We start from the raw sequence: 110,274 nt of genomic DNA on the forward strand, positions 1-110,274 counted from the left end.
AATGTTTTAGGTTATCAAACTGCTTTACTGTGTGCTCTCTTTTTCTCCCCAACACTGAGGGTTGGACAAATGTCCAAATGTTCCCATCTTACTGGTGATGGGAACCTGCAGATCAGAAAGAAGAGCAAATGCCTTGCTCCAAGTCATAGAGCAAGTCAACCTATCTGAGACCAAACCATTTCATAGCTGCAGACTGCAGAATGCAGAATGCATTTCTGCACCATAAACTATAATTTCAAGAGTGCTATTGAGTAGAAATTTTGTCAGACCTAATCTAAGAATAATGTAAAACCTACTTATTGTATGCCAAAACATGCTTCTGAAGTATTTTGTTTCCACTATTTATTTAGCCAGGGATTTTTTCATGCATACTTTGGAAGATCTCCCCAAATTCCCAAGATTTCTGCATTTTAGGATTTAGATTAATGAAGCTTTAGTTTTTCCCTGTAAATAAACTTTTTAATAAAGAATGTCCCTGTACTACTACTAAAACAAAGGGAAACCTCAATGATATTTGTCTTAAATATTATTTTTAAAAAGACTGAGATCAGCAACTCAGAATCAAAGTTTAATGTATTTGTTATATTGAAATGCAGGTTTCTAGAAGGGAATGTGCTGGGTGAACTGACTATTTTAGTTCCCAGGTATTCATGGTAAAAATGTAAAATTGCTGGCATCTCTAAGAGATAGTACTGTCTCCCACTTAATTTATATTTGTTTTGTTTTGTTTTTTGTTCCATTTTGTTTAAACATACCTTTGCCCAGAGAGTTAAGAAAAAGAATGAGATGTATTTGTAAAGTTTTGGTAAAAGCTCTTTATAAATATAAAGAGGCGGGATATTTTGGCAATTCCATCAGTACATTATGGGTTGCTAAAGAAAAACCTAAACTTCCCTAAATAGTCCAATAAATTCCACTTTTGGTGATTTGGTTCAGTAACTGCCTATCCTCACCAATGCCTGTTTGTGATTATAAAATGGCTGACAATATAGGACTTTACAAAAATAGCTCTTAGAAAACAAAACAAAACAAAGACTAAATATTTTTTATTAATAGGTATGGTCATTTTTTTTAAACTTCTATAACAGATAACATTGTGATAGGTGCTTTAAGAGAAATATTTTTCCAGAAATGGTTTTATAGTAAAAAAACGGGGGTGGGGGGAGCTTTTGCATTGTGACATATGGGTGGATAGTCATCTTTGAGTTACTAAAAATCATGAAGTGTTCCCTGAAGAAAAACTCATAAAACTACTTGACAGAAAGAAAAGCATTAATTTCTAGTTTCTTCATTTTCTCTTGTGTTATATGGTGACCTACCAAGTAGATTCACGTGCATATCAATACTTACGCTCAAAGGAGAAGATTGAGTGCTTTTCAATAGTGGGAGTAAAATATTCACAGATTCTTCATCATGGGGAAATAGAGTAGTACTGACTTTCCATAGAGAAATACCAATTTCACAAGTTAATATTCCTGTCTCTAGGTGACTTTGTCTCTCCTTAGGGTATATTTACTATTTATTTTGTACCTTTGATTTTTTGCCTTGGGGGATTATTTTTTACCGATTGCAGTCCTACTGTATTAAATATCCCAAATAATGAAATAAGTTAGTAAGGAAAAGATTTTAAAACTCCACAAAATCTGGTTTGGGTTCTTAATATATGGAAGAAACAGTTTAAAGAAAAAGCACTTCACCATGCAGAAGGGAAAGAGATAATCTTAATTATGACAATTTCAATTCAGGATCAACATGTAGTGCTCTGCATACAAGGGAACACTTATTAGCAGTACTTGAAGTCTTGTGAGTTGGAATTGCATGTTACTTGAAAGACCTAATTAAGCTAAATTTTGGTGCACAGCAGGTGTACATGATTTCATGTTTATGTAGCAAAATGCATTGAAATGTACTAGTATTGAAACATACATGTAAAGAGTTGTGGAAATTGTCTATTATATTTTCCTTGTGTGTCTCATTTATTTAGAGCACAAAGTTTCTTTTTTTAAGTGTTCTAACTGAATAAGGCTAAATGAATACTGTAATTGAAATTATATTTTAAATCTTTGTCATGAGTTTTTAAAAAAACTATTGCAAATTGTATCATTCCTGATTACACAGAACTTTGTGGGTGGTTTTAAATAAATTTTATACTTCTATTTTGCACCTGGTAGTCTAATTTTTCTTTCCTCTTCAAAATATTTTAAAACTTTAATATCCAATAAAAGTCACACATTTTTAACTATAAAGGACTATGAGATTTAATATTTGGAGATGTCCAATTGTGTGGATTATGTTCAACATAAAATCAAGATGGCTACATTTATGGAATCCTTACATTTTTTTGTTTTTTGCGGGGGGAGGGCTGTTGTGTTTTTTTAAGTAGGCTCCGTGCCCAATGTGGGGCTTGAACTTATGACCCTGAGATCTAGAGTCGCATGTTCTACTGACTGAGCCAGCCAGGTGCCCCTATGGAATCCTTCCAATGTACCAAACACTTGCATTTTATATAAATTATTTAACTTCCACAGTGATGCTATTCAGTAAGGACTCTTATCAACCCCTTTTTACAGATTAATTCTGAAGCTTAAAAGTGGCTAAGATCATACCCCTAGTAAGTGGCAGGGCTTTAAATCAACTTGGATCTCAACTGACTCATACCCTCCCTTGGGTTTTTCATTATTTTAATAAACTTAATCCTAAACTTATTATGCTCATAGTATTTTAAATACATCCTAATGTATTTACTAAAACCTGAAGTGAAAAATAATTAATAGGCTTTTAGTGAGATTACAGCAAATATCACAAAGTAATAAAGTTACTCTAAATTCATCTAATCTGAGGGCGACTGGCTGTTTCAGTTGGTAGAACATGTGACTCCTGATCTCAGGGTTGTGAGTTCAAGCCCCATGTTGGGTGTAGAACTTACTTTAGAAATTAAGTGATCAATTGATTAATCTAATCTGAAACCCAACTCCCCTGCGGTAGCATCTGGTATTACTCTTCCTTCTAGTATTGGGAACAACTCCATCTCCTGACCAGATCTTCTCCTCAGGTTTAGCTGGACAGCTAGAGACTACATTTTCCACCTTTTTCCTAGCTGATTAAAAGGGAGATATGTGAGTGAGGCTGACCATACAAACATGGGCAACACACTAGGTGATGCTGGACCAGCAAAATAGAAGCAACTTAGGTCATCCAGTGACCTAAGGCACCCCTGTGTAATCTTTTAAAAGCAGATCTCAGGGGTGCCTGGGTGGCTCAGTCAGTTGAGAGACCAACTCTTTTTTTTTTTATTAAGATTTTTTATTTTTATTCATTTGAGAGAGACAAAGAGCAAGTGAGAGCGTGAGCAGGGGGGGAGTATCAGAGGGAGAGGGAGAAGCAGACTCCCCATTGAGCTGGGCCCTGATACGGAGCTCCATCCCAGGACCCCGTGATCATGACCTGAACCAGACAGATGCTCAACCAACTGAGCCACCCAGGCGCCCCAAGAGACAACTCTTGATCTCGGCTCAGGTCTTGATCTCACCGTCGTGAGCTTGAGCCCCACATTGGGCACTGCCCGCAGTGCGGGCTGCTTGAGTTTCTCCTCTCTCTGCCCCTTCCCACCTTGAGCTCTCTCTCTCTCAAATAAATCAATAAACCTTTAAAAAATAATAAAATAAAAATTAAAAATAAATAAAAATCAAAACAGATCTCGGATCATGATATTTCCTTGCTTGAAAGACTTCTATGGCCTCCCATCACACTTAGTATGAAACCAAACTCCTTACTTAGTTTGCAAAACTCTGGGGAATCCAGCCCCTGCCAACCTATCTGCTCTCATTTGCCATGCTCCAGCCAACCTGAGCTACAGTTCCTTGAACAGGCCAAACTCTTTCGACTCAAACCATTTGTACCTGCTGCTTGGTCCTACCTTCAGTTTCTCATGTGGCTAGATCCTTCCCATAGATCTTATATCAGCTCCAATGTCTTATCTTTCTCTTTTTTATACCCTCAAAGATACCAATGTTTATTTATTTATTTATTTTCCAAATGTTTATTTAAATTCTAGTTGGTAGGCTGCCTGGGTGGCATAGTTAAGCAGCCAATTCTTGGTTTCAGCTCAGGTCGTGATTTCAGTGTTGCAAGATCAAGCCTCTCGTGGGCTCTGTGCTCACACTGCTTGTGTTTCTCTCTCCCTCTCCCTCTTCCCCTTCCCCCTGCTCTCTCTTTCTCTCTAAAAGTGATATAAACAAACAAACAAATAAATAAATAAATTCTAGTTAGTTACCGTATAGCACTCAGTTCCTTGATGTTATCGGAATACCTTCTCTTCTCTTCACCAGAGCCTCCCTTTTCCAGTCACAGAATGGAATATATCATCACTTCCAAAATCCTTAGCTCAGATACCTCCCATCATGACCTCTCAGCCTCCACTCTGTTGCGTTTGTCCGGCCAGCCATTTCCACAGCACTTTTTTCTACTTCACTGGGGCCTCCATTGATCCTTCTTCGTATGCAATCTTTCCTTCTCTGGCTTCTTTCCTGATTTCAACCATTCTCTGGCCAACACTTTACATTCTCTTTCTAGTCAGAACTTTCTGGCGGTTTAAAGAAAACTTTTTGGCTAAAGATCAAGGAAAATCCCTTCCTGCCAGGCACCGAATTTGTTACCACGCTATTTTATAAGGCTGTGAAGGGAAAGTTCAGAACTTTAAGAGGCAGACATTGTTCAAAAGCATTTCTCAAACAAGATTTTTATTTTCTTTAAAACATTTTTTAAAGATTTATTTATTTATTTATTTATTTATTTATTTATTTATTTATTTATTTTCGTAATCTCTGTCCCCAGTGTGGGACTAGAACTCATGGCCCCAAGATCACGAGTCGCATGCTCTACTGACTGACAGCCAGGCGCCCTTTAACAGTTACGTTTATTGAGGCATAATTTATATACAGCAGATTTCTCCCTTTACACGAGTTCTCTGAGTTTTGACAAACCTATATAGTCATGCAACCACCATGGCAATCAAGATATAGAACAGCCCTGTCCAATAGAAAACTGAGAGTTATATTTGTAATTAAAATTTGTGTAGGATAGCCACATTTGGAAAAGTAAATAAGAAAAGTAAATAAAAGGGGCGCCTGGGTGGCTCAGTCATTAAGCGTCGGCCTTTGGCTCAGGTCATGATCCCAGGGTCCTGGGAGGGAGTCCCACATCGGGCTCCCAGCTGACTGCCTCTCCCCTGCCTGTGTGTGCTCTCTCTTGCTCTTGCTCTCTCTCTCTTTCTGGCGAATAAATAAATAAAATCTTTTTTTTAAGCTTTTATTTATTTATTTGAGAGAGAATGAAAGAGAGAGAGCACATGAGTGGGGGGAGGGTCAGAGGGAGAAGCAGACTCCCCGCTGAGCAGGGAGCCCGATGCGGGACTCGATTCCGGGACTCCAGGAGCATGACCTGAGCCGAAGGCAGTCGCTTAACCAACTGAGCCATCCAGGCGCCCAAATAAATAAAATCTTCAAAAAAACCCAAAACCCATAAAGTTCATATGGAGGGGCGCCCGAGTAGCTCAGTTGGTTAAGCGTCTGCTTTCAGCTCAGGTCATAATCTCCCGTTCCTGGGAATAAGCCCTGCGTCTGGCTCCCTGCTCAGCAGGGAGCCTGCTTCTCCTTCTTCCTCTACCCCTCCCATCCTCACGCTCTCTCTCTCTCTCAAATAAATAAATAAGATATAAAAAAAATGAAGTTCATATGGAGTAGATAAAAATAGCCAAAAAAATCCAGGGGTCAGGGGGGAAAGGGAGAGTAGTTAAGGGATACTTGTTCTGGGTGGCTCAGTCGGTTAAGCATCTACCTTCAACTCAGGTTGTGACCCTGGGGTCCTGGGATCGAGTCCCTCAGGGAGGAGGAATAATATTATGAGACTTGTTTCTGTCTCTCATGAATAAATAAAATCTTAAAAAAAAAGGATACTGGTCCTACTCAATATTATAAATAGAAAATATTTTTTAAAAGATTTTATTTATTTATTTGACAGAGAGAAAGTGAGAGAGCACAAGCAGGGGGAGCGGCAGGCAGAGGGAGAGGGAGAAGCAGGCTCCCCACTGAGCAAGGAGCATGATGCAGGGCTTGATATGACCTGACCCAAAGGCAGATGCTTAACCGACTGAGCCACCCAGGTGCCCCAAGATATAAAATATTTTATAAAGCTACAGTAATTGAAAGAATATGGTACTAGTGTGATGAATAATAGATCAGTAGAACAGAACAGAATTCTAAAACAAACTGATCTGAAAATGTTGAGATTTGGATCAAACGGTCAAGGAAAAATTCTTTTTTTTTTTTTTGGTTTTATTTGTCAGAGAGAGAGAGCACAAGCGGGGCGAGCGGCAGGCAGAGGGAGAGGAAGAAGCCGGCTCGCCACTGAGCATATAGCCCGATGTGGGGCTTGAGCCCAGGACCCTGGGATCATGACCTGAGCTGAAAACAGATGCTTAACTGACTGAGCCACCCAGGCACCCCTCTTTTTCTTTTCTTTTTTTTAAGTTTTATTTATTTAAGCAGTCTCCACACCCAACATGGGCCTTGAAATCACCACCCTGAGATCAGGAATCTCACACTCCTTCAACTGAGCCAGCCAGGCACCCCAAGAAAGAATTCTTGAGGCATCTTCAGTGCAAAAAGGGTGGTTTTATTACAGCACGGGGACAGGACCCATGGGCAGAAAGAGCTGTACTGGGGTCACGAGGAGTGGCTGATTATACACTTTCAAGTTGGGAGGGGGTTAGGGATAGCCTAAGTCTCTTAAAGATTTTGAAGCAAGATTTCTAGGACCTTGAGGAGCTGACTGTTGTTAGAAAAAGGTCATTTTTTACTGTCTAGTAGAATCTTAGGCATGAAACCCTTCAGATGTATATGTAGGCCATATGCTTGGAGGATGATTGCTAACATATATCTTTGGGGAGTAAGGGGTAGAAATAAAAGAAGTTTCCAAAGGGATTTTACAGGATCTTGGAGGTCAGGCTAATGTGAAGCTAAGGTTGCCTTTTGCCTCTAGCGATGTGTTAGCATCAAGGCAGTTAAACTCCTTGAGGAAGGTCACTCTGCTTGTCTCAAGTACTTGTCAATAAGCTCTAAGTTCTAAAGAAGTTTCTTTTTCTTTTGCCTTTGTTCTCCACATCACAAACCTAAATACATATGGACTTTTGCTATAATTTAAGGGTGGCATTTCAAATCACTGGGGAAATGAAGGATTATTCAATGAATAGTTACAAAAACTGGGTAGCCATCTGTATAAACAAAGTTATATTCTTTCCTCACTCCTTTCCTTAGGATAAATTCTAAATGGATTGGAAGCTTAAAAAAATAAATAAATAAAAATTCTAGAAGAAACAACTGTAGAATTTGTATTTTTATAATCAGAGTGGGAAAGGCCTTTTTTTCCCCAGAAATTCAATGGCAATAAAATACAAATTTAATAAATTTTACTACATAAAAATAAAAACTTATGCACAGTAAAATGCTCCAAAATCTAAGTAAAAAAAAAAAATCAAAACAAAAACTAACATAAAATATTTTTAGGTGATATGACAAAGGACTAAGATAATGAGCTCCCAAAAATTAACAAGAAAAGGATCAGTGTCCAAATAGAAAAAGAAAGAAAGAAATGAATATTGGTTACTAGAAAAGGAAATACAAGTGTTTCTTACACCTATGAAAAGATAACCTCACTCATACTGAGAGAAATAGTAACCAAAACTACAACAGGCTACCAACGAGGGCCAACATCTCCTTTCCTTCCTCTTTGTGCATTGAGAGCTGGTATCTATATTCTTCCACCTCATTCAAATTGAGCTGACAGTATCCACTTCCCTACTTTGGAGGCAAGAGCTGTTATGAAAGAAGGCCAGGCTGCTCCTGGAGAGGCTGAGAGTAAAGGAGCACTCACTCAAATGTGAGTCAAGAGATCATCCTGGAGAGGCCAGGATCAGATGACTCCAGCCTCAGCTGCCATCTGACTGCAAGCAAATTAGAGACCTTAAGCCACCACCATTTAGCTGAGCTCCATCATCCCACAGAGCCAGCACATATTAAGAAGTTGTTATTTTAAGCCACTACATTTTGTGACAGTCTGTTACACAATAATAGATAACAGAAACAGTGCTATTCACCTATGAGCAGGCTTAAAAGTTTGAAAATATACTATTTGGCAAGTGTAAGGGAAAATAGATGCTCTCATACATTGCTGGTAGGATTGAAAATTGGTATAAACTTATGGAAGTCAAGTTGGCCACATGCATTAAAATTGTAAATTCACAAGATCCGTGACCAAGCAATCCTATCTCTAGAAACATATTCTACTGATACAATTTTACAAGAGAGAAATGACCCAAATATGAGGTTGTTTATTGCAGCACTGCTTGCGTGCAAAAGATAAAAAATCCCCTACACAGAGGCATTTGGGTGGCTCAGTTGGTTAAGCATCTGTCTTTGGCTCAGATCATGACCTCAGGGTCCTGGGATCAAGTCCCACATTGGGCTCCCTGCTCAGCAGGCAGCCGGCTTCTCCCTCTCCCTCTGCTGCTCCCCCTGCTTGTGCTTGCTCTCTCTCTCTGTCAAATAAATAGATAAAATCTTAAAAAAAAAAAAATCCCCACATAGAGGGTGCCTGCTTGGCTCAGTTGGGAGAACATGCGACTCTTAATCTCTGGGTAGTGAGTTCAAGCCCCACTTTGGGGGTAGAGCCAGGAGCCTACTTTAAATAAATAAATAAATACTTCTTTCCATAAAAAAAAAAAAGATGTGTTAAGATTTTAATGTTAAGGGGGCGCCTGGGTGGCTCAGTTGGTTGAGCAACTGCCTTCGGCTCAGGTCATGATCCTGGAGTCCCGGGATCGAGTCCCACATCGGGCTCCCTGCTCAGCAGGGAGTCTGCTTCTCCCTCTGACCCTCTTCCCTCTCGTGCTCTCTATCTCTCATTCTCTCTCTCTCAAATAAATAAATAAAATCTTTAAAAAAAAAGATTTTAATGTTAAGTAATCTCTGCACCCAAGGTGGGGCTCAAGCTAAAACCCCAAGATCAAGAGTTGTGCACCCTACTGACTAAGTCAATCAGGCACCCCATAAAAAAAAAAATTAAAAAAATTTTTTTTAATTTATTTTAGAGAGAGAGAGTGCACACACACAAGCCAGTGCAGGCAGGAGCAAAGGGAGAGAATCTTCAAGCAGGCTCCCCGCCGACTGCGGAGCCCAACGTGGGGTGCGATCCCAGGACCCATGAGATCATGACCTGAGCTGAAACCAAGAGTTGGACACTCAACCAACTAAGTCACCCAAGCATTGCCCAAAAAAAGATTTAAAAAAAAAAAAATGGCCTACATACTCATAAATTGGGGATTGAATAAATATATTATGGTAATTCATACAAAAAATATTACTTGGCTGGCAAAAAGAATGGGGAAGCACTTTACATTCTGATATGGAGAAATTTCCAAGATATATTATTTGAAATGCCAATCTGTGTAAAAATGGGGAGAAAAGAAGGGGTGCCTGACTGGCTCAGTCAGTAGAGCACATAGCTCCTGATCTCAGGGTTGTAAGTTCAAGCCCCATGTTGTGTGTAGAGATACTTAAAAATAAAGTCTTAAAAAATTTTTTTGAGTCAGTAATCAAAATACTATCCACTGAGGGGCGCCTAGGTGGTGCAGTCGGTTAAGCATCTGCCTTTGGCTCAGGTCATGATCCTGGGGTCCTGGGATCGAGTCCCACATCAGGCTCAGGGAGCCTGCTTCTCCCTCCCCCTCTGCTGCTCCCTGTTCTTGTGCTATCTCTCTCTCCCACTCTCTGTCAAATAAATAAATAAAATCTTTAAAAAAAATTACTATCCACTGGGGGGGAAAAAACAATACCAAGGGCGCCTGAGTGGCTCAGTCGGTTAAGCGACTGCCTTCGGCTCAGGTCATGATCCCGGAGTCCTGGGATCGAGTCCCACATCAGGCTCCCAGCTCAGTGGGGAGCCTGCTTTTCCCTCTGACTCTCTCCCCTCTCATGCTGTTTCTCGCTCGCTCGCTCTCAAATAAATAAAATCTTTAAAAAAAAAAAAATACCAAGACATGATGAAATATTTAAAAAGGAATTGCCCCAATTCTTCTCAAGTATTTTTAAAAAGTGGAAAAAGGAACACTTCCTAATTAATTCTATGAGCCAAATATTACTCTCATACCAAAGCCAGTCAAAGACATCACAAGAGGAGCACCTGGTTGGCTCAGTCACTAGAACATGTGACTTTTGATCTCAGGGCCATAAGTTCCAGCCCCATGTTGGGCGTAGAGATTACTTAAAAAAAAAAAAAAAGAAGAAGAACATTACAGGGTCGCCGGGTGACTCAACCAGTTAAGCATCCAACCCTAGGATTTGGCTCAGGTCCTGATCTCATGGCTTATGAAATCGAGCCCTGTGTTGGGCTCCAAATTTAGCAGAAGTCTGCTTGGATATTCTCTCCCTCCGCCCCTTCGTCCACTCTCTCTCAAATAAATAAATATATCTTGAAGAAGAAGGAGAGGAAGAAGAAGAAGACTACAGACCACAATATATGCAAAAATTCTAAACAAAATACTAGCAAATCAAACCCAGCAGTATATTAAAAAGATTACCATAACCAAGTGGAATTTATCCCAGGAATGTAAGGATAGATCAATATACAAAACCCAATCAATCTAATACACCATATTAATACAGTGCAGTAAAAATCCACATGATCGGGGTGCCTGGGTGGCTCAGTCTTTAAGTGTCTGCCTTTGGCTTAGGTCATGATCCCAGGGTCCTGGGATCGAGCCCCATGTCGGGCTTCCTGCTCCACGGGAAGCCTGCTTCTCCCTCTCCCACCCCCCGCCCCCGCTTGTGTTCCCTCTCTCGCTGTGTCTCTCTCTGTCAAATAAATAAATAAAATCTTAAAAAAAAAAATCCACATGATCATCTCAGTTGATGGAGGAAAACCATTTGACAACATGCAAATCCTTTCATGATAAAAACTGTCAGTAAACTAGGAATAGATGAGAACCTTCTTTTTCTTTGTTTTAAGTAGGGCTTCAACTCATGACCCTGAGATGAAGCCCTGAGCTGAGATCAAGTTTAAGTGACTGAGCCACCCAGATTCCTCTAGGAATAGAAGAGAACCTTCTTAACCTGATAACAGGCATCTGTGAAAAAAACCACAGCTAAAATAAAACTTAATAAAGACTGAAGCTTTCCCCCTAAATTCAGGAAGAAGACAAGGATATCTGATCTCACCACTTCTGTTCAACATTATACTGAAAGTTCTAGCCAGAGCAATTAAGCCAAGGGGGGATGGGGCAGAAAGGAATAAAAAGCGTTCATATTGGAAGGGAAAAAGTAAGACTATCTCAATTCACAAATGACATGATCTTATATATATATATATATATATATATATATATATATAATCCTAATGAATACATACACATACACACAACTATTACAGAAAATAAACTAATTCAACAAAGTTGTAAAACACAAAATCAACATACTAAAATCAATTGTATTACTGTATACTAGTAATAAACAATCCAGAAATGAAATTGAGAAAACTGTTCCATTTACAATGGTATCAAAAAGAATAAAAATTGTTGAGGAATAAATTTAACCAAGGAAGAGCAAAAATCGAACTCTGAAATCTATAAAACATGATGGGGGCGCCTGGGTGGCTCGGTCGTTAAGCGTCTGCCTTTGGCTCAGGTCATGGTCTCAGGGTCCTGGGATCGAGCCCCACATCAGGCTCCCTGCTCGCCGGGAAACCTGCTTCTCCCTCTCCCACTCCCCCTGCTGTGTTCCTTCTCTTGCTATCTCTGTCAAATAAATAAATCTTAAAAAAAAAAAACATGATGAAAAGGGGTGCCTCGCTGGGTCATTGGTATAGCATGCAACTCTTGATCTTAGGGTTATGAGTTCAAGTCCCATGTTTGGTGTAGAGATTACTTAAAAATAAAATCTGAAAACAAACAAACAAACAAAAAACAAAACACACATGATGAATGGGGCACCTGGGTGGCTTATTGGTTAAGCATCTGACTTCAGTCAGGTCATGATCCCAGGGTCCTGGGATGGGGCCCCAATTCAGGCTCTATGCTCTGCAGGGAGTCTGCTTCTCCCTCTCACTCTCTCTCTCTGCCCCTCCAACTACTTGTGCTCTTTCTCTGTCAAATAAATAAATAAAATATATTTTAAAAAATAAGAATAATTAAAAAATTTTTTAAATGATGAAAGAAATTAAAAAGAATTATATAAATGGAAAAACATCCCACATTCGTGAAATGGATAGTTAGTATTGTTAGGATGACAATACTCCCCAAATTGGCCTACAAATTCAATGAATTCCCTATCAAAATTCAACCACTGGGGCACCTGGCTGGCTCAGTTGGAACAGCATGCAACTTTTTTTTTTTTAAAGATTTTATTTATTTATTTGACAGATAGAGACACAGTGAGAGAGGGAACACAAGCAGGGGGAGTGGGAGAGGGAGAAGCAGGCTTCCCACTGAGTGGGGAGCCCCATGTGGGACTCGATCCCAGGACTCTGGGATCATGACCTGAGCTAAAGGCAGATGCTTAACGACTGAGTCACCCAGGTGCCCAGCATGCAACTTTTGATCTCAGGGTTGTGAATTCAAGCCCCATGTTGGGTGTAGAAATTGCTTTAAACAAACAAACAAACTTTATGTTTTTAAAATTTTGTTTTAGATTTTTTACAGATTTTATTTATTTATTTGACAGATAGAGACACAGTTAGAGAGGGAACACAAGTAAGGGGAGTGGGAGAGGGAGAAGCAGGCTTCCAGCTGAGCAGGGAGCCCTATGCGGGGCTCAATCCAAGGACCCTGGAAACATGACCCGAGCTGAAGGCAGACGTTTAACGACTGAGCCACCCAGGTGCCCCCAAACAAACAAACTTTAAAAAAAAAAAATCCCAACCACCGTTTTTGCAGAACTGGTCAAACTGATGCTAAAATTCATACAGAATTGCAAGAGACCCTGAAAAAGCCAAAACAATCTTGAAAAAAAAAAGAACAAAGTTAGAAGACTCACACTTCTCAAAACTTTCTACAAAGCTACAGTAATTAAAAGAGTATAGTACAGGGGTGCCTGGGTGGCTCAGTCGGTTAAGTGGCTGCCTTCGGCTCAGGTGATGATCCCAGGGTCCTGGGATCAAGCCCCACATCGGGTTCCTTGCTCCACGGGAAGCCTGCTTCTCCCTCTCCCACTCCCCCTGCTTGTGTTCTCTCTCTCTCGCTGTGTCTCTCTGTCAAATAAATAAATAAATTCTTTAAAAAAAGTATAGTATAAGGACAGACATATAGATCAATAAAATAGAATTTGGAGTCCAGAAATAAACCTATTTATATATAGTCAGCTGATTTTTTTTTTTGTCAACTGATTTTTGACATAGATGCTGAGACTATTCAGTGCGAGGTAATAGACTTTCAACAAATGATTTTAAGACAATTGGATATCCACATACAAAAGAATGAAGTTGGACTCAACTCACATCATATAAAAAGTTAATTTATTTTTTCCAGTAAAATGGGTTTCTTTGGGAATAGCAGAGAATTGCAATCCAGAATAAGCAAACAATGGCAAAAGCCATAGGCAAGTCCTTACAAAAATTAATTTAAAATGGTTCAATCATGGGGTGCCTGGGTGGTTCAGTCAGTTAAAACATCTGACTCTTTTTTTTTAAGATTTATTTATTTATTTATTTGACAGAGAGAAAGCACAAGCAGGCAGAACAGCAGGCAGAGGGAGAGGGAGAAGCAGGTTCCCCGCTGAGCAAGGAGCCTTATACAGGGATCGATCCCCAGGACCCTGGGATCATGACTTGAGCTGAAGGTAGTTGCTTAGCCAACTGAGCCACCCAGGCGCCCCAAAACATCTGACTCTTAATTTGGGCTTAGATCATGATCTCAGGGTTCTGAAATGGAGCCATGCATTAGGTTCTGTGCTGGGTGTGGAGCCTGCTTAAGATTCTCTCTCTTCCTCTCCCTTTGCCCCTCCCCCCACCCTCTAAAAAAAAAAATCAGGGCTATCGGGCTGGCTCAATGCGTAGAGCATGTGACTTTTTTTTTTAAAGATTTTATTTATTTATTTGACAGAAAGACATAGCGAGAGAGGGAACACAGGAGGGGGAGTGGGAGAGGGAGAAGCAGGCTTCTTGCCAAGCAGGGAGCCCAATGCAGGCCTCGATTCCAGGACCCTGGGATCATGACCTCAGCTGAAGGCAGACACTTGACTGAGCCACCCAGGTGCCCCGAGCATGTGACTTTTGATCTCAGGGTCATGAGTTCAAGTTCCAAGTTGGGTATAGAGATTACTTAAAAAAAAAAAATAATAATAATAATCAATCACCTCAATGTAAAACCAAAACTATAAAAGTTTAAAATGAAACATAGGGTAAATCATCATGACCTTGCATTTGGCAATTGATTCTTAGGTATGACACCAAAACCGTCAGTGTATGGGAGCAAAATTTGCCACCCCAAATGTGTCTCTTTGGCATATGGGTTATTCTAGGCTGATTATTATTTTTTTAAGTTTTATTTATTTATTTAGTAAGAGAGAGAGATAGGATGCTTGGGCAGCTCAGTCAGTTAAGAGTCTGCCGTGGGCTCAGGTCATGATCCCAGGGTCCTGAGATAGAGTCCCACATTGGGTTCCTTGCTCAGTGGGGAACCTGCTTCTCCCTCTGCCTGCCACTCCCCCTGCTTGTGCTCTTTCTCTCTGACAAATAAATAAAAATTTTTTAAAAATCTTAAAAAAATAATAATATATATAGAGAGAGACTCTCAATCTGACTCTCCACTGAGCAAGAGCCAGACAGAGGGCTTCATCCTATGACCCTGAGATCACAACCTGAGCTGAAACCGAGAGCTGGACACTTACTGACTACACCATCAAGGTGCCCCTAGGCTGATTATTTTTAAGAAACATAAGACTCAAGGAGTTTTTCTTTTTTTGCCTCCCTTCAACTGCCTAAAAGAATTTAGATAGAGGACCTGTTCCAGGAAGGGAGGTATCACCATAGATAGCGACATTATTATTTTTTTTAAAGATTTTATTTATTTTTTGACAGAAAGAGAGACAGCGAGAGAGGCAACACAAGCAGGGGGAGTGGGAAAGGGAGAAGCAGGCTTCCTGTGGAGCAGGGAGCCCGATACTGGGCTTGATCCCAGGACCCTGGGATTATGACCTGAGCCGAAGGCAGACACTTAACGACTGGGCTACCCAGGCACCCCACATTATTATTATTTTTTAAAGAATTTATTTTAACTAATCTCTATACCTCATGTGGGGCTACAACCTTGAGATCAAGGGTCTCATGATCTACCAACTCAGCCAACCAGGTGTCCCTTTTACTATTATTATTAATTTACTTTTTTTTTTTAAGATTATATTTGAGAGAGCGTGTGAGCACCAGCAGAGGATGTGCAGAGGGAGAAGCAGAGTCCCCTCTGAAGCAAGGAGCCCGATGTGGGGCTCAATCCCAGGACCCTGGGATCATGACCTGAGCAGAAGACAGATGCAACTGACTGAGCCACCCAGGCTCCCCTATTATTTTCTTTAGTTATCTCTATGCCAAATGTGGGGCTTGAATTCATGACCCCAAGATCAAGTGGTGCATGCTCCACCGATTAAGCCAGCCAGGCACCCCCATAGATAACTATAGTTTAATATGAACTAGGTATGTTGGACAGGGAGGAACCTAAAAAGTCCTTTTTGATCTCTATGTCCCATTGTTTCTGCATGGCCCAGCAAACATTTATTTACCAAATATTTACTCTTTCTATTCTTCCTATGAATTACCTTCCTTCCCTTTCAAGCCCTTGACCCTTACCTCCTTCTGCGTAGTCCAGAATGACATATATACCTCATTTTGGTTGATATTTTAGGAATCTCTCATGTTTATGTGGATGTCCCACATGTATGTAATTAAATTAAATTTGACTCTTCTTCCGTTAATCTGTCTGATTTTATTTTTTTTAAAGATTTTATTTATTTGATAGAGAGGGACAGAGCGAGAGAGGGAACACAAGCAGGGGGAGTGGGAGAGGGAAAAGCAGGCTTCCCGCCTAGCGGGGAGCCCGACGTGGGGCTCAATCCCAGGACCTCGAGATCATGACATGAGCCGAAGGCAGATGCTTAACGACTGAGCCACCCACACACCCCTGTCTCATCTTAGGTTAATTCTTAGATCAGCAAGAATAATCTTTTTTTTTAAGATTTATTTATGTATTTGAGAGAGCGAGAATGAGAGAGAGAGAGAGAGAGAGAGAGAGAGAGAGAGTACATGAGACGGGGGAGGGTTAGAGGGAGAAGCAGGCTCCCCGCTAAGCAAGGAGCCCGATGTAGGACTCGATCCTGGGACTCCAGGATCATGACCTGAGCCAAAGGCAGTCGCCTAACCAACTGAGCCACCCAGGCACCCCGGCAAGAATAATCTTAAAGCATAGCAGAAAAGTTTTCCTCCCAAACAAAAATAACAAAAGAAAAAAATAGGTAAGTTCAACTTCAAAAAACAGCAGTGTTTTGCACATGAAATGACAATACTAATAAAGTGGAAAGATCATCCACAGAATGGGAGAAAATATCTGCAAATAATATCTCTGATAAAGATTTAGTATGTAGTTGGGATGCCTGGGTGGCTCAGTTGGTTCAGCATCTGCCTTTGGCTCAGGTTTTGATCCCAGGATCCTGGGATCGAGTCCTGCATCGGGCTCCTTGCTCAACGGGGAACCTGCTTCTCCCTCTCCCTCTGCCTGCCACTGCCCCTGCTTGTGTGCATGTGCTCACTCTCTCAATTTCTCTGACAAATAAATGAAATCTTAAAAAAAAAAAAGATTTAGATCTAGATCTAGAGCTCTTTAGACTCAGTCAAAAAGACAACCAAATTTAAAATTTGGCAAAGGTAGGGGCACCTGGGTGGCTCAGTCGGTTAAGCATGTGCCTTTGGGTCAGGTCATGATCCAGGGGTCCTGGGATTTAGCCCAGAGTTGAGCTCCCTGCTCAGCGGGGGAGTCTGCTCCTCCCTCTGTCTCCCTCCTTGTGCTGGTTTACTCTCTCTCTCAAAGAAACACTTAAAAAAATAAAATTGGGCAAAGGTAATGGCTGCACAACACTGTACATGTACTTAATGCTGCTGTATTTTACACTTCTACAAATGGTTAAGATGATAAATTTTATGTTACATATTTTTTATTGCACACAGGAAAAAATCACTAAGGTCGGGGAGGTGGAACCAAAGGACATGAATAGACATTTCTGCTCGGAAGATATACAAATGGTCAGAAAAGGAAACTTTGTTAGTCATTAGGGATACTAATCAAATCCAGTTCACTAACAGGGATAGGTATAACAACAACTTTTTTTATTTTAAAAGATTTATTTATTTTAGAGAGAGGGAGAGAGAGCACATGTGCATGTGCAAGAGAGGGGAGAAGGCAGAGGGAGAGAATTTCAAGCAGACTCCGGGCTGAGCAGGAAGACTTTTGGGGCCTGATCTCTCCACCTATGAGACTGTGATCTAACGCAAAACCAAGAGTTGGACACTTAATGGACTGAGCCACCTAGGGGCTCCTATAACAACTTTTTATTTTTTTTAAGATTTTATTTATTTGTCGGGCGCCTGGGTGGCTCAGATGGTTAAGCGTCTGCCTTCAGCTCAGGTCATGATCCCAGGGTCCTGGGATCGAGTCCCACATCGGGCTCCCTGCTCCTTGGGAGCCTGCTTCTCCCTCTGCTTCTTTCTCTCTCTCTGTCTCTCATGAATAAATAAATAAAATTAAAAAAAAAGATTTTATTTATTTGTCGGAGAGAGACAACGAGGGAGAAGCTGGCTCCCTGCTGAGCAAGAATCCAATGCGGGACTTGATCCCGGGACCCCAGGATTATGACCGGAGCCATCCAGGCGTCCAACTGTTTGTAAAAAGAAAGTTAGAGTTGAGGAGGATGTGGTTTAATTGCGTGTGGTAATTAAATTAGTGTAGCCACTGTGAAAAAAGGTTGGCAATTTTTCAAAATTTAAGTAGGGAACTGTCATGTGACCCAGAATTCCACTCCTGTGCATATACCTAAGAGAACTAAAAACAAAAGTTCAAAAAAAAAACCCGTATGTGAATATTCACAGCAGCATTCATAACATCCCTATGTGAAGACAACCTAAGTGATCAACTTAGGAAAAATGGATAAATAAATTGGTTTTCTCCATTTAAAGGATTAGTTTTAGCCATAAAATGGAATGAAGTTCTGATACTTGCTTCATGAACCTTGGAAACAATAGTTAAGTTAAAGAAGTTGTACAGGACACTTTCAGGCAAACAGGCTTGAGCAATGGAATATAAAGGCCCACATGACCTCCTGACTGAATACAGAGGGGCCCATCCCCGGACCCACCTCAAAATAGCCATAGGTCCGAAATGGCCAACGGGCTACTTAACAACTAGTCACCGTGACCAAAAAAGGGAGAATTCCGCAGGTGGCCATATTCCTCTTCACCCTTTAAAAACAGCCTCCACCCACTGCCTCCTTGCAGATACCCTCTCCACTGTCCTGCCGGCGGCTCCCTTGCGGTGTATTCAGTCAACTTTTATCTCCTTTGTTCTGCCTCAGGTTGATTCTTTCACCACCTGCGCCACTGGCTTCCACCCAAAGGGGTCGCTCCAAAAATTTGGGGGCTGATCAGATCCAGACACCTCATTTAGACACCACAGAAGCCAGACACAAAAGACCATATATTATATAATTCTATTACTATGAAGTATCTAGGACATTCAAATCCATAGAGACAAAGCCGATTAGTGGCTGTAAAGGGATGGCGGGAGCAGGGATTAAGGAGTGACTGCTTAATGGGTAGGGGTTTCTTCTAAGGGTTGAGGTGGTGATGGTTGCCTAACCTTATGACTGAAGGCCATTGGAAAAAAAAATAAAGGTCACTGAATTGTACAAAATACTTAAAACAGTGAATTATGTGGTAAGTGAATTTTATCTCAATTAAAAAAAAAAACTTAGGATGATGGTACAGGACCAAGAATGGTACATTCTTCCAAGTACTTGAACTAGAAAAAACAGAAAAGGCTTGAAAAAGCACAAAATGGCGGCGGGCTGATCGGATCACGTGACCGCCAATTCTTCCCTGCCCACCCTTAGAAAAGTCTTTTTTTCAGAGCTGGCGCAGAGACACAGGCGGCTCATTGTTATAGGAAGCCCAGGTAACTCTTCTCAGGCGCGCTCTAGCTCTAGCTGCTTAGTGAGAGCGGTGAGCGTATTGAAGGCGAGCTGCGGAGCGCGCACGTAGAACGTAAACCCGTAAGCGCCGTTCCTCGCAGAGATGCGGAGGAGGGGAGAGGCGTGGAGGAAGAGGGGGAAGTTGGCGCATGCGCGTAACGCTGACGGGTTTTGAAATGGCCTCGGTGTTAGCCGGGACCCGATTCAGGTGAAGGTCTGGTTCTCGCGGTTGGAGCAGCGGGCGGCGGAGCCGGGGTCCTAACGTCCTGTCGAATCCGCGGAAGGGCCGGGAGCGACCGTTTTGGTAGCACGGCGTCCGTAGGCCGGCGACGGTGGGGCTCTCGTGGGACTGGGGCGGGAGGGACATGGTCCCTTTTGTGCGGGTCGGAGCAGGCCCCGCGCGGCAGCCCCTCCCCCACCGCCTCGTTTTTTCGACCCTCCTCCCCCCGCCTCGATTCTTCTGGTACCCCCAGCGCCCCTCAGCCTCGGCTTGGCGGGTCTGGAGGGACTCCCGAGCGCCATCCGTCACTCTGGAGCCCCTGAGCTTTAGCTTCCCGGCCTCCGGCCCAGGGCGTCGGGGGTGGCTGGTGGCGGCGCGGGTTTTGGGGGATGGAGGCTCTCTGCCCGGCCTAGGGGATAAGGGGACCAGGGCTTTCAATAGTCCTCTCTTGGCACTTCGCCCAGTCTCGTGAGACGGAGGATTCCGCCTTCTCTGGTCTGCGCCCCGCGAGGAGCTGGGGCTGGAGGAAGATGGATGGCAGAGCTCTGGCCGCTCCGAGTCGCGCGGAGAAGGAGGGGGTGCGCGGGCTGCGATCTTCGCCTTTTCTGGCTTGATTTTGGGGGGAGGGGTCTTAGCGATGGTTCTTTAGGGGGCATCCGTTATTTCAACCGTCTCTCCCCTCGAGGGAGGGGGGGACAGAGAAAAGGAGCCCGTTGGCCCTTCCCAACCCGAAAAAGTAAGGAGATGTTCGTTATTTAAATGATAGTCTTAAATACCTTTATTCAGTGTCTCGTCCCAGTTTCCGTTATTGGTTCCACCACTTTCAGTCCCCAACTGATTGCCGAAAGAAACACGCAGGCTCTATATTTTCTTTGAACCTGAAGCTGTGTACTTACTGTTAAGACTTGGGTAGATAACAGCACATGGTTTTCTGTTTAAATGTGACAGTTTGTAGTCACGGAAAGAAGTGCCTTTCTTGTGAGTCTGCCCCTAATGTCATATGTCGAAATTGGGTGCTTTTGGTGAGCTACTTGATGTAGAATGTTTTGCTGCATATCGGACGTTCATATATACCTTGTTATTTATACTAGGATCTACGAAGATGTCCTTGACAAACATTTCTGTAATACTTCTGTGACATTTATAGTTTGAACTTTAAAATGTGGATTCTTTTTCTTAATAGATCGCTGCTGTAGAAGACAAACAAGTGAAGGTTTTTTCCCTCTTTCATCATGGCTCAGTTTGGAGGACAGAAGAATCCGCCATGGGCTACTCAGTTTACAGCCACTGCGGTATCTCAGCCAGGTCAGGCCACTGAACACATGTACTGTAAACTTGGGGGTTGGGGGGAGGACATGTTATAACTACGTGAATTAGGCTATCTGTGATATTGTAAACTGTTTCTAAATGACGTATCTTTTATTTGTGAAGCTTTTAAAAATTCATGGATCAACTAGCAAAAAATCTGTTTTACACAGCAGTTTGGATAATTACATATAGATTTTCGAACATTAAATTGATTAACTTTTGATTTAATTAGGTTAGCAGCCACTCATTGATTAGAGGTTATCTCATTTGGCATGTTAAGGTGAAGTATGCACATGCTATATTTAAGAATAAATGTATTAAAATTTTATATATTATGAAAAATTATATATGACTGGTCTTCAGTTGTTGGAGTTTAAAGTGGAAAACCCAATTCTAAAGAATTTATCAAGCAAAGGAAAAAGATATAAAAGAGCAAAAGGATATTTACATTTGCAAAATAAGGTCAACAGATAATGTCATTGAAAATCAGTAAGCTTCTTCCCTTTGCTTCTTAGGAGGAATTTTTTTTTTAAAAGATTTTATTTATTTGAGAGAGAGAGAGAGAACACGAGAGGGGGGAGTGTCAGAGGGAGAAGCAGACTCCCCGCTGAGCAGGGGAGCCCTATGCGGGACTCGATCCTGGGACTCCAGGATCATGCCCCGGGCCGAAGGCAGTCGCTTAACCAACTGAGCCGCCCAGGCGCCCCCAATTTTTTTTTTCATTTGACTTAAGGTTTGAATCTCAAATGAGTTTCCCAAGGATCCTACGGAATGAATTTCACTTTCTTTGGGTACCCAGAAAAATTGCAGCTTTTTCTGTTAATTTGAGTATACTTTTTATTTATGACATCTCTAATACTGGTTCTGTACTGCCTTTTACCTAAAATATCTACTTTAGTAATTCAAGGTCAGTTACAGAGATCTGTTACTACGATCTGACTTGGGTCTTCTACAATTTGATGGATGTGATTATTTTGTTATGTTGGGGACCTTTCTCTTTAAAGAAATGGATACTTCGGAGTTTTTATTTTAGTTACTCTTCATTTGGGGGAGTTAAATGATCAGTTCTGCAGGCAACTGAAGAGATTATGAAATAATAGTTATAGATGTATTTAATTCAGATCCAGGTACTTTTTTTTCTTTAAGATTTTATTTATTAGAGAGAGAGAGAGCTAACGAGCATGATGGGGGGCGGGGCAGAGGGAGAGGGAGAAGCAGACTCCCCTGAGCAGGGAGCCCAATGTGGGACTTGATCCCAGGGTCTGGGGATCATGACCTGAGCCGAAGGCAGATGCTCAACCAGCTGAGCCACCCAGGTGCCCAGATCCAGGTACTTCTTTATGTTAAATAATGGGGACTCTGGTGTTGAGTTAGTTTTGATGAAATGGGAATTATCAGCAATTACCGTGTGTCCAGAAGCAAGTGCTATGGACTTGTATTTTGGTAAACTAAACATGTTTTACCTTGCTTTTTCTACTTATAATTTGTTTTATTTATTTATAAACAAGGTCAGGAACATAATATGAATGATGTTTTATTTTTATAAGGATTTTATTTATTTGATAGAGCAGGAGCAAGGAGGAAAGGGAGAAGCAAGCTCCCCACTGAGCAGGGAGCCTGATGTGGGGCTTGATCCCAGGACCGTGGGATCGTGACTTGAGCCGAAGGCAAATGCTTAACCGACTGAGCCACCCAGGTGCCCCTATAATTTGTTTTAAATTGATATCTGTATTGTTCCCAGTTAAGTAGCTCTTCAGGTGGAAGTCTATTTTCTGTAGCTCTTAACGTTTGTATTGTGGGGCACCTGGGTAGGTCAGTTGCTTGGGCGACTGTCTTCTGTCTTTGGCTCAGTGGTCCTGGAATCAAGGCCCGTGTAGGGCGCTCTGCTTAGCAGGGAGCCTGCTTCTCCCTCTCCTCCCCACTCATGCTCTCTCTCACTATCTCTGTCTTTCTCTCAGATAAATAGATAACATCTTTTTTAAAAAATTTATATTGTAATTACTTAAATTCATGTTATACTTTTTTGTTTTTATTTTAAGACTGAGCAAAGAAGACGTTCATATAAATTCTCAAAATCAGTAGTAAATATAGCCCTCCCTTTCCATATTTTGCAGTAGAGTCCAAATATAAATAATGGGATTTGTGTAAACAGCTTTTATTTTTGCTGTAGGAAATTATTTATGGGTCTTAGGACTTGTTGTTAATCAGAGTTTTTCAAAATCAAACTATTGATGCATCATGACTTCAGTAAGTAGGCCTAGTGTTTTGATAGCATCTCTCTACTCTTAGCTTTCCTGTAAAAATCCTGGAGTAGGTTCTAAATGGAACTCTCTAGTGATACTGTTTTTATTAAAATGTTTATTTTCCAGGTGATATATTTCAGGCTGCTTCCTGAAAGCTTGCTCTTTTCTTGCCTTCATCTTAAAGCCTTACTTGTGATTAATCATCTCATCTTAGTATAAGTGATTTTCAGAGCCACACAAATTTTTGTAAAAGTTAAATTTTCAATCCTGAGGCAATTAAAATACATTTTATTTACATCTCATCTAAATGGAGAACTGTTTTATTTTATTTATTTTTTTTAACTTTTAAGTAATCTCCACACCCAACATGGGACTTGAACTCACAACCCGGAGATCAGGAGTCACATGCTCCACTGGTTGAGCCAGCTAGGCGCCCCTAAATGGAGAACATTCTAGTAAATTATAGTGCCTCAAGTGTTCTGGCAGCTTCAAATATAATTTGAGAAAAAATTTTAGCAAAGGACGTATAAGGACTTAATCGGCAATAGGGAAGGTGCCAGTTTTTTACTCCATTAAAAAAAAAAAATGTACCCTTTGAAATAGTCCAGACATAACAGGTGCCTGGGTGGCTCAGTTGGTTGAGCGACTGCCTTCGGCTCAGGTCATGATCCTGGAGTCCCGGGATCGAGTCCCACATCGGGCTCCCTGCTCAGCGGGGAGTCTGCTTCTCCCTCTGACCCTCCCCCCTCTCATGTGCTCTCTCTCTCTCTCTCAAATAAATAAAATCTTTAAAAAAAAAAAAAATAGTCCAGACATATTAGTATCAGAAGCCACTGTCATAAGTCAAATGATCATGGAACAGAAAAAGGTTAACTTAGTAATTCAACTTGAATTAAATATTTTGATCTCTGTGCCTATATTTCAGACTCATTTTCTCTTGAGAGCAGTATGAAAATTACTACTCTCTTTGTATATAACATAACATTTTTTTTTTTAGTTTTTGCTATTCTGTTTTCTTTTTTTTTTTTTTTAAGATTTTATTTATTTGACAGAACGAGAGCAGGAACACAAGCAGGGGCAGTGGGAGAGGGAGAAGCAGGCTTCCTGCGAGCAGGGAGCCTGATGGCGGGGCTCGATCCCAGGACACTGGGATCATGACCTGAGCCGAAGGCAGACACTTAACAACTGAGCCACCCAGGCGCCCCGTTATTCCATTTTCTAGCAAGGATATTTTGCATTTGTACTAACCTTGAAAGTTCTCAGCTAACAGTGATAGAAAATTTCACTGCATTCACACCGATGACTGATTTAGAATAATATAAAGCGGCACCTGGCTGGCTCAGTTAGAAGAGCATGGGACTCTGGATCTCAGAGTCATGAGTTTGAGCCCCATGTTAGGTGTAGAGAGTACTTAAATAAGTAAACTTAAAAAAATAGGTAATATTAAAAACTTCAGTAAAAGCAAGCATGCTAGCAGTATATTGCTGAAATCTGATGTAAAATTGAAGATCAGTATTTGGATTGTTTCTGATTAATTTTGAATTCCTGAGTGTCATCTATCATCTTTAGTTTTCTTTTCCTTTAACCCCCAAATTCAATCATATATCAAATCTTGACTTTTTTCTCCTTTGAAAATGCCTCAGGTATACTCTCTTTTACATTTAGGTCCTAGGCACTTCACATTTGAATAACTGTCATAGCTGCTTTCTCTTGCTTACAGCTCATATGCCAAAGTCTCTCACCAACTTTCAGGTCCTTCCTTGTCTTTCCCAAACTTAATCCATAGTGCTTATCGTAGATCCTTAAGTCAGGAAGCTCTTTTTCCCACCTCTCACGTGGTAGTGTTACTCTTTATTATCCTTTATTTAGTTCTTTTTTTTTTTTTTTTTAAGATTAACGAGCAAGCGAGCACGTAGGAGCTGAGGGAACGGGAGAAGCAGACTCCCCGCTGAGCAGGGAGCCCATTGAGGGGCTCGATTCCAGGATCCCAGGATCATGACCTGAGCCGAAGGCAGATGCTTAACTGACTGAGCCAAACAGGCGCCCTTCTGTTATTTAGTTCTAATTGCTTTTATTTGCTTTCTTCTCATACATACTGGATATGCTACATCTTCTTTCTCTCTCAGCTCCAGTATATCTGTCAGATGTGATACTACTAAAGCATAATTTCTTTTTTTTTTTCCTCCAAGTAGGCTCCTCCCTACAAGGGACTCAAACTCATAACCCTGAGATCAAGAGTCACATGCTCTTCCGACTAAGCCAGCCAGGCACCCCTCCTAATTTCTATCTAAATCTGACCTAGATTCTGTCTCAACAACTTTCTCTATCAGATAAGGAATTTGAGGCCCAGAAAAGTGATGAAATTTGTTTAGGTTTTACAGATGGTCACAGGAGAGTTAATGTTAGAACATCAGAATTGTGGTTCATTGTATCTTCCATTATTTTTACTTGTCTACAAAAAATATCTTCAAGGATTTTAGAATTCATTTCAAACTCCTTGGGATGGTATTCATGATGTTCTGTCATTCCAGCCTTACATACCATTTCTCCTATACTGAAATAATTGTTCTTAATATTTCCCCTTTTTTCCCATCTTCTAGCTGAAGTGCTGTGATGTATATTCAGTGACAGTCATATTTGTTTCTAGAACTTTTAGATTTTATATATATATTTATGGGGTTCTTGGAGGGTTAAGTCAGTTAGTCATATGCCTTTGACTCAGGTCATGGTTCCTGGTCCTGGAATTGGGCCCCATGTTGGGCTCCCTTTCGGGAAGTCTGCTCCTCCCTTTTCCTTTGCTCCTCCCCCTGCTTATGTGTGCAAGCATGTGCTCTCCACGCCCCCCCCGCCCTCTGGCTCACTTTCTCAGATAAAATCTTTTAAAAAATAAATAAAAGTTTTTTTTTTAATATTGGATATTTTATTTCTTCCTTTTAAGTCTTATTTATTTGAGAGAGCAAGAATGAGAGAGAGAGCGAGCGAGCACATGACATGATGGGGGAAGGGTCAGAGGGAGAAGCAGACTCCCTGCTGAGCAGGGAGCCCGGATGTGGGACTCGATCCCGGGACTCCAGGATCATGACCTGAGCCGAAGGCAGTTGCTTAACCGACTGAGCTACCCAGGCGCCCCTAAATAAAAGTTTTTATTTATTTGAGAGAGTGCACATGTGAGCAGATGGAGAGAGACAAGCAGAGTCCTTGCTGTGCATTGAGCCCAACCTGGGGCTCGATCCCATGACCCTGAGATCATGATCTGAGCCGAAATCAAGAGTTGGACACTTAACTGACAGGCACTGAGGCACCCCATGAGCTGTTTTTTAAAATTTATTTTTATTTTTGGGACGCCTGGGTCGCTCCGTTGATTAAGCGACTGCCTTTGGCTCAGGTCATGATCCCGTGGTCCTGTGATCGAGTCCTACATCGGGCTTCCCCTGCTCTGTTGGGAGCCTGCTTCATCCTCTCCCTCTGCCTGCCACTCCCCCTGCTTGTCCTCTCTGTCAAATGAATAAATAAGGGCGCCTCGGTGGCTCATTTGGTTAAGCGACTGCCTTCGGCTCGGGTCATGATCCCAGAGTCCCGGGATCGAGTCCCGCATCGGGCTCCCTGCTCGGCGGGGAGTCTGCTTCTCCCTCTGACCCTCTTCCCTCTTGTGCTCTCTATCTCTCATTCTCTCTCTCTCAAATGAATAAAATCTTTAAAAAAAATGAATAAATAAAATCTTTTTTTTTATTTTAATTTTTTTTTTAAGATTTTATTTATTTGAGAGAGAGAGAATGAGAGAGCACATGAGAGGGGGTAGGGTCAGAGAGAGATGCAGACTCCCCGCCGAGCAGGGAGCCCGATGCGGGACTCCATCCCGGGACTCCGGGATCATGACCCGAGCCGAAGGCAGTCGCTTAACCAAATGAGCCACCCAGGCGCCCAAATCTTTTTTAAAAATAAAAAATAAATAAAATTTATTATTATTTTATGTACTCAAACTCACGAACCCAAGATGAAGAGTTGCATGCTCCACTCCTGAGCCAGCCAGGTGCCCCACTGATTGAAACATTAACTCTTAGATTAATTATAATAGTTTGTAGATTAGACTCAAATATTTGCATTTGTCTCTGTATGTAACCATAGTAATATTGAAATGTGGGGAATGATTTAGCATATTTTCACCTATTTTCTCATCTATTTCTTTTGACCATTTGTAAAATGACTGCATTCTGGCCATAGAGAAACATGAACTGCTTTAGGAGTTAAAACTGTAGTTACAATGTGCTTTCCAACAGGTGACTGAAGCTAATACCAATATAGTTGTTTTAAATATGACTCCCATTTTTCCTACCTCTTCATTCTGGCCAAGTTAATCATCTTCTAAAACCATAATCTCTTGAACTTGAAAACAAGCTCAGACTGCTAAATTCCAAAATTCGTGGTCTTTTTCAAACAAATAATAGCTGATACACTATGTATCCTTCACTTTATTAGTTATCCTTTAATGGACTTGAATGTTTACAACTCATTTGGTAGGAAAGGATTGCTACTGGTATTGGTTTAACCCTGTTTAAACACTGCGTGTGCTAGGTAATAGCAAATAGTCTCTAAAACAAACTATCTTTTCTTTTTTTTTCCTCTCTATCCTAACTTGAGCATGCAACTTTGAGGTTCTGAACTTTATTCAGGGTGACTCATCTTAGTAAAGGTAGAGCACCATGGTTTAAAGGTATAGGATTTTTAAATTTAACAGTAAGTTTGGTAAAATTAAGGGACAACAGAAAAGGGACAGGCTTCTCTCTTCTGTTTTAATGGTGTGTTCACTGGTATTCAGTAGAAACTACTAGTGTGTCATAACACAAGTGTACATTTTAAAAAATGATAAAATTTACATTTGTTTTTAAAGGTTTAAGAAAACTTAATCCTTAAGTTTACTTGTTTACCTGGTAGCCTGTGGTCATCTAGGGCTCATTTCGTAGGTTGGTCTGTGGAAGTTTTTTTTTTTTAAGATTTTATTTATTTGAGAGAGAGACAGAGAATGAGAGACAGAGAGCACGAGAGGGGGGAGGGTCAGAGGGAGAAGCAGACTCCCTGCCGAGCAGGGAGCCCGATGTGGGACTCGATCCCGGGACTCCAGGATCATGACCTGAGCCGAAGGCAGTCGCTTAACCAACTGAGCCACCCAGACACCCGGTCTGTGGAAGTATTGATACACAGTGATAAGCGTATCTTTTTCCAAAGGGTCACAAGACCTTCAGCAATCAAATTGAATTAGGTATAGATAAATGGACCGACTGTTCTATTGTGGATAATTGGAAAGGATCTCCAGCTGACAAGTATTTGGCCGCTTAGGTGGAGAGAAAGATTAAATCAGGGATTGATACCTCTGTAATATGCAGGTTATAGAATTGTCTTTCAGAATATTGATTATAATTCACAAGAGTGGAGATGCTACTTACAAATACTCAAGAGTAGTTTCTCAGATAACCACAAAAAAGGAGTATTAATGAAGTATACTTTATGGAGAGTAAAGTCTAAAATATGAATGATTTTAAAAAGAGCTATATTGCAGATATATAAAACATGCACAGTGATTTCACAAAATTTGAATTAACTAGCTAGTGGTGTGACACAACTAGTAGAATATAAATTTCCTTCCCATAAATTTCTAGCATTTGAACCCTTGAAGAACATGGGCTTGAATCGTGCGAGTCCATTTTGATGCAGATTTTTTCCGGGGGGGATAAGTACTGTCCTGTAAATGTATTTTCCTTATGATTTTCTTTTCTCTAGCTTATTTATTTATTTTTAAAGATTTTACTTATTTATTTGACAGAGACACAGCAAGAGAGGGAACACAAGCAGGGGGAGTGGGAGAGGGAGAAGCAGGCTTCCCGTGGAGCAGGGAGCCCGATGCGGGGCTCGATCCCAGGACCCTGGGATCATGACCTGAGCTGAAGGCAGACGCTTAACGACTGAGCCACCCAGGCGCCCGTCTAGCTTATTTTATTGAAAGAGTACAGTATATAGGAACTCCTAGGTGGCTCAGTTGGTTAAGTGTCACCTCTTGATCTCAGGGTCGTGATTTCAAGCACTTTGTTGGGCCCCATGCTGGGCATGGAGTCTACTTAAAAAATATGTTATGTAATACATATAACATACAAAATATGTTAACCGTTCGTGTTGCTGGTAAGGCTTCCACTCAACAGTTGGCTGTTAGTAGTATTTTGTTTATAGTTTGTGTTTAAAGATTATATTTATTGGAGGGGTGCAAGCTCATGTGTAGGGGCGGGGAGGGAGAGGGACAAGCAGACTCCGTGCTGAGGGCAGAGCCTTAAGTGGGGCTCTATCTTAAAACCCTGAGATCATGACCTGAGCCGAAACCAAGAGTCAGACGCTTAACTGACTGAGCCACCCAGAGGTGCCTAGAGAAACTTTATTTTCCCTTCTAAATCCAAAGGCTAGTTTTAAAAATTGAATACCACTTAGTCTGATTCACATAATACATTAATATTTAATTTCATTTTCAAAGTCCAAGAATGAAAACTTACAGTTCAACACTGAGTAAGCCACGTGTTTAGGTAATATTTCTTAAAAATCAGTTTTTTGTTTTTTTGTTTTGTTTTTTTTCTTAAAGAGTCTTAAAATATGGTATAGCACCTAAATTTTCAGTTGCATATATATAGGCTATTAACACATGTTCTGAAATCTGGTAGTTTACATCAGTTCTGAGGTCTTTTATTTCTGTCTTTTTTTTTTTTTTTAAGATTTTATTTGTTTGACAGAGACAGCGAGAGAGGGAACACAAACAGGGGGAGTGGGAGAGGGAGAAGCAGGCTCCCCGCTGAGCAGGAAGCCCGATGTGGGGCTCAATCCCAGGACGTTGGGATCATGACCTGAGCCGAAGGCAGACGTTTAACTGACTGAGCCACCCAGGCACCCGTTTTTGTTTTTTTTTTTAATTTTATTTATTTAAGTAACCTCGGCACACCCAATGTGGGGCTCGAACTCAGGATGCCAAGATCAAGAGTCACATGCTCCTTCAACAGAGCCAGTCAGGCACCCCCTGAATTAACTTTTAATAAAAAAAGAACACTGAGGGGGCACCTGGGTGGCTCAGTTGGTTAAGCATCTGCCTTCGGCTCCTGTGATCGAGCCCCACATTGGTCTCCGTGCTCAGCGGGGAGCCTGCTTCTCCCTCTCCCTCTGCCAGTTGCTTGTGTTCCCTCTCTCGCTGTGTCTCTGTCAAATAAATCTTTAAAAAAACAAAACAAAACACTGGGCTTTATACTTTTTCTATGCTACTGTAGTTTTCCTTCTACTCATTTTAGTGTTTCACTTTATACTGTTTTCAGTTTTCTTCCAAAATCTTTGAATGGCAATCCTACAATGCAAAATTTGGGAAGAAATGATAATTAGAAAACATAAATGACAAACTTTTATGACTGAGTGTTGATCCAGTCACTAACTGCTAATACATGTGAATGGAATGGCTTTGTTTTGTTTTGTTTTGTTTTGTTTTGGAAGCTCTACACTCAACGTGGGGCTTGAACTCATGTCCCTGAGGTCAGGAGTTGCATGCTCTACTGACTAAGCCAACCAGGCACCCTGTATTCTTTTTTTTTTTTTTTTTTTTTTTAAGATTTTATTTCAGAGAGAGCAGCAAAGGGAGGGCCAAGAGAAGGGAGAGGGAGAGAAAATCTTGAGCAGATTCTGCGCTGAGCAGTGGGGCTCAATCCCACAACCTGAGCCGAAGTCAAGAGGCGGACGCTCTACTGATTGAGCCACCTAGACATCCCTGGCCCTGTATTTTTAATCATCAAGACGTCAGTATGGTCTTAAAGCCTTGTGTCTGTGTATGCTTCCCTGTGTGTGAATGGCTTACATAGGTGTAACATCGTATGGTGGTCCTAGAAAAAGAATGCCGTCAACAAATCAACTCATTGGTACTTCCTTTCATTAGGAATATTTTATTCCAAGGCAGGAGGCTATTGGTAGTTAATTTTGGTGGATTCAAAAGTTATATATGGATTTTCACATGTGCGTGGAGGTCAAGCACCTTTGAGTCCCACATTGTTAGGGGTAACCTTAATTGTTTTGTAGTTTCTTTCTTTTTTTTTTTTTAAAGATTTTATTTATTTATTTGAGAGAGAGAGAGTGAGAGATAGAAAGCATGGGAGGGAAGAGGGTCAGAGGGAGAAGCAGACTTCCTGCTGAGCAGGAAGCCTGATGTGGGACTCGATCCCGGGATTCCAGGATCATGACCTGAGCTGAAGGCAGTTGTTTAACCAACTGAGCCACCCAGGCGCCCATGTTTTGTAGTTTCTAATTCATCACACTGTTAACAGTTAGAAGAGAGATGTGTCTGTCATCCTACCTACTTAATGCTAGGCTGCTGTATGATGCCAGGATTCAAAACACCTAAAAAAGTAATAGGAAAAAATAGACTTTTTGGGATATTGGCTCTGAGCTCTTCTGCTGTGGCAACTTCCAGCGTTCTGAAATTGGTACCAACAGAATGAAACAGCAGATCTGAGGTCAGAGCCCCGGCTTGGTGAAGGAGCTGCGTATGATACTTGAATCACGGATGCTACTTTGTCAAATGTGTATAACATGCCAATCTTAGAATTTAAAGCACTAATTTTTCCTATGGTCTTTATCTTGTGTTCAGTGAGTATTTTGCTTCTGTTGTCCTAGAACAGTGGTTCTTAACCTTTTTTGGGTCTGTAATTCTCTTGAAAACTGATGAAAGCTTTGGACTTTCTCCGTCTGCAATTTTGCATACAATAAGGTTAACAGGATCCACTGATTAGAACCTGTGTCCTAGATTTCGGTACCTTTTCCTTTATTCTCATTGTAGTTAACCTCATTTTGAACTTATGCTGGTATTGAGATATTCTCACTTCTATTTAAATTTATTTTTAAATTCATTTAGTTAGTCCTGGTTTCTTCTTTCTTCCCATCTGTGATATCTGACTTTCCTTAAAAACAAGAAAAGATTAATGTGGTAAGGACTTAGGCCATTTAGAATTTTTTTTTTAATGAAATTTTTTTTTTTTAAAGATTTTATTTATTTAAGTGACAGAGAGACAGAGAGAGAGGGAACACAAACAGGGGGAGTGGGAGAGGGAGAAGCAGGCTTCCCGCCGAGCAGGGAGCCCGATGCGGGGCTCAATCCCAGGATCCTGGGATCATGACCTGAGCCGAAGGCAGTTGCTTAACCAACTGAGCCACCCAGGCGTCCCCATTTAGAAATTTTTTGCCCACCTTAGACTCTTCCTTTTCTCCCTCCTCCTTTTTTTTTTTTTTTTTTTAAGATTTTGCTTATTTATTTATTTGAGAGGGAGAGAGTGAGAGAGAGCATGAGAGGGGAGGGGGTCAGAGGGAGAAGCAGACTCCCCACTGAGTGGGGAGCCCGATGCAGGACTCGATCCCGAGACTCTAGGATCATGACCTGAGCTGAAGGCAGTTGCTTAACCAACTGAGCCACCCAGGTGCCCCCATTTAGAAATTTTTTGCCCACCTTAGACTCTTCCTCTTCTCCCTCCTCCTTTTTTAATTTTTAAAAATCAGTATTTTTTGCAGGGAGTAATTTGTAATATATAAGAACTACAAACGTACTTTCTGGGATTTGTGTTTGTTTTTGCTTTACTTTGTTGTTGGTTTGTTTTATTTTTAAGTAAAATTAGTCTGAGCTTTTAAACAACTGATTGAAGCTCACACTTCTGAAGATTTTCTGGGATAGTCTAGACTAGGTGCTTTGGTTAGTTCATTAATGTTCTCTGTTCTGTTCCTGTAAAGCAAAATACTGTTCTTTCTATAAGGTTGTTAACTAATAATTAAAGAGCAGCATTTTTTTCAGGTTATTTTCAGATACAAGCAAGATGCTTTGGAAAAGGGAGTATTCCATGTGTAAATACTGCTTTTATGGCAGTCTTTTGAGACTCAGAATGCTGAGTTGGCATATTAAAAGTTCTGAGAAATCCTGCAGTAAAAATATATGCATAATTCACTGTTTCCACTTTTTTTTTAAAGTAAGCTCTGTGCCCATTGTAGGTCTTAAACTCATGACCCTGAGATCAAGAGTTGCATGCTCTACCAGCTGAGCCAGCCAGGGTCCCCTGTTTCCTTAGCTTTTTAAACCTTGGGCCGTTTTTTTTTTTTGTTTTCTGACTTTAATGTCCTGGGGAGGTAGTCATTGTTCCAGGAGATAGAATTTTGGGAATGGTAGTGCTGCATTGCAGTTTTTATTTTTATTTTTTAATTTTACTTATTTGTTAGAGGGGCAGAGAAAACATAAGTAGGGGGAGGGGCAGAGGGAGAGGGAGAAGCAGGTTCCTGCTGAGCTGGGAGCCTGACATGGGGCTCCATCCCAGGACCTGGAGATGTGACCTGAGCTGAAGGCAGACACTTAACCGACTGAGCCACCCAGGTGCCCCATACACTGCAGTTTTTAGTTGATTGCTTTTTTGCATTCATTGGAATTGCATGAAAACATCAAGTAAAATCTTTCTCATGTTCTCTTGAGCTCTTAGCCTTGTTTAAGCATACATTCAACATTACCTAATCTATCATATTTTGAGTCTTCTCCCAATTTGGTTTAATCAAATTATAATTTTAAGTCACTATGGCTAATTTTCTGTCATTGTGCCACATAGTAGTGCATTAAAATTAAAAACTTTTTGTGCTTTTAAACACAAAAGTTGGGGTGCCTGGGTTTGGTTAAGCGTCTGCCTTTGGCTTAGGTCATGATCTCCAGGTCCTGGGATCCCGCCCTGCATTAGGCTTCCTGTTCAGCGGGAAGTCTGTTTCTCCCTTTCCCTCTACCCATCTCCCTCCACTTGCTCGTGCTCTGTCTCTCACTTTCTCTCTCACAGAAGTAAATAAAATCTTAAAAAATAAACACAAAAGTTGCTTTGGTCTGTTTCCTAGTTTTTATTTTTATTTATTTAAGATTTTATTTATTTATTTGACAGAGAGACAGCCAGAGAGGGAACACAAGCAGGGGGAGTGGGAGAGGGAGAAGCAGGCTTCCCGCTGAGCAGGCAGCCCGATGTGGGGCTCCATCCCAAGACCCTGTGATTATGACCTGAGCCGAAGGCAGACACTTAATGACTGAGCCACCCAGACGCTCCTGTTTCCTAGTTTTTAAATTAATGCAAAGTAGGTATATGAAAAGTTTGTCCAATGGAAAGTTTTAGGGTGGATCACTTCCAGCAGCACTGTCTTCAATATATGATTCTCATCTACTTGGAGATAAAACAGTAAATTCTAGATAAATAAAGTAAGACAATTTATTTTCTGCTCTTTTTCCTAAAAATACTTCTTGAGAGTACTTTAGCCTCTTGGTCTAGGTAAGGTAGTTTAATTTTATAGAATAATGTTTTCTTATATCTATTACAACGAAGATTTAGTATAAAGCCACTGGGATCTGGAGAGGCACTTGAATTAATTAAATTTAACAAGCATTACTGGAATTTTGCTTTAGGTTTTTACTAAACAATGGCAGAACATAATTCATTAAGCACTTATGGAAAATTCCTAGAAAGGATCCAAATAATGCTTTTTTTTTTTCTTTTCCTTTTTAATCTCATTTTAGCTGCATTGGGTGTTCAACAGCCATCACTCCTTGGAGCATCTCCTACCATTTATACACAGCAAACTGCATTAGCAGCAGCAGGCCTTACCACACAAACCCCAGCCAACTATCAGTTAACTCAGACTGCAGCCTTGCAGCAACAAGCTGCAGCTGCAGCAGCTGCATTGCAACAGGTGAGTCTTTATTGGGTTTCAGTATGTGACATATTAAACTGTCATATCTGAGTAGCCAGATAATTCTTAAAGAATTAATAATTGTGGGTTTTGTTTGTTTGTTTGTTTTTTTGAGATTTATTTATTTGAGAGAGAGAGCCCATGTGTGTGCATGCACACACATGCACAGGGTGGAGGGGCAGAGAGAGAGGGCGAATCCCAAGCAGACCTTGTGCTGAGCATGGAGCCTGAGATGGGGCTGGATCCCAGGACCCCGAGATCATGACCTGAGCTGAAACCAAGAGTCAGACACTTAACTGACTGTGCCCCCCAGGCACCCCAGTGATTGTGTATTTTTATCATGCTTATTGTTTTTTGATGTAATAAAAATTATATATGCCTAAGACATACAGAACAGTACAGTTGCATGGTCAAAATTCTTAAAATGGGCAGTTCTTATACCTTAATTATTTGGATAAAATTCAGTTCTTAATGAATCCCAGAGTATAAAGAATCACCAGTTTGCTTATTTTTGGTGAAGTTCAGTTGTTCCATAAAATTTCTTTGTAGTGTGATTTTGTTTATGTATTTGTATGTATGTATATCGCTTTTTGAGAATGAATAAAACTGACTTTATATTTTTTTTTCAAAAATCTTTTTTTTCCCAGCAATATTCACAACCTCAGCAGGCCTTGTATAGTGTGCAACAACAGGTTAGTTTATATTTTACATGTTAAAAACTGATAGGAAAAAAAAATAACTTGTCCCAGATTCAGTTTATATAGATTTTATTTCCTGTCAGCTACATTAATATGTGATTTGAATTATTTGGTGGTGGGCTAAATGAGGTAGGCAAAAAAGGAATGTCTCCAAGGGAGAGGAAGATAGAGGTCCTGAAAATCCAAATCCTCAATTAGCAGCCAGTCTTTGTCACATGTTTTTTTTTTTTTTTTTAAAGATTTATTCATTTATTTATTTGAGAGAGAGCATGGGGGGAGGACAGAGTTGGAGGGAGAAGCAGACTCCCCAGTGAGCAGGGAGCCCGACTCTAGGCCGGATCTCAGGACCCCAGGATCAGGACCAGAGCCAAAGGCAGATGTTTAACTAACTGAGCCACCCAGGCACCCCTGTCACATTTCTAGGGAAGCATGCAGAGGATAATTTGGAAAGAATCACTGTACTCCTGAATCTTTGACCCAGTTCTTCTGTGTGGAACATCTAGCCCTACTGTGCTGTACTAGACCACATGTGAAAATGAAAAGATCCTTTTTCCCATTTGAAGCCTTAACCCTAGATAGACCATTGGCTTTGAGCTTTTATTTTTTATTTTAATTTTTTTCTTTTCAGAGAGCGAGAGCATGCATGGGGGTGGGAGAAGCAGAGGGAGAGTGAGAAAGAATCTTAAGCAGGCTCCATGTCCAGCATGGAACCCGATGTGGGACTCAGTCTCACAACCTTGAGATCATGACCTGAGCCAAAATCAAGAGTTAGATGCTTAACTGACCGAGCCACCCAGGCAGCCGCTACTTGAATTTTTTTAATCTTTTAAGTTTTTTTTAAATGTAAGCTCTATGCCCAGCATGGGGCGTGAACTCATGACTATTGACATCAAAAGTCGCATGCTCTACCAAATGACCCAGCCAGGCACCCCATGAGCCTTTATTTTTTATCTTTATTTTTTTAAGATTTTATTTATTAGAGTGGTGGGAGGGGCAGAGGGAGAAGGAGAAACAGACTCCCCGCTGAGCAGGGAGCCCAACATGGGGCTCCATCCCAGGACCCCGAGATCATGACCTGAGCCAAAGACAGATGCTCAACCGACTGAGCCACCCAGGTGCCCATTGTTTTATTTCTCTTAAGATTCTACTTATGAGTGGAATTACACAGTATTTGTCTTTCTCAGTCTGACATATTTCTCTTAGCATAATACCCTCTAGGTCCATCTGTGTTGTCTCAAATGGCACAAGCTCATCCTTTTTATGGTTGTGTAATACTCCGTTGCAGGTGTGTGCGTGTGTATACCCACCAGGTTTTCTTTATCCATTTATCTATTGATGGACAGTTATGTTGCTTCCGTATCTTGGCTGTTGTAAATAATGCTACGGTAAACATAAGGATACATACATCGTTTCAAATTAGCATTTTTTCTTTTTGGGTAAATATCTGATAGTAAAATTATTAGGTTATATGGTATTTCTATTTTTTATTTTATGAGGAACCTCCATAATTTTTCCACAGTGGCTGTACCAGTTTATATTCCACCAAAAGTACATGAAGATTTTTTTTCTCCGCATCCTCATCAACACTTGTTTCTTGTGTTTTTGATTTAGCTATTTTGACAGGTGTGAGATGATACCTCATTGTGGTTTTGATTTGCATTTCCCTGATGACGACTGATGTTTATAGCATCTTTTCATGTTTCTCTTAATATGTTTTATATTGAACAGTGTTCATTTCCTCTACCCATTCTTTAATTGGATTGTTTGATTTTTGGTGTAAGATTTTGTGTGTTCTTTATATATTTTGTGTATTAAACCCTTATCGAATATATCATTTAGAGTGCCAGTGATTTTTTTCTTTGCAATGATGTTTCTGTAGCATGGTGACCAACATATCAATACTAGAAATTTTCCCATCTAAGGACTTAAAGGTTTTTGTGTGTGTGTGTGGTTTTTTTTGTTTTATTTGGGTGTTATTCCTATGAAATAAGAAAAAAGACAATATCTTTATTGGATGAGTTAGTTTTTTTTGTTTTGTTTTGTTTTTAAAGATTTTATGTTTAGGGGCACCTGAGTGGCTCAGTCGGTTAAGCGTCTGCCTTCGGCTCAGGTCATGATCCCAGGGTCCTGGGATCGAGTCCCGCATCGGGCTCCCTGCAGCGGGGAGCCTGCTTCTCCCTCTCCCTCTCCCTCTGCCTGCGCTCTCCCTACTTGTGGGCTTTCTCTCTCTCTTGCTCTCTCTCTCTCTGTCTCTCAAATGAATAAATAAAATCTTAAAAAAAAAAAAGATACTATGTTTAGTAATCTCTATACCCAATGTGGGGCTCAGACTTAGAACACTGAGATCAATAGTCGCATGCTCTACTGACTGAGCCAGCCAGGTGCCCCATTGAATAATTTAGTTATACATCAGGTCTGCAATTAGCAATAGTTGCAGGAAATCTTATACCTATTGACTTGTTATTTTTCACCATATTTCTTAATTAGAGATGAAGTACCCATTTAATAGAAATTTTTCTTTATAAGAGCATCTGTGAAAGAATTTTGATTGATCCTTTTCCTTTTTCTTCCCTGTTTTTTTTTTTTTTATCTATTTTCAGTTACAGCAACCTCAGCAGACCCTTTTAACACAGGTTAGTTTGCCATTAATTTATTTCTTTTGGATATCTGAATGAAGAATAGACCAAAATTTTATTCCTATTCTAGTATTTCTTTCAGGGTTTGAAGATGAATATTGGTTGGATTTATATATTATTTTAAGAATATATGAAATAAAGATGGAATGCATGTTGTTTTGTCTTTTACGGTTTTTGATTGCAGATCCAGCTGTGATCTAGGATGGATAAATATGAGGTCTTACTTTAAACTTAATTTTTTTTTTTAAGATTTTATTCATTTATTTATTTGACAGAGGGAGAGAGAGGGAGGAAAAGGGGCAGAGGGAGAGAGAGAGAAGCAGGCTGTCTACAGAGGAGGGAGCCAGATGCAAGGCTCGATCCCAGGACCCTGGGATCATGACCTGAGCTGAAGGCAGACGCTTAACGACTGAGCCACCCATGCGCCCCTAAACTTAATTCTTAATGCATTTTCATTGTAGCTAATATTTTCAGGAATTTTTTTTTACATATTATATCATTTTTTATGTGTTGCATCTTTTTTTTTTTTTTTTTTACCTGTTACATCATTTTAAGCTTGACCTTAGTAGGTAAGGGTATTGTATTACATTATCAGTTTAAGTTTTCAGCAGCATTTTTTTTTTAAAGATTTTATTTATTTGAGAGAGAGAGAGAAAGAGATAGAAAGCACGAGAGGGAAGAAGGTCAGAGGGAGAAGCAAGACTCCCTGCCGAGCAGGGAGCCCGATGCGGGACTCGATCCCGGGACTCCAGGATCATGACCTGAGCCGAAGGCAGTCGCTTAACCAGCTGAGCCACCCAGGCGCCCAGTTTTCAGCAGCATTAAAATATTTTGGAACTTCAAGAAATATATATTTTATTTATTTGAGAGAGCGTGCATGGTAAAAAATAGAGGGAGAGGGACAGACTCTGTACTTAGTGCAGAGCCTGATGTGGGGCTTGAACTGAGACCATGACATGAGCCAAAATCAAGTCGAAGGCTTAACCAGCCAGCCACCCAGACTCACCCGTTTTTAAACTTACAATACGTAGTGCTCCTTTAGGTTTGTGGACCACCTACAATCTTTGTTGCATTTTTTTTTTCTTTTTAAAAATTGTTTTAAAGTGTTAGAAACCAGGGTACATGGGTGACTCAGTCAAGGTTAACCATCTGACTTCGCTCAGGTCATGATCTCTGGGTCCTGAGATCGAGATAAGGCTCCCTGCTGAGCTGAGAGTCTGTCCCTCTCCCCCTCCCGACCCCCATTCATGCTCTGTCTCAAATAAATTAATAAAATCGTTAAAAATTAATAAAGTGTAAGAAACCATCACAGGTTTTCGAGCTATACAAAAATCACAAAATCATAAACTGTGGGCTGGTTTTAGACCAAGGGCCATGGTTCACTGACTTAAAGTGAAATATTATGAAACTGATAAAAAGGAGGCAGAACCTGTAATAATAACTGGTGACTGATTATCCATGGATAGGGAATTGAGTACCTGACGAACAGGAGTAGGGGAGAAGCTTTGTACTCTATAACCTTTCATACCAATTTAGTTTTGAATCTGTTATATTTGTAAAAAAAAAAAAACAAAATGCACTTAAGAAGTCAGCCTCACTTTGTTTCATTAAGAAATCAAAATCGGGCACCTGGGTGGCTCAGTCGGTTGAGCGACTGCCTTCGGCTCAGGTCATGATCCTGGAGTCCCCGGATCGAGTCCCGCATCAGGCTCCTTGCTCAGCAGGGAGTCTGCTTCTCCCTCTGACCCTCCCCTCTCCCATGTGCTCTCTCTCTCTCTCATTCTTTCTCTCAAATAAATAAATAAAATCTTTAAAAAAAAAAAATCAAAATCAACTGACACTGGTCCTGAATTTTCAATCTTTAATAGTAGAATTTCCATACTAAGTAGAAAAGCTATAAACAGTCTTTTCTTGGAATAGCACCCATAAATCATTATTGTTTTAGAATATTAAAGAAATTTCATGAGAAATAATTTTGTGGTCGTAGTCTGAGAAACGTAGCCTGAGAAATAGTCATACTATATATATGACTTGGCCTTTTTTGTTTAAATTATAGGAATTAAGAGACTTGCTTTATTGGGCAAGTATAAAACAAATAGTATTTTTTGCCTTGAAGAGTCAGATAATTGTTTTTTTATTTCTAATGATTTTATTTCTATTTATATATAGAAGTTTTAATCAGTAATATGCTCTTCATGTTTGTGCCAGCAAAGATGAATGAAAGTGTTAACATTTTTCTTGTTCGGTGTTATGGAAAGATAATTGATCTGTAATATTGTATTAATAGAAGGTATACAGCATAGTTTGATTTATCTTTGTATTGTGAAACGACCATAAGTTTTTATTTTTTATTTAAATTTTTTTAAAGATTTTATTTATTTATTTGACAGAGAGAGACACAGCGGGAGAGGGAACACAAGCAGGGGGAGTGGGAGAGGGAGAAGCAGGCTTCCCACTGAGCAGGGAACCCAGTGTGGGGCTCCATCCCAGGACCCTGCGATCATGACCTGAGCCAAAGGCAGACATTTAACAACTGAGCCACCCAGGCGCCCCATCATAATAAGTTTTTTTTAACATGAATCACCTCACATAGTTAAAAATTTTTTTCTGTTGAGAACTTTTAAGAGCTGCTGTCACATATACAATACTGTATTATAGTTATCATTCTGTACATTACATCCATGGAACTTATTTGTCTTATAACTAGAAGTTTGTGCTTTTTGACCAACTTCACCTGTTTCTTCCTCCCTCCAGACCCTTGGCAGTCACCAAGGTTCTGTTCTGTTTCTATAAATTTTTTGGTTTTTTAGATTTCACATGTGAGATCATACATATTTGTCTTTTGCTGAATTATTTCACTTACATAGGACTTTCCTGAGTATTATGCCACTTTTGTTTTGAATTTCTAAGAGGGGACTGAAATTTGCAGGGTTTGTTTTTTTTTTTAAAGTAATCTCTACTCCCAGTGTGGGGCTTGAACCCAGAACCCCAAGATCAAGAGTCGCACACTCCACCAACTGAGCCAGCCAGGCACCCCCTAATATATGCAGTATTTTTTTTAAGGGGGGGTTGCACAGGAAGAGGGAGAGAGAGAATGAGAATCTTAAGCAGGCTGCATGCCCAGCACATGAGTCTGACGTGGGGCTCGATCTCAACCCTGAGAAATCATGAGTCTGATGCTTAACTCACTGAGCTACCTAGGCACCCCAATGTGCATTATTTATTTTAGAGTGTGTGTGTGTGTGTGTGTGTGTGTGTGTGTGTGCTGGAGTGTGAGGAGGAGCAGAGGGAGAGGGAGTAAGAAAATCCCAAATGGACTCCTGCTGAGTGCAGAGCCCAACGCGGGGCTCGATCTCATGACCGTAGATCATGACCTGAGCCGAAATCAAGAGTTCGGACGCTCAACCTGAGCCACCCAGGCGCACCTGCAGTATTCTTAAAACTCATTTCACTATGGTGAACTTAATGTTGAGGTAGATTAAAAAAAAAAAAAAGTTTTTTTCAGACTTGATTTTCTTCTTCAAGGTGTGCATGTGTATTTCCTAACTTTAAATAAGTTGATTTTACATTTTGAGTTAGTTTTGAGTGGTCATTTTTAATTTCTAGAGTATTTCAAAGCATTAGCTTGATTTGATCTTGATTTTGTTTTATAGCCAGCTGTTGCACTGCCTACAAGCCTTAGCCTGTCTACTCCTCAGCCTGCAGCACAGATAACTGTATCGTATCCAACACCAAGGTCCAGTCAGCAACAAACCCAGCCTCAGAAACAGCGTGTTTTTACAGGAGTGGTTACAAAACTACATGATACATTTGGATTTGTGGATGAAGATGTATTCTTTCAGCTTAGGTAACTTAATTAGGTGTTGGCAAATGCCTTCATGTATTTAGCATGAAATATATTGGTAAGACCTAATTGTGGCATTGGATTGTGGTTTAGTTATAATTTTTTGTTTTAGTCACCTGCCTTGTATTATATTTGTATCTAGCCTTTTTTTCTGGAGAATATGAGTGAAGATATCTCTGATTACTTAATAAAATAGTTACGGTGAATTCTTTGTACATGTTTTATAGGAGTGAGTTAATTTTTCCAACTCTTCATGGGCAGACTTACAATGAGAATAGAGATTGAAATAGTCATATGCCTTTTAAAGTTTAATCTTCTGTTTGACATATCTAATGATGCTATGTACTAAAAAAGCATTTTTTAATTGAGAAATTAATGAGTAGGATTGAATGATTAATGACTGACATATTCAGAATAGTATTTTGTTAGTGTGATGGTGGTTGCATGAAAGATTTTCCTTGGATATTTCAACTGTATTCCTAGTGAACTGCCTTAGAAAGTATTTGGGAAATTAAATTTAACTATCATATGAGAGTTTTCTAAAAATGGGTCTCCTATGTTCCATCTGCATTTCTCTTCTCCGCAGCTCAAAGGAAATCTTACTCTTGGGTTATAGAAGTTAGTACTGTGGAAGGAGGGACACAATATTGGGAGAATATGAGGTGCAAAGTTATTCCTTTCACTTCAAACCCTGTGTTTTTTAGGGAGGGTGAAACATGATCAGTTCTAAAATAAAATAAGTCTAGGAGGTATATTTACTTTTTAAAAGGGCTTTTTTTAGACTTCCATTTCACATAGTTTATGTTAGGTAAAATACTACAAGTATAAATTTTTTTGGAGGCATCTCTTAATTGAATGTATATTTAACTTATTTTCCAGTGCTGTCAAAGGGAAGAGCCCCCAAGTGGGTGACAGAGTATTGGTTGAAGCTACATATAATCCCAATATGCCTTTTAAATGGAATGCTCAAAGAATTCAGACACTACCAAATCAGGTATATAAAATACGGAGTTAGGTGTTCTGGAAACCTGGTGATTCAGTCTACTAACTTTCAGAGTTTTTTCTTCCTCTTTAAAATTTTTATTTTATTTCTTTATTTTTATTAAGAATCAGTCCCAAACTCAACCTTTACTGAAGACTCCTCCTGCTGTACTTCAGCCAATTGCACCACAGACTACATTTGGTGTTCAGGCTCAGCCCCAACCCCAGTCCCTGCTGCAGGCCCAGATCTCAGCAGCTTCTATTACACCATTATTGCAGACTCAGCCACAGCCTTTATTACAGCAGCCACAGCAGAAAGGTATTACTTGCAATGTGTCTTTTCTGTTTCAGACTAACGCATAACTTTTACAACTGTGTGGTTGTTAAAACGAGAATATGCTTTTTAATTATAAAAAAGGCAGGGATTTCCAAAATACTTGAAAGGAGGTTTAAGTATCTTGTGTAGACCACTTCTACTTCTGTAGCTGTTTTGGAAGTATTTTTATTTTATTGCTCTTATAGAAAGACATGCTCTTTGTGAACTTAAATATCAATATTAATCCCCAGTCCCTTTGTTGGTATCTTTCCTGTAATGGAAGGAAATGTCATATAATCAGCATTTTATTTATTATTTTTCTTTAATATTTACTTATTTAGGGGGGAGGGGAGGACAGGGAGAGAGAGAATCTACAAGCAGACTCCCCACTGAGCAGGGAGCCCAACATGGGGCTCCGTCCCAGGACCCTGAGATAATGACCTGAGCTAAAATCTAGAGTTGCCCACTTAACCGACTGGGCCAACCAGGTGCCCCTACACATAATATTTTATATATGTGTTGTCTGGTAATAGTACTTTAAATTATCCATTGAATTACAGTGCATGAAATAAATGAGCTGTATTTTACATTTTCCTTTGCAAATTAATTACTTGATATTCTGGACACTTTTTTTATTGAAGTGTTAACAAGATAGCCTTGGCTTAACAGAAGCCTACTTTTTAAAGATTATTTATTTTGAGAGAGAGAGAGCATGAGGGGAGTAGGGAGAGGGAGAAGCAGACTCCCCGCCGAGCAGGGAGCCAGGTGCAGGGCTCGAACCCAGGACCCTGGGATCACAACCTGAGCCGAAGGCAGACGCTCAGCGAACTGACCCACCAGGTGCCCCAACAAAAGCCTAATTAATTGGCTTGTTGTTTTGGTAGGGTTTTTTTTTTTTATATATATATATATTTTAGAGCGCGCACAGGAGGAGGGGGAAGAGCAGAGGGGGAGGGAGAGGAGAGAAAGAAACTCAAGCAGATTCCTCCAAGCGTGTAGCCCTGTGTGAGGTTCCATCCCATGACCATGAGATCATGATGTGAGCCAAAATCAAGAGTCACATGCTTAGCTGAGCCATGCAGGCACCCCTAATTAGTATTTTTTTTTTAAAGATATTATTTATTTGACAGAGACACACACAGCAAGAGAGGGTGCACAAGCGGGGGGGGGGGGGGAGAGGGAGAAGCAGGCTTCCCGCTGAGCAGGGAGCCCGATGTGGGGCTTGATCCCAGGACCCTGGGATCATGACCTGAGCTGAAGGCAGATGCTTAACTGACTGAGCCACCCAGGTGCCCAGCCTAATTGGTATTTTTTAAAAGTATAATTTGTGGCATTTTATCTTTTATTATAACACACTTAAAACAAAATGATTAAAGAGATTACAGTGTAATGAGTTATTAAATGAACACCCATGTAATCATTACTTGGGTAAAAAATTAGAATTTTGCTAGTTTACAGGGTTTTGCTCTCTAAATATGCATCCTTATAAAACACTTTAAATTTGTTTGTCTTTGAATGTTACATAGTATTTGATTCCATTTATATAATCTGTTCTGTATGACTTAGTTTTTTTTTTTAATTTATATTTTTATTTATTTATCGGAGAGAAAGAGCACACAAGCAGGGGTGAGGGGCAGAAGGAGAAGTAGATTCCCTGCTGAGCAGGGAGCCCAGTGTGGACTCGATCCCAGGACTCTGGGATCATGACCTGAGCTGAAGGCAGATGCTTAACTAACTGAGCCACCCAGGCACCTGACTTATTTATTTTCAACATTATGTTCTAAAAGTTTCTCATACTATTTTTTTCTTTTAAAGATTTTATTTATTTGACAGAGACAAGGAGAGAGGGAACACAAGCAGGGGGAATGGGAGAGGGAGAAGCAGGCTTCCCATGGAGTAGGGAGCCCAACATGGGGCTTGATTCCAGTACCCTGGGATCGTGACCCGAGCTGAAGGCAGATGCTTAATGTCTGAGCCACCCAGGCACCCCTCTCATACTGGTTTTTCCATCTGGCTCATTCTTCATTTTCATTGTTAGATAATATTACACATATGAATGTTGTACAGTTTATCTGTTCTCTGGTAAACGTTAGGATTTTTCTAGTTTTTGGTTTCAGAGAATGCTGTTATAAATGTCCTCTCATATGTGTCCAGGAGCATGTGCCCAGGTTTCTCTAGGACTTACATACACCTTCGGGTGGAACTGCAAGGTCTGCGGGTTTGTGTAACTTAAACTTACTAGGTAATGCCAGGGTGTTTTCAGTCTACTTGGTTCTTCCAAATATCTGACTGGTAGTCCTGTGATTTCTTTTCTGTTTGTTTTTATTTTTATTTTTTCTAAAGATTTTAATTATTCGTTTGTTAGAGCACAGGCAGGGGAAGCAGCAGGCAGAGGGAGAAGTAGGCTCCCGCTGAGCAAGGAGCCCTACATGGGGCTCGATTCCAGGACCCTGGGATCATGACCTGAGCTGAAGGCAGACCCTTAACTGACTGAGCCACCCAGGCATCCCTCTGTTTGTTTTTAAAGATTTTATTTAGGGGTGCCTGGGTGGCTCAGTTGATTAAGCAATCTGCCTTTGGCTTAGGTCATGATCCCAGAGTCCTGGGATCAAGCCCCACATCGGGCTTTCTGCTTAGCTTCTCCCTCTCTCTCTGCCTGCTACTCCCCCTGCTCGTGCACTCTCTCTCTGTCAAATAAATAAATAAAAACTTAAAAAAAAAAAAAAAACTTAAAAATTTCCATTGGCAACTATGGATTCGTTTTCATAAGAGTTAGCTGTTTCTTTCCTCCCCACAATTTTTATCATGAAAATTTTCAAGCATACAAAAATGTTGAAAGAACAGTAAAGTGATCAGTTATATACTTACAACCTTCTAAAATTGTTAACATTTTACTATGTGTTTTGTCTGCTTACTTGTGTACAAATATATACAGTTTTTGCTTATTCCTTTGAAGTAGTTAGCAGACACTAGGACGTTTCACCCCTATATACTGAAGCATGTCCTTTCTAAAAGAGACCACTTTTCTTTCTTTCTTTTTTTTTTTTAATTTTATTTAGGGTGCCTGGGTGGCTCAGATGGTTGAGCGTCTGCCTTTGGCTCAGGTCATGATCCCAGCGTCCTGGGATCGAGTCCTGCATTCGGTCCCTGCTGAGCAGGGAGCCTGCTTCTCCCTCTGCCTCTCTCTCTCTGTCTCTTTTGAATAAATAAATAAAATCTTAAAAAAAAAAATTTGACAGAGAGGGACAGTGAGAGAGGGGGACACAAGCAAGGGGAGTGGGAGAGGGAGAAGCAGGCTTCCCGCGGAGCAGGGAGCCCAATGGAGGGCTCGATCCCAGGACCCTGGTATCATGACCTGAGCCAAAGGCAGACGCTCAGTGACTGAGCCACTTAGGTGCCCCGAGACCATTTTTCTATATAACTACAATCTATTATCACATCTAAGAAAAAGCATTTAAATATTTTCAGTATATTCAAATCTCCCCATTTGTCTCCCAGAGGTCTTTGAAGGTTGTGTTTTGTTTCCTAAACAAAAAGTAAGCTTTTACCCGTTGTGTTTGGTTATGTTATTTTAGTTTTTTTATTCTACAGTAGTTACCCACATTTTCTTTTCTTCAAATATTTACTTAAGAGAGAGTGCAGGGGTGGAGGGGGAGCCAGAGGGCAGAAGGAGAGGGAGAGAGAATCCCAAGGCAGACTCCCCACTGGTGGAAAGCCCAAGGCAGGGCCCTATCCCTGGACCCCGGGATTATGACTGGAGCTGAAATCAAGAGTTGGATACTCAACTGACTGAGCAACCCAGGTACCCCAGTTTCCTGCTTTTTCTTTCTTCATTTACAGCATTGACTTTTTGACGAAATTGGATTAGTTGTCTTGTAGATTCTTTTGGAATGTTGTATATGGATTTGCCTTTATTCCTTGTGACATTTTTATCTTGTTCCTCTATCTGTCTTAAAAGCTATGAACCTAGAAGAGTAAGTGTAAAGGCTTTGGTAAGGGGCGCTTGGGTGGCTCGGTCAGTTAAGCATCAGTCTCCTGATTTAGGTTTCAGTTCATGATCTCAGGGTTGTTAGATTGAGTCCCCACGTCAGGCTCCTCGCTGGGTGTGGAGCTTGCCTAAGATTTTCTTTCTTCCTCTCCTCTGCCCCCCACACTCCACCGCCTGGCTTACTTGTGCTCTCTCTCTTAAAGAAAAAGAAAGGCTTTGGCCAGGACACATTTTAGGTGATGTTTTGTAATTTGTATTGCATTATACTAGGAGGCACATGTCAGATTCTTCCATTATTGATGCTAAATTTCATAACTAGGTCAGAGTGGAGATCTCTCCATAATAAGGAGTTCTTTTTCTCTGTGGAACCTTTGGATGATAGTTTGGCACCCTGTGCATAACTTGTACGGCAGTCTTTGTACTCTCTGTGGATCAGGGATTTCAAACTATAGCCCTTTGATTTGGTCCATGACCTGGTTTATATGGTGACTGAGCTATAAATGGCTTTTGCTTTTTTAAGTGATTACAAAAAATATATACAAATATACAAATATAGTGGTGTCTACTATTTGTTGGCCACAAAGCTTAAAACATTAGCCAGCTTTTTCTGGTTGTAAAAGTTAACTGGGTAATGCTTTTATTTAAGTCAAAATATTTTTTGTGTGTGTCTTTTAAAGCTGGTTTATTGCAGCCTCCTGTTCGTATAGTTTCACAGCCACAACCAGCACGAAGATTAGACCCACCGTCCAGATTTTCAGGAAGGAATGACAGAGGGGATCAAGTGCCTAACAGAAAAGATGACCGAAGGTATTTTTTTTTAAGTGTACTTTTGATGGTGGTGAAGGTGCACACTGTGAATGCATGTGATGTCACTAACTATACATTTAAAAATGGTTAAATGGTGAGTTTGTGTTACACATATACAACGGTTTCTAAGAAGTTGTTAAAATATATTAGAGGATCTTATATTATCTATTTTATTAAAAAACTTCAATAATGCCAGAAATATTAGTAATTTTAGAACATTTTGTTTTAAGTCGTGAAAGGGAGAGAGAACGACGTAGATCCAGAGAAAGATCTCCTCAGAGAAAACGTTCCCGGGAGAGATCTCCTCGAAGAGAGAGAGAACGATCACCTCGGAGAGTTCGACGTGTTGTTCCACGTTACACAGTTCAGTTTTCAAAATTTTCCTTAGATTGGTAAGTTCTTTTCCCCTCATTGTTTTATTGAATTACCAGTTTTATAATTTGTCTAATTTAGTAGAATGTTACAGAGATATTTTTCTTACAACTTTCATTCCTGACATTTACTTTATATAGGGCAGAAGGGTAATTTGAAGTAGGAGTATATTTTTATATATTCATAAAATCATTAAAGATAGTAGTTATTGAAAAAGAGCCTCTTGTGATCAACTTGTGTTTTTTTTTTAATTTGTTTCTTAATCATTTAAAGTCCAGATTTACTGATAACTTTATTAAGTCCATGCATAGTTCCTTGTGTATGATGAAGTAATAACACAGCAGTGGACCAATTATTTCAAGTTAGCTGTGACAGTGTGGCATAATAGCAACATAGACCTTCATATACACTCACATATATGCGTGTGTATATAAATACATTTTTTAGCCTTTGGAGTCAGAGGTAATAGGCAAGTTAACAAGAATTTCTTAGTTTCACCTGCAAAATGGAAATTTTATCAACTAGTAGAATTACTAAGGTTAAATTGAGTTTGTGTATCTAAAGCACTTAATCCAGTCTGTGGCAGTTGTAGATACTCCATAATTAATGGTGGTGGTGGGATGTCATGGCCAGGAAATAACTACAAAGTTGTAATTCATAAAAATGCAAATTGGTAAAATGACTGATTTAGTATAAGGGAAAGGAGGAATTATCTAAAGGTCCTGGGATGGGACTGGCCATTGACTATAAGATAAATTAACAAATGGAGAAAACAAATTGACAATAAAATAAAAATGAATCATTAAAAGCAATGTTTAAAGCTGTTTAGCATAGGAACAAATAACTGTGCGCTTCAGTCTCCTGAGAAAATATTACTGTGTTTCAACAAAGAATAATAATATTGATATACTGACCTGTCAGAAATTTAAATTTCTATATATTCAGTTCTAGGTTGAGTAAAACAGTGTAAACTTAAACTACTCAATGCCAGAAAAAATCTTGCTTAGGGACTTTGCTTAATTGTTAGATAGTTCATGTTCATTTAGTCATGTGGTCAAATGAGCAACTATTCTTAATTTATACTACTTTTTTTGTTACTCCTGTTTACTTTTATCTAGATTGCATATATCAGAGAAACTTATTAGAACCAGAAACACTTCTCCAGTCCCAAATATATTAAATAGAGCAGCTCTGCTCTACTTTTGGGGAGAATTGTGATGAATAGGATATAAATTCAATAGCTGTCTATCTCCTTCCAGGTTAGACCTTCACAATTTCATTTCATCACTTTGAAATAAATTCCCAGAACATCAAATCAACCCATTACAAATAAAAATCGTTTGAAATTACTATACCTTTTCTCATCTATAGTTGTGGAAATCAAGATTGTTTTATAGTAATGTGATTATAAGATATTGTACGCCAAGAAATGACTCATTTGTACATCCTTTGTTCTATTGTAGATTAAAATCCTACAGGGTAAAACACAACTTCAAAAATTCTAGTGATGGAAAACTAAGAAACTATTATACATACTGTCTATTTGAAACACTTCTTAAAAAAATGACTTAAATACGTATTTTTCAAATTTTCCTTATTTTGACAGCAGAATTTTATCCAAATAATGTATACTTATGTTAGCAACCATACCTGATGACAAGTTTGTCACTATATGTTTGTTATTTTTAGGCTTCGAATAAGAAGATACCCCTACAAATATATTAGGTCATAATTTATACCTTGTCTTTAGTTTCAAAAAGACAGTGAAAAGAAAGATAATAAAAAAGACAATGTAGTTATCTTTTCATCTTACAAATTGTTGTTTTCCACTTTTTGTTATGCTTTTAATAGAAATCCTTTGTTCTTTTACCAGATTGATTTACCTTTGAGTTCCTTTCCTTTAAAAGCTCTGCTGCTTAGGAAAAAGGAAAGCATCCTTTAGAACAATCAGTATGTCAGATTTAAAAGGCAAGAAACTTATCCTCTTTACGTAATAATCCATCAGGTATGGATCGTAATCATTAACAGAGAGAGGTATGGAGGTGTTCAAAAAACATTTAGATTTAGCTTTCATGTGGATTTTTGCACTTAATTTTGAATGTAAATATGCTTGTTATAGGATCTTACTATAAAATGAAGATTTATTTTTTTTACATTATATGAACCTAATTGAGGAGTACTCATCATTTGGTATCAGTCTTGTCCCTTCTTTGTATCCATTCTATATGAATTATAATTTTCTAAAAAATTCATAGTTTCAGCTGAGGTAGAACTGCTTTTTGTTCATATCTTCTCTGGAGCTGGCATTGAAGTTATTTCAGAGGGTCTCTAACGTATTTCAAGCTACACAGAAAACGCAGAGAAATGAAGGTAATACTTAGGTACCAGTATTTAAAGCTGTAAGTAGACAAATTTGAAAGTGAGGTTTCATATGGCTCTTTGCAAATCTATAGCTCATTAATAATTGACTCTGACCATTTTCAGCTGGCTTTTAACCATGTCAGCTTATATATTTAGATGTGGAATGGAGTGAATGTTTATATAATATTTGATAGTAAGGCTATTTATTCACTTACTTATGTCTGTTTTTCAGTCCTAGTTGTGACATGATGGAACTAAGGCGCCGTTATCAGAATTTATATATACCTAGTGACTTTTTTGATGCTCAGTTTACATGGGTGGATGCTTTCCCTTTGTCAAGACCATTTCAGCTGGGAAATTACTGCAATTTCTATGTAATGCACAGAGAAGTAGAGTCCTTAGAAAAAAGTATGGCTATTCTTGATCCACCAGATGCTGACCATTTATACAGTGCAAAGGTTTGTATTCTGTGATATATAGCTAAAATTTCTGAGCAGTTATTCATATTGAGTGTATGTGGAATTAATCTCCTGGAAGTGGTTATGTTTAAGACCTGAATAGCTATTTTTTTTTCCTTGTCTGTCTGATTCTGTTTTGGTTATTTAAGTAATTTAATTTAACCTCTTTGTCTTACCTCTTAAGCTGTAAAATTCATGGTTATTGTTTTAACATTTTGAAACTCATAAACGTGAAGATGAAATTGATTTTATTGAGCTTTTTGGAATGTTCTGTGACTTCTGGTAGCCTCAGATAAAGCATAATGTTGGTGAATTCCCTATATGTTAGTCTTCAGGGTAACATTCAGTATATTGCTTATGGTCGGATAGTTTTTGGCTATTATAGAACATTGATCAAAAAACATTTCTTGACAAGTTAAAACTCTTATCATTATAAAGTATCTAATACCATTTCTGCTGTAGCATTTTACTTTCCATTTTTATAAAAAAATTTTGGCTATCTAATATGTAAGGATAATTAGTAGTGCTTCTCATTTTTTTACATTACTTTAGACTTTTGACAGGATTGAATTATTTGACTATAATAGGTAATGCTGATGGCTAGTCCTAGTATGGAAGATTTGTATCATAAGTCATGTGCTCTTGCTGAAGATCCACAAGAACTTCGAGATGGATTTCAACATCCTGCTAGACTTGTTAAGGTAAAATGAAACACTTATTTTAACTTCAGGTGTATATTTGCTTTGCTTAGTTCTAACTGTGTGTGTGTCTGTGTGTGTGTGTGTACATATATATATATATAAAATACATATATAATATATAAAATTAAAATACTACATTTTTAATTTATTAACAACTAATTTTTGTATTGTTAAGGCACTCAGAATTTAATGATTTTCTTTCAGTGAAGATTATGGCTATATCTTATTTGTATGTCACTAGTTCAGCTGTCATCTTGGTATTTTATACTTGCAGGATAGTAAAATTTTAGTGGTATTGGATTTAGTATATTTCTGGATTCTTTTAAGTATGAATTATAGCTTGTTTCTTTAAAAAATTCTTTATCTGAAGAAATATTTTAGAAGGATGAGTTATGATGTGTAAATCCTATTCCATTGCTGAAATGCAGTGTGGAACACGATGAACTGAACTCTTCCTTGACTGACAGATACCAGAGGTAGTAAAAATGATATTGGAAAGTTTTGTCCCTTTCCTTTTCAAGTATTTTATTTGTAATTTGACAAGTTGCATAACACATGTAAATGATTCTTTGTTTTGAATTAGTTTTTAGTGGGCATGAAAGGCAAGGATGAAGCCATGGCCATTGGAGGTCACTGGTCTCCTTCGTTGGATGGACCAGACCCAGAAAAAGACCCCTCTGTGTTGATTAAGACTGCTATTCGTTGTTGTAAGGCTCTGACAGGCATTGATCTAAGTGTATGCACACAATGGTAAGTACCAATTCATTTCTTGATTAGAAATGTTTTTTCATAGTTTATATAGATGTTCTTATCTGTCAGCCTCCCCTCCCCCCTTATTTTAGCAACCTTGATCATGCAGGTAATCTCAAAGGAAAATCCCCATTTGTAGCAAAAGTTTATTTGGTGCCAAAAATGTTTGGGGGAAAAAGGATTTAAGAACTAATCAAAATAAACTGAACATTACTTAAATGTTTTGTTATGCTTTACCTCGGAAGTTGGATGTATGTTGAAAATATTTTTCATTTCATGCATAGCTGGAGAAGATCGTCAAGAGAGAACTTCATTTCATTATAATTCTTTTGTTATAAAATGATGTAGGTGCTGATTATTTTTGTTCAGCCATATTTTCTCTTGAGGCTTATTTGTCTTGTGTATTTTAGTGTATTTCTTGTGACTTAATTGAGAATATTCTTTTTTTAGCACATGAAATCTGAACAGCTATCCAGCTTCTTCAGGTATTCTCTAAAATATGGGTAGCTCTATAATCAAACTTGAAAATGCCTTGGGGAACATATTCTTTTAACCATAAAATATTGTACAAATGTACCAAAAGAGGAACTATGGCTTCTATAATTTTTTTTTCTTTAGACCAACCTCAAGTTCTTGCAGCAAAATTTCTTTACTTGATGTGCTACAAGTGAACTAGGGTCTTTAAAATGTATTTTAGAATTTTTTTTCCAACATGCTTCTTCCCTTGCAACAGGTACCGTTTTGCAGAGATTCGCTACCATCGCCCTGAGGAGACCCACAAGGGGCGTACAGTTCCAGCTCATGTGGAGACAGTGGTTTTATTTTTCCCGGATGTTTGGCATTGCCTTCCCACCCGCTCAGAGTGGGAAACCCTCTCCCGAGGATACAAGCAGCAGCTGGTCGAGAAGCTTCAGGGTGAACGCAAGGAGGCTGATGGAGAACAGGCACTGAACGCTAATCCCTTTTTCTATTTCCGCTTCTCACAGGCACAGGAACACAGGCACAAATGCACACCACACACTACATAACAAACACACATGGAGGAACATAACTGGTAACAGCGACTGGTAATCCAGCTTTCAGCAGTATAGTTGTATTTTCTTTTCTTTAAAAAAAAAAAATCTGTCTAGTATGCTAACTTTAAGAGTGCTGAGACCTCAAAGGAAAATAAGTTGTGCTTAAATTGCACAGAATTTTGTTTTTATCATAGGTCTAGTTGCTGGAATCTGGGACCAGTTGTTGAGCAAGGTTCAGTATTAAGCCATTTTAAACATTTTGCCATTTTCTAAAATTTAAAAAATTTTCTCTTTCACGGTCATCAGTTCTAGTCATGGATATTTGAAATTGGACAACCACAAGTCTGAGAGATTTGACATTTCAGGCTATGTGGCATCGTCTTTGGTACATTTGAAAGGTCTGACTAAATCAGTCTTAACTTTGGGTGGCTTGAAAATTGGGGCAAGATCACACACTGTGTGGTTAGTGGAGACCGGCAGTGTTTGTGCATCCCTGATATCCTTTGTGTTGTAATTTATCACCCTTTTGTGTTTCACAGATCTGGCTTTGATTGGCTGATGAGTGTCTTTGTGATCAGTTAAAAGTGGTAGAATGTATGTACGTGGACTTGCCTAAATAATAACTTTAGGAGAAGACAATCTGAAACATTTGTGACCTTGCACAGATCAGCAACAGACTTTTAAAAATAAATTACTTTTATTTTAAGGTTTCAGAATAGTAATTATGTTCTTAACTTTGTATATCAGGATGAAGAAGAGAAAGATGATGGTGAAGCTAAAGAAATTTCTACTCCCACCCATTGGTCTAAACTTGATCCAAAGACAATGAAGGTAACTTTGAAATTTGAAATTTCTAACAAGAATAGAGAATGAGATCCATGTTTTATCATAAAAAACCACTAAAGTCAACTGAATAAATATTCTCTATATGTGTGTATAATTATTAAATAAAGCTTGACTTCATAAATCAGTGCAGCCTATATCTGTCAAATGTAATACACAAGTGCATGTAGTGTGAGTAGCATCATTCTTTGATTGGGGAACTGACCAAGAAGGCAGAATTTCTGCACTTAAGTAATTTAAATTCAAGGAAAAGGGAAGAAACAGGAAAAAGATTATCAAGATTATTTTAGTTTTTGAAATAATATTTAAAAAGTAGGTTGATACACATCTGAACTGGGAAAGAATAATTTAAAAGCCTCTTTTGAAAATCACTGGTTAAGCTGTACTAGTTTTTCTTTGGTCCCCAATGTCTTTGGACTGATTATCATTCTATACTTTTTCGTTTCTGGGCTTATTTTTTTTTTTTTAAGATTTCATTTATTTATTTGACAGATAGCGAGAGAGGGAACACAAGCACGGGGAGTGGGAGAGGGAGAAGCAGGCTCCCCGCTGAGCAGGGAGCCCGATGCGGGGCTCAATCCCAGGACCCTGGGATCATGACCTGAGCCGAAGGCAGATGCTTAACGACTGAGCCACCCAGGCGCCCCTCGTTTCTGGGCTTATAACATGAATGTAGATCCATAGAATTCTACGTGTGTACGTTCTACGTGTGATCAGAAGATCACAAGCTTTTGCAGCCTGTTATTTTTAACACATAAAAGCTGACCTTTCGGTTAACTTTTGTTATCAGCAAAAAACCGGTTTTCTTCTTTTTTATGAAACTGTAGTTTTTTAACCCACATTGCTTTTTTTTAGTAAGTAGAGAATGTATATCATAAGATTAAGCCGCTTCCCAGGACTTTTTGTCAAACTGATGGCTTTGCCATTAAGTTTCTTATTTTAAAACTTGTATTTCTTTTGATTATTAATATAATGTGTGCTTATTTTAAAAATTGGTACATACATAGAAAAATAGAAGATAAAAGTTACTCAAGTCTGTAACTCAAACACAACCACTGTTAAAATGTTAGTGTATTTTTTTCCATTATTTTTTCTGTGTACAAGCTTTATGATTGGTTGGTTGGTTGGTTCTGATCATGTATAAAACATTGTCAGTCTCATCCTTTTCAATTAATAGTGGTGTTTCCCATGTAATTATTTTTAAATGTTCTGTATTCCTCCCATCTAGTTGATGTGGTATTATCTTTTGTTGGGTATTTAGATTCTTCACATTTTTGAGTAAGGAACTGTTACAAGAAATATGTAAAGGTTTTGTTTTGTTTTCCACTGTGTTTAGAGTATTTCTTCAGAGTAAATTGCCATAAATTAGAATTTCTGTGTCAAAGAGCACTAACGGTTTTTAAAGCATCTTAAAACGTTACAGATTATTTTCCAAAAATATTCTGTCAGTTTGCATTTTCACAAACATGTTCTGAGCTGTACAAGTGTATTTTTCACCAACATTTTAAAAAACCAGATGAAAGATAATTGTATAGTTTGTTCCCTATTTCAATATCCTGTTTTCTTTTTCTGTGTTTATATACTGTGTATATTTAGGTAAATGATCTCCGAAAAGAATTAGAAAGTCGAGCTCTTAGTTCTAAAGGATTAAAATCCCAGTTAATAGCCCGGTTGACAAAACAGCTTAAAGTAGAAGAGCAAAAAGAAGAACAAAAGGAATTAGAGAAATCAGAAAAAGAAGAGGAAGAGGAGGATGATAGGAAATCTGAAGATGATAAAGAGGTATATACTATTAAATATAATATTGGTTTATAGAGAGTTCTTGAAATATGTTTGTGTATACTTTCATTAAGATAAAACTACAGGGGCCCCTTCCCCCTGCTCGCTCACTCTCGCTCTCTAAAATAAATCTTTTTTTTTTTTTAAGATATAACTACATAACCCTAAGATTCAACCAGTTTTGCAAGTTTGACACATGCATATAGTTGTGCAACCACCACCACAATTAAGATATGAAACAGGTCTGCCACCCCCTAAAAATCCTCTGTATCCATCTGTAAGCATTTTCCTCTCTCCATGTGTACTTTCTGCCTCCCAGACCAGCCTCTGGGAGCCACTGACCTGTTTCCTGTAGTTTTGCCAATTCCAGTATATCATGTAAATGGAACCATACAACCTGTTGAGTCTGACCTCTTCAACTCAGCATAATGCATTGGAGACTTGCCCATTTTGTTGTATATATCACTAATTTTTCCCTTTTTTTTTTTTTTTAAGCTTTTAGAGAGGGCGGGGAGGGGCGGTAACGGGGGAGGGGTGAAGGGAGAGAGAGAGAATTCCAATCAGACTCCATGCTGAGCTCAGAGCCTGTCTTAGGGCCCTATCCCATGACCCTGAGACCATGATCTGAGGAGAAATCAAGAGTTGGATGCCCAGTCGACTGAGCCAGCCAGGTGCCCCTAATTTGTTCCTTTTTATTCCTTAATAACATTCCATAGTATCAGTGTATCAGTTTATTAGTTTTCCACTTGAGAGACATTTGAGTTGTTTCCAACTCATGTATTTTTAATCTTCCCCTTTAAAAATGAATAATTATTCATATGTTTGGGTGCCTGGCTGGCTCAGTGATTAGAGCATGCGACTCTTGATCTTGGGGTCATGGGTTCAAGCCCAACATTGGGCATAGAGTTTACTTAAAAAAATTACTCATATCTGGGGCACCTGGGTGGCTCAGTCGTTAGGCGTCTGCCTTCGGCTCAGGTCGTGATCCCAGGGTCCTGGGATCGAGCCCCGCGTTGGGCTCCTTGCTCAGCGGGGAGTCTGCTTCTCCCTCTCCCACTGCCCCTGCTAGTGTTCCCTCTCTCGCTGTGTCTCTCTCTGTCAAATAAATAAATAAAATCTTTTAAAAATTTTTTAAAAAATTACTCATATCTTAGATATAGAAAATGAGATAAAATTTGATTGACCGAGCCATTAAGTTCGGAGACTGAGTTCTAGTGAAGTGCTTATTCCAGAATTTTGCTGCTTCTACAGCTATGTGTTTGATTGCACTTCAGTCCTTAAGACTCTGAGACTGTAGACTTATGCCCTTAAAATAATTCCTGCATGCATAAGCCTGTCATTTGTTTTCTGAATTTGAAGTACAGGAACATAAGCAGCATGTTAGAATACCAGTAATTGGAGAAACCTACATTATGTGTTTCCTAATGTGATGCATTGTGGAGTGTACATCATTATTTAGGAAGTATTCTTGCCAAAAGTGTTTTACCTTAATCTAATTATGAGGGAACAATCAGATAAATTTAGAATGTGAAAACTTCTGCAGAGCAGCTTGTCTGAACTTTTTTAAGAAAGGTCTATATAATGAGAGACTAAAGAAGAAAAATGATATATAGTAAAAGAGTTTAGCGAGGCATGACAACTGAATGCACTGAGTGTGAAACTTGACAGGTCCTGAATGGGGGGTTATGCCATTAAAGAGTAGCTTTGGAATAACTGGAGATATTTGTTTATGGATGTGATATTAGATAATACTGAAGCAGTGCTAAATTTCTTGGATGTGATGTTTTTGTGATCATGTAGAATTGCCTTGTTATTCCGAGGTGCGTTGATTTGTGATTTCTTATTCAGTAGATTATAAATATTTACCTTGATAGTGAAATTGTCTCACTTGGCCAGTGGGAGCCCTATTGAGTTGGCTTCTATGTCCTTTGACACATTCTCATCATATTTTGAGGACTTATTTTGCAGCACAAAACAATGTTGCAGTCTCACTGTGTACTCTCCTTGCCCTGGTTCTGTAATCAGCCATTTTCCCAGGAAGCCCTGATACTTTTTAGTGAAGAATGGTAATGATATTTAGAAGCCAAGATATACTCATTGGTATCATTGTTGTGCTGCTGTCAGCCCCTGTCAGTGAACAGAATTTTGGTACAGATATATATTCGTTTATACTTATGTTTAGCTATGTATATATGTATTTGCATCTGTATTTGTTAGTATATATTGTGTGTATTGAATGTCGTAAGTTTATGCTAGTATCTCCAATTCTATTCCCAACATCAGAGTTCATTTCAGTTTCTCCCTTTCCATCTGTTTAATTCCTTTGTCCAATAATGAGAAACATAGCTTCCATTGTACTTAATAATTATTTACTTACTTGCTCAGTTGTCTGTCGCATTCCCTTTCCTATCTGGATACCCTCTTTACTTTGGTCTGATTTCCTACCCTGTATTCTGTCTTTATATGGATGCCCTCCTTGCTCTATTTGGGTTTTAATACCTGGTAACTGGGCAGCTCTTCTGTTCTGGGCATTGTAGCTCTACCTCTCTGTCAGTCTCCATCCCCTGTGTAGACACCTGCTTGGCATGGAGGAGTTGCTTTAGAATTGAATTGTTACGGACAGAAGGAGTAGATAGAGAAGGCAAAGAAGAGCTGGTTTTCACTTTTTTTTTTTTAAAGATTTATTTATTTGAGAGAGAGAATGACAGGCGGGGATACTCACCACTATACTAACGAGGAGGATGAGAGAGAGAATGAGATAGAGAGCATGAGAGGGGAGAGGGTCCGAGGGAGAAGCAGACTCCCTGCTGAGCAGGGAGCCCAATGAGGGACTCGATCCTGGGACTCCAGGATCATGACCTGAGCCGAAGGCAGTCGCTTAACCAACTGAGCCACCCAGGCGCCCGAGCTCGTTTTCACTTTTTGATGTTAGCAGCCATTGGGGTTGAAAACTGGTGATAATTCTTACCATTTTGTTTGCACATATTTTCCTCTTGTGCTGTTTGATTATGTAGTGGTATAGTTTTACCTATTTGTAAATTCATATAGAAGGCAGGATCAATGCTTGATTTCTTTTTATTTTTTTAAAATACAGAATGCGGGGCATCTGGGTGGCTCAGTCGTTAAGTGTCTGCCTTCAGCTCAGGTCGTGATCTCTAGGGTCCTGGGATCAAGCCCCGCATCAGGCTCCCTGCTCCGTGGGAAGCCTGCTTCTCCCTCTCCTACTCCCCCGGTTGTGTTCCTTCTCTCACTGTGTCTCTTTCAAATAAATAAATAAAATTAAAATAAATAAAATATAGAATGCTTCTTAAATATGAGTCATCCTTGTGCAAGACCCATGCTAATCTCTTCCATATTGGTCTAATTTTACTACATGTGCTGCTGAAGCAAGCACTGTTTTCCTTTATTTTATCCAGCTTTCAAGATATTGAATTGGTTTCCCTATCATCTTCTGATGGTTACCTGTTTGTGTATGTGTGTGTGTTTAAAAGATTTTTATTTATTTGACAGAGACGGCGAGAGAGGGAACACAAGCAGGGGGAGTGGGAGAGGGAGAAGCAGGCTTCCCACTGAACAGGGAGCCCGATACAGGGCTCGATCCCAGGACCCTGAGATCATAACCTGAACCGAAGGCAGACGCTTAACGACTGAGCCACCGAGGCGCCCCTACCTGTTTGTTTTTAAACGTTATTGTTGGTGTGCCTGGGTGGCCCAGTCGGGTGAGCATCTTCCTTTAGCTCAGGTCATAATCCCAAGGTTTTAGGAAACCCTGCCTTGGTTTCCCTGCTCAGCGAGGAGCCTGCTTCTCCCTTTCCCTCCGCCCCTCCCCCTGCTTGTGCTTTCTCTCTCTCAAATAAATAAAATCTTTTTAAAAAAATAAACATCATTATGGATTTATAAATTTATTTTTCTAAGATTTTTTTATTAGAGAGCACAAACAGGGAGAGTGGCAGAGGGAGAGGGAGAAGCAGACTCCCCACTGAGCAGGGACCCTGATGCAGGTCTTTGATCCCAAGACCCTGGGATCATGAGCTGAGCTAAAGGCAAGATGCTCAACCGACTGAGCCACCCAGACTCCCCAAATTTGTAGATTTAAACACATTTTATGGGTTTTATTCATTGTAATTCTTATCCTTATTGAAGCTCAAATTGTCTTTTTTTTGTCCAGTGAGTAGGAATATCTATATAGATACACAACACTAATGTATAACTAATAGTATACCACTGTTATTGCTGAAATTTGTTTAAAATTATTTTTGCATTCTTTTTTTTTTTAATTTATTTGAGAGAGAGTGAGTACAAGCAGGCAGAGGGTCAGAGGAAGAGGGAGAAACAACTCACTGCTGAGCAGGGCGTGCGGGACTCCATTCCAGGACGCTGGGATCATGACCTGAGCCAAAGGCAGACACTTAACCGACTGAGCCACCCAGGCGCCCCTGTTTTTGCATTTCCTATTGTCACTTTCTCCCCATTTTTTTTTAAGATTTTTTAAAATTTTTATTTTTATTTATTCATGAGAGACAGAGAAAGAGAGAGGCAGAGGGAGAAGCAGGCTCCCAAAGAGCAGGGAGCCCAACGTGGGGCTCGATCCCAGGACCCTGGGATCATGACCTGAACTGAAGGCAGACGCTTAACCATCTGAGCCACCCAGGCACCCTCTCCCCATTGTTTTTATGTTGTACTATGAGTACATCATCCTAATGTGTAGCATTACACATTGTACTCTTTTAATTCTCATTTAGTCTTGGTCCTACAATTACCGTATCTAATGCTCACCACTAGTCCTTTTGTCATTGTGTCTGAAGCTCATCTCTAGGAGATTCCTCAGAGCTCATGTATGTTCATAACAGTTTGACTATACTATACTTAAAAGTCAGTTTTGCCAGCTTTTGCCTGCCAGTACTTGGTGTAAAAAAGAATCCTTCATCCCCGCTATATACATCTTTGGGTGTTATTACCAAAGGCACTATAATTGAGGTGAACATGAGTGAGTTGGGCCTTGTGACACAAGGAGGCAAAGTTATTTGGGGCAAATATTCCCAGGTTACCAAGAACCCTGAAAATTATGGATGCTTAAATGCAGTCCTGCTGGTTTGACAGCAGTTTCGGAGAAGTAATTCCTTATAAATTCCTGAAGAGTACACACCGATCAGGAAGACCACCATTACTGTGGTGGTTCTGAATACTACCAAACAGCCTTACGTATCTGCAGTCATCAAGAGAAGTATTTATTCTACTGTGAAAAACATTAAAATAGACATTTATTAAAATAAAAAAGTCAGTTTTGCTAAATATAAAGTCTTTGATTCACATTTATATTCCTTTAAATATCTTAAATATGTTACTCTTTTTTAAAGATATTTATTTATTTATTTATTTTAGAGCAAAATGAGCAGTGGGGGAGAGCTGGGGAGGGGGAAAGGGAAGGGAGCCTCCAGTACACTCTGTGCTGAGCCTGGAGCATGATGTGGGGCTCAGTCTCACAACCCTGAAGATCATGATCTGAGCCGAAACCAGGAGACAGACCCTTAACTGGGTGAGCCACCCAGGCATCCCTATGTTACTGGTTTTTTGTTTGTTTTAAGACTTTTATTTATTGACAGAGACAGAGAGGGAACTATACTAGATACCTCATGAAGTGGAATCATACAGTATTTGCTCTTTTGTGTCTGGCTTCTCTCACTTAGCATAATGTTTTCAGAGTTCATCCATGTCATAGAATGGATTGGAACTTCATTTCTTTCTTTTTTGTTAAGATTTTATTTATTTGACAGAGACAGCGAGAGAGGGAACACAAACACAAGCAGGGGGAGTGGGAGAGGGAGAAGCAGGCTCCCCGCTGAGCAGGGAGCCCGATGCGGGGCTCGATCCCAGGACCCCGGGATAATGACCTGAGCCGAAGGCAGACACTTAATGACAGCCACCCAGATGCCCCAGAACTTCATTTCTTTATAAGGCTGAATAATACTCCATTGCATGTATATACTGCATTTTGTTTATCCCTTCATCTGTTAATGGACACTTGAGTTGTTTTCACCTTTTGGTATTGTGAATAAAACTATCTACAAGCATGTTTTCAGGGCGCCTGGGTGGCTCTTCTATTCTGTCACCTCATTTTCAGTTTTAAAATTCTTATTTAGGGGTGCCTGGGTGGCTCAGATGGTTAAGCGTCTGCCTTCGGCTCAGGTCGTGATCCCAGGGTCCTGGGATCGAGCCCCACATCGGGCTCCTCGCTCAGCAAGGAGCCTGCTTCTCCCTCTCCCTCTGCCTCTCTCCCTGCTCATGCTTTCTCTCTCTCTCAGTATCTCTGTGTCTCAAATGAATAAATAAAATCTTAAAAAAAGTTTTAAATTCTTATTTATATTGTCCTGGGGCTCCTGGGTGGTTCAGTCAGTTAAGTGTCTGCCTTGAGCTCAGATCACGAACCTAGAGTCCTGGGAATGAGCCCAGCATTGGACTCCCTGCTCAGCGGAGACCCTGCTTCTCCCTTTGCCCCTCACCATGCTCGTGCTCTCTTTCTCGCTCTCTCAAGTAAATAAATAAAATCTTTTTTTAAAAAAATAAAATTTATTTATATTGTCCTTTCATATCTTGTAAGATTTTCTTAATCTCTTAGTACGCTTTAAAATAGTTAAGATTTTTATCTGTCTATGCCTGTTTTTCTGGCCCACTTTCATTGTCTGTAGGGATGTAATTCTCCTTGTTCTCTTTTAAATAGTAACTTTCTATAGGACTTGACCTCAATACTTTCTTTTGCTCATTTTTATGTGAATTTACTTTGCCTAACATTTTATTAGAAGAGGTTGCTTAAGGGGTGCCTCAGTCAGATAAGTGACCGACTCCTGGTTTCGGCTCAGGTCGTGTGATCTTAGGGTCATGAGATTGAGCCCCATGTTGGACTCCGTGCTCAGTGGGGAGCCTGTGCATGCACAGCGCATGCTCTCTCTCTCTCTCTCTCAAATAAATCTTGAAGAAAAATAAAGAGGTTGCTTAAGATAGCTTTTTCCTAACTTCATAAAGATTTATATTTTAATATTGTTTTCTTACTCTGTTTAAAACTGTGGTGGTTTGTGGGTGCCTGGTAGGCTCAGTCAGTTAAGTGTCAGCCTTCGGCTCAGGTCATGATCCCAGGGTCCGGGGATTGAGTCTCGAATTGGGCTCCCTGCTCAGTCGGGAGTGTGCTTCTCCCTATGTGCCCTCCTCTGTTTGTGCCCTCTCCCTCTCTCTCTCTCTCTCTCTCACAAAAATAAATAAATAAAATCTTAAAAAAAAAAAAAACTATGGTTATTTGCTTTCTAAGATTTCAGTCTGTTTCCCTTCCATCACTGTTTATTGGGTTGGGACCTTTTCCTCCCATGTCTATGTTGTTGCTTCCCTGCTCAGTATTGATTCTGCTTTCAGAAATTTCTTCACAGGGTGAGAGACCCTGTGCTGGAAAGATGTCCTGGTAAATCAGCTTTGCAAGTTCGTAGGACTAGAATATTCTAGGCCCTTTTATTTTTTTAAAGATTTTATTTATTTGTTAGAGTGGGCGAGAGAGAGTGAGTGAGAGAGAGCGAGCAAGGGTACAAGCAGGGGGAGCTGCAGGCAGAGGGAGAAGCAGGCTCCCCACCAAGCAAGGAGCCTGATGCGGGACTCAGTCCCAGGGCACTGGGATCATGACCCGAGCCGAAGGTAGACGCTTAACTGCTTAACTGACTGAGCCACCCAGGCGCCCCTAGGCCCCTTTAGATCTTAACACAGGCTCCTTGTACTCACTGTTGTTGGGAGTAAAACATTGCCTAGTTTCAGCTGCTGTTATGAAATTGAACTCACTTTCCAGTGAATGCCTTTTGACTGTTTTGTGGTTTTTCTGTTCTTAGAGCCATCAAACAACCCCGTTGTTTCCTTCTGCTTTCCCTCTGCACAGATGCCAGTAACATATAGGTCTTTTGGCTCTTGTGACTTTTTCCCACTCATTTGTTTATTGGGGTTTGTGGGAACACTGTTTCACCTTGTTTTGTTCTGAATGTACATGAATGTTGGATGTTGGTTTTGGTATCTAGATTATTCCCCTTTTTTTTTTTAATTTTTTATTTATTTGACAGAGAGACAGCCAGAGAGGGAACACAAGCAAGGGGAGCAGGGTGGGAGAAGCAGGCTTCCCGCAGAGCGGGGATCCTGATGCAGGGCTCGATCCCAGGACCCTGGGATCATGACCTGAGCCGAAGGCAGATGCTTAACGACTGAGCCACCCAGGCGCCCCTAGATTATTCCCTTTTTATATGGGGATTCCGGAAGATCCAGAAACTATGCTGCTGTCACTATTTTCCAGAATCCCAGGTTTAGATAATGTTAACATAGGTATTTTTTTTCTCTTTAGAAGTTAGTTTCTTGTGCTGAGAAACTCAAAAGAGAAAAGTAGGAGCCATAGAAGCTGCTGTCTTCTTTACTAAATTTGAACTTTCTTCCCAGCCCTTATGGTTGGCATAATCACCATAAGGAGTCATGGGAATTTTGCCCTTTTTCTTTACATGGTGTGCATTTGATACATACATACATATTGTACATGGAGGTTTAACCATTACTTAAAATTTCAAATATGTAGGAAGAAGAAAGAAAACGTCAAGAGGAAATGGAACGCCAGCGTCGGGAAAGAAGATATATTTTGCCCGATGAACCAGCCATCATTGTACATCCAAACTGGGCTGCAAAAAGTGGAAAGTTTGATTGTAGCATTATGTCTTTGAGTGTACTTTTAGACTACAGATTAGAGGATAATAAAGAACATTCATTTGAGGTAATATTTTAATTTTGAATTGGGATCTAAATAAGGTATACATATTTTGATTGGTTAATATATTGCTTAAATCTCTTTGATGGCCCTTTTCATGGATTCTGTTTTTTTGTTTTTGTTTTTTTCTTTCAATTTATTTGGGGGGGGGGGGTTGAACACCAGCTGATTTTTCCTACAAGATTCACTTCTGGTGATTGCATTCCTGTAGTATCATTTATATGTTCCTCTGGCCTCTGTATTTCCTGTAAATTGATAGTTGGATCTAAAGTCTTAATCAGGTTCTGATTTAATTACTGTTTTTAAAAAAATACTGAAGTAGTGGTATGTTTTTTATCAGAATATCAGGAGACACATAATACATAATGTCTAATTACCCCTTGGGAATGAGGTAATGCTATATTGTTTACTCTAGAATTAAAATAGCATTCAGTGGGATTTAAAATTATACTTGTGATTGACTGAAGTGTAAGATAAAAGATGTTTATTTTTCAACATGAATCTATTTCTTACCATTATTATAGAGCAGATTTACAACATAAAGTTTATTTTTCAAAATAATTGAAGATTTTTATCCCTAAAGAAGTGATTGCTTCATTCTTACCAACACATTTCACATTTTTCTTCGTACGTTTTGTTTTATAAATTATGTTGGAAAGATCCATCAGACTTACTTGACCCAAAAGGTCATTGTCCACAAGATGAAAATGAAATACTTAGACTAGAGACATTTACAAACAAATATAGAGGCTTACTGAGGCAATTATAATACACGATGTTCATGCTTATTGGTCCTGATAAAAGACAGGTTACAAATATTAAAATATTTACAATGTTTAGTACATTAATAATTCCAGTAAGCCTGTTTTTTTAAATATTATATACTACATGATTTTATTACCAGTTACTTAATATAACTCTTAATAGTGCCTACCATCTCGTAGTAATTTGAATAAAAAATGAAAAAAATTAGTGTTTGGTATTACTGCTTATATAGTATATACCATGCATCTGACTGATGCTGTAGGAGGATCTCAAACTAACGCTACTCCAGTGGAAACAAAGCAATTTGTGAAACAGCCATTTGCTAGCAAAATGATCCCTTACCTAAAAAAGAAAAAGAAGAAGATAGCAGGAGAGGAAGAATGAAGGGGAGTAAGTCAGAGGGGGAGACGAACCAGGAGAGATGATGGACTCTGAAAAACAAACTGAGGGTTCTAGAGGGGAGGAGGGTAGGGGGATGGGTTAGCCTGGTGATGGGTATTAAAGAGGGCACATTCTGCATGGAGCACTGGGTGTTATGAACAAACAATGAATCATGGAACACTACACCAAAACAAATGATGTAATATAGTGATTAACATAACAATAAAAAATTTAAAAAAAATGATCCCTTACCTTTTACCTCCCCACCTAATATATCTCCTGGGTTAATTTCCTTTTAATCTATTTAGAATGCAAATGTCATTTTGGTACATGAATTTTTTTTTTAAGATTTATTTATTTTAGGGAGAGAGAGAGCATGAGCGGGAGGGGCAGAGAGAGAGAGGGAGAGAAAATCTAAAGCAGACTGCTGAGCACAGAGTCCAGCGCAGAGCTTGATCTCATGACCCTGAGATAATGACCTAAGCCAAAATCCAGAGTCGAACGCTTAACTGAGTCAGCCACCCAGGCTCCCCTTGGTACATGAATTTTTATTTTATTTTATTTTATTTATTTATTTATTTTTTTTTTAAGATTTTATTTATTTGAGAGAGAGAGAATGAGAGATAGAGAACACGAGAGGGAAGAGGGTCAGAGGGAGAAGCAGACTCCCCGCCGAGCAGGGAGCCCAATGTGGGACTCGATCCCGGGACTCCAGGATCATGACCTGAGCCGAAGGCAGTCGCTTAACCAACTGAGCCACCCAGGCGCCCATTATTTTATTTATTTGACAGACACAGCGAGAGAGGGAACACAAGCAGGGGGAATGGGAGAGGGAGAAGCAGGCTCCCTGCCAAGTAGGGAGCCCGATGCGGGGCTTGAACCTAGGACCATGACCTGAGCTGAAAGCAGACATTTAACAACTGAGCCACCCAGGCGCCCCCAATTTTTAAAAAATATTCTGTAATTAAGAAAAGCCATTTATCATAAAATTATAAATCTTTGGTTGATTTAATATTAATGCTATATTTGTCTCAGTGCTTTTACATGAAAAGATTTAAAAATTAATTCTGTTCTTCTAGGTGGTGCCTGGCTGCCTCCGTGGAAGAGTATGAAACTCTTGATCTCGGGGTTTTAGATTCAAGCCCCACATTTGGTGTGGAAATTACTTAATAAATAAACTTAAAAAAAAAATTCTGGGGACGCCTGGGTCCCTCGGTTAAGCGTCTGCCTTCGGCTCAGGTCATGATCCCAGGGTCCTGGGATCTCCCTGCTCAGTGGGGAGTCTGCTTCTCCCTCTGCCTGCTGCTTCCCCTGCTTGTGCACTCTCTCTCGCAAATAAATAATTCTTTAAAAAAAATTAATTCTGCTCTTCTAGTTACTGTTCTGGGCTTCTTGTAATTTAACCCATTTAACTTACTGCTTTTTATCTCTAGGTAATGAAAAAAAGAAGACTCTTAGGAAAAGATAATGCCTCTTGTATTTATGCAAATGGAAATCTTATTTAGTTTCACTAATGGTTAAGAGGGGAGTTTTCAGTATCTCTCTTTTTTTAAGAGAGAGGTTCAGAGAAAATCTTAAGCAGGCTCTCTATGCCTAGTGCAGAGTCCAACTCTTGGGGTTCGATCTCACAACCCTGAGATCATGACCTGAGGCGAAATCAGGAGTCAGATACTTAACTGACTGAGCCACTCAGGCACTGTGAGTTTTCAATATCTGGATGGCCATTTTACTGATAATAAATTTCTGTTTTAAAATGTGTAAAGACTGGGCATGAGTTAAAGAAAAATAGATTATAAATTCAGTTTTAATTTTAATACATTATATTATCCTTTATGATCAGGTAAATAGTCTGATTAAAGTGTTTTATCAAACATACTGAAGTCCTTGCCAGAGTTTATACATTTTAGAGTTGTGTTCAACCATTTCAAGTTCTGGACCCTTTTAATCTGTTGGAAACCGTTAGCCTTAGAATTTTTTTTTTTAGAATGTTATTCATTTTTTAAATTTTTTAAATATTTTAATTATTTGAGAGAGAGTGTGAGTGGAAGGAAGGACAGAGGGAGAGGGAAAATCTCAAGCACTGAGTGCAGAGCGTGATACAGGGCTTGAGATCATAACCTGAGCTGAAATTGAGTCAGACACTTAACCAACTTAGCCACCCAGGTGCCCCAAGATTTTATTTTTAAGTAATATCTACACCTGATGTGGGGCTCAAACTCACAACCCTGAGATCAAGAGTCACGTGCTCTAGTGACTGAGCCAGCCAGGCACCCCATACTTAGAAATATTTATGTAGAAAATTTAGTGTATAATTTTAGGTTCAAGAGTATGTCATTATCCATGGATATTTGCATAGTAATAATACTATCCATGGATATTTGCATAGTAATAACGCATGCTCCCTACTCACAATTCTGAGTTGGTATACCCTGCCTGAAATGCTTTTCTAGATACCTATCTGGCCCCATTCACTTGTCACCAGGTCACTTCTGATGTCACCTAATCAGAGAGATCTTCTCTGACTACACTGTACTTTCTTGTTACTTTGTGTGTTTATCCTGCCTTTTTTTTTTTTTTTTTCCTTAAAATTTGTTGTTCAAGGGGCGCCTGGGTGGCTCAGTTGGTTAAGCGACTGCCTTCGGCTCAGGTCATGATCCTGGAGTCCCGGGATCAAGTCTCACATCGGGCTCCCTGCTCAGCAGGGAGTCTGCTTCTCCCTCTGACCCTCTTCTCTTCCCTCTCGTGCTCTCTATCTCTCATTCTCTCTCTCTCATATAAATAAATAAAAATCTTAAAAAAAATTTGTTGTTCTGGTTATCCTTTACTTTTCCCCATTAGATTATTAGCAAATTAGAGTTAGGATTTTTATCTGCTTCCTTCACTTCTGTATCCCTAATGCCTAGAATAGTCCATGGTACATAGTAGGTATTTCAGAAAAACTTGTTGAGTAAATTAAAAAATACATTTATCATGAAGATTAATTGCTGTGTAAAATAGAAATCCTTTTTTCCTACTCATTTTCAAACTCCAAATTTCATTTCAAAATTTGTCAAATTTTGTATTTTTTAAAAATTGGGCCAAAAGTATATTAAACGTAGTGTTTATATCTTCAGGAGAGTTTTTTTTCTTATTATTCATTTGAGACACAGAGATAAAGCATGAGTAGGGGGAGAAGGAGAGGGAGGGGGAGAAGCCGACTCCCTGCTCAGCAGGGAGCCCGATGAGGAGCTCGATCCCAGGACCCTGGGATCATGACCTGAGCCGAAGGCAGATGCTTAACCGACTGAGCCACCCAGGCACCCCCAGGAGAGTTTTTGAGTCTTTTGAAGATCCTCAACATAATTGACATCAATTATTGTAACTCTTTTGTTAGTGCATATTAATTGTTAGATGTGGCAAATCATTATTTGATAAATTATTCTGGATTTATTCAGTATTTCTTTCAAGTTGACTGGGTTACTGTTGGTATCTTTGTTATAGGTTTCACTGTTTGCAGAACTTTTCAATGAAATGCTTCAAAGAGATTTTGGTGTCAGAATATACAAATCATTACTATCTCTTCCTGAGAAAGAGGACAAAAAAGAAAAGGAAAAGAAAAGCAAAAAAGATGAAAGAAAAGATAAAAAAGAAGACAGAGATGAAGAAACTGATGAGCCAAAACCCAAACGGAGAAAATCAGGCGATGATAAGGATAAAAAAGAAGATAGAGATGAAAGGAAGGTCTGTAATTATTTCCATTACCAGCAGCCTATTTAGAAATTTTCCTTTCGTTTTCTAGAGTATAACAAATGATGAATTTATCAGAAAAGCAAAATGTAAAGGCTGAACTAAAAGATTAGAAATGTAAGTCTTTGAATTAAGCCTGTATAGACATCTAGAACTAGTTTCTGGTAATTTTTTTTTTTTTTTAAGGTATGCAGCATGATGGTATATTTATATATATTGTGAATGGTAGTTTAATTTTAAAGTGTATTAAGAAAATTTTATAACTTGATTCTGTTACAAGTAAATAATGAATTTAATGTTTCTTTGTTTTAGTCATTTAACATTTGGTCAGAAATCTTGCTTAATTTAAGGCATTTTAAATTATAGAAAGAAGATAAAAGAAAAGAGGATTCTAAAGATGATGATGAAACTGAAGAAGATAATAATCAGGATGAATATGATCCAATGGAAGCAGAAGAAGCTGAGGATGAAGAAGATGGTATGATTCAAATGTACTTATTTCTCATTAGGATGAAAAATACATTTTTTTTTAAAGATTTTATTTATTTATTTATTTGACAGACGCAGCGAGAGAGGGAATACAAGCAGGGGCAGTGGGAGAGGGAGCAGCCTTCCCATCAATCAGGGAGCCTGATGTGGGGCTCGATCTCAGGAGCCTGGGATCATGACCTGAGCCAAAGGCAGACGCTTAATAACTGGGCCACCCAGGCGCCCTGAAAAATACATTTTTTGTTTGATGACTTTGTATAATAGCAATCTATAATTTTAAAATTTTTTTTTTCAGAATAGAAATGGTTAAAATATTCTTTAGTAAAAATCTATATTGTTTTATTAATAGATGAGAGGATATTTTTTAAGGTAGAACTTAACATTTTATTTAGATCTTCATTAAACTGTTGGAATTGAGAACCAGACATATATAATAAACCTCCAAAAATAGACCCTGAAAGGCACTTTCTGCTTAAGGCAAGTGGTCGTAGGACAAGCATGTAAACAAGCTAGCTTCTCTGTACCACATCCACTACGTCAGGCTTGCTCCATGGCCCCTGCATCACCTCTGCTCTCCCTTCTGTTAACACCAGCCATACCCCCCTATGTCTAACCCAAGGGTTTTTTGTAGGACAACTTGGATTACCTGGGAATGCTGGAAACATGTTGTTAAAGGAATCATGCTATTGAGAGGAAAAAAATTTTTTTAAGCTGCCTTCTGAGGTGATGGCTTCTCTCTACTTAACGCCATACTCCAGAATACAATAAATAAGCAATTAGAAAGTGTTCAAATATGAAGGGATTTTGTCCCCGCCACCCAAAGTACTGCTCTCTAAAGGAAGCCGGTTTCTCTGTAGCAGCACCAGCTGTTCAGAAAGCTCATTGGACCTGGTTTTGAAAGTAAAACCATTAAAAACCCCTGGGAGGAATTATTTTGCAGTGTGGAGTACTCTTTCTTTTTTCTTTTCTTTTCTTTTCTTTTCTTTTCTTTTCTTTCTTTCTTTCTTTCTTTCTTTCTTTCTTTCTTTCTTTCTTTCTTTCTTTCTTTCTTTCTCTCTTTCTCTCTTTCTCTCTTTCTCTCTTTCTCTCTTTCTCTCTCTTTCTCTCTCTCTCTCTCTCTCTCTTTCTTTCTCTTTCTTTCTTTCTTTCTTTCTTCTTTTCTTTCTTCTTTTCTTTCTTTTCTTTCTTTCTTGTTTTAAGATTTTATTTATTTATTCATGAGAAACAGAGAGAGAGAGGCAGAGGGAGAAGCAGGCTCCCAAGGAGCAGGGAGCCCGATGCAGGACGCGATCCCGGGACCCTGGGATCATGACCTGAGCCAAAGGCAGACGCTTAACCATCTGAGCCACCCAGGTGCCCTTGGTCTTTCTTATAAAGAAAGAAAGTTAATCTGGTACCAAAGTGTGCAACGTACAGACCGTTAGGTTCTGCCTTCTGACATCTGTGTATGATAGATGAGAGGATTTTTTTTTTTTAAGATTTTATTTATTTATTTGAGAGAGAGAGAAGAGAGATAGAGAACACAAGAGGGAAGAGGGTCAGAGAGAGAGAGAAGCAGACTCCCTGCTGAGCAGGGAGCTCGATGTGGTACTCGATCCGGGGACTCCAGGATCATGACCTGAGCTGAAGGCTGTCGCTTAACCAACTGAGCCACCCAGGTGCCCAGATGAGAGGATTTTTTAAAGACATGCTTTTTTTTTTTAAAGTAACTCCTACTTCCAACATGGGGATCAAACTCATGACCCTGAGATCAATAGCTGCATGCTCTACTAACTGAACCAGCCAGGCACCCCAAGATATGTTTATTTTTTTTTTTTAAAGATTTTATTTATTTATTTGAGAGAGAGAGAATGAGAGATAGAGAGCATGAGAGGGAAGAGGGTCAGAGGGAGAAGCAGACTCCCTGCTGAGCAGGGAGCCCGATGCGGGACTCGATCCCAGGACTCCAGGATCATGACCTGAACCGAAGGCAGTCGCTTAACCAACTGAGCCACCCAGGCGCCCAAGATATGTTTATTTTTGATTATCATATGTTCTGTATGTAATTAATACTTACTCAACTTAAGGAATATATTTCCCTGAACATGTTAATTTAGCTATGTCATAAAGGTATAACAGTCTCTGTTGTTCCATAGTTTTCTAAGGAAGAACATACTGTGTATAGTCTTTTGCATGTTTGACAGTCTCCATAATTTAAAAACAATACTAAAATTAGTTTGCTGAAGAAGAATTTATTTGGAACACTACATCAAAAACTAATGAACATAATTTTAAAAAATATATATTCTAGGGGCGCCTGGCTGGCTCAGTTGGTGGAGTGTGCAACTTTTTTTTTTTAAGATTTTATTTATTTATTGGACAGAGAGAGGGAACACAAGCACGGGGAGTGTGAGAGGAAGAAGCAGGCTGCCCCAGAGTGTGCAACTCTTGAACTTGGGTCCTGAATTCGAGCCCCACATGGGGTGTAGAGATTAAATTAAAAAAATAAAAAGACTGGGGCGCCTGCGTGGCTCAGTTAAGTGTCTGCCTTTGGCTCAGGTCATGATCCCAGAGTCCTGGGATCACCCCAGGGTAGGGCTCCCTGCTCGGCGGGGAGTTTGCTTCTCCCTCTTCCACCCCACGCCCCTGGCTCGTGCTTTCTCTCAAATAAATAAAATCTTTACAAAAAAAATTAAAAATAAAGACTAATGATAATAAACACCTGTTTATCACCCAAGTTAATAAAAGACACTTACCAATGGGAATGATATTCAAAATACTTAAGGACACCTGGCTGGCTCAGTTTGTAGAGCATGCAGGTCTTAATTCAGGGTCAGGAGTTCAAACCCCACACTGGGCACAGAGGTTACTTAGAAACAACGACAACAATAAACGTCCTGATGAGTTATAGATGTCAGCCGTAAAGTATCTCTGAAGTACCACTGAGTACTTGTCAATCTCCATATAGATTTGAGACTTTAAAAATCTTTTTTTTTAGGGCGCGTGGGTGGCTTAGTCGGTTAAACATCTGCCTTTGGCTCAGGTCATGATCCCAGGGTCCTGGGACGGAGTCCCACATCGGGCTCCCTGATCAGCCTTTACCCCACTAGTTTGATGGCAGTTTCATCCTTCAGGTTGCTCACGCTAACATCTAGGAATCATCCTAAACTCATTTATTTTTGCCATAGTCCCATTTCCAATCTATCTGGAAGTCTTATTGCCTCTATTTTAAAAACATACTCAGAAACAGACCATATTTCACCAGCTCCACTAATCTAACCTTAATCCAAGCCATGTTGTCTCCTGCCTACTTTATTTTAAAAACCTCTTATCTAGGGGCGGCTCAGTCAGTTGAGCATCTGCCTTCGGCTTGAGTAATGATCCCAGGGTCTTGGGATCAAGCCCCTCATCAGGTTCCCTGCTCATCAGGGAATCTGCTTTTACCTCTTACTCTGCCCCTGTCTTGTGCTCCATGTCTCTCTCTCTCTCTCTCTCTCTCTCTCTCAAATAAATAAAATCTTTTAAAAAAATAAAAGATTAAAAAAAAATAACCTTCTATCTGGTTTCCTTGCTTAACTCCCTTCTCCTCTAAAGTCTCTTCTCAACACAATTGCCAGAACAACCTTTGTAAAATTTAAGTCATTTCATTTATTTGTTTGATTTCTTTCATTTGTTTTCAGATTCCTTCAGTGGCTCACCATTTCACTCTGTAAAAAGCCAGTGTTTACAATGACCTCTAAGACTCTACAAAATCAAGCCTCTAATTTCATTTCTTATCTCTCTTTTCTACTTGCTCTTTGCACCCAAAGCATCCTGACTTTGTTGAACCCATTATGTGTGCCCCTGTATTCGGACCTTTGCTTTGACAGTTCCTTCTGTGTGCAAACTACCAGAGATCCACCTTTCACATTTGCAGTCTTTGTTCAACTGTCACTTTCTCAATGAAGCCTGCTCTGCACCCACCCCTATTTAAAATTGCAGTCTTCCCCACCGGTACACATTCCTGATCCCTCCTTATTTTACTTTACTTAGAGAACTTATAACCTATTCTACTGTACTGTTTACTTATTTTACTTATTGTCTGTCTTCCCACTTGAATACATATAAGCTCTTAATAAGGAAAAGAGGGGTTTGGGGGCACCTAGCTGGCTCAGTCAGTAGAGCATGCGACTCTGGATCTTGGGGTAGTAAGTTTGAGCCCCACGTTGGGTGTAGAAATTACTTTAAAATCTTAAAAAAAATTTTTTTAAATAAAATCTTAGAGTTTTTGTCTCCTCTTTGCTGATATATATTCCAAGTTCCTGGAACAGTCTAAATATCCAAATGTCATAAACTGCAAAGCCAAACAGGGTGATAGGAGTATAGGTCTTTTTTGGTTTCCCTGGTATTTTCAGTTGCTGCTTGCTTATGTTATCACAGTTTCTCCCCCTACATACTTTGTAGTTCATAATCCTTTCAAGTTACTTAAAGACCACTCTTTTTCCAGGAGAAAAGTAGAATAGTGATTTTTTTAAAAAATGAAAATACAGTGCCATTTAATGTCTAAAGTAGTGTTGAATTTTCTTAGTAATCGGGAGCATATAACAATAATAAGTCTATTTTTACCAATCAATTTGATGATTTTTGTTTTTTAAGATTTTATTTATTTGACAGGGACACAGCGAGAGAGGGAACACAAGCAGGGGGAGTGCGAAAGGGAGAAGCAGGCTTCCTGCTCTGTGGGGCTCGATCCCAGGCCCCTGGGATCATGACCTGAGCTGAAGGCAGGCGCTTAACGACTGAACCACCCAGGGCCCCCCCTTTTTATTTTAAGATTTATGTATTTAAACAAAAAAAAAATACGTATTTATTTGAGAGAGTGGGGGAGAGGGGCAGGGGGAGAGAGAGCCTTAAGCAGGCTCCTGTAAGTGCGGACACTAAGAACGGAGCTTGATCCCACGACCCTTAGATCACTACCTGAGTGAAACCAAGAGTCAGATGCTCAACTGACTGCAACACCCAGGCCCCCCTTGGTGAAAAGATTTTAATAAAAGGTAACGTCAGTTTAACAAACAAGGGTAAGGAGAAGAGTTCTTTTATCACTTTTGCAGTCAGTTTAAATTGTTGTACTTTTTCTGGACATAAATTTGGCAATGTCAGTCAACTGTGATCCTTTAAAATATCAACACAGGTGTTCATTCCATAATTGTCTATAAAACAAAAAATCAGAATTAGTCTTAATGTTTTGTTTTAAGATTTATTTATTGGGGTGCCTGGGTGGCTCAGTCGTTAAGCGTCTGCCTTCGGCTCAGGTCATGATCCCAGAGTCCTGGGATTGAGCCCCGCATCCATTAGGCTCCCTGCTCGGCGGGAAGCCTTCTTCTCCCTCTCCTACTCCCCCTGCTTGTGTTCCCTCTCTCGCTGTGTCTCTCTCTGTCAAATAAATAAATAAAATCTTAAAAAAAAAATCTATTTATTTTAGGGAGAGAGTTGGTGGGGTGGGGGCAAAGAGGGGGAGAGAAGCAGACTCCCCACAGAGCAGGGCGCATGGCTCTGTCCCACAACCCTGAGATCACGACTGAGCCAAAATTAAGAGTTGGATGCTTAACCGACTGAGCCACTCAGGTACCCTTGTATTAATGTTTAATAATAGAGAATTATTTAAATATACTTTCCTATAGATATGCAGTTAAATTCTGTGCAGCCATTGAAGAAACTGTTGGAAGATTAATGACATTGAAAAAGATGATAAAGTTTGTTTTTTTTAAAAGATTTATTTATTTGACAGAGAGAGACACAGCGAGAGAGGGAACACAAGCCAGGGGGAGGGGGAGGAGGAGAGGGAGAAGCAGGCTTCCCGCAGAGCAGGGAGCCTGATGTGGGCCTCGATCCCAGGATCCTGGGATCATGACCTGAGCTGAAGGCAGACGCTTAACGACTGAGCCACCCAGGTGCCCCATAAAGTATTTTATAGATAGCATGTTCCTTTTTTTTTTTTAACAGTTTTTTTTAATTTTTATTTTTTTTATTTATTTATTTGAGAAGAGAGAGAGCGAGAGAGCACAAGAGGGGGTAGGGTCAGAGGGAGAAGCAGACTCCCCGCCGAGCAGGGAGCCCGATGCGGGACTCGATCCCGGGACTCCAGGATCATGACCTGAGCTGAAGGCAGTCTCTTAACCAACTGAGCTACCCGGGCGCCCGATAACATGTTCCTTTAAATGTGTTTCATATGGGTAGTAGTATATGTGGGGGGAAATAAAGGGACACGATTGCTGCTACAATCTTAGTATATTTTTGTGTGATGGGATTTATTTATTTGTAAAAAATCTATGTTCCAAGGGAGACAAAGTTTTGAAATTAATAGCTTTCAAGTTAAATACTCAAATAAGGTGGATCATGTCTATAAAATGTTAATAAAGGGAAGAAATTTACCCTCATGTAATATATGGTACACTCGATAAAAATTATTCGTAATTACACTAATACTCAGAGGCTGTTGTTTTCTCTATTTTATAGTTGAGGAAACTGAGGCTCTTAGCAATAAATTAATTTATCCACAATAATAAACCTTTAATGTCCTGTAGCATATATGAGAGAAATCGGTTCCAAGGACACATTTTTTTAATAGTTTATTTACATGCCAATACATACTACAAAACTCACTACTTTTAAATGTGCACTTTAATCATTCTTTTTTTAGTTTTAAGGATTTTATTTTATTTATGTATTTGACAGAGCGAGAGAGCACAAGCAGAGGGAACAGTAGAGGGAGAGGGAGAGGGAGAAGCAGGCTCCCTGCTTGGCAGGGAGCCCGATGTGGGGCTCGATCCCAGGACCCTGAGACCATGACCCAAGCCGAAGGCAAACTGAACCATCTGAGCCACCCAGGCGTCCTCTCTTTAATCATTCTTAATAACTTTATAGATTTGTTAAACCATCACCACAATCCAGCTTTAGACCATTTGCCTATTTCCCTTTTACAAAAATGGCTTTGTTGAGATATAATTCACATACTGTATATCTCATCCATTTAGAAGTGTACAGTTTGGGGGACCTTGCTGGCTCAGTCAGAAGATCATGCAACTGTTGATCTTTGGGTGTAGTAGGTTTGAGTCCCATGTTGGGTGTAGAGATTACTTAAAATCCAAAATGAATGAATGAAATGAAATCTTAAAAAAAAAGAATGGTGGGCGCCTGGGTGGCTCAGATGGTTGGGTGTCTGCCTTCGGCTCAGGTCGTGATCCCAGGGTCCTGGGGTCGAGTCCCACATCGGCCTCCCTGCTCTTTGGGAGCCTGCTTCTCCCTCTGCCTCTCTCTGTCTCTCATGAATAAATAAATGAAGTCTTTAAAAAAAAAAAAAAAAAGAATGGTTTATCCAAGTTCCTATCTCTAAACATGGAATAGAATGTTAGTGTAAATAAATCTGAATATTAATTAGGTTTTCTTAATTTTATCTTAAGAACATCTCAGTTCCTCACATACTGTTTTATTTTGCAATAATCTATCTGCAGTTAGTTTTACTGCATTGACTAGTTTTCTTTGTAGGTTTTAGAAAATATGCCTTGCTCTGTTTTGTTTAAATTTGTGTTATAATTTCCAATTTTATATATAAAACTTACTCATTTTTTGAACTATGTCCTTCACATTTTTATGGAATTAAGTTATTTGATTTAAAGTCACATTTTTTCCTCCTAGTGCCTCTATACATTTCTTCCTTTTCTTATTCTTTATAATTTTTTATTTTCTGGGGCGCCTGAGTGGTTCAGTCAGTTACACAACCAACTCTTGATTTCAGCTCAGGTCATGATCTCAGGGTTGTGAGATGGAACCCCACGTCTGGCTCTGACTTTGTGGGGAGTCTGCTTGAGATTCTCTCTTTCCCTCTACCTCTGTGCCTCCTCCTACCTTCTCTCTCTCTCTCTCTCTCTCTTCTCTAAGAAAAAAAAAATATTTTTTTTTTAAGATTTTATTTTTAAGTAATCTCTATACCCAACGTGGGGCTCAGACCTAAAACCCCAAGATCAGGAGTCACATACTCTACTGACTGAGCCAGCTAGGCACCCCATTAAAGTCCAATCCATTTTTATTCATACAGTATTTTTTTCATTGTGTCTTTTGAAAACTGATCAGTAACAGAAAACTATTTTTGATCTCTACAGTAGTAGTAGAAAATATCTGTATTAATGAGTGTTTTGTTGCTGTTGTATTGATTTTATAGATCGGGATGAGGAAGAAATAAACAAACGAGATGATAAAAGAGATATCAACAGGTACTGCAAGGAGAGGCCCTCTAAAGATAAGGTATTTATTGAATATTCTTTATAACATAATAAGTTCCATTTCTCACATAATCCAGACTTATTAAGCATAACACTGTCATGAAGTTTATTGGTCCTTACATATCTACATATTACCACTCAGAGCAGAATTCAGCCAGTTGTTATATTTGTAGTTATGTCAGATAACCAATATGTCTTATTCCTTTCTCCCGTATACCTAAACAAGATTAGCTCATTTTAACTTGTAGCATGAGGCAAAGATCTTTTCATATTTTTAACTATTATATGGACATAGTCTCAATTTCTCACTTTTCTGGGGTAAAGATTATGTACTATTCTGCATTTTCTTTAGGAAAAAGAAAAGACTCAGATGATCACAATTAACAGGGATCTGTTAATGGCATTTGTTTATTTTGATCAAAGCCATTGTGGTTATCTTCTTGAAAAGGATTTGGAAGAAATACTTTATACTCTTGGACTACATCTTTCTCGGGCTCAGGTAATCTGTCTTATGAATGTTTAAAATGAAAAGCCATTTTAAGTAATTATCTTTTTAATCTCTGGCTTTTTGAAATATAAAAGTAAAAAGGTAATAGAGATAGTCAAGAAATATTGAAATGTGTAAAATAAAAGTTAAATGTCCCTTTAAACGATTTTATTTATTTATTTGACAGAAAGAGAGCACAAGCGGGGGTGGCAGGGAGAGGGAGAAGCAGAAACAGACTCCCTGCTGAGCAGGGAACCCAATGCAGGACTGGATCCCAGGATCCTGGGATCATGACCTAAGCTGAAGGCAGACGCTTAACTGACTGAGGCACCCAGGTGCTCCTACACCTTTTTTTTCCTCAATATTATTTATTTGAGAGAGAGAGAGAGAGAGAGAGTGAGCATGCACATGCAGGGGGTGGGGAGGGGCAGAGGGAGAGTGAGTCTTTTAAGCAGACTCTGCACTGAGCATGGAGTCCGACATGGGGCTAGATCTCCGGACCCTGATTTACAATCTGAGCCGAAATCAAAGATTGGACACTTAACCAATTGTGCCATACAGGTGCCCTCCCCCATTTTTAAGTAGGTTCCAAGCCCAGTGTGGGGCTTGAACTCACAACCCTGAGATTTAGTCACATACTGTACCAACTGAGTCAGCCAGTACATATACCTTAGTGTATGCTTTAGTGTTTCTATCAGTGTTACATGTTTTTTATTAACAAAAATCTTTTCAAATGATAATTTGGATTTTAGGTTTATAGAGAAGACAGTTAAAAAATGCACAAGTTGGGGCACCTGGGTGGCTCAGTCGGTTAAGCATCTGCCTTCAGCTCAGGTCATAATCCCAGGGTGCTGGGATTGAGCCCCTCATCGGGCTCCCTGCTCAGCGGGAAGCGTGGTTCTCCTCCCTCCACCCCTTCTCCCTGCTCATACTCTCTCTCTTTCAAAGAAATAAAAAAAAAAAGGTGTTTTTTTTTAAGATTTTACTTACTTATTTGACAGAGAGAGACATAGCGACAGGCACCCCAATAAATGAAAAATCTTTAAAAAAACAAAACACAGGTGGTGGCTCAATCAGTTAAAGTGTCCAGCTCTTGATTTCGGCTCAGGTCAAAATCTTTTTAAAAACAAAAACAAGGGCACCTAGGTGGCTCAGTTGGTTAAGCGTCTGCCTTCGGCTCAGGTCATGATCCCAGGGTCCTGGGATCAAGTCCTGCATCGGGCTCTTTGCTCTGTGGGGAACCTGCTTCTCCCTCTCCTCCCCACTTGTGCTCTCTCTCTCACTATCTCTGTCTTTCTCAAATAAAATCTAAAAAAAAAAAAAAAAATTAAAAAAAATACAAGTGTTTGAGTGGAAGAGGATACCTGGGAACACAGATGCCATTGATGTTTATTATATGTGAAAATTAGAACACAGTTAAGGATAATCAAAAATGTATTCTCATCTTTTTGTTTACTTGCTTGTATGACAGGTAAAGAAGCTTCTTAATAAAGTAGTACTCCGTGAGTCTTGCTTTTACCGGAAATTAACAGACACCTCAAAAGATGAAGAAAACCATGAAGAGTCTGAAGCATTGCAGGAAGATATGCTAGGTTTGAATATATTATTTTGAGATTATGTTGTTTTGTAATTATTAAAGAAAAAAGTAAATAAAATATCTTTTATATCATAGGGAACCGGTTGTTACTTCCAACACCAACAGTAAAACAAGAATCAAAGGATGTGGAAGAAAATGTTGGTCTTATTGTGTACAATGGTGCAATGGTAGATGTAGGAAGCCTCTTGCAAAAATTGGAGAAGAGTGAGAAAGTAAGAGCTGAAGTAGAACAGAAGCTGCAGTTGCTAGAAGAAAAAACGGGTAAGGAACAGCATTGGGTATTTCAGTACTTTTAAAACCCTGCTGGAATGGGCGCCTGGGTGGCTCAGTTGGTTAAGCGACTGCCTTCGGCTCAGGTCATGATCCTGGAGTCCCGGGATCGAGTCCCGCATTGGGCTCCCTGCTCGGCAGGGAGTCTGCTTCTCCCTCTGACCCTCCCCCCTCTCATGTGCTCTCTATCTCTCATTCTCTCTCTCTCAAATAAATAAAATCTTTAAAAAAAAAAACCCTGCTGGAATATGTATGTGTACACACATATATACATAGCTATGTACACATGCATATACATACTTTGTATTTTAGTCTAGGCACATTATGCAACTCCCTTTTGACCATTAAAAGCTATAAAATTGCTTAGCATTATAAGAATTTGTCTTAGATTTTCATATGCATTCATAGATTCCTTTGTTGTTCTTTTGCACTTTTTTAATCCTCCCCTAGTTCTCAGTTTTCCTTAGTTTTCCTCAGTTTTTGCTACTTTCTCTAATCCCATACAATCATCTAAAAGTGGAACCTGGGTTTAGAAGTAATACTTAGGGTAAAACTTAGTTTAAATGAAGTGAGTATATTGCCTCATGCTTTATAACTGACATTTGTGGACATTTTAAGGAATTATAACTGCTTTTTATTTTCCTTAATATTTCCTTAAATTTTTTAAAAAAATTTGCTTATTTTTGAGAGAGAGAGAGAGAACATGCAAGTGGGGGAATGGGCAGGGAGAGAGGGAGAGAATCCTCAAGCAGAGTCCTGGTGATCACAGAGCCTGATGCAGGGCTCAGTCTCAGGACCCTGAGGTCATGACCTGAGCCAAAATCAAGAGGTGGCCACTTAACCTACCCACTTAACCTACTGACCACCCAGGCACCCTTTCCTTACATATTTTTAACCTCATAATTAAATTGGAGATTTTAAAGGGTAAGATGGTGAATTCTGATTTTTTTTTTAACAGATGAAGATGAAAAAACCATATTAAATTTGGAGAATTCTAACAAAAGCCTCTCAGGTGAACTCAGAGAAGTTAAAAAGGACTTTAATCAGTTACAAGAAAACTTAAAGATTTCAGAAAACATGAATTTGCAGTTTGAAAACCAACTCAACAAGACAATCAGAAACTTATCTACAGTAATGGATGAAATCCACACTGTACTGAAGAAGGTTAGCAGTTTTATACTTTCATATTTTCAGTTTGTTTCAACTTTTAACCCTGGAAATTTTAATGTCATTTATGTCATTGTACAATGGTGTAATGGTAGATGTAGGACAAATTTTAATGTCATAATCTCTTAGTGGGTTTTCTCAGAGCAAATAGTGGGTATTCTCTCCTTCATCAGATTAATCAAAAGCAATTTCCAAAAGACTGTATTGTAGAACTTAGTTGGAATGTCAACGTGGTTTATGTATGTAGACTTCTTGAAACTTCTTGAAAACTTACAAGTTTTATTTGTATTTCTTTCAGAACTAGAGAGTGAACTGAATTTGAACTTGAGGAAAATAAAACCATTTACTTCTTTTTAAAGCCATTTATTGTTGGGCAGAGTTGAGAAATTCTTTGGCACTATCAAAATCAATTTATTAGTATTTTTTGTCACTAAAAAAATCTGTAACTCAAATCCATTATAAACTAACTAGAATAATTGAGACGTCTTCCGCATCCTCATTGAGGGGTTTTCTTCTGTAAGTTGCCCCCAGTGTCAGTTTTTTATAGATGGCAAAATGGGCCATCTCGAGTGTTTGTTTACTATTGTTTATGATTTTTAAAGTTATATTTAAGAGAATCTAATTAAATACACTTTTTCCTTGTCTGTTATGTTACAGGATAATGTCAAGAATGAAGATAAAGATCAGAAATCCAAGGAGAATGGTGCAGGTGTATGATAAAATACATGTAGTGATGAGGAATGGTGTTAAATAATGTAATATATAAAATCATGATACAAGAATGTTTGAAAGTGATGCATGTTTGATTTTAGTAGTATAAATATATGTTAGTTCAAATGATGTATAAAGTTTTATGAATGTGAAGAGTCTGCTTTTGAAAATTGCTTGTAATTCCTGGCATTCAAATTATTAAACACTCCTTGAGTGAAATAATTTTGCATTGCAAAATGTTTTAGGATGAACTTTGTTATAGTTTTAACCCCAATAAAGTTCATCAGTTTAATTGATAGTAGTATTTAATTACAAAATGTCTTTTATTAAAATACTTAGAGAATTGCAGTTTTATTTATAGAATTATCATTATTAGGTTTTTATAAAAATTTTTTAGTCTTTTAAAATTTCAGTATAAATCATAAAATAGCATGTTGCTTAATTTTTTGCAAGTTTTTTGAATCAGACTTTTTTACTTGTCTTAAAAAAAAATCCCCTCTAATTATCAGTCTCTATTCATTAAAAATTCAATTCATCCAAAAGACAGTACATCAAAAACTAAGTAATAGACAATTACCGTTGTTACTATATATGTTAGACTTTACAAAAAACGAATAGTACTGATGTTAATGTTACTGCTTTCAGTTAATTGTTCTACTTTCCCAAAATAGCACCTATATTTTAATTTTGAGGTTTTTTTTTTTAAATGCAGTATATGTCAAATGTACAGTTTAGCACCAAGCCAGTAGATGTCAGTATGATGTCTTAAGTTAAGCCTTCTTTAATTAAACATAATTTTTTTATTAGTCTGTGTACTTCCTTCAGAATTTTAGTGGGTACATAAGAGTTGATTAACTGTTGAGTGAAAAGGGTAGAAAATGTGATATACTCTAAAGCAGTGGTTCTCAACAGGGGGTGAACTTGCCCCAGAGGACATTTAGCAATGTCTGGAGACACTTCTATTTGTCACAGCTGGGTGAGTGAATGCTACTGGCATCTAGTTGTTAGAGGCCAAGGATGTTGCTACCATCCTACATTGGATAGGACAGCCCCTCAACAAGAAAGAATTACCCGGGGTACTTGGGTGGCTCAGTCGGATAAGTGTCTGCCTTCAGCTCCAGTCATGATGCCAGGTTCCTGGGATAGAGCCTTGTGTCAGGCTCCCTACTTAGCAGGGAGTCTGCTTCTCCCTCTGCCCCTTCTCCCACTTGTGCTGTCTCTCTCAGTAAATAAATAAAGTCTTAAAAAAGGAAGAATTATCCACCCCAAAATGTCAGTAGTGTTTAGGTTGAAAAACTCTGGTCCAAAGAAATATAGGAGGCACGCAATTAGTTGGTAGGGCATGTGACCCTTGATCTTGAGGTTTTAAGTTTGAGCTCCACATTGGGTGTAGAGATTACTTAAAAATAAAATCTTGGGAGGGGGAAGAAATATACGATTAGGGGCACCTTCTTAAATTATTTAAGATTTTATTTGTGAGACAGAGAGAAGCAGATTCCCCACTGAGCAGGGAGCCCAACATGGGGCTCAATCCCAGGACCCATGACTGAGCCGAAGGCAGATGCTTAACCAACTGAGCCACCCAGGCACCCTTAATTTTTTTTTTTTTAAGATTTTATTTATTTGAGAGAGAGAGACAAAGATAGAGCGGGAGCGGGGAAGAGAGAGAGAAGCAGGCTGCTCCCTGAGCAGGGAGCCTGACTTGGGGCTTGATCCCAGGATCCTGGGATCATGACCAGAGCTGAAGGCAGACACTTAACCCACGAGCCACCCAGGTGCCTCATGACATGTCTTTTAAATAACACTAGTAAAAACTGAATCACATCTTTAGCAGATGATTAGGGTTTCTTGTATTTAAATAACCCTTACTGGACTATTTCTCCGTCATAGAAATACATGCCATATTAGGGTTTATTTTATTACTTTTTGCGTTACTTTATTTTGCTAGACTAATGGGTAGGTGTTCCCAAATAGATTAATAGGAGAATATAAGTGCTGTGTTACACATGTCTTAAGCTAAATTGAATCCACATGGCTCTTACTAAGAAACAGATTAAAATACCTGAAGTTCTTTCAAACCAATTTTTGTTTTAAGTTGTTCTTTCTGGTTTATGGTTTGTTGAACTTTCCTGAAGATAGATTGCTGATTGATCCATAATTACAGTTACTGTATAAATGTTTCTCCATCTTTAAGGTAAAGTGAAACATTTCTGGATAGTAGGAAAGTTTTTCTCAAGGGAAAATTGTGGAGATAAACTTTTAACTAAAAGACAGTGAAGAGTATAGTTCTTTAGTAGAGTATGTTTGTAAGTGAGAAAGTAATTGTAACACTTGTCAGACTTAGTTTTCCCAGTTTTTTTTTTTTTAAGATTTTATTTATTTGACAGAGACACAGTGAGAGAGGGAACACAAGCAGGGGGAGTGGGAGAGGGAGATGCAGGCTTCCCGCGGAGCAGGGAGCCCGATGAGGGGCTCGATCCCAGGACCCTGGGATCAGGACCTGAGCTGAAGGCAGATGCTTAATGACTGAGCCACCCAGACACCCCTTTTTCCCAGATACTTGAAGCAGAGTAATACTGGGAGAACGGAGAAAAAGTATAAATCTTTCAATTTTATTATTTAGAGGTAAACTTTATAAAATAATTTCAGTGGAAGTGGAAGGTGAGATTATTAAGGTGGGGGAAAAAGGGGGCACCAGGAGGCTCAGTCGGTTAAGCATCTGTCTCTTGGTTTCGGCTCAAGTTAGGATCATGAGATTGAGCCTTTCTTCAAGCTCCCTGCTCAGCAGGGAGTCCACTTGAAGTTCTTTCTCTCCCTTTTCCTCTGCCCCCCCCCACCAACAGGTGCACACTCCATCTTTGTCTCCCTCTAAAATAAATAAATCTTTTTTTAAAAAGGAAAAAAAAGCATGATACATATAGAAAAGGTTGGTTTTAGAAAAAAACAGAGGAAAGATAAGCAACCTATTTTTGCCTTTCTAAACGGCTTTGAATATTCAGAAGTAAACATGTAGTCTGCCATACTGTATTCTGACATTGACCAAGTCAAAAAAATTAATAATAGAAATAATAAAGTAGGACAGTGATAACATTCAGTTTTATTTTCTCATTCTTTTTATGTTCTGGAAGCCTGTTTCTGCATTTTTTTTTTAAGATTTTTTTGATAAAACAAGAGAGCACAAGCAGTGGGGAGCAACAGAGGGAGAGGGAGAAGCAGGCTCCCCGCTGAGCAGGGAGCCTGTGTAGGGCTTATCTTGGGACCCTGGGATCATGACCTGAGCCGGAGGCAGCTACTTAACCAACTGAGCCACCCAAGTACCTCTATTTTCGCATTTCTAATGCTTGATTCATTGTAGAACAATTGAAATTTTAAGAATTTAGTATTTCTTAGTGAATTTTCCTATATCCTAGTAAAACTGTAACAACACAAAAAAATCCTTTAACACTTATTAGACTTCATGTATGTACACATTTCATTCTTCTCAAAATGTTGAGTACTAGGGTGCCTGGATGGCTCAGTCAGTTAAGCATCTTCCGGGATTGAGCCCTGCATCGAACTCCCTGCTCAGTGGGGAGTCTGCTTCTCCCTCTGCCCCTCACCCTGCTCATGTTCTCTCTTACTCTCCCTCAAATAAATACATAAAATCTTCAAAAAAAATGTTGAGTACTATTCAGCCACATATCTTTTTTAATATTTTACATGATCTGATCCCTAATAGAAACCTATTACATAACTACTTAGAATTAGAGATAACTAATACTGGCTTATGAGTCAGTGTTTATTAAGAAACTATATAGAATTTTTCAACTTCTTAGTCATTTGTGTACCACTTTAAAATTTGAAGTGCTCTTGCCTTTTACCCTAACAATTCTAAAACTTTAATCATAAAGTCTTGTAGCTTGAATACATGGATCATTCTGATGAAGTAAAAAAGAACATTAATCCTATTATAAATGCAAGACATCCTCTAAAGTGGCGAAAGAGGGGGTGCCTGGGATCTCAGGGTCCTGGGATCGAGCCCCACGTTGGGCTCCCTGCTCAGCGGGGAGTCTGCTTCTGCCTCTATCCCCCCCCCCCCGGCTTGTGCTCACTCGCTCTCTCAAATAAATAAGTAAATCTTTATATAAAGTCAGAATTTACTTACACTTCGAATTCCAAAATCATGGTGGCAGAGTTAAGAAGAACTAATATAGGACTCTTCCACCTCGTATGTTTTAGCAGAGTCAAACCTAAATAATTCAGTCCTCAATAGTAATTCCTTGGAAAACATTGTTTTAGTAAAAGTGGAAAACAAAAGAAGCACGTAAAGACCCTGAACTTGATGGGCTGGACTAAGTGGAACCAATTTAGCTGATGTCCTTTTCATCTGCCCTCTCTGTGCATCCTGAGTGCTCACAGTAACACTGCATGTCTTGCTGTGTAACTGCACCTCACCCTCTGCACAAGTGCATGACTTGCAGAGAACTTTCTATCAGTTGTGTACCCCTGGGCCTTGCTCTCTCAGCCCTAAGAGTGGGGAGGATATGGGGTTGTACCCTTGTTGAGGGGTCAAGCTTTGGAGACTGCCAAAGGAAGACTTAGGAGGAAAGACATTTGGTGGCTTTTACATTTTTGGTAAATCTTAATGTCCACTGTTAGCACTAGTAGAGACATATGATCTTGGACACCGGACCAAAGACCACGGCAGTCCCAAGAGTTTCAACTTTCCCTATTCATTTGTACAAAAATTTCAAGTGCTGGGGGGTGGCTTAGTTGGTTAAGCATCTGCCTTCAGCTCAGGTCATGATCCCGAGATGCTGGGATCAAGTCCTGCATTGGGCTCCTTGCTTGGCAGGGAACCTGCTTCTCCCTCTGCCTCTGTCTGCCGCTCCCCCTGCTTGTGCTCTCTCTCTCCCTGGCAAATAAAATCTTTAAAAAATTCAAGTGCCTTTGTCTCTGGGCCACAGCTCAGTCTTACCTGCGATCTAGAGGATAAAACAGGGACTTCTGCCACAGTGACAGTATAATTGTGTTGAACCTTAATACAGAGGTGGTCACTTCTTTCTGGTAAAAAAAAAAAAAAGCAATATTTATGTAGAAAGCAAAAAAAATTCTCATTTTCTGCTAAAGAAAAATTTGGAATATGTTAAACATGGATGAGTTTGCTTATTAGAATATGGGAGAAATTTATCATAAATGTACTAAGGAATTTACCTATGGATATCCATGCCCACAAGGCATTGAAGAATTTGGTGAAAAGAGGTAATGCCAAATGTGTGTAGCAAACAGTAAAGATACTCTCTTTAGATACCTAGATAGAATTACTGGTTTTCCAGCAGAAAAAGAATCCTATCTTCTGTGGTTGGCTGGATCCAGGCCAATCTTTGTGAGTTCTCTCTGATCCAGGTAATAATTGACCCTTCAGAGCCTGAATTCTCTTGACTACATAGATTTCTTAAATACTGACTAGAATTTATTAAAAATACTGCAGTGGGAACTATACATAAGGGTTTGACAGAATACTAACGAGCTCTCAGAGCACTCTTGACAGTCCTCTACTCCTCCCCTACTTCTTCATGTGGCCTTTCTAGCCCAGCATACTCCTCTCATGAGACCTTTGCAAGTCCACAAGTTAATGCTGAGATGGCACTGAATCTTTTTTTGGGTCTGAGATAACCTGAGGTTTTCATTGTCAGAAGCCATTTAGGTTTGCTCCTAGTGGGTATAAAGTCAAACTAAGTACAAAAAACAGACACACAGGTGTCTGTGTGGCTCAGTCGGTTTAAGCATCGGACACTTGGTTTTGGCTCAGGTCATGGTCCCAGCAGGACCATGAGATCGAGCTCCGCCTTGGGCTACACTTCTGTAGAGCCTGCTTATGATTCTTCCTCTCCCTCTGCCCCTCCACGTGAGTGCACGTACGTGTTCTCTCAAAAAAAAAAAAAAAAAATGGTTTTAAGCAAAGGATTGAAGTGATCATAGTAATTAGAGGCACAATAAAAGCCGCCTCTATTGGACATGTAGTGTGCAGCACATTTCCTGGTTTAACTGCAAAATAGTTGCTATGTCTGTGGGTTCCAGGAAAGAAATGTTTCCTTTCCCACTATAATTTTGTGTTCAGAATATTTTGAAAATTAAAATTAACATCTAAAATATCTTTACAAATTGTTTTTGTTAGACATAATGGAATGAGAATGTTTCAAGAACCGCTGACACATTTCACTGCCTTATTTTATGACTTATTACTAAGGGGATATTTAGGCCATAATTTATTGTCTGTACTGGGAACTTATTTTGAGAAGAGGGGGCCAAGGATAATTATACCAAGGTACTGGGTATAAACCAAGACTAAGTCGAAACATTGCTTACTTATTATTCATCTTGAGGGTAAAATTGACCTGCTCTTGGTGCTCATTAGTTTCAAAACAAGCCTCAGGCTTATACATGAAAGAAGGTTTTGTCCCAAACTACTTTCGACCATAAAGTATTTGTTTTTCTTGTGTATGTAGAGGACATATATCAGATAATTCGATAGGGTACTACTTAAGGAAGTCACTGAGTCAGCTCCTTATTTGAGCCCATTAATGATGGATTATGCCTAAACTAAGGCAGTGGTTCTTCAAACTGGTATGCCGCAGAATCACCTGGCAGGCTTATTAAAAAACACAGATTGCCTGGCCTCATTTCCAGAATTTCTGATTGAGAAGGTCTGGGGTGGGGCCTGAGTTTGCATTTCTAAGTCATCAGGTACTGCTCTGTTGCTGTTCTGGATTAACATGCTTAGGCACCCTCCTCACTAAGGTACACATAGTGGGTTTCCCTACATAATACGTGATTTTTAGAAAAACTCCAGGAGGGGTGCCTGCCTGGCAACTCTTGATCTCCGGATTGTGAGTTTGAGCCCCATGTTGGGGGTAGAGATTACTTAGAAAAATAAATTTTTCTTAAATTTTGTTTTGAGAGAGAGAGAGACACTGTGCGTGTTAGTGGGGTTGGAGTAGTGGGAAAGGGAGAGAGCATCTTAAGCAGGCTCCAGGCCAGTGCAGAGACTGTCCTGGGGCTAGATTTCATGACCCTGAGATAATGACCAGAGCCAAAATCAAAGTCGGATGCTTAACCGACTGAGCCACCCGGGCGCCCCAAAAAGAAATCTTTTAAAAACAAAACAACCCGGGGCGCATGGGTGGCTCAGTTGGTTAAGCGACTGTCTTCGGCTCAGGTCATGATCCCAGGGTCCTGGGATCGAGCCCCGCATCGGCTCCCTGCTCTGCGGGAAGCCTGCTTCTCCGTCTCTCCCCCTGCTTGTGTTCCCTCTCTCGCTGTCTGTCTGTCAAATAAATAAATAAATCTTTAAAAAAAAAACCTTTTTTTTTTAAACAGTACAACCCCAAGAAAAGTAGCAATTGTCTTAGAGATATTATCTGAGCAATTTGGGCTTTTTCTGTAGGGGCAAATATTTCTATATTGGATAAGCAAGCCTAGGAACCTGCAAGGTACTTATTTTGAAAAGCTACTTTTTTTTTTTTAAGATTTTATTTATTTGACAGGTCACATGTGGGTAGAGGAGCAGGCAGAGGGAGAGGGAGAAGCAGACTCCCTGCTGAGAAGAGCCCAATGTGGGGCTCGATCCAGGACCCTGGGATCATGACCCGAGCCAAAAGCAGATGCTTAACTGACTAAGCCACCCAGGCGCCCCTGAAAAGCTACTTTGACCTAGTTTCTTTAAGAGAAGTGTCACAACTACTTAAGCAACAAATAAGCTGGGGAAAATCCATTTTCTTCATAGTTTTTTTGTGTTACTTCTCTTAAACTGACATGACTATAATTCTCTTGTGAGGTATCATATAATGAACATAATCTACTAAGGTGGAGTATCTGTGTGGTTGGTGTGGTCACTACCATCTGCTGGGTGGCTGACAAGCATAATAGTTTGTGAAGGTGCTTAAGTGCTTGATTGGGAGAACACGTAGGTGGAGAGGGGGCCCATCAGCTGACTTGGGCAGAAACACTAGGTTGCTGGGCTGAGAGGGAAAAAATTGAAGAACTGAGATGGTTAGCAGAGGGAGGGGTAAACAGTAAGCAACAAAGTATTTTTGACAAAGGAGAGGCCAAGAAAATGGCAAGGCTGTCTACTGAAAATCACTAGTTCCAGGGAATCTTCATTCCAGGGAAACTGGTCAGTTTGAATTAGACCACAGCTGATGGCAGGACCGTGACAAAGTCCGGTCCCTAAAGAAGAGAGGATTTTGCGGACTATCAGGACCCCAACCACAGAGGCAGAATTCAGAGCTGGGGTCCCAGCTTCATTGCAAACAACTTAGGTGGAGGCCAGGAGCCAAGGTAGAGGCTCATCTGTACAGATTTTGATGAGATTGATTGAAGATTTGATTGAAGACAAGAGCTTTATGTGGGTGGTGGCATTTGGGTTCACACCACATTTAAGGCAATGAAAGTTTTAATTCCTGTCCACTGGGGTGGTGAACTCCTCCTAACATGGTATCAGACAGTTTGCATTAGCTCAGAGACCTGGTGATCCTAAATCGACAGTTTAAAAGTATCTGATACTTATAGCTAGGCAGGGCTGAAATGCAGGCATAACCTTGAGTGGTTATACAAATACTTATTAATCAAAAGTAAGCATTTATATATTTAATATGTTTTGTTAGTGTGAGTCAGCCTAATTTCAAATTGGGTGAAATCAAGAGTAAATCTGGATTTAGAATAAAATAAGAACCCTGCCGTTCTAAATGTAAGACTTTAGCTCCAGTTAAATTTTCTGTTTTAGAACTTGACGTAGGGTCAGTTGGGTGGCTCAGTCAGTAGACAAGCTTCTGCCAATGGTTCAGGTCATGATTTCTAGGTCCTGGGATTGAGGCCCAAGACAGGCTCCCTGCTCAATGGGGAGTCTGTTTCTCCTCCTCCCTCTGCACCTCCTTTCCCCCCCACTTGTGCTCGCTCTCTCACTCTCTCAAATTTTTTTTTTAATGTAGACAATTTTTTAAAGGTTTTATTTATTTATTTGACACAGAGACCAAGCAGGGGGAGCGGCAGGCAGAGGGAGAAGCAGGCTTCTTGCTGAGCAAGGAGCCCGATGAAGGGCTTGATCCCAGGACACTGGATCATGACCCGAGCCAAAGGCAGATGCTTAACCAACTGAGCCACCCAGGCACCCCTCAAATAAATTCTTTAAAAAAAAAAAAGAACCTGGGCGCCTGGGTGGCTCAGTCGTTAAGCGTCTGCCTTTGGCTCAGGTCATGATCCCAGGGTCCTGGGATCGAGTCCCACATTGGGCTCCCTGCTTGGCAGGAAGCCTGCTTCTCCCTCCCCCACTCCCCCTGCTTGTGTTCCCTCTCTCACTGTCTCTCTGTCAAATAAATAAATAAGAAAAAATAAAAATAAAAAAATAAAAAAAAACCTGCAGTACTCTTGTTCATAAGCAAATTCAAGACCATTGGGCAAAACCTTGTATTTGCTATAGGAAATCCTAAACTCTTGTGAATCTGTGTGTTAAAGAATTTTATTAATGTAAAGTGCATGAATATGTTGGGAGAACTTCCTTCTAATGGTAACAAAAATCTTATTGTGGACATTGCTGGAGTAACTGTAGATTCTGGCTTTACTCTCTTTGGGTAATTTCTCTCCTCATATTTTCTAAGTGGGCATTTTAAAACATCTATTCTTTACTAATGTATTTAAACTTTAAGAACATTTTAAGTCTGTGGGGCACCTGGGTGGCTCAGTTGGTTAAGCATCTGCCTTCGCCTCAGGTCATGATCCCAAGGGTCCTGGGATCGAGCCCCGCATTGGGCTCCCTGCTCAGCGGGGAACCTACTTCTCCCTCTCGCTCTACCTACTTGTGCTCTCTCTGTATCTCTCTGTCAAATAAACAAGTCTTTAAAAAAAAGAATATTTTAAGTCTAGGTTTAGATATCTCAATCACTTTTTAAATATTTGGCTCTTGGCATTGTTTTACAGTGTTTTTTTTTTAAAGATTTTTATTTATTTATATATATATAGAGAGAGAGGGAATGGTAGCATGAGAGAGGAAGGTCAGAGGGAGAAGCAGACTCCCTGCTGAGCAGGGAGCCCAATGCGGGACTCGGTCCCAGGACTCCAGGATCATGACCTGAGCCGAAGGCAGTCGCTGAGGCTGCCAGGCGCCCTGTTTTATAGTGCCTTGAGAGCAGACGGCTTTCTAATTCATCAGTTTTAGAACACATGTGCCTTGGACCTAACATCAAAGAATCTCATATCACTTTAATTTCTATCCTTTATTGTACTACTATTTATTATTATTATTATTAACATTATTAACATTGGCTAAGCAGATGCTTCTTTTTTTAAATTTTATTTATTTATTTGACAGAGACAGAGAGGGAACACAAGCAGGGGGAGTGGGAGAGGGAGAAGCAGGCTTCCTGCAGAACAGGGAGCCCGATGCGGGGCTTGATCCCAGGACCCTGGGATCATGACCTGAGCGAAGGCAGACGCTTAATGACTGAGCCACCCATGTGCCCCGCAGGTGCCTCTTTGTATGAAGTTTGTTCTAGGTTATCAAATTTGGGGAATTAATTTAACTTAAGAATTGAACTTTTTCCAAACAATTTTTTATAGTTAGTATTTATTTGTATTTTCATGACCTTTGCCCTAAAAACTCTAAGCTACTAAATCAGGTGGATTCACCTTTGGTTACATATGCATGTGATCCAACGAAAATTGATATTGTACCATTATAGTTCAAGGAAATGAAACTTCATAAAGTACAGGGGATAACTTTTTTTAAAGATTTTTTTAAGAATTTTTAAGTAATCTCCACCCAATGCGGGGTTCAAACTCACAACCCCAAGATCAAGAGTCACACACTCCTTGACTGAGCCTGCTGGGTGCTCCAAGTTCTTTTTTTTTTTTTAAGTAAACTCTACACCCAACATGGGGCTGAAACTCACAACCATGAGATCAAGAGTTGTATGCTCTACTAGCTAAGCCAGCAGGCGCCCCAATAGGCAGAGAATAACTTGAAGTGTAATCTATAGAAAGCCATTAAATAGAGGTTATTGTAATACTTAACTTGGAGTTTAAAACTTTTTCAACGTTCTCACATGTAAGGAGACAATATTCTAAATTTTCTGATTTAAGATAAACCAAAAACATAAATTAGTTTTGAGATTAGTAAGCTAAGACAAATTCTCCCTTGCAACAGTCCTATTAGAGTTTGGATAATTGATATAGCAGTTAGTAGTGTTAAAAAACAAAATTCAGGGGGCCTGCGTGGCTCAGTCGGTTAAGTGTCTGCCTTTGACTCAGGTTATAATGTCAAGATCCTGGGATCGAGCCCTGTGTTGGGCTCCCTGCTCAGTGGGGAATCTGCTTGTCCCTCTCCCTCAGCCCCTCCCCCTACACTTGTGCTCTCTCCCTCTCTCTCTCAAATAAATCTTTTTAAAAAAACCCAAAATTTAACTGAGTAAATTTTAAAGATTTTATTGGCTTTATTCAGTGATTTATGAATTGGCCAGCATTCCATCTAGCAAATAAAAAGGAACTCCCAAAGAGCTGGGAGCAGGACAAGGAAGCTCCTAGCAGGGTGGATTGTTTGTGGCAAGGTCACCTTCCTTTAGGGGATGGCAGGGTTCTATCAAGCACATTACCTCAGTAGAGTTGACCAGGTAATTCCAGCTTGACTAGTTTAAGATTCTACTCCTGGGAGAGGTTAAAACTGATTAAGTTAGGTAGTAAGTCTTGGTTTGATAGTGGGGGCTTAGCACAAATGATTCCACTTTGGGCCTGTTGTCTTCTATTTTAAAAAAAATTTACTTATTTATCAGGCATCAGCCTTTAGCTCAGGTCATGATCCCAGAGTCCTGGGATCAAGCCCTGCATTGGGCTCCCTGCTGAGCAGGGAGTCTGCTGCTTCCTCTGGCCCTCCCCCGCCCCACCCCGCCCACCCCTGCTTGTTCTCTCTCTCCCTCTCTCAAATAAATCTAAAAAAATTTTTTTAAATAAAGATTTATTTATTTGATGGGGAAGGGGCAGAGGGAGAATCTTTAAGCAGACCTCCTGCTGAGTGTGGAGCCCTAGATGGGGCTCGAGGTGGGGCTCATGTGGGGCTCCACACGGGGCTTGAGATCAAGCCCCTGAATCATCACCTGAGTCGAAACCTAGACTTAGACACTCAACCAACTGAGCCACCCAGGCACTCCCTGTTGTCTCTTTTTTAAACAATTGTTTATGCTGAAGGAAAAAGAAAAAAATCATGTGATTTTCCCCATTCTAAAGGTGAGAAAATGCAACCAAAAAAATCCAAAGTTATTTCTTTATGTTCCTCAGGTAAATGATAAAGGGCTTAACATTTCACATCATCTCACCTTAGTAAAACCTCCCATCTGCTTCCTAGTTGAACCTGGCCTCCGAGTCTTTTTATAAGATTATGTTTCCTTTTATTTTTCAAGTAAGATTGTATTTCCAAATGCAACTCACTGGTTATCGCTAGCCTTTTTATCTTCCTTCAGGCAGGGAAAGAGCAGAGTGTACTTTTAACATGTATAGAATAAATATTTAATGTCCATTCATTTCCTTGGGGAGATAGACCTGTCGAAAGTCGGGCGCTGGCCACACAAAGACTGTTTGCTGTTTCTGGCTATAACATAAATATTTAATTAAAACCTACTTTGAGCCATTCTTCTTAAGGTATAAAATATACTAGCCTTGGGGTACACTTAGGCCATTTCCCAAATCCATCTGTTATTTATTCCAGGGTTTTTGTCAGCTTTGCAAACTCAGGAGGCTGTCACTTGGCTGTTGGAAATGCTTCCATGAGGCGAATGTTTAACCTTTGAGCTACTGTTTCCAGAAGAGTGTCAGGCAACCAACCCTCACTGTAAGAATTGGAATTAGGAGTAAAATGAGAATTCTACATTTTACCATCCTTTAGCTCCACAGTTAATTTGCTTCTGTTTTAAGGCTTGATCATGGTTCAGTCTTGGTTTCCCGAGACCTCCAGCAGGCTGCACATAAAAATCCCCTGAGGAAGCTGAAGCCTAGAGGTACAAGCTGTGATCCACAAATTTCTGACTTTCAGTGCATTCAGCTTTGCACCAGCAGTGCTTTTGTGTTAAATTATTAAGGATTTGTTATAAGTGAAGATTCTATCTTTAATAAATACCAGATCAGGGGCACGTGGCCCAGTGGTTAAGCGTCTGCCTTTGGCTCGGGTCATGATCCCAGGCGCCTTCCTGGGATCGAGCCCCACGTTGGGCTCCCTGCTCAGTGGGGAGCCTGTTTCTCCCTCTGCCTGCCGCTCCCCCTGCTTGCTCAGTCTCTCTCACTCTCGCTCTGTGCTCTCTTTCAAATAAATAAAATCTTAAAAAAAATAGCAGATCAGTTCCTGTTTCCTCAGAAGCCAGTCTTCATCTGCTTGGATAGGACAAAAGGTTGTGTATTTTTTTTAAAGATTATTTATTTATTTGACAGACACAGCGAGAGCAGGAACACAAGCGGGGGAGTGGGAGAGGGAGAAGCAGACTTCTCGCGGAGCAGGGAGCCCGATGTGGGGCTCGATCCCAGGACCCCGGGATCATGACCTGAGCTGAAGGCAGATGACCAATGACTGAGGCACCCAGGCGCCCCCATCATTACTTCTTTTGACTCCACTGCCCAAGATTATGAAGTCACGCGTACACTCCTGTTATAATTACTGAGATATATAACTGGTAGTTGCTCTGTTAATATACCTGTATCCAAAATGACAGAAAAAGTAAAAGGCTGAAGTATCACAGTATAAGCCTAAGAAATAGGAACGTAACAATAAAGGTATGGTGTATGGGGTTTAGTCAGTGCAGACATGAAGGATTGATTTGACCTGGCATGGTAAAATGGATTTTTATTATAATAAAAAAAAATTTAGGAATCTAATCTTCAGCTCAATTCCACACTTAAAAAAAAAATGCTGATTCAAGCCAGCTGTGATTTAATGGTACTTACATTGACAGTAAAACTCTATTAAACTTAAAGTAACAGCAGAGTTGAAAGTCTAAGCTGCAGGGTCAGAGCCGCTCCTGTCTTGTACTATTTCTTCCAGTAGCTACTTAAGTGCCACTTTGCCCAGCTTAAAATGCTTCCCATTTTGTAAAGGGACTATTAACTTTTTTTGTTTTGTTTTTTCGTTTTTTAGTATAGTTGACCCACAATGTTACATTAGTTTCAGGCATACAACGTAGTGATTCAACTTTTAACATAAATTACATGGAGCAGGGACACCTGGGTGGCTCAGTCAGTTGGGCGTCTGTCTGCAGCTTGGATCATGATCCTGGAGGCCCAGGATGGATCCCACATCAGGCTTCCTGGTCAGTGGGGAGTCTGCTTCTCCCTCTGACCCTCCCCCATCTCGTGTGCTCTCTCTCTCTCTCAAATAAAATCTTTGAAAAAAAATTACTTTGAGCAAATATATATTATCCCTAAATGATGTAATCCCATAGATAACCACATTCCTCCAGGTTACTGCAAAGATGCTGATACCTTTACTACTTTTTTAAATTTTTATTTTATTTTATTTTATTTAAGATTTTATTTATTTATTTGACAGAGAGCGAGAGATAGCGAAAGCAGGAACACAAGCAGAGGGAGTGGGAGAGGGAGAAGCAGGCTTCCCGCGGAGCAGGGAGCCTGATGCGGGGCTCCATCCCAGGACCCTGGGATCATGACCTGAGCCAAAGGCAGACGCTCAACGACTGAGCCACCCAGGCGCCCCATCTTTACTAAATATTTTCAAAACAACACTCTCAAATGAAAATGGTTTTATATTTAAGTTATAATTGAGAGGATGATAGAGGAAATATAAATCATAACAAAAAAGGTTAAGATAAAAAATATGACATTCTGGAATTTTGTGTAAACAAGATATTAACAGTTGCAAGACAGATGTAAGAAATACTTTGTAAAATCTATGTTTCAAAGTATAATGTATAATCTTAGTCTTATTTTAATACTTTTTTATACCTCTTCTGACTAAGTCAATCAGATGCCCCTGGTTTACACTTCTGTCCCGATCCATACCCTAAATCATCCTTCACTCAATCACCTTTTAAGGTTACAAGATAGGGCTTTTCCTCATTCTCCCACTTTGAGGGTGAGAACACCTAGGCAATAAACCAGAACTGTGGGGACTGAGCTCAGATCACACTTAACACCGTGAGGAATGTTTGCCTGCCAAACCCTGTAACACTAGCTGAAGTCTTTCCCCAGCTTCTTAAAGAAGTGAAAATATTTGGATTGCTTTTCTTAGTTCTCATGATAGATACCAAATAAAAACAAGATGTCTTGGATTCTTTTCATTATGAACTGGAATTCAGGGAAATTTACTAAAAATTCTTTGAGAGCCTAGACTATTTTTGGAAAAACACGTTATGATAGATGTAGTTTTTTTTTTTTTTAAGATTTTTATTTAAGAGACAAAGCACAGGAGCAGGGTGGGGGTAAGGAGGAAAGGGGAGGGGAGAAGGGGAGAGTGGGGGTGAAGGGGAGGGGGGAGGGCAGAGGGACAAACAAACTTCCTGTTGAGCAAGGAGCCAGACCTGGGGCTTGATCCCAGGACTCTGAGATCATGACTTGAGTTCAACCAACTGAGCCACCCAGGTGCCCCATGATAGATGTAGTTTAAGAATGATGTAACTATGATGAACTAATCAGAAACTTGATATGTTGCTGCATCAGCAATAGCTTCATAAATCTGTCCTCTCTTTTCCTGCTCAGAGTGTTCCTTGGCACTGTTAACATGGTTCCTATCATAAACTTCTTTTTTTTTTGAAGATTTTATTTATTTTTTGACAGAGAGAGACACATGGAGAGAGGGAACACAAGTAGGGGGAGTGGGAGAGGGAGAAGCAGGCTTCCCTCTGAGCAGGGAGCCCGATGCGGGGCTTTATCTCAGGACCCTGGGATCATGACCTGAGCCGAAGGCAGACGCCTAACGACTGACCCACCCAGGAGCCTCTTCTTTCTTCTTTCTTCTTTCTCCTTTCTCCTCCTCCTCCTCCTCCTCCTCCTCCTCCTCCTCTCCTCCTCTCCTCCTCTTCTTTTCTTCTTTTCTTCTTCCTTCTTCTTCCTTCTTATTCCTTCTTCTTCCTTTTTCTTCTTCCTTCTTCCTCCTCCTCCTCCTCCTCCTCCTCCTCCTCCTCCTTCTTCCTTCTTCTTCATCGCATGCTTTACCAACCGAGTCAGGCAGGTACCCTCCTATCGTAAATTACTTTGGAGCTTCTATACTGCTGTTTGACAACCAATGAGTTAGGCACTTTGTTACATAGAAGTCCTTTGTGGTTTCCCCCTTTTCCTTTCCAAATGTTAAGCTTCGGGGTTGAAGAATGGAGATGTTATCAACCATAATGAAAAAGTCAAATGTATATAAAATGTCTGAAGGTGAAAAGTGGTTGAATGAAAGCTAAGAGGGCAGACATCTTCATTCCGAAGCCTGGCAATGGGCTCTCCCAAACATTTGTGTTGGGGAATGGTATATTGAATTTGAAATGGTGAAATAAAGTCCCATTTGCTCATTATTCTGTATTCAAACCCACTAAAAATACAAAATTAATGAAATAGAGGGAAATGTCCCCCTCCAGTGAAAGAATGGCCACAGCTATTGTCAAGTGAATGTCCGCTGAGAGCTGACACCTCACTTCTTTGGCCTTGACTATTTGTATCTTTTCCACAAGCGAAACAGTCTTTAAAGGAATATTCTTGTTTAGAGCAATCAGATAAAATATCAAGGATGGGTCCCTGGAAAAGTGGAGAATATTCCTGTGGAGACCCAGTTTCTGTCCAGGAGGCAGAGCTGGGGATAAGGCAAGCCATCCTTGCCATTTGTATGACCTCTGACCTAGCTTGTTACTTAAGGAGGAGGCCTAGAGGTGAAATGTGTGGAAGAGGTACCGTGGGCACCATAGGCAGAGGGCCTGACACCTAAAGGGTTTATGCCAATCCTCTTGATCTCTGGTAGGCCAAGGGAGATGTATTCCTAGAGCAACCAAATAGCAGATTTGATGAAATGACATTTGAGAAAACAAGGGGAGGCTCCCTAAGGAACATAGCACCTAAAAAACTCCCCTCTTCAAAGAAACATAAGCACGAGGCAGATGGAAAATATGAAATCACAAAACAAATTTCCCCCAATGGGCTCAAATAGTTCTCCATCATTTTTAAGAAATCTTCCTTTTAATTAATTAATTAATTTATTTATTTATTTATTTACTGTAGGTTCGGGGCACCTGGATGCCTCAGTTGGTTGGGCGTCTGCCTTCAGCTTGGGTCATGATCTCGGGGTCCTGGGATCGAGCCACGCATTAGGCTCCCTGCTAAGATGGGAGTCTGCTTCTCCCTCTGCCCCTCCCACTCTCCCTACTCATGCTCGCTCTCTCTCTCAAATAAATAAATAATAAATAAATAAATAAATGAAATCTTTAAAAAATAAAGTAGGCTCCACACTGGCTTTGAACTCACAACCCTGAGATCAAGACCTGAGTGAGATCAAGAGTTGGACACTTAACTGACTGAGCCACCCAGGCACCCCTGCAATCTTCTTTTTAAAAACAAAGAGGGGCGCCTGGGTGGCTCAGTCGTTAAAGTGTCTGCCTTCTGCTCAGGTCGTGATCCCAGGGTCCCGGGATTGAGTCTCGCATCGGGCTCCCTGCTCGGCGGGGAGCCTGCTTCTCCCTCTGCCTCTGCCCCTCCCCCTGCTTGTGTTCTCTCTCTCTCTGACAAAAGAAAAAAAAAGAAAAAGTCACCTTAAAATCATATTTTTAAAAAATATTTTATTTACCTATTTGACAGAGAGAACACAAGCAGGGGGAGTGGAGAGGGAGAAGCAGGCTCCCACCCAATGCAAGGCTCGATCCCAGGACCCTAGGATCATGATCTGAGCCGAAATCAAGAGTTGGATCCTTAACTGACTGAGCCACCCAGGTGCCCCCTTGCCAGATAATTCTAACATCTGGATCATTTCTGTGTTGGTGTCCTCACTTGTTTTGACATCTGCCTGGTTCTTGGTATGACAAGTGGTCTGTGACTGAAACCTGGACATTTTGGTATTGTGAGACTCCGGATCTTATTTAAATTTTGTATTTTAGCAGACAACACTCAAATCTCTGACACCACTCCAGTGGGTGAAGAGGAGTGCCACCTTGTTACTGTCAGATTGGAGGGGGGGGTAAGTCCAGGACTTTTACTCTTGCTCCTTTGATGGTGGGGGGGACAAAAAGGGGGAGCCATTGTTACTTCTAGGCGGGGTGGGCTTTCAGGCCGTCCACTAGGCTTGAAAGTGGTGGAGCGTCTTGTTACTGCTCTCCACATGGCTTCCACTGACACTGAGGAGGGGGTGGCCTTTTTACTGCTGAGCTGTGGTGGAAGTCCTCATTCTCCACCTGGCCACCTCTGACACCACCCCAGTGGGGAGGGGTAGAAGTCTGAGCTCCCCATGTGCTCTTCACTGACCCCACAGGAGGTTGGGGTAGGGGGTGAGCTGGGACTCATTATTATAGCCTGGCAAGTGTGGGAGTCTAGGCTTTCTAATTGGCCTTTGCTGATGAGATGGTAGAGCTGAATGGCTACTGTGTTAAAGCTTCTGTCTTGTTTGTTTGTTTAAGATTTTATTTATTTATTTGTCAGAAAGAGAGAGAGAGCAGAAGCAGGGGGAGCAGCAGTCAGAGAGAGAAGCAGGCTCCCCGCTGAGCAGGGAGCCTGATGTGGGACTTGATCCCAGGACTCTAGGATCATGACCTGAGCCAAAGGCAGACGCTTAATGGACTGAGCCACCCAAGCGTCCCAAGTTTCTGTCTTGCTAGGCTGTTCCTCTCCTACTCCTTTAGGAAGGGAAAGCAGTCTTTTCTTGAGGTGTTAGTTTTTTCTGTGCCCATTGGCATTTCCAGTTTGCTGGCTTCTCTGGTATCCAGTTTGGTATATAGAAAGCAAAAAGAAAACCCAGGGAACTAACCAGTGGGATGTTGTTCTTGGGTCCCTAGATCCCTAGCCAGCTGGTCTACCAGTCTTGTCTCTCTCCACCTTTCAGAGATACAGATATATTCCCAAGGTTTTTAGTTACGCTAAATGCGAAGAATAGGGGAAAGTGTGTCTCTTCCATCTTCCTGAAACCAAGTCTAATATTTTTCACTTAAAATATGATACATAATATGATTCTATTTTTCTAAAATTATTTCTTTCTGTCTATATATCTACCTAGAAAAATGCTCACCCTGCCAAAGATGATCATTTCTGGGTGGTAGAATTTCAAGTGAAAAAATTTTTTTTGTAGTTTAAATTTTTAATATTGAGATATATTGTTTTTCAAAAAGAATAAAGACATTCTAAAAAGAAGCCAGTGTGTGCCTTGGGGGAAGGTTGGGAGATATTAATATCCCCAATGAAATGTCTACATCCTAGAAAACCCAGCAAATTTCCTTTCTGAGTGATTGTAATCAGTTTAAAAGAATTCTTTTCCTGTTGTCTGCTAGTGTGGTTTACCTCTCATCATCATTTGGCAATTTGAATGTCCAAGAGGGACAATTTATTGGTTTAAAAAACAATTCTTGGCTTCAAAGTCATTTGAGGACTAGGGGTGTATGTACCCTGTTAATATTCAAAATATAAATGAGGGACGCCTGGGTGGCTCAGTCGTTAAGCATCTGCCTTCGGCTTAGGTCATGATCCCAGGGTCCTGGAATCAAGCCCCGCATCGGGCTCCTTGCTCAGTGCGGAGCCTGATTCTTCCTTTCCCACTCCCCCTGCTCATGTTCCCTCTCTCGCTGTCTCTCTCTCTCTCTGTCAAATAAATAAATAAAATCTTTAAAAATATATATAAATGGAATTTTAGGCAAATGAGAAAAGGCTATATTGGCATAAAAAACAAATCCTTCCATTGTGAATGCCACGGAGCCTTTCACTTTAGAGTGAAAAATTTTGATTCAGGTAGAATAAGCAAGTTATATTACATGAATGGCATTTCAATTTGAAAAAAATTATGAGATTCTTTTGAATAACAAACTATGAGTTTTCAAAAAGAAAAAGAGATATTCTTTATGAAGCAATCCACCAAAGGGTTTGCTCCGCTCATCTTGTTGAAATGTTCTAACATACACGTACACATTTATTTACAGTAAATTTTTAGACAATCTAGTATAAAACATGTTTGCCTATAAATGCATCTTTCCCCTCATGCAAAGGAATATTTTCACCTGTAAGAAATATTCTTTGAGAACTCACTGCCCTTAGAGATGGGCATCTAATTTCTTAAAAAATTCAGAACTCTAGAGTGGAAGTTGCCAGATACATATGGGCTCTAATATAGTTTTGCCATAAACATCTGTGGGAAATCTGAGGTTAATCTTGTAGAGGGATATTAAATTTGCAGGGTCTGTTGGCTGTTTCCCCCTGAAGTGTCTGGTAAATGAGGTGAATTCTTTGACACTTTTTTCCTAAGGAGTCTGGAGAGCTCTAAGGATTGGTAAGAGGGCTGGCTGCCTTTCACTTTTCAAGCCCTGGTTTGAATCTAACCCGGGTTAACCTTGTGACCCTGAATTGTTTGTGTGAAATGAGGTGGTGATCTCAGTCTTGCCTTAAGGAAACCCCTTTCGCATAGAAATTGGCACTAATTGGTCTCCCTGTTGACAGGCTTAGCTGAGAGGCCATGATTGAGTAGGCAGTGAGAACAGCAACTAAATGAGCCCACCTCAGTTCAGCGTGTTGGCTGGAGAACACAGAGGGCCGCTACCCGTTCTGCTCCCTTCCAGCAGCATCTGACATGGAAAGCAATGGAGCTGGCCCAAGGAGGCCCAAAGGCCTACCGATTGTGCACTAAGAATAATTTCCATATGTCTGGCCCTGTTCTGCAAAGCAGCCTCGGCGCGGATAGGGCTCTAGGCCGGGATTTGGCAAACTTTTTCTGTAAAGGGCCAGAGAGGAAATAGTTTCGGCTTCACAGGACATACAGGACTTTGTGGCAACCAGTCAACTTGCCTGACAAAAGCAGCCACACCTTATTGGTACATGACGGAATGTGCCGATCTTCCGACATAACGACATGGACATGGAAAATTGAGTTTTATGTAATTTTCACATGTCAAGAAATAGTCTTGGGCGCCTGGGTGGCTCAGTCGTTAAGCGTCTGCCTTCAGCTCAGGTCAGGATCCCAGGGTCCTGGGATCGAGCCCCGCATCGGGCTCCCTGCTCGGCGGGAAGCCTGCTTCTCCCTCTCCCTCTCCCCCTGCTTGTGTTCCCTCTCTCGCTGTGTCTCTCTCTGTCAAATAAATAAATAAAACCTTTAAAAAACAAAAAGAAAAAGGTATGTGTACTCTGGGGGTGCCTGGGTGGCTCAGTCAGTTAAGTGTCTGACTCTTGGTGACTCTCAGTTTCGGCTCAGGTTGTAACCTCAGGGTCCTGGGATGGAGCCCTGTGACGGACTCTGCGTTTGGCAAGGAGTCTGCTGGAGATTCTCTCCCTCTGCCCTTCCCCCCCAAACAAATAAATAAAAATCTATAAAAGGTAACACATACATCTTAATATTCTCAGTGTGATTCTTTGTCCTCGTAAGAGGAACAATGTCATAATCCTGAAAGCGAGACCGAGATGTGTAGCCTCCTATCTCTGTTTGAAGGCTCACTCCCCTTCTTTCTGTTTTTCCAGTGCTATTCTTTTTCTTTCCTGGGTTGTTTTTTGTGTTTTTTTTTTTTCTTCTTTTTTTGGTGAATGGGGAAAATATCCCAGAGTTTGTTGGAAAACGGAATTTTTTTTTCCTTCAAAGATGTTATTTTAAAATATAAATGTTTTGGGGTCTTATTGCCCAGTATACTTTATAAGCACTCCGCTACCCAGATGTACCTTATTGTAGGAGGTGATGATAGAGGGTTAGTAATCATTTTTACTGAATATCAGGAAAGAAAATCACCAAACAACTTAACCCAACACACTAATGTTTCTTTTTAAAAGGTGGAGGTATTTTAAGAGCATATTCATTTCTTCATAAATCACCCTCGTGTATCCCTTTGTTTTTCCTTTTGTTCTTTGTATCAAATACCCAGTCAGTGTTCACATTTCTCATAAACTGTTTCACATTTGGTTTGTTCCAATTAGGATCCAAATAAGGTTCGCACTGACCGTTCCATTAGTTGATATCTCATTCTTTTTAGTTTATGCTCTTCTCTTCTGCTTTTTCTCATCATAAATGTGTTAGAAGTCTCTGATGTTTTGAAAAACACGAGATGGCACGCTGTCTGAGTGAACGGAAATGTTTCCTCTATCTTCGTGTCCTCCTCATTACCCAAAGCGGCACCTGGAATTTAGCGGGCTCAAGAAGTACTTTTTGTTGTTGTGTTACAGGTCCTTCTACAGAGCCTCCTGTTTTATTTGGATCCTCTGGGGAACGCTGAATGAACTGCATCTGTGCCGTCCTAGACCAGCGTTGGTTGGCACCAACTTGAACGACCAGTCCTCCCTTATCACACTGTGTTCTTTACCATCTTGTTGAGAGAACCATTTTCTGGCTTTTGAGCCATGCTGTGGGGGGCACTCTAGAGGGGAGACAGATGAATACCAGGTCATCCTGGATTCCCGTTCAGAGGCTTAAACAAGGTGGGGTGCCTGGGTGGCTCAGTCGGTGAACGTCTGACTCTTGGTCTTGGCTCAGGTCATGATCTCAGGGTTGCAGGATCAAGCCCCGAGGCGGGCTCTGGAATCTGCTTGAGATTCCCTCTCCCTTTCCCTTTGCCCTTCCCCTCTCTCAAATTAATAAATCTTTTAAAAAAATAGGCTTAAACAACTCATAACAAGTATATTGTGATTAGGGACAAAGCAACAGTTTGTTTCCCAATCCAAGATCATTTCAGCGTGTGAGGGAGGTGCCTGAGCATCTTTATTCCCCTCTGTGCCCAAGAAAGCAGAGAAAACAGACTCCTGGCTACGGGCAGGGGCCTCACTGGAAACAGAGTTCCTTTGAGATCTGGGCATCTGGAGTGGGGCCAACTCATTTTTGGTGGGATTTGCATGTAAATAGTGGGATATGAGGCCCAGCTTTACACCCTGTGCAGTAATCAAACTGAAGAGAAGTGGTTTCTCCTTTAAAATCCTGAAACTGGGTTTGGCATCTTGCCTTAGGCCTGCATACTTTATTCTCCCTTTTTTTAGGTGTAGGAAAGAGTTAATCTGATTTTCCAGGTTTCAAATAAGAATCTTGCTGACTTGCTCTGGTTCCAGGGCACTTCGTTGTACGTCTTTTTGACAGGCTGGTGTTGTGGCTTTCTTTCTGGGAGTAATTTTTTCCAGTTCTGAGACCTGCCCTCTGACCCCAAGTTTAATGGGGAAGTGAAATGATGGAGTCTCTTCATTTTGGTTAGAAAGCTTATTGGGTCCAATGGCCCCAGTGCAGGGGAGCCAGCTGCCTTAACTTCTTTTAAATCAAAAATTATTAGAGCCTTCTTCTTCTTCTTTTTTTTGTAAATTTTTGGCAAGTATAGAAAAGCTCAAAGAAAGAAATAAAAATTGCTTGTAATTCCACCATCTAGAAATAATTTCTTTTTTTTTTTAAAGATTGTGTTTATTTATTTGACAGAGATAGACACGGTGAGAGAGGGAACACAAGCAGGGGGAGTGAGAGAGGGAGAAGCAGGCTTCCCGCCGAGCAGGGAGCCCGATGCGGGGCTCGATCCCAGAACCCTGGGACCATGATCTGAGCCAAAGGCAGATGCTTAACTACTGAGCCACCCAGGTGCCCCTAGAAATAATTTATTTTAATGATAATATTCCAATTCCCCCCCTCACCAAACAAAAATAGGATTATGGGGTGTTTTAAATGCTTTACGGGTGTTAGTACCTTTAATCAGTGGGGAGGGGCAGAGTGCAGGAAGTTTGTATTGGTTTCTTTTTTTTTATTTTTTAAAGATTTTATTTATTTATTTATTTGAGAGAGAGAATGAGATAGAGAGAGAGCATGAGAGGTGAGAGGGTCAGAGGGAGAAGCAGACTCCCCGCTGCGCAGGGAGCCCGATGCGGGACTTGATCCCGGGACTCCAGGATCATGACCTGAGCCGAAGGCAGTCGCTTAACCAACTGAGCCACCCAGGCGCCCTTGTATTGGTTTCTGACAGAGACTCTTCTTGACCAAACTTTGGTCAGGCTCCTCTAAGCCCTCTTTCTTTTCTTTCCTTTTTTTTCTTTCTTCTTCCTTCCTTCCTTCCTTCCTTCCTTCCTTCCTTCCTTTTCTTTTCTTTCTTTTCTTTCTTTCTTTTCTTTTCTTTTTCTTTCTTTTCTTTCTTTCTCTCTCTCTCTCCCTTCCTTCCTTCCTTCCTTCTTCCTTCATTCCTTCCTTCCTTCCTCCCTCTCTCCCTCCCTCTCTCTTTTTCTTTTCTTTTCTTTTTAGTAGGCTCCATGTCCAGCGTGGAGCCCAGTGTGGGGCTCAAACTCACAACCCTGAGATGAAGACCTGAGCTGAGATCAAGAGTCAGATGCTTGGGTCACTGGGGTGGCTCAGTCGGTTAAGCATCTGCCTTTGGCTCAGGCCATAATCCCAGGGTCCTGGGATGGAGCCCCGCATCGGGCTCCCTGCTCGATGGGGAACCTGCTTCTCCCTCTCCCTCTGCCTCCTTCTTCCCCTGCTTGTACACTCTCTCTCTCTGTCAAAAATAAATAAAATCTTAAAAAAAAATAAAATAAAGAAATGGCATTAAATGCTTTTCTCCTGCCCCCGCCTTCTTTTCTCTAGCCTTTGCCTCAACACAGTTGTTTAGCAAAGCCTCACATTTTTCTATGAGAAATACAAACAGAAGTCTCCAGGACTTTTTTTTTTTTTTTTCTGGTACAGGGAGAAAAGATGTTGTAGAAGTGGAAATGGTCATAATAAAGAGAAGCCAGATAGAAAACGATTTCTAACTCAGCCTTAAATGTCAAGGCTTGATTTTCTTAGTTAAGGGGGAGGAATTTCAGCCTGATGAATTCTGGTGTGGAAAAGAATTTGAGGCAGTTAAGACAAACATCATCCTCAGTGTAACATGTGTGCTGTAAACAGACTTCAGAGAAATCACTGAACTCCAAATGCCTGGGTGGGTGAGGCCTGGCTGTGCCTGTTGCTTGAGGCTTTGCCCTGGCTTTGACTACTGGATAACTAGGTCTTCCTGTGATTCACCCACAGACCAGAAATGCTTATGTGTGTGGTGACCCCAGACTCAACGAGAAGCAGCAAAAGTGGAGTTATCCTGGATTAAGTACTAGTTAAATTGGACTTGATTCAAGTGGAATGAATCTATGGCCCAGGTACTGGGCCACAGAGACGAGTCAGTCAGGAGCCTGGTCCTCAAGGAATCCCAGGTTGCCTGATGAGACAGATAATTAAGTATTACAGCCCTTGCCACACAAGTGTTATAAAAGGGTTAACAATGTGCTCCAAGAACAGATGATATCTCCCTGGATGTGTCACAGGTTTTATGGGCTGAACTTTGTAAGATAACAGCTGGTCAAGGGGGAAGGCCTTCTAGGCAGATGGAATAATGTGAGCAAAGACGGGGGAAGGTGTGTAATTTTGTGTAGTTGGAGCACAAGATCTGTGGATTGCTGGAGGAGGGCGAGGATAGAAATGGCAATGATATGAGAAAGACTGGGCTGGGGTCAGAGTGTGAAGAGCACTGAATGTTCTACTTCGGGTAGACCCCAGACAGATGTGAGCATCAGATGATCCAGTTTATCTTATGTTTCTGTGTCTGGTCTCCAGAGATCACAAAGATGGAAGGCCCTTGAGAAGTTTCTGTTTCTGTTTCTCTAGTTTTGACACGTAATACCCACCATTCAGGCTGGAGGTCTTCAGTTTTCCATTAACACTTTGCGCGCACACAAGCAGGGAGAGGGGCAGAGGGAGAAGGTGAAGCAGACTCCCCACTGAGCTGGGAGCCTGACGCTGGGCTTGCTCCCAGGATCCTGAGATCCTGACTCAAGCCCAAGGCAGATGCTTAGCCAACTGAGCCACCCAGGTGCCCCTCCATTAACTTTTAAGGCATATTCCATTTGGTAGTTTAGGGATATTTGTGAGGTAGCTGATCCTTTGGGAAAACAAGTAGATACATATTTGGCTGTAGTTTAAAATTTTTCTCTTTACAGTCTTCCCTCTTCTTTTGTTAATTGGACCAGCTGAAGTAAAATGATAATGGAAATGTTGCACATCTGAATGAAAGTTTCCACAATTTAAGACAGTTCTACCTTATCAGTTCAGGCCATGAAATCTCATAGCGTGGTCTACCTGAGAGCATCCCAGCAGCTACAGGCTCTGCTAATAAGGGCCTTATTGTGTATTTCCAGTTCAAAGACTTGGGAGAGAGAATCAAGCTCAGGACAATTTTTCAGACCAGGCAACAGGTCCCGTGAGTCAGGGTGTGGGTCTTCTGGCTTCCCCGTCTAGCCAGGTGTGTGGACAGTGTTGGGATCTCTATTTGACTGTCCATTAGCTTTGTCCTCATAGGCATGTGGCCTAAGCTCTTTAAGCGTTTTCTTTTCTTTTCTTTTGGTTTTAAGTAGGCTCTACACCAAGCATGGAGCCCAACACGGATCTTGAATTTATGATCCTGAGATCAAGATCTGAACTGAGATCAAGAGTTGGATGCTTAACTGACTGAGCCACCCAGGCGCTCCCTCCCCTTTTAAGCTTTTGTTTTTCTTGTGGAAGATGGGGCTTACTAATATTACCCCTTTCAGAGGGTTAATTTTGAGGCTAAAATTATATCACACATGTAAAACCCTTAGTACAGTTCTAGGCATAGAGTGGGCTGAGAGTAAATGAGAATTATCATAATCCTTATTATAATGGAAAAGACACTTGTAGATGCTAGTTACAGAGACAAGTCATAGTTCTTTAGGGTGGGAAACACAGCAAAGTTATCCTTGATCCCATAAGGTTAGGGATACGATAGAGACAACTCAGTGGAGGAAATTTTGCCTTCCTCGTGGAGCTTCTACAAACATAGGAGTTTAGTTCATTTAGGCTCTCTGCTGTATTTATCCATCCAACCATCCATCTCCATCAGTGTCAAAATTCAGACCTGAGATGGTTATCTCAGGTTTGTATGCTTATTTGAATTGAAAATTGTGTCAGACTTGTCATAGGGAACCCTGATTGGTAGTTGTCTAACTCTATCTCTTACTATCTGTGTGATCAGTATGCACTTTTTTTTAAGGATGTTATTTATTTATTTGAGAGAGAGACAGAGATAGCGAGCTGGGAGGAGAGAGAGAAGCAGGCTCCCCACTCAGGAAGGAGCCCAATGCCCACTCCATCCCAGGACCCTGGGATCATGACCTGAGCTGAAGGCAGAGGCTTAACCGACTGAGCCACCCAGGC

At 40.1% G+C, this 110,274-nt stretch overlaps 1 protein-coding gene and 2 non-coding genes across 10 annotated transcripts; 2 read left to right on the forward strand and 1 right to left on the reverse strand.

Moving 5' to 3' along the window:
* Positions 1 to 19,362: 19,362 nt before the first annotated feature.
* CCAR1 (cell division cycle and apoptosis regulator 1) lies at positions 19,363 to 83,755 on the forward strand. Of its 8 annotated transcripts, none has more exons than XM_027589246.2 (25): positions 19,363 to 19,479; positions 20,675 to 20,796; positions 34,624 to 34,796; positions 35,444 to 35,488; positions 38,095 to 38,127; positions 41,784 to 41,977; positions 42,854 to 42,968; positions 43,082 to 43,274; positions 47,937 to 48,066; positions 48,297 to 48,458; positions 51,032 to 51,257; positions 51,845 to 51,958; positions 52,542 to 52,708; positions 53,442 to 53,652; positions 54,472 to 54,555; positions 56,164 to 56,349; positions 64,934 to 65,125; positions 69,746 to 69,985; positions 70,358 to 70,469; positions 78,657 to 78,739; positions 79,070 to 79,216; positions 80,676 to 80,796; positions 80,877 to 81,062; positions 82,030 to 82,235; positions 82,896 to 83,755. In XM_027589246.2, the coding sequence occupies exons 2-25, from the start codon at positions 20,724 to 20,726 to the stop codon at positions 82,953 to 82,955; spliced, it is 3,453 nt and encodes a 1,150-aa protein (XP_027445047.1). In that variant the 5' UTR covers positions 19,363 to 19,479; positions 20,675 to 20,723; the 3' UTR covers positions 82,956 to 83,755. The 8 variants fall into 8 exon arrangements, with proteins under 8 accessions (XP_027445047.1, XP_027445056.1, XP_027445039.1 ...); XM_027589255.2 differs by having other exon boundaries at positions 19,445 to 19,575; XM_027589238.2 differs by having other exon boundaries at positions 19,447 to 19,603.
* On the forward strand, positions 52,346 to 52,410 carry LOC113923996. The gene has a single exon (XR_003520500.1). It is a non-coding gene; the product is annotated as a small nucleolar RNA SNORD98 (small nucleolar RNA).
* LOC113923972 lies at positions 59,636 to 59,740 on the reverse strand. The gene has a single exon (XR_003520479.1). It is a non-coding gene; the product is annotated as a U6 spliceosomal RNA (small nuclear RNA).
* Positions 83,756 to 110,274: the final 26,519 nt, after the last annotated feature.

Source organism: Zalophus californianus, chromosome 15 (genome assembly GCF_009762305.2).
Source record: "Zalophus californianus isolate mZalCal1 chromosome 15, mZalCal1.pri.v2, whole genome shotgun sequence".
NCBI lineage: Eukaryota > Metazoa > Chordata > Mammalia > Carnivora > Otariidae > Zalophus > Zalophus californianus.

What these genes read in the sequence shown, in the direction of transcription:
- CCAR1 (XM_027589246.2), top strand. Translation starts at nt 20,724, where the DNA reads ATGGCTCAGTTTGGAGGACAGAAGAATCCGCCATGGGCTACTCAGTTT. An exon ending in AGCAGACCCTTTTAACACAG is followed by an intron (nt 38,128 to 41,783) that starts GTTAGTTTGCCA and finishes TTTGTTTTATAG; the next exon opens with CCAGCTGTTGCACTGCCTAC. An exon ending in ATCCTGCTAGACTTGTTAAG is followed by an intron (nt 51,959 to 52,541) that starts GTAAAATGAAAC and finishes GTTTTGAATTAG; the next exon opens with TTTTTAGTGGGCATGAAAGG.